The 121896-nt window shown below is 40.0% G+C and overlaps 2 protein-coding genes across 3 annotated transcripts; one reads left to right on the top strand and one right to left on the bottom strand.

The window, feature by feature from the left end:
- The first annotated feature begins 1743 nt into the window (after positions 1-1743).
- helz (helicase with zinc finger) lies at positions 1744-96904 on the top strand. 2 transcript variants are annotated; one of them, XM_039739318.1, is made up of 31 exons: positions 1744-1821; positions 40594-40818; positions 41361-41397; positions 41921-42045; positions 46922-46978; positions 47262-47310; positions 52198-52273; positions 54548-54746; positions 55037-55144; positions 55283-55580; positions 56564-56831; positions 62714-63047; positions 65630-65760; positions 67092-67271; positions 67652-67753; positions 70340-70518; positions 72140-72258; positions 73804-73949; positions 74025-74172; positions 74326-74509; positions 74602-74830; positions 83189-83396; positions 87356-87407; positions 87887-88071; positions 88192-88387; positions 88627-88709; positions 89566-90037; positions 90417-90621; positions 90702-91254; positions 91426-91534; positions 95445-96904. In XM_039739318.1, the coding sequence occupies exons 2-31, from the start codon at positions 40612-40614 to the stop codon at positions 95783-95785; spliced, it is 5580 nt and encodes a 1859-aa protein (XP_039595252.1). In that variant the 5' UTR covers positions 1744-1821; positions 40594-40611; the 3' UTR covers positions 95786-96904. The 2 variants fall into 2 exon arrangements, with proteins under 2 accessions (XP_039595252.1, XP_039595251.1); XM_039739317.1 differs by having other exon boundaries at positions 91426-91675.
- A 2656-nt stretch (positions 96905-99560) lies between these two features.
- On the bottom strand, positions 99561-112911 carry LOC120517159 (voltage-dependent calcium channel gamma-1 subunit-like). The gene is made up of 4 exons (XM_039739319.1): positions 112596-112911; positions 104035-104109; positions 100338-100475; positions 99561-100196 (listed from the first exon to the last, which is right to left on the bottom strand). The coding sequence occupies exons 1-4, from the start codon at positions 112834-112836 to the stop codon at positions 99964-99966; spliced, it is 687 nt and encodes a 228-aa protein (XP_039595253.1). The 5' UTR covers positions 112837-112911; the 3' UTR covers positions 99561-99963.
- Positions 112912-121896: the final 8985 nt, after the last annotated feature.

Raw genomic sequence — 121896 nt, 5'->3', positions numbered from 1 at the left:
AGTGCATTGCCACACCCACCACACGACGAAACAGCTCGGGATCCCGGTTGGCAATCCCTCAGGCAGACATGTGGTCCAGTAACACCCTCTGGAAATTACCCTCTACCTGCCACAGCTAGGTGTTACGTGGGCGATCCCTTGGCCTGGTTCAGCCACTTGGGTCCCCAACAAGGAGGATCTTGTGAGCTGGATCACCCTCTGGGAATCGCGCCACATATGGCTGTAGTGTCGTAAATGATACTCCCTCACAATGCAGGTAATGGGCCTCATCCGGGACTCCATGAGAAACACAAAGTCAAATCAATGGTACCCAAGGATTTTCCGGAGAGACACAGTACCAAAGGAGTCCAGTCTTCGTCTCAGGTCACTGGATAGCGTCCATGTCTCGCAACCATATAGCAAGACAAGAAGCACCAGGACCCTAAAGACTTGGACCTTCGTCCTTTCGCATAGATATCGGGAGTGCCACACACCCCTTTCCAGCGACCTCATGACTCCCCATGCTCTCCCAGTCCGTCTACTGGCTTCATAGGAAGAGTCATCAGAAACATGAAATTTCACTGCCAAGGTAAGTAAACCTCTCGACAAGGTTCTCTGTGTGCTTGCTATGAAACGACCTCAGACTGCATGTGGCGTGCCAAGATGTCCTGATTTCCACTGACAAGCTTAGATGTACATGATTTTCAGGTGGGTAGATTATTGAACACCCCTTGTATGTTGGTGCAGATCCATTGACAATGCTATAGTCAAGCATCAAGGATTATGCTCAATATGTGCCGCTACAGGGTGCCAATGTAGTGATCTGAAAAAAGCAGTGACATGGGGCTGCTTCGCCTAGTTGAACACCAGAACTACAGAGTGATCATTTTTATGTCCTTTAATATTAATGCAATACATTAAAAGTAAATAATTTCCAATATTTTAATATTTATTTGTCCCATTCCATTCAGCTGAGTGGAAATAGGTGACGATTTAACAGAACCACAGCAAACTCTCAAAGCCTGACTTTGAATGACATTATTATTTTTTTTTAATCTGAATGGGATGACCCATAAGTTATGCAACCATAATCAAAAAACGCTCTAATTAAGCCTATACAGTATAAAAAATGAGTTAAGCTTTTTCCGGTCACAACCCGATCATAACTTTTTGAGTCCCACCTGTTAAAAAGTCAATCAGCTTCTCCAGCAAATTTAAGTCCAAATTAAAATCATTTTATAAGGCCCCCTTCATGAAGGTGGGACGGGATGGTGTTAAAAACTAAAGTCTACAATCAGGAGCCTCGCGTGTGTCTTGATGCCTTCCAAATGGTTATGTAACAGCGGAAGCAAAGTAACAACAAAGTCTGACCTTAAATGACATTACATTTTTTTTAATATTTGAGTGATAAGATGACCCATTGGTTATGCAACCAAAATCAAAAACTGATCTAATTAAGCTTATATAAAAAGTGAATAAAGCTTTTTCCGGTCGCACCCCGATTATATCCGCTTAAACATCTAAGTGCATATAATGCCTTTTCACATTTATCTTTTCTTATATGACACTTAAAATTCAATGTACTGTTTTTTTCGTAAAAGTGAACTACCTACACCTCTTCCAGAGTTTGACGATATAATTTCAGATTTCGTTTAGGTCGTTTAACTGTTTTTATGAAGTAAATCGCTTATGTTTTCGCCACTGAAAGTTTAAACATAACCTTTTCTTACTCGCGCCTTACGTTTGTGGGCTGCCTAGTCGGCGCCGCCTTCCCACAATGCATCGGAGGAGGGGGGGGTAGGCTGATAAGTGGACCCAAGATGGCGTAGAAAGTAGAGCTTGGTGAGTGGAGACTTCCCTGTTTGGCGGCTACTGAGGCCACCACTTTGTAACTCCGTTGCGAGAGCTGGCGTGGTGGATGTACAAAGAAACCGAGTTGTTTCTGGTGTAGTTTGGGCCGGAGAGGCAGCAGATTATGCGCTGCATCAAAGCTAGAACCTGTAACTTGGGAGGCTGTTGCGGGCTGTGCGGTGCTGTTTACACGGTCTGTCAGGATACTTCAGGCCGCGGCTTAAGGCGCAGCAAGGCCTTGTGTTTGAGCACAGGCACCAAGCCAAAGGGTCGCAAGGGCATGCAAAGACCCTCTTTGAGAGATATGTGAGGTGCACTTGTCGTCTGGCTTGTGGGTTGCGTGGGTGTCCATTTAATCAGGCGAGGACTCGGTTCGATGTTGACATTCGGGAGGTCTGGTGTTCCTTCAGAGGTGACTAGATAGGCCGACCTAGAAGGAGCGGATTAGAACTGCAGTTGATGGGTCGGGAGTAACACGATGAGAGGTTTATGTTGTTATGACTGGCATGCCGTAGAGAGGGGATGTGCTAGTTTGCGTTAAACTTTGTTGGATGGGCAGCAGCTGCTGCTAAGGGGCATCATGTCTCGATTTATAGAGCAGTTCACAGGTGCAGGGCGACTTGCACCTGACGTCTTCAATGCAACCTAAAGTGTTTTTCTCTTCCTGTTCAGCTGGTAGTAACCCCGGTTTGGCAATAGCACTCGATAAAGTTTATGTAGAGTTAATTTTCCTCTTGAGTTCTTTATTGTACACATTAATATGCACAATGTGTTTAAGACTGGGATGATCTAGTAATGTAAATGACATTTGGCTAATTCCAGTTTTGTAGTGAAAATAGTGAAGTATAGAATGTACACGTCTAAAGGTATACAAACAAACTTTACTTTGAATTTATTGCACTGATCCTGGAGGGCATCGGTGGATGCAGGCTTTCCATTCTTCTCGTCACTTAATCAGTGACCAATTTTTCCTGCTAGTTGACTTTTTTTCCTTTATTTCATTTTGCCTTGTTTTTTTAAGACACTGTCATCTGAATTGCTTCTTTATTTTTTTTTTTCCTTAAATGGCAGCCAAACAAAAATGAGATGTGAAGTGAGCCAACAGATGATCAGCTAAATCAAGGCCTCAGACCTCCAACCAGTTTCTTAATAAGAAGCTGGCTCTTGTTAATTAAACCTGTTATTTAATTCCATCATCTGTTTTTGTTTTAAGAGCACTATCAAAATGTTTTGTGGACTTGAGCAGATCAGTATTATTGAGGCCTTCACCTTTCTTTATTTTCAGTTTTTGTATGTTGGACATAAGTATGTTGATCATGCACTGGCTCATTTTGTATAATTGCGACAGTCATGTCTTAAATAGCAAGTCAATTACAATTAAGGCAAAAAGTTGATTAGCTGCGAAAACTGGTCACGAATTAAGAAAATGCTTGGAATGAAAACCTGCAGCCACGGTAGCCCTCCAAGATGGAGTTCTAGATATTACATGTTTCTGAGTTGCACTTTACCTTGATCCAAGCTTTGTCCATGTTATTCAAATCCATCCATTTTCCAACCCGCTGAATCTGAACACAGGGTCATGGTAGGGGTCTGCTGGAGCCAATCCCAGCCAACACAGGGCACAAGGCAGGAACCAATCTTGGGCAGGGTGCCAACCCACCGCAGGGCACACAACACACACCAAGCACACACTAGGGCCAATTTAGAATCGCCAATCCACCTGACCTGCACATCTTTGTGCAGAACATGCAAACTCCACATAGTGAACCCGGGTCTCCTAACTGCGAGGCAGCAGCGCTACCCCTGCACCACCGTGCCGCCCGTTATTCAAATCAAGCAGTCAAAGTTTTTACAGTATATACAATATTTCAGAATGAGGTTGAGTGAAGCTGCGGCCTGTCCTTCCAGAAGTTCTAACTGGATGATCTGTTAGTCCTGTGGTTCCCAATCCTGTGTGGCTGCAGGTTTTTGTTCAAACTACCATCTGTTTTTAGTTGGACTCTTAGCCTAATTAAACAACTTATTTCCCAGTTTCTGTGTTTTCTGATCAATGTAGAAATTGCAAAGCTAAGTTTGGCCTTTTTTTTGTGGGGGGGGGGGAGTGTACTAAGCAATTATGAATATAATATAGATGTGCATGTGTGTTTAAGTTTTTAACAATATTTTCCTGCTTTTTTTTAATTGTAAGGGAGCAAGCTATATAGAAACAGGGCAAAAAAACGGAAAGATGAAGCATTTAAAGCTATAGAAAAGCAGAAATTTCTAAATTTTATAAATGTAAAATATCGTACGGCTGTGCTTTTCTAAATATAAAATAACAGAGAAAAGATCAGCTAATTAAATGAGATGACTTGAGAGGTTTGGACTATTTACTCTGCTTTGTTCAAGTTATTTATTACTTGCCTTGTAAAAGGCACACATTGTGGATACCTGTGTAAACATAAGTAACTTGTCATGCGTACAAACTAGTGTCAACAACAGATATTGGTTCTTACTTTATCATTCACATCAGTGTCTGCTACTCAGTGACTTGTTAATTTGTAGGAACGTTTCCAAATAGAATGGTGGTCTTCAAGGTAGTGTTACTAAAACCATCCTTGGGTCTGCAGCTTGTAAAGTATATTAGAAAAGCAAAACTGAATCACTGAAAGCTGGGAGAAAATAAGAAATCTGATCATTTACAGGTTTCATTTAAGATTGGCTGGAACAAAAATTTGCTGTCCTTGTGGACCTCTAGGACCATGACCACCCACCCATATCTAGCATTGCATTGTTGTCTGCGGCTCTTGTTCAGAAAGCGAACGCCAGAAACGCAACTTGTTTTTAAGATTAGGCACCCTTACACTATTTTAAGATTAGGCACCTACTCAAAATTTTTAAGATTAGGTACCCTGGCATACCTGGCTTTACCCCCAAGAACCTTAAGTTCAGGGTTTATAGTACGGCTAGGCCAGTCTAAAACAAACAACAAGATGGAGATGGCGTCCGCTTTTTGAACAAGATCCGTTGTCTGCTACTCTCTGCATTAAGTACAGTTTATTCTTGTATTACTTTGATTACTTTATCTCCATGTGAAACCTGGGAGATTCCTGGGTTAAGAAATGCATGTTATGGGTAAGAAAGTTAATCCCAGTTTATCTGGAAATTTCTGTGTTTTAATAGTTTTCAAATTTGTGATATTCCCTAATAAGAGAACACAGATTCTATAACTTGCTCACTTATTTAGTTATTTGTTTTGTGATTAGCAACAGGAATAGGCTGGTGTGTTCCTTCTGTTACTAATATTCTTTCATTTGTGCACAACTTGCTCAAATCACAAAGAAGCATGCAAGACAGTTCATCCATCCATTATCCAACCCACTATATCCCAACTACAGAGTCACGGGGGGGTCTGCTGGAGCCAATCCCAGCCAACACAGGGCTCAAGGCAGGAAACAAACCCCAGGCAGGGCGCCAGCCCACTGCAGGAAAGCGAAATAGAACTACCAAATATAAAACGGCTTAAAGCCAACAAGTGTGCTACTTCCCCCAGCCCCATTTGTTTTTTTAAACATTTTTATCTTATTCAGAACCCCCAGCTTGTTGCCTGAGCCCACTACTCCCTGCTTCTATTTTACTAATATTAATGTTGCTGTTAAGTGGACAACAAACTGCTGCTTTGAGCGGTAGTTTCTGTGGTTTCCTCCTGGCTGCATGCCGTCTAGTTTAACAAATAATAAGGAATATTGTACAGCAAATGCTTTTCTAACATTCAGACAAATTGTAGACTTGTGTGTGTCCTTGACTGAGCCTGTTATGACTCACATCAGTTTTAGTGTGTCTTATGTGTAACAGTGGATGATTTCATTGCAGTGCAAGATAGCGGGCTTAGGTTTGCTGCAGTGAACAAAAGTGTTTGTGGCCTGCTTGGGCCCATTGTTACCACATAATCATTTTTATTCATTTGAGTTCATTCTAGACCTTCTGAATCCATAAATCAGGTTTTTTTTTTTGTTAGATTAGGGAAAAAAAAATTAAACATGATACCACATCAGGCTATAGTCACGATGAACTGCTTATTAAGTAGTTGGTTTGCTATAATCGTCTAAAGTGTAACTTGCTTCATTCCTTTGGTTGAAAGGCATATCCTAAATAATCTTTTGTAAAATGTGGGTAGCTAACAAAGACCAAACAAAATAACATAATTTGACTAGTTGAGAATGGTAGCTCCTTGCAGCATAGGGAAAGATTTGCTTAAAATTTCTTGTTCTACTGCTTTTTAGCATAAGTCTGTTATGAGTTGAGCCTTATCCTCTATAGAGTGCTGTGCCAGCAGTCGCTGTCGAAAACTGTGTGTCATTATTGCCACATTTAATATCTTGTAAGGAGCAATATGCAAAACGTTTGTATATCTTCAAGTTAAATTTCCCTCTTTCATATTTGAAAACATTTGTGTGCGCCTAATGCAAAAGGTTTACTTTTTTTAATCTAATTTGTCATTTGTTCACGCATTATTTGTTTCGTAAAAGGTACACTTTACATTAGCAGTGTATCATTCGAGTTTCCATTCTTAGTAATTCTGTGGTTATTTAGTTGGGTGCACAGTTACTAGACCCGGCTAAAAGTATGATTTTTTTTTATTTATTTATTTTTGTTGTTTAAAGTCTCAAGGTCGATGTAGTGCAGTGGTTCCCAATCTCTGTCCCGAGTACCCACTATGGCTGCAGGTTTTTGTTCCAACCAGCTTCCTTTTTTTTTTTTTAAATGGACTCCTAGACTAATTAAGTGAATTATTTCCCAATTACTATATTTTGGGAGCAATGTAGAAAGTACAAAACTAAGTTTGAGAGATTTTTATTAATGTTTTTATATATTCGCCATATAACTGCTTAACACTATTTTTCACCGTGACTTTCATTCTGCTTTTCCAGGTGTTCCAGTTATTTAATTTATTATTTAATAATTAGTGGATCGGACGCTGAAGTAGTTGCAGCTTTCATCATCTGGGGTGTCTGCTCTGCTTGTTACTATTCATCACTATTAGTGTTAAATGAAGGGAGCAAACTACACAGAAAAAGGGGGAAAAGAATAGGAAAGCAAGAAAGAGTTAAGCATTTAAAGCTTTAGAAACAGAAATATTTCAAAATGTTTTATAAATGTAAAAGCCATACTGCTCTGCTTTTCTGAATGCAGAATCAGAGGCAAGGAAAAAAGATAAGCTACTGAAATCCGCTGCTAATGATTATTATTACTGATTGTGAATCTGGTTGGAACAAAAACTTTCAGCCATTGGGGGGTCACAAGGACCGAATTTGAGAACTACTAATCTAGTGGATCGCTATTCTACTCTCATTAATATATGTAGATTTTTGTTTGTTTGTTTTTGGCATCTAATCCAATAGATGTCATAAATGTGCCTGTTAAGGCTTTCTGTGGAAAAAGAGCTTTATTACTTGTACTCCTTACCTGAAATCGGTGTGTCTGATACTAAATGAAGATCAACAAAAATCTACATATAGTATTTTGCAGAAAGTGCCATATCCTCCTTGGCTGAAATCAACATCTTCGACACTTAAATCAGATGTTTGGACTTAAGACAGATTCAGATGGCGCATCGATAAAGCACAGCTGGATAAAAGCAAAGCCATATGTAATCTGTGTAACTTGGAAGTTAAGTATTGTGGTAACACAACAAATTTTGAGAAACCACTTAACCCGACATCACCCAGACACATTGACTCGGTCAACATTGAAACAAGTAGAGCCTAAACAATCTATACTGGTAACTCCAACCTTAATTTGCCTTGTGCCCAAAAAAATGACAATCTATAGCAGTTTCTATAAAGATATGGGACCGTGCACTGTTGTTGACATTAAAAGCTTTCAACAAATGATACAGGTTTTGGAACTGCTGTATACTATACCAACAGGAAAGAAAGTAAATGAGTGAAGTCATGGCACCTAGGCTTTATGAATATCTTAAAACAAAGCATCGCCATATCTCTCAGGTCAGTGGAGAGAATAGCCCTAACTTGTAATAGATGGACATCCAGGGTAGCTGATTCCTATGACACAATCATGTCTCTCTATTACAAAAAGAAAATCTTGAGATAAAAAAATCTCCTGGAAATAGTCTCAAGTCTCGCCCCCCTCTCAACCAGTTACGGTTAATGGCCCACTCCTACGGTCCTCTCGCCTCTCATTCGTGTGAATGCTTTTGACAGACACAGTTCCTGTACTCTCAGCTCTTATAAATCTTTGTTTTCCTCACTTTTAAGTTCCCAATAAAAGAAGACTTATGTCCAAATCTTATTGAAGAATTTCATCCCGGAGGGTTATCAACAGAAGAAATGAGTACACGGGCAATCGAAGTCAAATAATTAATGCAAAAATTGTCGATCGTTTACACAGCAAATTGGTTAAATGCATAGCAACAGACTATGCTGAAATAGTTGGTAGTGATGGTGTGGAAGATGAAAACATCAGTTTACAATATCCAGTAGAATATCTACAACCGTTAACACCATCTGGTCTTCCACCGCCTGAATTACTGTTTAAGGAAGGACGTATCATAATGTTATTGTGTAATTTATATCTGAGAGATGGGCTATGCAATGGAACAAGATTAGTTGTATTCAAAATTAGTCGGAACAATTCTGACATGTAAAAATTTTAACAGGCGACAAGAAAGGTAATGCAGTACATCTTCCGTGGATAACATTAGACACCAAAGGAGATCTTGACATGCCATTTGTATTAAAACATTAACAGTTTCCTGTTAGAATAGCTTTTGCTTTGAAAATTAACAAATCATAGGGACAAACATTCGAAAAAGTTGGTTTATTTGTTAGAGAGCGAGAAACGATATTCACTCACAGGCAGTTACATACATTACGTTGTTGCGATGAAAGTCCAAACACGGAATCAAAATTCAATGCGATATTGACGAAAAGTTAATTCAAAAAATTGTTTTTACTGAAGTTTTACAGTAAAAGTGTAAGTTTTAAAAAGTATTTGCGTGTTAATTTTAAGCATCTTCATTATGCTATTTTTTTGTGTGGCCACATCAGTCACAGGTTTGTGTGTTGGCCAGTATAATAAACATTCCTTCTCTTTTAGCACGTGGCTATTGTAGCTGCACTGCTATAGTGGAAAATGTTTGCAGTGTGCCTCACCTGGCCGAGCAAGTGGGCAATTGCTGGAATTTTCACAGCTGCCAGTGATACCAAAGTGAGTGTGTGCGCAAAGCAGCTGATGTAAAGAACAATATTTTGTTCCATATCTTGCAAATACTGCTGTTAACTGTTCATTACAAATTAAGTGTCATACCATGCCTATGCATATTGTTTGAAGATGCTATGCAGACACCCCTCAAATGAAGTGTTACTGAAATTTGTTATATTAATGTTTTCAATGCATGGTTAAGTGATCTCTTTTTATATATACAGTGGTGTGAAAAACTATTTGCCCCTTTCTTGATTTCTTATTCTTTTGCATGTTTGTCACACAAAAAGTTTCTGATCATCAAACACATTTAACTATTAGTCAAATATAACACAAGTAAACACAAAATGCAGTTTTTAAATGATGGTTTTTATTATTTAGGGAGAAAAAAATCCAAACCTACATGGCCCGTGTGAAAAAGTAATTGCCCCTTGTTAAAAATCACCTAACTGTGGTGTATCACACCTGAGTTCAATTTCCGTAGCCACCCCAGGCCTGATTACTGCCACACCTGTTTCAATCAAGAAATCACTGAAATAGTAGCTGCCTGACACAGAGAAGTAGACCAAAAGCACCTCAAAAGCTAGACATCATGCCAAGATCCAAAGAAATTCAAGAACAAATGAGAACAGAAGTAATTGAGATCTATCAGTCTGGTAAAGGTTATAAAGCCATTTCTAAAGCTTTGGGACTCCAGCGAACCACAGTGAGAGCCATTATCCACAAATGGCAAAAACATGGAACAGTGGTGAACCTTCCCAGGAGTGGCTGGCCGACCAAAATTACCCCAAGAGCGCAGAGACGACTCATCCGAGAGGTCACAAAAGACCCCAGGACAACGTCTAAAGAACTGCAGGCCTCACTTGCCTCAATTAAGGTCAGTGTTCACGACTCCACCATAAGAAAGAGACTGGGCAAAAACGGCCTGCGTGGCAGATTTCCAAGATGCAAACCACTGTTAAGCAAACAGAACATTAGGGCTCGTCTCAATTTTGCTAAGAAACATCTCAATGATTGCCAAGACTTTTGGGAAAATACCTGGTGGACTGATGAGACAAAAGTTGAACTTTTTGGAAGGAAAATGTCCCGTTACATCTGGCGTAAAAGGAACACAGCATTTCAGAAAAAGAACATCATACCAACAGTAAAATATGGTGGTGGTAGTGTGATGGTCTGGGGTTGTTTTGCTGCTTCAGGACCTGGAAGGCTTGCTGCGATAGATGGAACCATGAATTCTACTGCCTACCAAAAAATCCTGAAGAAGAATGTCCGGCCATCTGTTCGTCAACTCAAGCTGAAGCGATCTTGGGTGCTGTAACAGGACAATGACCCAAAACACGCCAGCAAATCCACCCCTGAATGGCTGAAGGAAAAACAAAATGAAGACTTTGGAGTGGCCTAGTCAAAGTCCTGACCTGAATCCAATTGAGATGCTATGGCATGACCTTAAAAAGGCGGTTCATGCTAGAAAACCCTCAAATAAAGCTGAATTACAACAATTCTGCAAAGATGAGTGGGCCACAATTCCTCCAGAGCGCTGTAAAAGACTCATTGCACGTAATCGCAAACGCTTGATTGCAGTTATTGCTGCTAAGGGTGGCCCAACCAGTTATTAGGTTCAGGGGGCGATTACTTTTTCACACAGGGCCATGTAGGTTTGGATTTTTTTTTCTCCCTAAATAATAAAAACCATCATTTAAAAACTGCATTTTATGTTTACTTGTGTTATATTTGACTAATGGTTAAATGTGTTTGATGATCAGAAACATTTTGTGTGACAAACATGCAAAAGAATAAGAAATCAGGAAGGGGGCAAATAGTTTTTCACACCACTGTATGTATGTATGTATGTATGTATATTATATACATACATATATATATATATAAATGCTGGCATCATATATATATATATATATATATATATATCAGCTGATTAAATAAAGACGAAATCGATATTGTGTTGAATCGGGACATTATGAATTGAAATGATTGGTACATCAGTGCTAATACCCAGCCCTAGCAGTTACAAATTTTTAAGATCAATGGGGTTTATTAAATGTGGTGGTGTGGTAGGACTCTTACTGGTTCCTTATTGCTGCTGGGATGAGAAGTGTTTCTCCGTGCTTCTGATTAAACTAGTGTGCACATGGCAGGTAATAATCTGTTTAGTATCATAATACAGTACCTGTAGTGTTGTTTTGCTTAACAATGTCAAAAATTTCATCTAAGAAGACAACTTGAAATACAGCTCAGAAAATCATTCAACAGGAGGAATGAAACTCTCAATGAACACACCACAAATATTGAAAAAAAAACAAGTGAAAAGCAAAGCCTATATTGTTTAATGTACTGTAGACTTTTATGTTTTCTTTATGTTCTACACTAATCATTTACTTTCATAACTGTTGGATTGAAGAAAACTTCATAGCGCAGGGGTTTGCATATGTAAAGCGTGAGCAGAGAAAGATGCACACCAATCTGTCAAACATTTTAAATTTGATCATTGTTGACGTTGCATTAAGAATTTCAGCCTGACTGACTGGAAATTAGTCACCACCTCCATATTGTGATGTTCCAACAACATACACAACTTGTGTAATAGCAGGAAGTAATACAGCAAACATATTACTAGTGGAAATGGTTAGGAACAAAAATATTGTAATAATGAAAAGTACCTTTATAAGGAACTGGTCATTGCACTACATCACAAAAAACAACATTCATGTGTTTAGATCTTTTTTTTCTTAGTAATGCTAAATTAGTTTTTTTTTTTACATCAGCTTCTTATATTTTCAGTTGAATACATACTTGACATGGTTCCACTGGTTTGGTCATATGAAAACATTTCAAGCTGTTAGATTTGGGTAAAATTTTCTGTGAACCTCAATGTGAATGGACATTTATGGAGACCAGTAGTACTAATATAAAATGTAATATTATAGCAACCTGAGGTGGTGTTGCAAAGGTCTGATGCACCCCCAGCAGTTCATAACAATCAATTATCTCGTTTATGATGCAGGCAATGACAAATTTCCACTGTTAGTCTCAGCTTGATACTGCGTAAAGTCTCAAGCTTCCTCAGGGAAATTGTTGTCTTCATGTGATTGAGTGAGGACACCTTTCTCCACCTGCTCTGTGCATCTTCGCTTAATTTTCCAGTCCAAACTGTAGAGCTCTTCAGTGCAGTTTGTTTAAAGATAGCTCTACCCTTGTAGTCTCTCACTTGTATTTTTTCTAGCAGGTCAGAGTTGCCACCATGTACGTGATTGACGTAAAAATTAAACACCAAATTAAATGCATTTTTTTATTATAAAATAAAGAATTATTTACGATAATGTCAGTGATATATAGTATAACAATAAAATGATAAAAGTCCAAGATCACATAAGGTGAAAGGAATGTGAATTCATGGCTTGTTATTTAAACTCCTAATTCTCCTCAGGTATTGACACTTCTGGTAAAGGGAGGTTATAAAAAAAGTCACCTTTTGATGAATTACTGTAATCTGACACATGAAAAAATTTGAGAAATCCAACCTTGAATTGATGTGTAAATTTTATTCTGAAAGAAAAATAATTTGTCATAAAAAAACCAAAACAAGCACCCGTGCCACGTTTATTGGAACCCCTGCATTTAATACTTTGTACAAGCCTTCCTTTGCCAATAAAACAACACTGAGTCTTCTCATGGAGTACAGCTTGAAAGTATCAACCTAATCTGATTAATTTAAAAAAGGATATAGATCGGAAAAATGCTTCAGTTACACTTTGTTCAAAAGACTTTTTAGGGGTTCCAATAATTGTGGCACATGTGGTTTTGTTAAAAATGATTTCTTGATAAGGCATTTTTTTTAATCAGGATAACTTTACTTCATTTACAGGATTCATTTCTCTCATTGTTTTCTGTGCAAGATTAAGGTCATTCGCCAAAGGGTGATTTTTTTTTTTTTTTTTTACAACCCTATTTATTCTTTACCAGAGATTCTAATAATTGTAAAGAGAATTATATATATGTATATGGAATGGTACAGTGAGTGGGTGGGGATGCTGCCTCTCAAATCCACTATGTTAGGTTTAAACCCAGAGCCCAGTTTAGTATAGATGAATTGTGAGCACTGAATTGGCTCCAGTATGTGAATGCGTATGGGTGTTTTATGAATAGACCCCTCCTATGGACTGGCATCCTGCCCACAGCTGTTTATTGCCTGGCACTTAGTGCTGCCAGAATAGGTTTCAGCCCTCTTGACTCTGAATTGCTTAAGTTCTTGTGAAATTCCTTTTTATAATACATCAGATCTAAATAGTTAAAGGCATACTTTACTCAGTTTTAACCCAGACCTCTGAAGAAATGGCACCATTTTTGTATTTGCTGTGAATTATCTGTGAAGTGCTTTTTTAGTTTGTAATTCTTTTTTTTTTGTTTGTTTTTTTTAGAAAGGGTTATCAAATAAATTTTTTTGGGGAATGGAAAATTTTCACTGTTTGGTTTAGTTAGGAAGAAACCTGACCTTCTGCATGATTTAATGGTGGAAAAATACTTTTACAAATTACAGCTGTGCTTCAGCAGCTTAAGTAGGCATTTTTTAAAAATGTATTTTTTCTGACATCATCTCAGGAAAGATATTAATGCAGACCGAGTGCTTACAATTTTCTGAATTAAGTAAGCATCACAATAAAATGAAAATAGTGAAGTAGAACTTACAAGTAAACAAAACTTACCGATTGACTTTCAAAGCATTGTGAGATTTCCCGTCAACTTCACTAGAGGCACATGTTCTTTATAGGTATGATTTGGTAATGAACAACGTGTCCCTTTTAAGACCAATTGAATACATCATACCAAGTAATATTGTGCTGCAAATTAGGTATCATTTTGCAGTACCTGAGAGAGAAATAAATTGGCTTTTTTGACCAAAAATGTTTGTTATAATGTAAGGCATTAGCAGTTGGGACTTTATCATTACGTAAAACAAAGTAATAAACACGTTTAAAGCTGTGATAAAATTAGAAGCCTTCACAAAAATATTGTCAGTTATAAAAAGAAGCTGATCGTGTTACTCGGGTGGAAATTACAACAAACAAAGGAGGGAAGTATACAAACCTGAAGCCTGAAAAGAAACAAAAGCAGCATTGAATACATGCACAGAAAAGAATATAGCAACCTTTGCTGTTTAGAAGATGAAATGCTAACTTTGTGTAGTTTGCAGTCATTTCTATTAAATATTTTGTATGTGTTATAACAATTGTCTATGGTTCAGAGTAATTGTTCATAAACACAAGAAAAGACAGAGAAGAAATTTTAAAATATCGATAAAGAAAGAATTTACTCAAATGATGCATGCTACTGAATCTACATTGACATCAGAGTTTTTTGACAGTAGTATTATCAAGTCCTTTTCCATACATTAACTTTGTAACCTGTTTGTCCAGTTGAGGACTACAGTATAGGGTGGGAACCATTTGAAAGTGGCACCATTTGTTGTAGGACATGCTTGCTTATAGCAAGTTTTTCCCTTGGTTTAATCTATAAAGTGATCAGAACTAACATGAAGAGAAGAAAAGTTCACATCAGAAACTTACACAAGCTTGGTCATGGAACTTGACAAGTACATTTCCATCCTTGTTCCAATACACTTTTCCACTGTGAGAATGCTGCTAAACACTCACGTCATTTAATGTTTACAGATGTAACGAATGTAGAATTCCAAGATTAACTTTCTGTTGATACTGGATAAGTAACATCAACTGTGTAGAAGTAAAGAAATAAAATAATACAGGAAAGTTAACATGTTACAGCACACTGGGGTCACATTTGATTTATATCTCAAACTGCCTTGGTAAGGAAAAAACTTCAGTTTACATTTTGGATTTACAAATCATGAACAAAATTGAAATAAATGAATTTGGCTTCAATTACACTTACATATAAATCAATTTTACATACAAGAATAGTCAAGTCTTTTTTGGAGCCTGGTGGCACCGTGGTGCTGCTACTTTAATGATCCAGCATCCCCAGCTTGCCAGATGTGTGGGGTTTGATTGCTGTCCCCTTCTCTGTATGGAATTTTCTCCCACGTTACAAAAAAGAATTGGTGATTATAATTTGGCTCTGCAGGATTGGGCCTTGTGATAGTCGGGATTGATTCTGGTACTCTGTGACCTGGAACTAGATTAAGTGGATTTTACAGTATAGCATAATGCTGAACCAGACCAGAAATAGTTACTGTTCCAAGCTGTAGTACTTGGATGTTGTACCGTGTGAGCCATTATGAATGTAGTGAAAAGTCAAGCAAATTGACACCTTTTATTTTATTATTGTTCCAAGCTGGAAATATAAATGCATAATGAACTTTACACTGCAGTTATAATTAATAAAAATGTAACCATATAAAGAAATATTCAATATATGCAGTTATCCAGCAAATCAACACAACTGAAATGTGTTTTAGCAATTATACAAATTGAATTTCATATATTAAGGATTTTGATATAATTATTTGTTATGTAATTATACTAAGGTACCCTGGCAGTTCTATTAAAACTGGTAGAGCCTTCTAAACTAGGACAAAGCTGTACCTTCGGAGTTGGATAAATCAATATTTGTCACATATCTTACATGTACCATAAATTGAATGGATGTTAGTATGAACAGAGGGGACTGGGCGGTATCATGGTCTGGAATCCCTACAGATTTTATTTTTTCTCCAGCCGTCTGGAGTTTTTTTGTTTTTCTGTCCCCCCTGGCCATTGAACCTTACTCTTATTCGATGTTAATGTTGATTTATTTTTTATAATTATGTCTTTCATTTTTCTATTCTTTAATATGTAAAGCACTTTGAGCTACTGTTTGTATGAAAATGTGCTATATAAATAAATGTTGTTGTTGTTGTTGAAAATTTCTTACTGCAGGATGGCTCATTTTCTGCTTTTCCAGAGTCCGAAGTTTAGGTTCCAGCCTTTTACATAACTTGTCTCTCCATGTCTCTTTTAGGCTTTTTTCATATAAGTCTAAATCCTTCCCTTCCACAGATGTGCATTTGATTGTGGGTGATGATTTTTTGTAGTTTAGTTGGTGTGCCCTAAGACGTAATAACAAGCTGATGTTGCCTTGTGCTCAGAATTACCAGTTTAGCTTATAGCTTCTATATTGGAATGGACAGATTTAGGAAAATGAATAAGTACAGTTATACAGCACTTAAATGGTGTGAAATATTGCCCGAAATTAACTTAATAAATCAGCTTCTCTGCAGTGAATGCTCTATATTGTTAAAACAGTTGCCTCTAAGCAGTTATAGAAGTTTCCTTATTTTAAAAACTTTGCGTACAGCCACATCATTAATTAACAAGATCTTGAAAAGAGACATCTGTTTTGATGACATATTGTCAGAATGCCCAAATAATTTACTTGCTGGACTAGATAGAAAAAAAAACATTGCAACAAGGATCAGAACTAGAACTTAAAGGTAGAAAGCTATATTTCTAGTTCTTTAGTCAATACACTAACTTCCACATAAAGGTAGAGCCAATTTTGTATCCATCTTTTGATATACAAATTCATTAATGGCTCCCGTACAAAATTACAGAATGCATGACCTGCTTGAACTAAATTTTTACTAAATGAAGCTCAGTGATGCAATTGTGCAAAATTTAGCAAACATTTTAGTTCATTAACATAGTAATTAGGAACTATCGCAGCAGCCAAATATTTCCTAAAGTCACTAATCACTCAGTTGTATACTGTATGCTTTTAGGAGGATTTGCCCATTCCTCCTTAGAAAACTGCTTCAGTTGCATTAGATTTGGTGGCATTTTTGCAGGACTAGTCTGCTGCCAGTCTTACCATGACATTTCTTTTAAGTTGAGATCGTTGGGGCTCATCCTTTATGACAAAAGGTGTGAGAGAATCACATTCCCACTATTTCTTCACTTAAGATTTGCGCTTCTTTCTAGAAACCTTGCAAAATGTAATGAGGAGGTTAGAAACTCTTACAATCTTAAAGAAACCATCCTCATTTATACCTTCCCTTTAAGGAGGGCTTTTGCATTATGCACTGAAAAGACTTGCCATCTCAATGTTGGAAAAAAAAAGTAAATAAAGAAAAAAACTTGTGTAACATAAACTATGTTCTTACACCTGCTTAATGCAATTCAGGGTCCTTGTGAGTGGGGTGGAAACTGTTACCAGAGGTTTTGGACACTCTCTATTGCAAGACCTACTGACACACATACACATATAGTACTTGCTTTGGGGCCAGTTGCGTTGCCAGATGTTTTTTGGGATGTCGGTGGAAGCCCACACAGACATGGAAGAACATTGAAACTCTACAAAGAAGATAACTAGAGGTACAATTTGAACCTAGGGTTCTGGGACAGTGCTTTCCGCTGAACCACTATGTAGTGAAATGTAACTAATTACAATGTTTACATTTGTAAAAATATTGCTAACGTGAATGATCTTATGTGTCATTTTGTAGATCACAAAGTAAAATGAATGACCTTATACTGTATGTAACTTGCAACAAATTAAAGAAATATATATGGAATTTGTAATTAACATCTTAACAAATTAAAAATGATAAAATAGATATACTGTCATAAAGACGTATAGACTGATAGGAAAAAAAACTAAATATTTGGAAAGAATTATGTACACGATTACTCTCTGGACAGCTGCACTGAAAATATATAAGGACCCATAACTTAAATAATGTTGTTGGAATAGGGTTTATTTTTGGTTCATCTGTTTTCCCACTGCAGGGTCACCAAGGGCTTAAGGCATTTCTCATCCACAATATTTAAGAATAGCAGACATTCTTTTCTCGAGTATTGTTTGTGAGAAAAAAAAAGACCACCACAATTTAGCACTTGCTTTGGTTAGGGCCTTTTGGATTCCATTTTATTTTTTCACATATTCTGTTTTAGTTTTTCCATTTTTGTCTTTTTGACAAGTAGTTTTCTGTGATTTGGATATTTACGTTTTTATTTTCTGTTCCATAAAATTTACAGTTAGCATAAGTTGAAAGAAAAAGAAACAACTGCTTCATTATCATTTTAGTGTTTTTTTTTTAACTGCTTTAATTAAATTGCATGTGAAAAAAAATCCAGTGCAAATGGAAAGCAGTTAGTGCTGAAACATTCAGCCATAATTCTTTTAAATATTTTACATAAACTTAACGTATTAAATTAGCATAAAGGTTAAATTAAAATTAAAGTGAATGTGAAAGACTAAACACACGTAAACAAATTTTGAGGAAGTGAAGCCGCATGAACATGAAACTGATTCAGCCTCTCTGCCATCTTAGAGACGCATGTCTATTGAAATTCATGGATAGTCAAGTGCTTTGTTTTTATCTGTGAGGGACTTTCTATTTTAAACTGTAAGCTGCCCATGTTTTCTGGTAATGCCCCAGCATGATTACAATATTTAATTTAAAAAGGACAGATTTTCTTCATCTTCTTACCTGGAATATTGAATTCAACAACAAACAGTAACAAAATCTTCCACAAACTTGTGTATGAAATCAGAAGCTCTTAGTGCACTTAGATTGTGGTTTGACAGGAAATTGCCTGACCCTCCACTCTCTATTTCTGTGATATCCCTCAGATTTAAGGTGGTCATTTCATGTGTCCATGTGGGTCCAGTCCATGATGTATTGGCATACTTTGCAGAATAACTGACCACCTAATTCATAGAACTCTCTGGAGTGCTCATCAGCCCAAACTTTGGCCATCAGTGTTGGATTTCTCATTTTCTTTTTTGACAGCTTAGATTTTTCAGTTGTCTGACACTTCGATGTGTTGTTACATTTCAGGGGGAATTCAAACAAAACAAGTATCTTCTTTGTGTGTGCTTGACTCACAAAATGTGAGTTGATGCAGTTACCAATAAAACGTATGCTACTTTGTTTCATGACATGAATTTATGTGCTTAGCAGTATGAGTAATGTTTTCTTTTTTTTAGATGTGTGATAAATGGATTTGTGCATTTAATATGGCAAAATAGTACAACACTTGTAATTCTTTGTGATTCCATTTCATATGGAAATTCGATTTTCATATGTAAGATCTGTAATTTCCTCAGTGATTCTGTGAAAATGGAATCCACTGAGCCCTACCTTAGGTAAAATAACATATTTGCAGTACATACTACCTTAGTCTTATGTCTGCCTTTCGCAGTTCACTCCCCTCTAATGCTGGATTGGTACTAAAGTTTGAGTTCGGAATTGATACTAGCTTTTGGATATCCGTACAGGCACCAAAATGGTTCAGTGGCAAATAACTACAGACAGTCTTACCCCAGCCTACTTAGTGCGCTGTGCAATTGCGCTATACAGCATAAAGTTTTTTCCTTGAAAACATGAAGTGTGCATCAAAGCAATGGAGCAAAAGGGTTTCCCTCATGAAGTCCTGATTGTGTACTTTTGTGAAGTCTCCTGTACGTCTAAGCTCATTTTCTACCAAGGATCGGGTTCAGGGGGATGTGTTTGAGTGGAATGCTGACTTTTACCTCTGGTACTGAAAATCTACAAATTCTGATGCCCATTTATTTTAAAGCATGAGTTTTTTTTTGGTGTTTTTCCAATATCGTTATGCTATGCAACCCTACAGCCCTTCCATTGCATCATTTCCATGTATTGTTATGTATTGTTATGCAGTATGTAGTTTTTGCGATTGGTGCTTATAGCCAAAGTAGTAGTCAGAACATCTAGAGTAGCAGTTCTGAACCTGTGGGTCGCGACCCGGTCGGGGGTCGAATGACAATTTGCCTGATTGGAAATATGGGTTTTGTCTATTCTAATGTGTAAAACTTGTTATTGTACAAATTTTTTCTATTGGTAGTTACTAGTTTTTTTGCTATAATTGTCATTCGAGGATAGATGTTGCAGACAATTGAATCAGAATAATTTCAAACATTTTAGTTGTCGTAATTTTATTATTTTTAACTGTTTACATTACTGTACATCGAACTGGGATTATACAAACCGGATTCCAAAAAAGTTGGGACACTATACAAATCGTGAATAAAAACTGAATGCAATGATGTGGAGGTGCCAACTTCTAATATTTTATTCAGAATAGAACATAAATCACGGAACAAAAGTTTAAACTGAGAAAATGTATCATTTTAAGGGAAAAATATGTTGATTCAGAATTTCATGGTGTCAACAAATCCCAAAAAAGTTGGGACAAGGCCATTTTCACCACTGTGTGGCATCTCCCCTTCTTCTTACAACACTCAACAGACGTCTGGGGACCGAGGAGACCAGTTTCTCAAGTTTAGAAATAGGAATGCTCTCCCATTCTTGTCTAATACAGGCCTCTAACTGTTCAATCGTCTTGGGCCTTCTTTGTCGCACCTTCCTCTTTATGATGCGCCAAATGTTCTCTATAGGTGAAAGATCTGGACTGCAGACTGGCCATTTCAGTACCCGGATCCTTCTCCTACGCAGCCATGATGTTGTGATTGATGCAGAATGTGGTCTGGCATTATCTTGTTGAAAAATGCAGGGTCTTCCCTGAAAGAGATGACGTCTGGATGGGAGCATATGTTGTTCTAGAACCTGAATATATTTTTCTGCATTGATGGTGCCTTTCCAGACATGCAAGCTGCCCATGCCAAACTCACTCATGCAACCCCATACCATCAGAGATGCAGGCTTCTGAACTGAGCGTTGATAACAACTTGGGTTGTCCTTGTCCTCTTTGGTCCGGATGACATGGCGCCCCAGATTTCCAAAAGAACCTTGAATCGTGACTCGTCTGACCACAGAACAGTCTTCCATTTTGCCACACTCCATTTTAAATGATCCCTGGCCCAGTGACAACGCCTGAGCTTGTGGATCTTGCTTAGAAATGGCTTCTTCTTTGCACTGTAGAGTTTCAGCTGGCAACGGCGGATGGCACGGTGGATTGTGTTCACTGACAATGGTTTCTGGAAGTATTCCTGAGCCCATTCTGTGATTTCCTTTACAGTAGCATTCCTGGTTGTGGTGCAGTGTCGTTTATGGGCCCGGAGATCACGGGCATCCAGTATGGTTTTACGGCCTTGACCCTTACGCACAGAGATTGTTCCAGATTCTCTGAATCTTCGGATGATGTTATGCACAGTTGATGATGATAGATGCAAAGTCTTTGCAATTTTTCGCTGGGTAACACCTTTCTGATATTGCTCCACTATCTTTCTGCGCAACATTGTTGGAATTGGTGATCCTCTACCCATCTTGGCTTCTGAGAGACACTGCCACTCTGAGAAGCTCTTTTTATACCCAATCATGTTGCCAATTGACCTAATTAGTGTTTATTGGTCTTCCAGCTCTTCGTTATGCTCAAATTTACTTTTTCCAGCCTCTTATTGCTACTTGTCCCAACTTTTTTGGGATTTGTTGACACCGTGAAATTTTGAATCAACATATTTTTCCTTTAAAATGATACAGTTACTCGGATTAAACGTTTGATCTGTCATCTACGTTCTATTACAAATAAAATATTGACATTTGCCCTCTCCACATCATTGCATTCAGTTTTTATTCACAATTTGTTTAGTGTCCCAACTTTTTTGGAATCCGGTTTGTATAAATGCAGGGATTTACGCACTTCTTCTTCCATTTCCAACAACATATCTTAGCGAAACAGGGTTTTCCAGCTTGCTGGTTATCAAGTCTAAATACAGAAGTAGACTTGTTGCAGAAGATGGTCTTCGTTGTGCTCTTGCAAAGACTGCCCCGAGAATTTCTGATCTGGTGAGAAAGAAGCAGCCTCAAACCTCGCACTGACGTTGGCTTTTTACACGTACTGTCGCAGCAATTTTGTAGAAATGTAGTTTACTGTTGTTATATTAAGACTGTTACCCATGCTACGCCATGCTTTTCACATTTTCACATAAGTATACAACATGAATACGGTGAATACAGTTCAATACACAATGAAGAAAAACAAATAAACGTATGTCATAAGACAAAATTTCATTTTTTTAATTAGAAACAAATATTTCACAATATATAATTACATATTGTTTTTGTTATTAATCACTACGCTTTTATTATGTTCAATTTGTAAAATGAAAATACATCCTGCATATCAGATATTTACATTACGGTTCATAACAGTAGCAAAATTACAGTTATGATGTAGCAGCAAAAATAATTTTACGGTCGGGGTCGCCACAACATGGGATATTGTATTAAAGGGTCGCGGCACTAGAAAGATTAAAAACCGCTGATCTAGAGTAATGTCATGAAATAATTAAGGGTTTCTTATAATAAGAACTTTTGTACAGAGTAGGCACTTCCAGACTGATGTACACTTGAAGCTCTTTTACTGTGTTTACATGAGGGTTATTAGAGTATTGCATTTGTAATCTTGTATTGGTATTCAGTTGTGTTAGCCCATGGTTATATTTGGCTTTTTGGGTGAACTTGTGAGCCTTGAGTTCAGTTACATTTAAACGTAAGTTATGCCTTATTTGCCTGTTTCTTACAGTGGTTCATTGTATTCATGTACATGTGCTTAGTGGTACCTCCTCATATCTCCAGGATATTGGATACAAAACTCAGTCCAATCACTGAATGTGTAAAGTTTGTGTATTCTCCGTGTCACTTTCTGGTACTCTTAAGTTTGCTCACATGTCTTCAAAATGTATTTTAAGGCTAATTGGCAAATCTAACTTTACTTGGTATGATCATTTTTGTGTGTATGGGTAAGTCCTGCATTGGACTGGTGTTCTGTCCAGGATTGGTTCCTGCCTTATTTACTGTGCATCAGGGGTAGTGTTTAGCTCCCTGTGATTCTTCGCTGGATTAAAAGGTAATTAATGGATTTGTAGTCATAACATTCCTATAGGAAGAACACATTTTTTTTATATTCATCAAGGATTCAGTTGTTAAAATGTAATTTTTAAGGAATTTCAAGGCCTTCTGGTAGTTGAGGTGAGGAAAATGAAATATTTATGTACAGGTATTGCCAGGAAGATAGCTTTCATGGCTGCTAACTAGTAAAGGTGGATTGTATCATTTGTTAATGTTTCAGTAATATAGTCTGTTCCAGTTACTAGAGGAGATTTTAAAATTACATTTTTTTTCAGAAGCAGTAACAGCAAAGAACATAACTGAATAATAGTAGTGATAATAAAGCTAACCTTTTTATATTGCCTGTAGCCGTTGCATATTATTATGGTGTTTATCTAGTTTGGGCTCTCTTGTCAACATTTCCTTTAAACTTGGCATGAAACAGTGCTCTGGTTTGTTTCTCACTTGTCTAGCTTTTCCATATTATGGAAAACTTCTGTGCATTTTGCGCCACTTTTTTTCTGCAAGGAGTAGGTGTGGTCCACCTTAAAGGTTTTCGGTTATAGATAGGAGTGGTGGTATTTGTACACATGACAGTAATTAATGATGTAATGTAGCCCATGCAGCTCTTTGAGGACCAGCATTTAAAACAAATCTTTTTTTTTATTTTAAGTTATCAGGGTTCCCAGCTCATTGTATATATTTGCAGAACACTCTGTTAAACACCAGTGTTTATTGGTACAATACCTTTTACAGTATGAAAGATGATTTTATCAGTAATTTGTTTCTCTTTGCCCGTGGGTACTTGTTTCTTTGACTTAGTGCTAATGCATTCTGTGCCACTTGTTTTTTTAATAGCATGTGTTGCTGTTTTTCAGTGTTAAAGCAAAATTGTGGCATTACCCAACCCTTGTTGACACAATAACACTGCTTGCATTTCATTGTGGAATTTCAGGAAATTCTGCCAGTCTAATATTTAAAGCTGAATGTTTGTTTGTCGATTTACTTTTGCTTATATAGATGATGCCTTTATCCAAGGCAACTTGCAATGTTTATAATACATTTGGTTACATTTCTTCTGTTTTTCCAATTGGAGCACAGGCAGGTCAAGTGACTTGCTCATGGTCACACAGTGTCAGTAACAAGATTTGAACCCACAACCTCAAGGCTTAAAGTCCATAGCCTTAACCACTATACCACACTGTTTGTCCACTATGCAAATTCACACTGTTAAACCTATCTCCGCCACATTTTGCACAGATTCCCAGTTTTTGTAGGAGAAGACAGTAAGCTATGTTTCTTTCCCTCTGCTTGGTTTTTATATTTTTATTTGGTTTGACTTAAGAAAATGGTAAACGGATCCCAAATGGAATTAGTTCAGAAATAAAAATATGATTCTGTCTTACTTTGAGAGTGAATTGATGTGACCAGTTAGCAAGGAACTGCAGTCCTTTTAGAACATTTCAATAAGGGAGTTAGAAATAATATTGAGAGTAGTCACTTTTTAGTATAGTACCAGAAATACCTACAGTGGGTACGGAAAGTATTCAGACCCCCTTCAATTTTTCACTCTTTGTTATATTGCAGCCATTTGCTAAAATCATTTAAATTAATTTTTTTCCTCATTAATGTACACACAGCACCCCATATTGACAGACAAAAAAAAGAAATTTTGAAATTGTTGCAGATTTATTAAAAAAGAAAAACTGAAATATCACATGGTCCTAAGTATTCAGACCCTTTGCTCAGTATTTAGTAGAAGCACCCTTTTGAGCTAATACAGCCATGAGTCTTCTTGGGAAAGATGCAACAAGCTTTTCACACCTGGATTTGGGGATCCACTGCCATTCCTCCTTGCAGATCCTCTCCAGTTCTGTCAGGTTGGATGGTAAACGTTGGTGGACAGCCATTTTTAGGTCTCTCCAGAGATGCTCAATTGGGTTTAAATCAGGGCTCTGGCTGAGCCGTTCAAGAACAGTTACAGAGTTGTTGTGAAGCCACTCCTTCGTTATTTTAGCTGTGTGCTTAGGGTCATTGTCTTGTTGGAAGGTAAACCATCGGCCCAGTCTGAGGTCCTTAGCACTCTGGAGAAGGTTTTTGTCCAGGATATCCCTGTACTTGGCCGCATTCATCTTTCCCTCGATTGCAACCAGTCGTCCTGTCCCTGCAGCTGAAAAACACCCCCACAGCATGATGCTGCCACCGCCATGCTTCACTGTGGGGACTGTATTGGACAAGTGATGAGCAGTGCCTGGTTGTCTCCACACACTGAGGAGAGGCAAGACACATGACATCCCGCATGGAGTTTGCTAAAAGACATCTGAAGGACTCCGAGATGGTGAGAAATAAGATTCTCTGGTCTGATGAGACCAAGATAGAAGTTTTGTGTGGAGACAACCAGGCACTGCTCATCACTTGTCCAATACAGTCCCCACAGTGAAGCATGGCGGTGGCAGCATCATGCTGTGGGGGTGTTTTTCAGCTGCAGGGACAGGACGACTGGTTGCAATCGAGGGAAAGATGAATGCGCCAAGTACAGGGATATCCTGGACAAAAACCTTCTCCAGAGTGCTAAGGACCTCAGACTGGGCCGATGGTTTACCTTCCAACAAGACAATGACCCTAAGCACACAGCTAAAATAACGAAGGAGTGGCTTCACAACAACTCTGTAACTGTTCTTGAACGGCTCAGCCAGAGCCCTGATTTAAACCCAATTGAGAATCTCTGGAGAGACCTAAAAATGGCTGTCCACCAACGTTTACCATCCAACCAGACAGAACTGGAGAGGATCTGCAAGGAGGAATGGCAGAGGATCCCCACATCCAGGTGTGAAAAACTTGTTGCATCTTTCCCAAGAAGACTCATGGCTGTATTAGCTCAAAAGGGTGCTTTTACTAAATACTGAGCAAAAGGTCTGAATACTTAGGACCATGTGATATTTCAGTTTTTCTTTTTTAATAAATCTGCAACAATTTCAAAATTTCTTTTTTTTGTCTGTCAATATGGGGTGCTGTGTATACATTAATGAGGAAAAAAATTAATTTAAATGATTTTAGCAAATGGCTGCAATATAACAAAGAGTGAAAAATTGAAGGGGGTCTGAATACTTTCCGTATCCACTGTATATAGCCCAAAGTAAATGACAGAGACTGTACATTCATCTTCATAAAGTAGTGCACATGGATGCAGTTGTCTTTTCAGTCCTTTTTCTGCTTGGCTTACTCAGTTCAGGTTGCAGAGTTTAGATTTTTATCCCTGCTGCACATGAGGTGAGGTGAGGCAGGAAGGACCTAACCTCGGATGCTGTGCCACACTTACCCAAATGAAGCTCGATTAGAGTCATCAGTATAATATTTTAGTCCACATGTCTTTGTGATTTGGAAGGCAAAATTGAGTATATGGAGGAGATTTTGCATAGGTAGTGAGTGCAAGCTATAGTTGTAGCAAGTTTCAGACTAAACTCTCAATGGTGACAAAATGAGTTGCTCCATATATTCTTTACAAAATCGGATATATTTTAGTTAGAGTTTCAAAACTTCAACGCTGCACAGACATTTGTGCAGCTATAAAGCTTATAATGTTTTGAAGCATGAGGCAAATCCGCCTAATGAAACGACATGCCATTAGTTAGCTAAAGTGTTGAATCACAGAGATGTGAGATTTGTAGGGCTGGTAAAACAGAATACATCTTTGTTGAACATGAATTAGCAAACACTAAACCAAGATCATTTCTGGGTTTTTTTAGAAGCTTAAGTAATGTTCACTAATATAACAATTGAAATGCGACAAAGTGAAACCACATGCATGACACAACATGTGTTTGAATGGTACAGAAGTGACATGGGTGCAGTTTCCAGTTAGTAATTCCTGAATTTAAGATCAGTCCAGGTCAATGTACACAGATATCAGAAGTAATAAAGGCTGATCATTTATAATAGGCACATTAAAAATAATTGAATTAATGCTATTTTACAGAAATTCATAAATAATGGATTACTCTTCCATTGACCAGTTTGATTTCACACAGATTGCCTTCCCCCTTGGGCTGATGTCCACTAAAGGCTGGTTTATACTCTTCACGTTTTCCATGCAGGATGTGAGGCACGTGTTGTGAAAATGACATTAGACTTGGAGACACAAATGCAAAAATATTTCTAAGTCCAAGGTGTGGCTAATGCCGTGTCCTTGTATTCCAAATTGTAAATTTCAAGGACATACTGGTTATGCTTGTTCCAGAATGATGAACAAAGGGCTGAATAAGGATGGAACAGGTCATCAAAACGCAAAGAAGATGTGCAAAACATTTTAAATTCATCTACCCATTGTGTAGATTGTCTCTTATGAAGACATCTGTGCCTCGTGAAATTCAGTTGTCCCTTCTGATTTGGTTCAGTAACACTAAGGTGTGATTGTCACAGATCTCCTTGTGTTCATGCATCTTTGCATGTGGTTTCTCTTTTGATTTGAAGCTATTCAAAATGCCTGCCTGTCTGTCAATAAACATGCACGTGAAGCCACCTGCCCGCTGTTTTCTCACGTACAGCGATGTCATGAAGTCTGTGTTTATTACATGTTGTTATCATTTTACCAGGGTGCTGTGTGGTTGACGTTGGACAGTAAACTTTGTTCAAATGATATTGACAATTGCCAATTTGTAAGTTGTTACTTTGGTCGTTTTGGCACACGTACTTTTTCCTCAAACTGTAGCAGCTATTGACAGTTGTGTTCTCACAATCAAAATGATAGATACAGACCAGTGGCCTCCTTAGCATTAGACCCGAGCATTACTCGGGCTGCCAAAAATGTGCTAAAAGCGTTAGCCCCGAGTGTCACTCAGGCAACTGCACGGATGCGTCTTGCATGAGTGTTAAAACCGAGAATCACTCTGGCTGTAAAGGTTCTGCCATTATTTGGAGAAATTATGTCTGATTGAAGATTTTCGCTAATTATGAAATATCTGCACTTTACCAACAATGAAGACGTTGATGAGAATTCCCATCCAGCACCCAAAATGAAGAAAATTTGGGAGATATACCAGGCAAATGTAGTAAAATTCTGGAGCATTTACATTCCGGACCGCAATGTCGGCATCGATGAAAGTTTCATGGCTTATAAGGGCAGACTGTCATGGATGTAGTACATCGTGTCAAAAAAGAGCAAGATTTGGCATAAAGCTTTACAAGCTTTGTGAATCTAAAACGGAAAATATTTTGAATTTGGTTCTGTGCACCGGGAAAGGGACAAAGTTTGATCCAAAACACAATCCGTGTGGCACATTAGTTACATCCTATTGAAAACACAGGCATTATTATTGTTATTTTGATGCTTGTTTGCATGTGTGTGATTTTGGTTTTTTTGGACACCCTTTGCTCTTTTAAGTTAATGATGAGTAGTAACATGCCTCTGAGCTGTCCTCCAAGCTGTCACTTGAGTCAAACTGTCGTATGTGTGTTTTTTGTTTTTTTTTCCAAAGCAAACCTTGCACAGCACACAAATAGCATTAATCACAACATATGTACCTGTCACACATGGATCTGACAAAATATAAAGGTCTGTTTTTTGACTACACAGTCTAAGTAACATTCAAGACAAAATCACAGAAAGTTTTTGTGATTTTATAAATACCGGCCAGATCTCTGTTTCAGGTCTCAAAAGGGAGAACATCTGGTCGCCCTTTATCTGTACATCTATTTATTAATTTTTGAAAATGATATCAATAGATCAACTCTGACTACATTGAGGAAAAGAAAAATAAAATGGTCACAAACAGATTTACTTGCATCTGTGTGATTTCCCTCTTTAATCCAACCGTGCAATGAGCTTTTTGAAAGGGAAAGCGGTAATGCAGTCAGTAGAGGAATGGTACCTGAGGTGGATGCAAGAGAAAGTGGATGTGAGCAGAAGGACATGGGAAGGAATTTTGTCCAGACTGACTGGGGAGCGAGGCAAGAGGCAGGCTGTAGACTCAGTGTGGCACAATGCCCCTAAACAACCCCCTTCCTTTTGATTGGCATTAGATTTCATTAGCTTGTAGCAAGGCATTGAGGTGTTATGCTTTCTGGGACACAACATGCAAAACAGGCACATGATTGTGTGGGGGGGCTTGTTTATTCCTTATTTGCTTCAGTACTGTTTCACTATCTGTATCGAGGTTTCAAATCTGGTATTGATACCAAAGTCAAAATTTTAGTGTGGATCCAACACCAATACACATACAAATATGCAAACACAAACTTGACCCTGTGCTCTGCCTTCCAAAGGTCATGCGAAAACACACTTTTCCCTCAGGGATTAAAAAAATACAGTACGTCAAAATCACACAAAAAAAAAATGAAAACATAAATATGCACCTAATGTAATTTTTACAAACTGTTGCCACCAAAACCCCTTCTTCAATCTTGTCTACAGTAATAACTCAAGCTTACCCCCTCATTGGCACCATTTTTCTAGTGTGCTTCAATGTCTCTTTCTCATTGCTTTTGAGCTCTTCAGGAGACTTGACCCTAATCCAAAATAATGAGCACTATGACACTGTGAAACATGTGCACATACACAAAGATTTGCAAGCATTGAGTGGTGGAGAGACTGTGTCTGGTTTAAGTGCTAGGCTTGCTCAAAGTGGCCGATATACGAGGTGTGGCAGAAAAGTAATGAGACTGATTTTTTATTTACCAAAGTTTTTATTTTTTTCAAACATCAGTGTTATCCCCTTCAAAGTAGTTCCCTTGGGCAGCTACACACTGATGGAGACGTTGTTCCCACTGTTGGTAGCATGTCCGTTACACTCTTTTGGATGTTTTCTAAAGTCCCGAAATGACATCCTTTGAGGACATTTTTCAGTTTAGGAAAAAGGAAAAAGTCACATGGACTGAGGTCAGGTGAATAAGGGGGCTGGAGAACCACAGGAATGCCTTTTGAGGTCAAAAATTCTGTTATGGAGAGGGCAGTTTTTCGGCACCATTTTGGCACAGACCTTTCGCATGTGCAAATGTTCAGTCAAAATTTGATGAACGGTAAATCTGTTCAAATTTAATTGTTCACTCAACATTCTTAATGTTAAACGACGGTCTGATCTCACAAGAGTGTTCACACGTTCGATGTTTTCATTGGTTTTCGAAGTTGAAGGCCTCCCTGAACGGTGTTCATCTTCAACGTGTTTTCTGCCTTCCAAAAATGAAGCGAAAAACTTGAGCTCGGGATAAAGAATGTTCCCCACAGGCCTGTTTTAACTTTTCAGACGTCACACTTGCCGTTTAATGGCACAACGTTGCTCCAAATTCCGCTGTTCCATTTTGCGTGACGCACAACCAAAAACACAACTTCGCTAATAGCAGTCACAAAAATCACGTAGTTAACGGAAGGAGTTGAAACTCGCACTGAGCTATGGGAGGGTACTGATACACGTGCTCTATCAAGGACAACAGCGCAGCGTTGCCAGATCGCTTGCAGTGTTGCCAGTCTCATTACTTTTCTGCCACACCTCGTACTGTATAACTTGGGCTTTGTTAGGCCTTCAAGCACTGGCTGTTCTGTAAGTGTTTCTGAGCTCACAGGCAGGTGTGTATGTACATCTGTATGTATGCATTTATTTGTACAGTATTGTTTTTAATGTCTGTTTTATGTGTTTGGTTGTTTTTGAAGTTTTATTTATTAAGTAATGTTTATTGTATGCATTCATTATTTCAAAATCTGTTACTCTGGAATTGCAGCAGTGATGAAAAAAGTAGGATGCAGTTAAGTGTTTAGCAACCACTTGTCTAGGAAAACACATGTAATGCAGCATGAATTGCACAACAGCAGTTCTAACAAGAGTACATTCATGTAAAATAATGGACCTTCAGGCCTATTTAAATGTTGAGATCAATGGTGGTGCATTTCTTATATTGGCAGACAGATCTTTCCAAAGAATTACTAGTATTAATGTCATGAAACTCTTAACAGCTTTGATTTGTTTTGGTTTGATTCTGCAAGCAAGTACTGACTATATACTCTGACAGATGGGTTCCTCAAAGTCATCAAGTATGCAACTGCGGAGAATGAATTAATAACTGCTACATTAGGCTACTTCTTACTTTAACCACATGTAATCATGGAAAAGAGTAGCAAAAGTAGATTAATAATGCAGTGTTTCCTGCAACTATGTTTAGGCTATCCAGCCTAGAAGCAAAGCAAATTCAGACGCCACGAAAATCTACAAAAAATGTTAGCAGAATTTAGCTGCTTGCATTAGTTCTGAAAATGGCTGCATTTATTGATCAAGAAGTATATAACAATATTACTAAACAGCTAAAAGATACATTAGTATTAAAAGCTTAAAATGTGACAAAGTTTCTAGAGTCAGTGACTGTTCATTTTACATTCTAGAGGTATATTTCTGACAATAAAACAAAGTCGGAAAAAAATTTTATCACAGATTTTTTTCTTTATCTTTTTCAAGTGTAGGACTGGTCTGTGTGAGACTTTCATGTAGGCAGTAGAATAAACAACAACAACATTTATTTATATAGCACATTTTCATACAAAAGAATGTAGCTCAAAGTGCTTTACATAATGAAGAATAGAAAAATAAGAGACACAGTAAGAAAATAAAACAAGTCAACATTAATTAACATAGAATAAGAGTAAGGTCCAATGGCCGAGGAGGACAGAAAAAACAAAAAAAAAAAAAACAGACGGCCGGAGAAAAAAATAAAATCTGCAGGGATTCCAGGCCATGAGACCGCCCAGTCCCCTCTGGGCAAAAAAGGAGTCCACAGACAGACAGAACCCCTGTGAGGTAGAATATAACAATAATAAGTAAAAGGCATCTCTAGCTGTTCAGCATGACAATGCTTTTCAGCTAAAATGCTTCAGAAATGGCTTGAAAAACTGTAGTCGGCATTCACCAACCTTCCATAATGCTCACACAGTGAAGCTGTGAGTTGTTGAGCTACTTGGATGAGATCGATCGAGAAACTTCCTCTCATTTTTTTTCTGACTTGAATCGCTTCCTGCAGTTTAATTTTGGAAAATTAAAAAATATCTTCAGAGCTAAGTGACTAATGATATGTGGAAAATCATCTGTTTGTAACACAGTTGGTGGCCTCGTATAAATCATTTTGCTACAGCTAAGTTTCCCAACAGCAGCAGTCTGTTCAACTTTTAAAGGTGTTCTGATAGCCTCACTGTCAAAACAGAATATAAAGTGTACTCAGTTGTCCCATGCCTTGTCACTCTATTTAGGTATGTTAACATAGAACGCAAAAAGCATCTACTGCTTTTGCCATGTCTTGTCTGTCTGCATAGCTTACCTGTAAGAAAAAAATTCCAGAGAACCGATGTTGTTCAAATTTGTCTCACTTACTTTTCCACAACTTTTGTTTAGTTTAGTTTTCATTGAGATGTCTCAAACAGAGCATGCCATACAAAATCATCAAATTTCAAACCCAGTACACATTAATCAAATGCTGGACTGCTGACACACCAGCTCACTTTTCCTGCTGCTTGAGAAAGTTACTGCAAAAGTAAAAAAAAAAAAAAAAGTTCTTTATGACTTAGGAATGAATAAGAGAGGAAAGAAATGATGTAACGGTCACTCCATAAATAGAGACTGAAAAACTTGGTCCTTGGTATTTACATTACACTGAAAACAATATCATGGCTGCATTATCTGCACATTATAATGATTCAGTATTCCTCTCATCATTTATCAGTAATGCTGCAGACCTGCTGTCCATTGTGGTGTGAAGCAACCAACAAATTTAGCTTGAGACTTGTACAGAGAGTTTACAATTAGTCACAGACCCTAAATAAGCAACAGCTAACAGTAGGCTACCAATAAATGATATTTTACATCACTTGAATTGAAATCTACTCCCTGTGAAAGCTATCAAGGCACCACAAGCCTGTTTGGGCTACGTTTGTATGTACTTGATATTGTGAGGTGCTGTTAATATCTGTGTATTTAATGGAGTCTACTGATAAATTTTATTTAATTCTGTTATATCCAAAAATGTCATACCTGAGTGATGAATTAGCTAAAAAATGTGAAATGCTCCAACTTTCAAGTCTGCTAACTTAGTCATATAACACACCTGAATGTTACACATTTTCTGACTTGTTTCTTTTGTCTTCAGTGTTCCAGTTCCTTAACAGTGCAACTGTGGTTTATAGGCGTAAAGTTCAGTGATAAGGCTAGGAGATTTGCTACTGTAATTGGACATATTAATAGTATAAATTGAGAGCCTCTGTGTAAATATATCCTGCAAATTTAAATTTTCGCCAGAGGTTTCAAATCACAGTCAAAACACAATTAAAGCTACAGCTTTCATGAAACTTACCGCACTTTTGGGTAGGATGAAAGGTTGTTATTTTTGGAGAAAAGGAGTAATATATATATATATATATATATATATATATATATATATATATATATATATATATATAAAAAAACTATATTGGCAAAAATCAATATGCACATACAGTACTTTTTTTCCAATATGTACTGTATGTGATCCGTATTTGTGATTTGATGTGGATGTATTGAGTACATTTTAACACTTTTGTTTTAGGCTTCTTCTAATGGCCCATTAGCCACAACTGGTGTTGAATGGGGCGTGGGCATTACTTTTTATATTTATAAATACAGTTTTACTTAACTGTTGAAGTTGGACAAACTAATGTTTACTGCAGTAATTGAATATTTATTTTGATTTTATAAACACCAGACCTATTCTTTAAAAGAAGAAGGGATAAAAAACATGTAACAATTTACTGCTTGCACCGTGGAGAGTTTCAATGAACTGATATCTATGTCCTTGTCTTGAACTCATCCATAATGACTAACTAGTCAGCAAAGTAGAGTGGTATTAAATGATTTGGTCTTATAGGAAGTAGAGAATTAATTTTCAAGATCTATATAAGCTAGTAAGTAGGTAAAATGTTCTGCAATATTCATAGTGAAAAAGATAAGAAAAAAATAGAACAAAATATGCATCTTTTCTTTACGTTTTCTATTGTGACCAAAGATTTCACCTAGGATATGCTTTCTTCACTTAGAAGTGGAATTTTGGCTTTTTGTGAAAAATGGATATTTGAGCAAGATGCATATATTATTTACAGGCAGTATTATTTTTTTTTATACTACTTTATGAGCAAAGTATGAATTTTTTAGTTTTGTTTTATGATATGCTTTATATGTCTGAGATTGCAGTCTGAGTCCCTTCTCTGTAATTGTTTGAAGTTATCCCAATGTCTGAGTGGAATTTTCTCCATACAGCCTAGTTTTCTAACTACAGTATATCCCAAAGACAGGCATATTAGGGTAAGTATTCATTTCCTGAATCGTTCTAGTTCAGTTTAGGGTGCAGGCAGTGAGTGCGGAATCGTGAACAAGGCAGTAAAAATATGGTTTCTTAGATGGTTAAAAAAGTAGGTACATGTAATATTAAGACTGGCCTTTTCATGTTAGACCTGAAAAAAGGAAAGAATTGTACTGAAACATTCATCTGATAAATTGTATTTATTATAATAAAATATGTGTTGAGGTTTTGGGGCCTAGTTGTGATGTAGTCTGTAAAAGATACAATGCAATATAAATTATTCATGGAGGAAGCAACTGCAAAACTCTGCATGATTGGTTTAGCTCAAATCAGCCATGCCAATTGATTGGAGCAGGCTTTTTGTGTGTTTGGGTGTTCCTGTTTCCTCCCACATAACAAAGCTGTGCTGTTTGGCGTGAATGACATCTCTTAATTGCATGTTCAAATAATGGATAAATGTTGAATTGCAGTTTGGATTTTCGAATTTGAATTAAAACTTTCAAAGTGCTCCACTCACCTTATGCCTTATGGGCCTTATTTATACATTGCTTCAAAAATTGTGTGGTGTGTGTTTTTAATTGAATAGCTTCTTTTGTGATCTATGAATCACATATTTTTCTGTCTGATGAGAGGGAGCAATATTTTCATTTTCAAATATGTACAGCTTGAAAACTGCATGACCCAGATGGCTTGCTTTTAACAAAAAGGTGAACTTCAGCTACCCTGTTCTTTTGGGTTAGGTGGTTGCAAGTTGAAACCTTTCCACGTAGGAAACACCGCAATAAAGAATAAAACATTTGGATATAAATGTTGATTTAATATATTCAACTTGGACATTCATGAAACACACACAGACTCTTGCAGTAGTTCCTCAGTTCATATTGTATTTAGTATAACATATTATTGTGCTTTAGACTCTAGCATATATAGTGTGGAGGACTGCCGGCTTCCCATGCCGGTCCGCACCCCCAGGCCGCCAGGAGGCGCTCTCCCGACAGCAGGATCGAGCCCCGAGTTCCAGCAGGGCCTTATGGACTATGTAGTGTTTTTACACAGCCCTGCTGGATACCTTGGGGACCACCGGGAGTCGCTGTAGGGGGGCTCATGGGCTCTTGTGTGCCCTATAACCCGGGAGTATGTCACGGTCATGTGACAGGAAGGAACAACGTTGATAGTATCCCGGGTTGAAGAAAAGGACTGTTTGCCCTGACCCGGAAGGAATAAGGAACTGTGGACTGTTGGGACAGGAACACCTCCGGGTCAGGGGCTATAAAAGGACGGTCCAGACACTGAGCTGTGCTGGGTGGGAGAGGAGCAAAGTGTCTGGGCGAGGAGAGAGAGTATTTGGTTTATTGTAGTTTGTGGTTTAATATATGAGTAGTGTGGAAGGTGCTTGGTGCACTGTGAAACAAAATAAAAGGTCTTGGACTTTTACCTGGTGTCTGGAGTTGTACCTGAGGGTTCAAGGGAGCACTAGCGCCCCCTACTGCCACAATAGGTAATCTAAACTGCAGGTGGTTATGATTGGCTGTAACACTGCTGTTTGTTTTTAACGCAGTGATATTAGCATGTCCTTCCTTCCATTCATTCCCCCCCACCCCCCAACCATTGTCAATTGGTATAATCTGGGTATCTTTTGCATGTACACTCTCATTTTCTCCGTATGCATGGATGCATAAACAAACTCCTTGGTTTCACATGGGTAACTTCATTTTATGCGTGTGATGCGGTTTAATATCACTTTCTACTTGAAATATAAATCGGTATTAAGTGTGCCTTCATCTTCTTCCTCCAGAGAGGGACACTGTTGTCTCATACACAATAAAGCTCTGAGAACAAAAGAAGCAACTTCTTTAAAAAAAAGGATAGCATCTTTATTTTTTTATTGATAATTAAAGTGGAGCTTCTATTGGAAAATGCAACTGTGCTCAGTTATTTGTGCTTCAGGACAGTTTGGGAACCCACCACACAACAAAACAGCTCAGGGTCCTGGTTGGCAACCCCAGTCCAGTCCCATCCCCTGGAAATGACCGTCTATCTGCCACAGCCATGGTGTTATGTGGGCATCCCATTGGCCTGGTCCATTCATTAAGGTCCTCAACAATGAGAATCCTGTGAGCCGATTCACCCTCGGGGAATCACGCCACACAGTCATATTGCCGTAACTGATGCTCCCTCACAATACAGGTAATATGCCTCATTTGGGACTCCATGAGCAACCGCTCGTTCTACACAAAGTCAAACCAGTTGTACCCAAGGATTCTCTGAAGTGACACAGTACCGAAGGAGTTCAGTCTTAGTCTCATGTCACTGGATAGAGTCCATGTCTCACAACTTTGTCTATTTGCAAAGATATCAGGAGCGCTACACACTCTTTTCCAGCGACCTCATGACCCCCCATGCTCTCCCAATCCGTCTACTGACTTCATAGGAAGAGTAACCAGAGACATATATGTCGCTGCCGAGGTAAGTAAATCTCTCGACGAGGTCGATACTCTCGCTGAAGACATACACACTGCTGATGGCCGTGATCTTGGTTTTTGTCCCGGACACTTGCAAGCCCAGACTCCTCACTCAGTCTCTTGAGAGCCCCGATCAGAGCCTTCAGTGAATCTTTCTTCACCAACAGATGCCCCACAGCTGCTGGACCCCACAACCCTGCCCAACACGAATAGGAGCACAACACACACCTGACAAACCCCAAAATCAACTGGGAAAAATGCAGAGGTTCTGCCTCCACTCTGCACAGCACTCATAGTACCAGTGTATAGGCTGGCCATGATATCCAGCAACTCCAAGGGGGATCCTGCGAAGTCTCAGGCTGTCTCACAGGGCAGCTCGATCAATTGAGCCGAACACTTTATGAGAGCCACTGCTGATATTCACGTTTGTGCTCCATGAGAACCCTCAGTGCCAGGATGAGGTCGATGGTAGACTTCTTAGGCGTAAAACCAGACTGCTGCGGTTGCTGATAGGTGAGCAAGTGAGCACAAATCCTAGGATGACTCTAAGAAGGAACTTAACCAACACCAAGAGCAGTATTATCTCCCCCCCCCTCCTTCCTTTAGTAGCCGCAATACAATCACCCTTCCCTTTCCAGATATAGATGAGAAGTCCTGTTTTCCAGTCAGTTGGGATGATGCCCATCTCCCAAATGGAAGCAAAGATTGCTTGCAATGCCAGGAGGACAGTTTTACTTACCATCTGCCTGGAGAAATTCACCCTGAATACCACAGATCCATGTAGCCTTCCCTATCCTCTACTGGTTCACCACCTGTGCAGTCTCAGTGAGACTGAGTGGTTCACAGCTACTTGGAGGATCAGCCTCAAGAACCTTCAGTCCTAGCTGAAGGATCAGCTTTAAACAGCTGCTCAGATTAGACAGCCTAGCATGTCACAATTGCAGCATCATCCATAAGGACTATTCCATCACCCACCCTGACTGTGACTCTCTGAGGAACAGATTTGAATGCACATAATGCTTCGATTCCTGTGTAAGCAGGACATAGGTCTCTAGACCATATTGATAGTGTGTCACTTGTTCACAAATTCCTCTAACAAACACCTCCTTTTCTGCCCTCAGAGCTCTTTTAGCCGTCCTCAGTTCCTGGCACAGACCGGAGTTGCCATCAAGCCATGTACTGCAACTCCTCTCGATGATATCCAGGGTGCCCTTAGAGATGAAACATCTCCTTCTGGGAACACTGATAATACCAACACAACCCTCAGCAACCTTCAGGGTCTTGTCACGGCAGGTCTCCCACATCACATTAGGATCAGCACTCGCACACAATTCTGTAATTTCCTCACACAAACTGCGTGCAAACTCATTAGAAGCAGCCTGATCTTGGAGTCTGGAAAGGTCCAGCCTCATTCTCCTAGTAGGCGACCTACAAGACCTAAGCTGGATCTGCAGAGTAGCAACAACAAGTCTGTGGTCAGATTTCACAAACTGGGCACATCTGTAGACCCTGCAGTTTTGTAAGAGCCTCCAGCGTCTGCCCACAAGGATGTGCTCGATCTCCTTCACCGCACCACCAGCATGGGAGTACTAAGTCCAACAATGTGGCTCAGGGTGTTGGAACCAGGATCCAGCCATCAGCAGCCCCCTGACCTTTTTCAAAGTCGACGAACATGGAGCCACTTTCACCACGGACGCCAGACCCATGGGGACTTGCACAGTCTTCATAGCTAGCCCTGTCAGTGCCAGTGGTCGCATGGGAATCATCCATGACCAGAGGAGTGTCACCTTGCTGGCATCCATCAACCACTGATCGAAGCTGCAAATAAAATGTCTTCTTCACCGCAATTGGAGCATACACTGAAATACCATTGGATGGAGCTTATCCGCCACAGCAACTGCTACTCCCCAAGTATGACAGCCATCAGAGCGACCAGACCAATTAAAGGTGCACTCGCCTACAAAGATCTGTCCAGTTCCATGTCTACGCACCTCAGGGAGTGCTGCCACTGAAATGCAGAATTTACAAAGCTTCTCTAATAGCAGAGGACGATGGTCATCATGACAGAGAGACAAGACGTTCCACTCACACCTACCCGGATGGGCTGCCTCAGTTTGGGACCCGAATGCTACCATGCAGCAGGCAGTGCCTCAGCACCACACCAGTTCCGATCCCTAATAGGCCTGACCCCATCGGCTCTTTGGAAGTTTTGACTCTTCTGGAGATGAGGCTCCCATAGGCTTTCCCTCATCCCCTTCATAATGTGAGCAGCCTTCCTATGGATGGCTGCAGCAGGGCTGCTCCCGCAGAGAGCAGGATGAAGTCCTGTCTTTCATTTCAGAGCTGAGTGAAGTTTTTTTATGGTGGCTGGAGTGCCAATCCAAGTTGGGGACTGTTTGCAGGGTGGATCAGTTTTAACGTTATACCCAGGGCTATCTTTGGGCTTTTTACACAACAGTACTATGAAAGACACAGAGTTTAACAGCCATTTTAATTACCCATCTTAACTTATGAGTATAGTGTATTTTGTGCAAGTGGGAATGACTCCTCCTGGTGCATGTCTGCAGAACAGTTGGAGTCTACCCAGCTCCTGGGTGATCCCAGTGTGGACCAGTGAATATGAAACCAACAACTATAATAGAGTGAATAAAAGAAGGATCAGAGAAAAAATGACAAAGTAGCCCCAGCAATACTACTATGCCCTAGTGGGCCTTTATGTAAATCTCTGACTTTGTTGTCAGATAGCATTAACAAATTTCTTATTTCAACTCTTGTGTATCTCTGCCAGTGTTACTAGTGTCCTCATCCTCTTACTCTTCACAAGGTGGCCACTTGTCACCACTCTAGTCCCAACTCTAAAACTCTACAGCCTGTAGAGATTGAGGTCCATCACTCTGATCGGGTTCATCTTTGTCTCCTCTGTCCACAAGACCTTTTTCCAGAATTCTGCAATTCTCTATATTTCTGCTCATGAAGTTTTCTGAGGTTAGTTGTCTCTGACACATACATATCTGCCTCCTGAAGACTGTTTTTGATCTGTTGGGCAGGTATTTGGGGCTTTTACCATAGTGATGTTTCTTCCGTCATCGGCATTGGAGGTCTTCCTTGGCCTGCCACTCCCTTTGTTACTGATCTCATCAGTGCATTATTTCTTCTTAAAGGTATTACAGACATGTAGATTTAGGTGATCCTAAGGTTTTCCAATGTCTCTCTGGTTTTATTCATGTTTTTCAGCCGCATAATGGCTTCTTTGACTTTCATTGGCACAGCTCTTGCCCTCATGTTGAACAATGGCAATTACAGACTTCAAAGGTAGTCTGTAGGTAAAAGCAAGCCTAAGTACCGGTATGTTATTCCTGTACTAATGAAGCAGTGACGCCAATTGTCCCAAACATTGTGGTGCCCTGAAAAATTGGGTTAGGAGAGACCATGTAGAACAAGTTGTTTTCCTTTCTAACTGGTGTGAACCAAATGTGTGCAAATACCCTTAAGTGAAAGTCTGTAATGTGCCCTTTAATCCCGTCTGAATTGTTTGATTTGTAATTTTGCAGCAACAAAATCTGCATTTTAAGCACATCATTTTTACCCACAAATTCTCAGTTCTTTCACTTTGTATAACACTATGAATGTTTATTTCATAATTCGCATGAATATTGTTAAGCATACATGCAAAGTGTAAATATATATATATATATACACAAGTAGATGTTTGAAACTTCCATCGTTTTTCCATAGATATTTACTCCCTCTTGTGGATGGAAAAGTTATTGCAGTACAAATGTTGAAAGAAATTTGCCATCAGATTCTTGAGTGTTCACTATAGTACTTAGCACTTTGTGTTATGCATAGTCTTATTTTTTAATTAATTTTGCGCTTTTAAGGCTTCATGTTAGTATGATATTAGACTTTATTAGACCAGCTTCTGTTGTGATCCATTTCCTTGCTGGCCTTTTCCTCCAATCTGGGCTTGTGAACACTTAGTGACCTGGGCCAATTATTGCTTTTCTTTTGTAGATTTTCTGTCTCTGAGTCATGGCAGACAGGAGGCCAGAAAAGTCCTGTGAACAAGCATGTGAATCGTTGCGAAAGCAGGAGTACGAGGCAGCAGCGAGGCACTGCACTGAGGCCCTCCTCTCCCTCAGCCATATCCACTCGAGCTCCAGCGTGGCGTTCCAGCAGAGCAGTGATTTTGCCCGCAATAAGGCCCTGCTCTGTAGGATAGCAGCGCTTCTGCAGTTGGTAAGTCAGTTTTTGATGACAGAGGTGATTGAATTGTACCTTACCTTTTTCTTTGAAATGCTGGTTTAAAATAAGTTGGGCAGTTTCGAGGGCAAATAGAGCACTTAGCATAAGTGTCCAGTTCAGAGTTTTTATGCTTGACAATAAGTCTCAAATTAAATTTAATGAAGCAATATTACTTTGATGGAAATTTAATTAAACACAAATATACTTTTTGGGTCTATAGATGCGTAGAGTTCCATTACTGTGCCATGGTTTGGCTTCCATTGTAGAAGATCCTGTATGATTAGGGGTGATGGAACTGATGTCAGAAAATTAACTTAATGAAATGTGTTAAAGAAGTATATATGTTTTCAGTTACCAGGTAGTGGAGATGGACATACATCTATTTATATGTGTGGCACGTCCATTTATCATCTAGTAAATTGAAGGTTATAGCTTGAATGTTTGACATACTGCTCAGGATTAAGACAGCTGTTCTTGGATTAAGTGTTGTTGCTAACAAGTAAATAGTACATATATTTTCCCTTTTTGTTTCTCAGAAAAACTATGATCAAGCTGATGAGGACTGCAGACATGGTGAGTAGCTAATGTGTATTAAGAATGATTGCCAGATCAGATGTAAGGAGAGGTCAGTAATGAAAGACATTGGCGATGTGCTTGAGAGTCATCTTTAAAATTTGCAATAAATAGATGTGAACACCAAATTTTGCCTACACCACTCATTGTAAATACATGTGTGAGACCCCTGGGATGCTCTGAATGTTAGCCTTGTAGATTTCTTAAAGACTAATTACAAAACTGACAACTAGGTTTTAAGACCTCTAGAAGGCTGGCAGATTTTTAAAAGCCAAGGCCAAAGACCTATTTGTTCACTTTGAATAGAGATTTTGATCTCTTTAGCTTTGATTTACTAAAGTGTTGAATGTTTGCTGGACTGCCTGAATAAATTTAAAATTGTCCTGTCAGTTGTACATGTGGTTATATTTTATTGGTAATCTTATTTTTTGCTCTTGAATGACTCTAGTGATGGCTTTTACTTGGAAAGGTACTGTATAATGAGAGTCTATGTTAGAAAACTATGCATTCATTTTGTCCACAGTGCTCGCGGAGGAGTTGGCCAAGGGAGATGGGTCCTTTCAGGCAGTGCTTCGCTGCATGTTTCTGGAAGGCAGCTTGCAGGATGTACACAATATCCTTACCAAGTCTCTGTTGAAGGAACCTTTGGTGAGTTAAAGCAGGATTTCATGGTTCTAAGCCTTCTTCATTATGATTGTAATATAAAGTAGGCTTAAGTATCTACATTAAGGAATTATAACCCAGAATTGACACTGGCCTAATAAGGATTTCCACTTTTGTCCATTACTCAAAACCTTTAACAGTGCTGCTAAATTATTTAATGGCCCTTTTGGCCAAAGCCAAAACCATTTACGAATTAGTCATGCTTTTCAGAATTAAGCAGGTCTAAACACCACATTTCTATCATTTTTTAGTTTTGGCATGTATAGAATGAAAATGTTGGGTAGCATAATATTTACTTGGCAGAAAAATAGAGCACCTGTTGGCACAGGGATTTAATTTATTTTTAAACAAGTGAAAAAAAGATTTCAAAGTGGCTTTTTGGTTAGTAGTCTGAAATCAGCCTGATATGCAGATGAACATTTAAATACTGCAGTTCAAAACATGTTTAAAAGTCTATACTATTCCAGATCAGGTGGTAAATAACCGATATATATTTTTAAAGGGGTGGATTAATCCCATTTCTGTTGCATTAAGAAAATACTACACAAATTACAGGAGATGCAAAAAAATGTTTTTAGTTGTAAGCTTGTTGACTGTACAACAAAACACATTTAGAACTGGAAGTGAACAAGACAACAGGGCTGTTCAGCCAGTCTTTGTAACATCATGGTACCTGTAATCAAACTTATTCAAAAGCTGAAAAGACAATAGAGCCATATAGAAACATGTGGGAGGCAGAGAATCTGTGATCACTTCTGATCCTCTTTAGTTGGTATTCTAACAATAATAAATACATACCCATGATTTGCAGTCTGTATGTTAAATTTATCTTGTCTCAATTATTTATTAATCTTTGCATTTTAAGCTATGTGTTCATAGTGTACTATTGCACAATTTTAATTTGTTCTTTACATCATGTTTAGACCTTCTTTAAAATTTACAAGTGAAACAGAGATCAAATTTAATTTAGTGTTGAAAAATAGACTTGAGTAATGAAGAGTATTGTCTGTTGAGAAACGAATCACAGCAAATGTATTGAAATGTGTTTATAATGTTCATTTTTATTGTAAACAAAATGTGGATATATCACCTGTTTTTGTCTTCTTTCAGATGCATGTTTATGCAGCTCTACTCTTAAATCCATTACTATTTTTCTTAAATAAAGAATTTATTTATAAATGTAATTCATTTTCTGCTCTATATTCATTAAGGAAAAATCACATTGCTTACAGATCTTCAAAATTATAAACATTTACTGTTTATACAGTTCACTTTTACCACAATGCCTGAATTATGCAGTGCACATAACCATGGGCCAACAAAAGGAAGCTGTAAATGAAAGCCCTAACTCAATCAACCTTAACAGTTTTTGTGATTTTTCAGAATTGATTTTATTTTTGATTGGACTGTTTTTTCTTCTTTTGTTGATAGCAGTATGTGTTTGACTGTTGTATTGAAACGCAGATATCTGGAAGTAAATATAATTTCATTAATAAAAAGCCCTAGTCAAAGTCAGCCTGGTGACATATCCCTTTCCCCTGTTATAACTAACCTCCAAACCTTATTTTACCAGGGGCTGCACAGCAAGAATAAAATATACACATATACAGTATATATTTTCTGAGTTAAACGTTGTCAGCTCCTACAGATCTGTTGTTTCAGTTACAGCTTGCTGCTGGACACCTTTTTAAATTCAAAACTAAGCAATAACTAGTAACCTTACAACTCTGCATAGCATTACAAATCAAGTACAGGGCATTTATAATAATTAACAAATAGCTATATTAAAATAGACTGTTCCTAACATGAAGTTAATTTTAGGAAAACACTTCAGAGAAAAAGTGCCTTTCTAGATTGTTTTAAAATAGTCTAATGAAGTTGATTGACCAATAATGAACAGTAATTTGAGGTTTACTTGTGTTCTGTTCTATGCATTGTAATTACCCCCTTTTTTGACACCCACTGCACACCCAGCCTACCTGGAAAGGGGTCTTTCTTTGAACTGCCATTCTCAAGGTTTCTTACGTTTTTTTTTTCCCTACAAGGGTTTTTTTGGGAGTTTTTCCCTTGTCGTCTTAGCGAGTCAAGGCTTGGGGTTGTCAAAAGGCAGGGCCATTTTAAAGGCCATTGCGGCACTTCTTGTGTGATTTTGGGATGTAAAAAATAAATTGGATTGTATTGTAATGGATAAAAGCAGATGTTTGGGATACCACTCCTTTTGTGCTTTGTCATTAATATAGTGAGTAACCAAGCACTATATGGTCTTAAGAAAATTGTTTAAAATACAAACTAATGAATGAGCAATTACACACACCTAAATCTGCACTGTTAAGAGCTTTAAGAGCCAGCAGGTGAACATTTATTTTTTTTTTTTTTGTGTACAGTGACTGTAGACTGTTGTAATAAGGTGCAAACCGAATAGTGTTTTGTAATAATTCTGTCAATGTAAAACAGAACAAATTCTTTTAACATCTAGAAAAATGAAGCAGAATCTAACCCCACGAAGTTTCTAAGATGAATCAGTACCTTAGTGACATTTTCAGTATGTAATTTAAAAATTCTAGTAAGTCATTACTCACAAACCGATTTTGCTTAATACTCTGTCATTTTTTAGTGCTTGTAACAATAAGAAAAAACTCTGTTTTGTTTTCTTTTATTTTAAAGAAGTTACCATTTGGTTGGCATTGAATGAAATATAGTATATTAAAGGATTTAGAAAGTTAGCAAAAACTGGCACGAAGTATGTGTAAGCACCTACAGGAGCTTCTGCATAATTATTTAAGAGTTACCTCATGCTCTTTGAGACAGCAAATAGTATCTTGTTCCTGTTTGAGCAATAGCTTGTACAGTGAAAAGAAATGTAGATAAGCATGCGGAATGTCTTGACCTAAATGAAAAAAGTCCTTAAGTTAAGTTAAGCCAGTTCAGTGCAATATGTTATGATCCATAATGTCAGATTCAAGACTTAATACAAAAATTTAACTGAGACATGATTGACACCATGAGTGTGGCAGTAGTGCAGGTGTTATCATTGGTGCCTCAAAGTTCTCGGGTCCTAGGCTTAAGATCCAACGCGGGATCTGATCATGTTGGCCACCTCTGTGTGTTCCAGTGCTCCTCCCAAGTTCTAGTGACACACATTTGAATAATTAGTGACTCTGACTGGCCTCAGTTTGAGTGTGTTTAGATGTGTACATGAGTGTGCCTCGTGATTAACAAACATCACATCCAGGATAAGTAATAGCACTGTATATGATGTTGCCAAGGTAAATTCTGGCTTCCTGTAACCCGGGATTGGATTTAACTGGTTTGATAATTGAGGGCTAGATAATTTGCTGTCTTTGTTTTTATTTTTAAAATTAGCATTGCTTGATTTTGTGACCATCTCTGAATCCAGTCTGTAATACTTTATAGCTATTGCTTTGGTCAAGCATGTCATTTAGGCTGCCTTCCCATTAGCACCATACCATGAATTGGTTCAGGCTTGTTGTGATTTAAAACCTTTGTGAAACTGTGTAGCTTGCTTTTTTTTCTACGTTAATGAAAAAACTTCATTGAGGCTGTGCTGATGTTATGGTCACTAATAGATATCAGTCTGTGTTGTCATGCTGATGAAAATTAAAGCCTTGGTGCTGTTTTAAGTTATTTAGATTGTTTTGGCCTTGTACAATAATTGTAAGTAATGAAGGAACTTGATGCTGCACAGTGTTCAAACAAAAGAAAAAAAAAGAAAACACCATTGTATCTTTTTCCATGTCTTTCATGTGGAAACGCATGCCAATATGCCTCACTTACATTGATTTTATCACTATAGTAGTAGTACAACCCTTAGAGTTTCTGCTTTCAAGAAAAGAGAATGCTGGATATTCTGGATATGGTTCCTTGTGTTAATTGAAAAAGTAGTATTAGTTGCTTTACCACAACTTATTAAGTACAGGCTTTATTGATCACAAAGAAAAACAGTACTGTTATAATAGCTTACATACTGTATAAACTATAGACAGAATGTACTCAAGTCTAAACAATAAAACTAATGCAGTAGATTAGATTAAATAAATAAATGAAATAACCTCCCAAGGGGAAATTTAGATGCATACATTAGTAGAAACACTCATACAACAAATAATACAATCAATCAATCAGTAAATAAATAAATAAGTAAAGTATATTGTGCAGTAATTGCAAAATGAATAACCAATACATGGTACATGGACAGAGGAAACAAAAACTACTAAACAGGCAGATATAAACATATGACGTGTATCAAAAAGTAACAGTCAGTATCCAACCCGCTATATCCTAACACAGGGTCACGGGGGTCTGCTTGAGCCAATCTCAGCCAGCACAGGACACAAGGCAAGAACAAATACTAGGCAGGGCGCCAGCCTACCACAGGGCACACACAAACCACTCACACACTAGGGACAATTTAGGATCGCCAATGCACCTAATCTGCATGTCTTTGGACTGTGGGAGGAAACCAGAGCACCAGGAGGAAACCCTCAAAGACACGGGGAGAACATGCAAACTCCACGCAGGGAGGACCCAGGATGCGAACCCATGTCTCCTAACTGTGGGGCAGCAGTGCTACCACTGCGCCACCGTGCCGCCCCAAAAAGTAACAATAAGACATTAAAATGAATTCACTAGAACAAGCTGGTATTGTAGGGGCTAACAAAAAGAACTGTTGGTTAAGGGATGAATGGATGACTATATGGGAGTTTAAGATTTAATTGCCCAGGGTAGGAATAGTTTGAGAATTTAATGGTTTGGTGTTGACAGCTATGACTTTCTGTATGGTGTGTGGGCTGTGTCACAATCAGTATTTGCTTTTAATATAAAGTGTGGCTCTTTTTTCTAGAATGGAATGGTGACCAAGGACTTGTCCAGACTGAAAATGCTGCTTGCTGAGATAGAGGTAAGTGTCCTGGTAAGATGATAGACTAGGACCCATATTGTTAGTGTTTTTGCTTTATGAGGTAGGATTTGGCTTTGTTTAGAACATCAGAAGAGGTGACCTGTATTCAAGAATGGTAAGGTAATATGGATCAATGATTGATTTTTAACTTCTCTAGACCCAAACCTAGCATTGCCATAACTAATCTCAGACTTGTCTCAGCCTCAAAATTAATAAAGGTGCTGCTATTCCCTTTCTTTTTGATGGCCTTTAATCCTCATTTATGACATTTCTGTTTTTTTAGGCAGCAAGTAATGTGATAACCTCAGGATATGTGGAAGAAACAGAGGAAGGTAAAGTATCAAAAAGAAAAGAAGACAGTATTATTTTTTCTAGGAAGTATAGGTTATGTGGTGCTTTTTTGTTGCATCCACCTTATGTAAACTAAGACTTCATCTGTTCTGGTATAAAAAAATAAGTAAAAATCCATGATAGGCACTTTTTAAATTCTGATGTTTGTCATTTAGTATTTTTTAATTTAGTGCTTTAAAATGGCTCAAGGATGTTGAACAGCCCAGTCTACAAAGATAAATAATATCATGGACTCCTATATATCCATACAGTTCTTTTGCTGATTCATTAAACTAGAGGTTGTTAGAATAACTTCATCTCCTCTGATTAAGTTACCTATATATGTAATTCTGTAAATGTGGTGGGATCCATTGGCTTCAAACTGAAACTTCACACTAATTAGAGTGAGTGGTGCTGTCTAAAATTATAATTTTATTTTTTTTTGTTACATTTATGTTCAATTCCTGATTAGCTTTATTATATGGAATGGACTAATGGTTATGTTTATTTTACCTCTTTAGGAAAACTGTTTATGCTTTCAGTAAGGTATACTGATAGCCTTGACAGTCTTTAAATCTTTTGAAGTCCATGATATTTTCAAAGCATAACCTATTAGCTACCTTACTTTGTGAACCAACATGTGAAAGAGTAGCCTAATGGAGAAATTAATACTGAAGTACAGACTGGCCTTGCATGGTTTACTTGATGTGGTCATCTTTTTAAGTGTGTTCACAGTCAACACTTGAATGTGGCATTGCGTGTTAAAAGAATAAAATACATCTACAATCTGCAGTGATTAAATAGTGTTAATAAAAATCTTGTATTGAATTAACTTATATGCTGTTACACAGGACCAGGTGTATAGACAAATTTAAAAGCCTTTCTGTTTGAAAAAACATTGGTCTTAAATGAAGATGCTTTAACATAACATCTTTTAAAAATGTTACTTGTCTCCTTAAGAGAAATACTTTTTGTAAAATAATAAGAAGGAAGAAGTTTTTGTAACTTGAGGTACAGTATATGAAAGATTTCTTGCCACCAGCAGTAGTAGCAGTTAAGCTTGATAAGGTTTGGAACACTATAAGCTAATATAATTGGCTACAATCTCAACTTTAAAATATATATATTTAAAATATACTAAACTAATGTACTCGGCTTTGCATTTTTTAGAGATCAAATTGTACCTCTCTATTTAACCAAAGCCACATTTTTTTTTTTTTAAATAAATGAGACCACTACATTCAATAAAACTGCATTGGCTTTAATCAGAACATTACACTATAATGAATAATCATCTGCCTTTTCTGTTTATTCATATACATTATTGTTATGAGTTTGTTTTTAATATACAAATCCAATGTCAAATACATTTTTGGACCATTTAGAATTATATGTAATCCTACATTAGTTTGACCTGAAATGTTATTTTTAATGTCTTTATTAAACATAACGATCTAGCATTTCTTTGTTGTAAAAAGTATGGGCATTGTTTTATTTAGTTACCAGTGGTAGCTCTTTTCTTAGAAGTGGTATTTTCCATACCCATTATAAATCTGTTTCATTTATTGGGTGAAATATTTGCTCCTTAATTGTAAACTAATTGTTTCAAATAATTTGATTTTGGCCTGTTTTACATGAACTGCTTTTTTTCATGTTATAGTATAGCCTTTTGATGCAGTTAAGGTTGAAACTTTAACTTACCCATTCTAAAACTCATTTTTTCTCCTTCTGTTCTACTTAAGACTTCTTTGTGTGTTTAAGACCTTTGACATTTTATTTGAATGTTCTTTTAACTCTCACCTCATTACACAAGTACAGTGACATTCTCATACATATTTGCTGTTAAATCCAGGATTAAGTTTTCATCAGTATGTTGGCCCTAATGCTGAAGATCAAAGCATCATATTTTTTTCTGTCATTCCTTTCATTTTGGGCTGAGATTTTTGTTGGAAAAACATCTTCATTGCTATGATTATTCCATATTCTTTTTTTCCCGAGACTAATGTGTTTTACATTGCTATTCATCTGTTCACACCACTTCTTCCTCCTTTTTTTCCTTCTAGGAGTAATATGTTTTTGAAAAATAATGCCTTTAAATTTACATTTACATACAAAGTTGGTGTTTCTTAATGCAAAGCATAAATGAATATCACACTATGCACACAAATTAATCTTTCAAGATTTTCATTTTGTTTGTTAATCATCAAACGATGATGACAGACTAGGTAGAATCCCTTCCTCAACATTCAGAATAGAATCCTGGGTTTGAATCCAGTGGGAGCTCATTCTCCCAGTTGAGTTTTCACATTCTCCTTCTGACTGTTTGTATGTTTCTGTTACATCCCCAAACACTTGCTGGATACACTATTTAATAATTCAAATTTGGCTTTGTATAAGTGCGAGTGTGCGTGTATGCATGTTTAGGTCTTGTGGTGAACTAGCACCCTGTCCAGGGCTGTGTACTGCGGAGATAGGCTCTGGCTCCCTTTGACCTTGAATTGGATCAAGCAGGTTTGAGTCATTATAAGACAAAAGACGTTACTTTAAATGAAGAAATACATCATCTTAATATACTTATGCTGTGATTTTAAACACTTCTCATTTAACAACTCGATGATGAAGTGGCTACTTTATTTCCGAAAGACTTCTTTACTTTTTATGTTTTGTACTTATTATAGCAGATTCACTTTTTTTCTTTAATGCTGTCATGTTTTTGTGGCTGAAATGTCATTTGTAATTTTTTATTTAGTTTAATGACACAGATCTAAACTATAATGACAAAAGAATAATGAAAGACAAATAGCAGGCTAAGTGTTTCTGTCCCAGAAAAGTTAAGTTGTTGTTTAATATGTAATTTCTGTCAGAGAAGATGATTTTACTCTAGCGTTGGATGTTTTTCAACCTGCCACTGTAAATTAGGTACGGTTTGATGTATGAGTCTTTTTGTGCCAATTGCAGATCATACTTTATATCTGTTCTGGACTGTTTTGGAATGGAAGCCTGGTTAAAAAAGGAGACCTAAATTGCAGCCACAAACAAAGACAATTCAAATTAATCCGTAAATGTTGTCTCCTAAAATATGACTACACTTAGTCCATCCCAAAATGAAAAACTTAGGAGGAGGCACTGCAGGCTTCATGTTTACAAAATCTATTTAATACAAAGTCAACAGGATATGCTTCTTCATTTTTTTATTCAGTCCTGTATTTAATGTGGAAGCTTTTCAATGGACATGCACTATCTATACCTAATTCAGTATTCACAGTTTCCCCAGAAAAAAATGTATTAAGAGTGTGGCATTGCATGCTGAAGGAGCTGGAAGTGTACCCTTTTTAGAGACATGGCACCAGTAAATAAATAATAGAAAGAATGTCTTGTAACAACAATAAAGGCACACATACAAATTTGGAATTAAGTCACATTTACAAAAGGCATACTGAATCACATTTTCTAATGTTTTTATAATAAACAGAAGGTGAGAACACTGCTGTTTGATTTGCATTGTAAGTTAAATCATTGAAAGAAGGTGAGAGCCCCCTAAATGCATTCGCATTTTGGGCAAGGTGGGATCAGGTTATTGCCTTAAGCCAATGTCAGATTTACATTTTAAAACAACTTACAACGAATTTTACATGGAAGGTATGTTACATATAAGGAATGCAATTGATAAAATCTTGCAACTTCACAGTTGCTGTGACCATGAGTGAATCGTAATGTGCGACTAATTACAAAGTTGTCTCCAATTTTTCAATGAAGATACACATTGCATCATGCGAGTAGCTGAGGTGAGACTGGTTTAGGAAATCATTCAATTTGATAAATTAATTCAGTTTGCAAAATTAGATATTGCAGCTCTTTTATCCACCCCTTATAGTGAGATTTCCCAGATTACTTGGCAACCCATCCACTTATTGCATTGGTAAAAGAAAAACTAATATACAGTAGATATGAAACACACTTCAATGAGGAAAACCTCACCTATAATAGAAGTTCCACTTTCATTTCCTGTATTTAACTAGTATGTTGAAATACTTTCCTCTACTGTCTTTTTAGGTGTCTAGAAAAAAGAGGAATCATTTTTTCTCTTGACTGCTAAATATCACAAATGGAAATTATCAAAATGATAAGGATCCAAAATGCAGAATATTGTCCATAATGAACACAAATATTCTGTGTTTTGCCACCAGTTAATTTTATTGTGACATCTGTTGTTGTCAGTACTACTTTCACACTGAAGTGTAATTTTTAATTGTTTACTAGTGGGGTGTTATTGGAGGCTATCTAAAAATGAAATACAGTGTAGAAATCAAAAATTTAAACACGGGTATTTTGCAAAAAATCACACAAGATTGTTTTTGTAGAGCATTTCAGATTGTCATCCCTTTTGTTCATTTACACTGCAGCAAATAGATACCCTACAAACTTTAAAACGTTAGTACCAACAGTTTATTTGTGCTCTTACAAACAATTGCATTCTAGTTAATGACTTTTTCAAACAGTATCTGGCTTTGAAAGCCTTTATGGTCCTTTATCAGCACTAAGGAAGTTATGTATTTTTCATCTTGCAAACCCGCTCCAACGGGCAAGTGGCTGCTTTATAATTATTTGGGCAACAGAACTCTGCAAATTCGCGTTGTTGTTAAGTCACCAACTTCCTTGTCTGTGCTCACAGTGTCTGATACATTCTTATATTTATTTTATTTCTGAAATTGTGAAATAGAAATAAGCTTTATTGTGTTACATTCATCTTTTGAAATTACCCACTTAAGAGTCTATCAGGTGTTAGGTTTTTTTTTCTCACTAGGTGTTTCATTTTATACCTGTCACATTCTTCTTTATGGGTAGTTATTCAAAAATGTGCAACGGTTTAACGCCATCTTTCTTTTAAGATATTGAGGATGGATGGCAGTTTCGACCACCCCCTCGTGGAGTTACTAGCAGCGAGGAGTACACCCTTTGCAAAAGGTGAGGGTATTGCAGGAATTGTTGTGAATGATTTTAAGGAAATTTGGTGAGTTTTGCATGCTCTGTGACCCCAAGTACTTTGGTTTTTCACATCCCCAGACACTTACAGGTTGGATTGAGTAATGATTACAAATTGTCTTAATTGTGTGTGTGTGTGTGCGCATGCTTGTGTAAGTAAGTGTAAGAGGGTCCAATAATGGACCATTGCAATGGTGAGGGTTGTTTACTGCCTTGTACTCCGCACTGCTGAGGTAGATAACCCCCAGTGAGCATAAATTACACTAAGTGGGTTTGGGAATATTAAGTTATTATGAATAACTTTAAAAATTAATTTGTAATGTCAAAACCATCCTTTTTGTCTCATTCACACCCACACACACCCACACATATATATATATATATATATATATATATATATATATATATATATATATATATATACACACACACATATATATATACATATATATACAGTGCATCTGGAAAGTATTCAAAGCGCATCACTTTTTCCACATTTTGTTATGTTATAGCCTTATTCCAAAATGGATTAAATTCATTTTTTGCCTCAGAATTCTACACAGAACACCCCATTATGACAACGTGAAAAAAGTTTACTTGAGGTTTTTGCAAATTTATTAAAAATAAAAAAACTGAAAAATCACATGTACATAAATCTTCATAGCCTTTGCCCAGTACTTTGTCGGTGCACCTTTGGAAGCAATTACAGCTTCCAGTCTTTTTGAATATAATGCCACAAGCTTGGCACACCTATCCTTGGCCAGTTTCGCCCATTCCTCTTTGTAGCACCTCTCAAGCTCCATCAGTTTGGATGGGAAGCGTCGGTGCACAGCCATTTTAAGATCTCTCCAGAGATGTTCAATCGGATTCAAGTCTGGGCTCTGGCTGGGCCACTCAAGGACATTCACAGAGTTGTCCTGAAGCCACTCCTTTGATATCTTGGCCGTGTGCTCAGGGTCGTTGTCCTGCTGAAAGAACTGTCGCCCCAGTCTGAGGTCAAGAGCGCTCTGGAGCAGGTTTTCATCCAGGATGTCTCTGTACATTGCTGCAGTCATCTTTCCCTTTATCCTGACTAGTCTCCCAGTTCCTGCCGCTGAAAAACATCCCCACAGCATGATGCTGCCACCACCAGGCTTCACTGTAGGGATGGTATTGGCCTGGTGATGAGCGGTGCCTGGTTTCCTCCAAACGTGACACCTGACATTTACACCAAAGAGTTCAATCTTTGTCTCATCAGACCAGAGAATTTTGTTTCTCATGGTCTGAGAGTCCTTCAGGTGCCTTTTGGCAAACTCCAGGTGGGCTGCCATGTGCCTTTTACTAAGGAGTGGCTTTCATCTGGCCACTCTACCATACAGGCCTGATTGGTGGATTGCTGCAGAGATGGTTGTCCTTCTGGAAGGTTCTCCTCTCTCCACAGAGGACCTCTGGAGCTCTGACAGAGTGACCATCGGGTTCTTGGTCACCTCCCTGACTAAGGCCCTTCTCCCCCGATCGCTCAGTTTAGATGGCAGGCCAGCTCTAGGAAGAGTCCTGGTGGTTTCAAAATTCTTCCACTTATGGATGATGGAGGCCACTGTGTTCATTGGGACCTTAAAAGCAGCAGAAATTTTTCTGTAACCTTACCCAGAATTGTGCCTCAAGACAATCCTGTCTCGGAGGTCTACAGACAATTCCTTTGACTTCATGCTTGGTTTGTGCTCTGACATGAACTGTCAACTGTGGGACCTTATATAGACATGTGTGTGCCTTTCCAAATCAGGTCCAATCAACTGAATTTACCACTGGTGGACTCCAATGAAGCAGCAGAAACATCTCAAGGATGATCAGGGGAAACAGGATGCACCTGAGCTCAATTTGGAGCTTCATGGCAAAGGCTATGAAAACTTATGTACATGTGCTTTCTCAATTTTTTTATTTTTAATAAATTTGCAAAAACCTGAAGTAAACTTTTTTCACGTTGTCATTATGGGGTGTTGTGTGTAGAATTCTGAGGAAAAAAATGAATTTAATCCATTTTGGAATAAGGCTGTAACATAACAAAATGTTGAAAAAGTGAAACGCTGTGAATACTTCCCAGATGCACTGTATATATAGATACAGTATATAGATATATATAATATGTATGTATGTGTGTGTGTGTGTGTGTGTGTGTGTGTATGTATGTGTATATATATATATATATATAGTGTCTTGTTACACTGATGCACTTCAATCTGTACCTCTACTGACACTTTAGTGCTGTCTTGGGTACAGGTTTTTGGAACAGGGTCTTTGCCGCTATGGGGCACAGTGCACCTCAGCCCACTCAACGCAGGAGCTTGCAGAATGGCAGAAGCGGTATGCTTCACGTTTGATTCGCCTGAAACAGGAGCAGGAAGGAAAGCAGCTCACGGGAAACTACATGGAGATGCTCATCGAGAAGTGGATGAATTCCCTGACTCCCGAGAGAGTGGTAAGTATGAACTTTGCAGATCGTTTAACCTAGGTACCTGCTGTGTAGGCCCTCCTCCAGTAATGTTTAGCATGTTCTTCCTGTAATTTTTACCAATGCCCTGCCAGTGTTTAATTTTCTAATTACTGCTTCTGTTCTTTTTTTTGTCTTGGCTTGCTCTGATACTAGTGCTTTTTCTTTGTACTTCCCAGTTTGCATTATTCACTATTTTGCTAGCAGAATGTGTGAGGTAGAAGTAAATTGGTTTGTAATATTCATATTTAGTCTCTTGTTTGGTTTTTTTTCTCAAGCTTAGTGAATATTTAGAAGGAGTAACTGTGGAGCCCACCCCAGAGCTGTCTGTCACAGTAACTGCCAAAAAATCATACCAGAATTGGACATTCTCACTTTTTTGTAAGGTAAGAAGCATGATAACATGTGATTAAGAGATCTCATGGCTAAATGTATGGACTTTTTAGCATATTAGTGGAATATTTCAGACAGCCACCAGTTTTCTGTTCACAGTGGTGTTCTTTTTATTTCTTTATTGTCCTCAGCCTGCAAGAACACTGTATAGAATAGCTCTTTTATATGATGCTCACCGGCCTCATTTCTTTATCACAACTGTTTCTGTGGGAGATGCAACCAAGCAGGTGCTACAAGACGTCCCAGACAACTGCCAGGAGTGGATTGGTGGTGAAGGCACAGAGAATGGACTTGATCACTGCATTTATAAAGTGGTGGTTGCATTTAGCACTGAAATATTTGGGACATTTCGGCAGACAATTGTCTTTGATTTCGGTACTGAGCCTGTACTGATGCAAAGAATCATGGTGGATGCTGCTTCAATTGAAGGTAAAAATGGCACTAGCATCAACCTAACAAGCAGTTGTGCTATACACAAGTATTCCTGTTATTATGCAGTCCAGGGTAATTGCTGAGTTTATTTTATTATAGGTTATTTTACATTGTTACTAAGTCTAAAGAAAACATTTACAAACTCAGTAACCTTACAACATTTGGTAGGTAGCATAAAATTAACATATCTGTTCAACTACAAGGCAAATAAGTACTATGCTGAAAGTTTTTTTTTTTTTTCATTTTTTGGTTCTTATTTCTGCATTTTAGCTGAAAGGGGATTCAAGGTGCAAGACAGGTGTTAGCAGATAGCTGTTGCTATTGTTACTGTAGGTTTGACAAATTAACTGTTTTGCAAAGGTCAGTAGTTGGGAGGAAAAAATGAAACTCGCAGCTTCAGTCACCACTGGAAATTTTCTGATTTAGCATTGTGCTACAAGGTAACACAGTAATCAGCATATTCATTATCATTTATGTGGATAGGTACATTCTATTAAAATTTATGTCAGTGGTTGTAATTTCACTGTGGTGTGAAATACTGTATAAGGGTTTCTCACTTCCTCCTTCAGTCCCTTCTCTTTATAAGAATAACTTGGCTTTCACTTACTGTACTTCAAGAGAGTGTCTTTTCTCTCTAGATAATTCTATTGTATTGTGTAAGTTTTGAATGGCAATAATAGTCCATTTCACTGCAGTATTTCTTAACCATTGCTGTTCCATTTTTTGTTTTCTGCCATTTGTGAAAATGTTTCCTGGGTCTTATACCGATTTTCCTCTTCGGCCTTTCATTGATGATCCTTTTGTTATGTAACTTGTATTTTCATGGAGATTGTAAATGCACATAACAGCCAATTGTTGAATACATTGTGATTGCCTAGGCAAAACCCTAAATTTCTCTTAATAGTTCATGCAGTTCCATTTCCCTTTCAGTCCCTGATGAGCTGAGGTAATTATTCCTCGCACCCTTTCTTTCCTTGTAGATCTAGAACATTTGAGACAAGCCCGTCAACAGCTACTCATCACAGCAAAACGGTGGGACTCCTCATGCAAAACAATAGTTGAATTTGAACCCAATGAGACTACTGAATTGGAGAGAAGCCTTCTGATGCGGTACCACATCCCACTTTCAGCAGACCAGCTCTTTACACAGAGTGTCCTAGATAAAATGTTGACCAAGGACAACTACCAATCCAGGCTTCATGACCTCCTTTACATTGAGGAGATAGCCCAATACAAGGAAGTCAGCAAGTAAGTCATTTCTCTGGGAATGTCTCTAGTTGTAAAGAGGTATTGATGATAGAAAACTAGTTACCATGTAATGTTTGCACTAATGTTAGAGAATTTTCTTGCAAGAATCTCTTTTGCCTCTTTAGTGCAAGATTTCCCCCCAGTATATGTTCATTTCAAGATTAGTAAGCACTTGTTTCCAAGCCCTTCCCTCAGTGTAACTTTGCTTGTCCCATAACTAGGTCAAACACACTCAACTTCAGGATAACCGAGAGCCAAGGTATTCTCTCTACCAAATCACCATAGGTTTCATAACTGAGATTTGAGAATTATTAGTTACAATTTAGATATTTATAGATATTCGCTTAAACCATCTATTGGATAAATGTATTTTTCTACTTTAAACTGCTGGTGCTCTAGAATGCTGTTATGTAGAAGGTGGTTTTCAAACCTTGATCTATGAAGAGTTGCTTAATGGTCCTTTTAAAGGCTGGTAAAATATAGCACAAACATCAGTGATGGACTTTTGGCAAAAGAAAGGCTCTTTTTTAGTGAACATAGACAATCTGTTTCCTGTGTAAATTAGGCTTTCATCCATCCATCCATCATCTTCTGCTTATCCAAGGTTGGGTCGCAGGGGCAGCAGCTTGAGCAGAGATGCCCAGAGTTCCCTCTCCCCGGCCACTTCTTCCAGCTCTTCCAAGGGAATCCCAAGGCGTTCCCAGACCAACCGGGTGACACAGTCCCTCCAGTGTGTCCTGGGTCTTCCTCGGGGCCTCCTTCCGGTTGGACGTGCCCGGAACACCTCGCCAGGGAGGCGTCCAGGAGGCATCCTGATCAGATGCCCGAGCCACCTCATCTGATGCGGAGGAGCAGCAGCTCTACTCTGAGCCCTTCCTGGATGACTGAGCTTCTCACCCTATCTTTAAGGGAAAGCCCAGACACCCTGCGGAGGAAACTCATTTCAGCCGCTTGTATTCGCAATCTCGTTCTTTCGGTCAGTACCCTTAGCTCATGACCATAGATGAGGGTAGAAACGTAGATTGACTGGTAAATCGAGAGCTTTGCCTTATGGCTCAGCTCCTTTTACACCACGACATACCAATGTAGAGCCCACATCACTGCAGAAACCACACTAATCCGCCTGTCGATCTCACGCTCCATTCTTCCCTCACTCATGAAAAATACCCCGAGATACTTGAACTCCTCCACTTGGGGCAGGATCTCGTTCCCAACCGTGAGAGGGCACTCCACCCTTTTCCTGCTGAGGACCATGGTCTTGGATTTGGAGGTGCTGATTCCCATCTCAGCCGCTTCACACTCAGCTGCGAACCAATTCAGAGAGAGCAGAAGATCACAGCCTGATGAAGCAAACAGGACAACATCATCTGCAAAAAGCAGTGACCCAATCCTGAGTCCTCCAAACCGGACCCCCGCAACACCCTGGCTGCGCCTAGAAATTCTGTCCATAAAATTTATGAACAGAATCGGTGACAAAAGGCAGTCCTGGCGGAGTACAACTCTCACTGGAAACTGTAATGCGGACCAAGCTCTGGCACCAGTTGTACAGGGACCGAACAGGCCTTATCAGGGGGTCCGGTACCCCATACTCCCGCAGCATCCCCCCACAGGAATCCCCGAGGCACACGATCAAACGCCTTTTCCAAGTCCACAAAACACATGTTAGAGTAGTTGGGCAAACTCCCATGCACCCTCCAGGTCCTTGCTAAGGGTGTAGAGGTAGTCCACTGTTCCGCGACCAGGACAAAAACCACACTGTTCCTCCTGAATCTGAGGCTTACAGGCTTTCAGACTGGTCCAATATTTAAATATTGTTGCTTAAAAGTTCCTGGATCATTTTCCCCTTTTTATTTATTAAACTGCAGTCTTACAAGTTGGAAAGTATTCAAATTTTTTTGAATACCACAAATTTTTGTAAATAGGTAATTCCTTTGCCCCCCTCCTCCCTTTTTTGGCTTATGCAGTAAACAAATAGAATAGGAATTGATTTCAAGTCCTAGATATGCAAAGCTCCAGGACCACTGTTATACAATTCAAAAACTAATAGTTTACTATAAAATAAGTTCAGAGTCATGGTCTTTTCTCCATTTTAACTTTATCTCCTTGTGCTAGGTAGGTTTAAATGTTATCATTTGCATTTTAAATATAATTTAATGTGGCACATTTGTCATTTGGAAATGTATTTCAATAATTGTGTATTTTACCACCAGGTGGCACACAAGATCCGCTCCTCTATGTAGCTAAAAAGCTGTCAGTGAAACATTTTGCTTGTGCAAATAAATAAATGCTAATCGTGGCGCGGCATCTGGGGAATTGTGCAGGTTGAACATTTAGTGTTGAATGAAATGTGATTTCTTTGTAAATGGAAATGAGTTTCAATCTCCTGCTAATCCAGCACCTGCTGCTTAGGGGATTCTTCAATTGGCTGTCTCATTCGCAGTGCTGCACAGCTGAAAAGGACATTATTCTTAATGGTTGGAGGTGTGCTGCCTACATCTGATCTGGGGAAGGTCATAGGGTGCCAGCAAGGCATTATCCAGACCTGGGCATTATGTGACCTAATTTCACTTGCCTTGTCTTAAATTTAATTTGTCTCATTCAAATTGTTAACCTCAAATTAAAAGTGAAATTAACATTGGGGTGTGTGTTGCAAGCACCCTAATAGTTTCACCAGATTTGTAGTCTTGACCATAGATTAGCAACAAAGTGAGCACAAATATCACAAATCTTTGGTGTGATTTTTTTCCATTTTCTAATGCAAGAAATGTTGAGCATGACTGTTTCACAGCTAATAACGTACTGTATGTAGTTGTCACAAATGTTGGTTTACTGTTACTTAACAAATCCTTTATATACCCACTGTTTTTTGGTTGTGTAGTTTCTAACATGCTAGCTTTGGTATTGTTCAACCATTTTTGCTGACTGGAACCTTGTTTAACTACCATTTTTACACTCCTTGTGGGGTTGTTTGTGGTCTGCCTTGAAGGACAGACTTTCTCTCATTATTTGTGACATTTTTTGTATTGCTTTTTCATTCTCTTAAATTTACTTCAGGGACTCCGAACAGTAGCTTTATTGTTCTTAGTCATGCCCTTTTTTCTTCTTCTTCTTCTCAGTTTGAAGGGAATAATAGTACTTCAGATTATTTAGTTCCAAATTGGACTTGTCCTAGAACTGCATATCCCAATACTTTATATAAATACCTCTTCTTTATCCAATATTCTTTTGGGAATATGTTCCTATTGTCTCTGATACAGGTCTGTTGTGTATTTAGCAATATTTTAAATTGAAGAATCATTTTGTCATGATTTCAATATATTCTCATCTATTGATACCTCTCCTTAGAGTTATACATCAGAGGTTCTTTGTCTGATATATTGGGCTTTGTCACACAGATAGAATGCTACCTAATTTCTCTCATTTGAAATTACTTGACTATCTTAATGAAGTTCTGTATTATCTCTAACTTGAAAAGATAACATTTGCATGACCACTTATGGAGGCTGCACAAAGAACGATAGACACTAGATAATAAGATACCAATTAGTGTGGTTTAGACAGTAAGACTTTAGGGACTTTCAAAACTCAACTTGATGTTTTTTGGAAGAAGTAACTGGATAGGACTGGTGAGCTTTGTTGGGCTGAATGGCCTGTTCTTGTCTGGATTGTTCTAATATTCCTATAGATGTCCCGTTGACCGTTCTTCGTCATATTTTAAAGTCGTTTATGCACGTTGCATTAAACCAGCAAGAAGATGAAATGCAATAATTATATTTTTACATACCCAAGGGTGTCTTCTTTCAAGTAAATCATGTTTCCATGTTGTCTCTTTCATTAGTAAAATATGTGATTTGCAAACGCATGTGCCATGGCAAACTGTGAGTCACAGATGAGTGAATCTGCTTTTAGCAAAGATCTCACCTACGTCAAGTCGCATACAGTGAAAGGCTTATTGCCACTCGGATAGCTGGGATTCATGACATTCCAATGATGTAGAGTTTTTGTGTGATTGATCATTCATATTACTCGTGACAGCTGTGCATAAAAGGCAGGGAATAAATTGAGTGTGTGACAGCTCATCTTTATGCTTCCTTACACACAAGCTTGTCAGAGGGGATTATTTGGTTGACACACAATAAGACTTGAGGTTTGCACATATGGTTGAAGAAGTACTAGAAAAGTTACAAAATTTTAGTCTGACTACATTTTTGACTCTATTAATAGAGAGTGACACATTTGCTGATGAACTCAATAGTACACTTGATTGGTAAATATTTCTCTTGATATAACTTTAAAGTTTTGCAGCACGTGGTTTTACAGTTCAAGCGTCATGGGTTCAATTACCATACCAAGAGGCTGTCTGCTGCATGTTCTCCCTATGTTAGTTTTCTGAGTAGTGGTCATTCTATTTTCGACTTAAGGGTACTGAGAATGTACCTGCAAGCATTTCACATGGGGGAACCCCATTCCCACACCATCCCTCTAAACAAAGCCTACCTAATGTCACTGAATCATGCTGCACAAACTTATATGGTGAACTAATCTTCCATTAAAATGTGCTTGTATTGTGCCATGGCACACTGTTTGCAGTTTGATGTGAAGACCCACTTCAATCCTGCCAACCCAACAGAATGTTACTAAATCACACCGCATAAACTTTTGTGGGGTGCTTTTTTAAATTGTACTTGTATTGTGCAGAACCCTGCTCGCAAATTCACGTGGGAAACCCCCTCTTTCCCCAATCAATTGAATGTTACTGTTCCACTGCACTGTTTTGAGTAACCCAGTTTTCAACTTGCAAGCCAAAAAAGTACTGTTTAGGTTGATTAGATGTTCTGTATTGACCCTTGTGTGAATGGACTAAGTGTGTGTGTGTGTGTGTGTGTGTGTGTGTGTGTGTGTGAGACTAGCTCTGGGGCTCTGTCGAGGCCTGTTTTGTGCCCTTAACCCAGGGCATCCAGAAGAAGCATTGCCTCCACACATTGACCAAGAACTGGAAGAGGCTGATATGAAAATGAATGATGTACTTGGTTTATTCCCAATGTGAAATGCAAGAAAAAAGCAGCAACAGTAAAGTAATAATAATAATATGAGCACACTAAATCTTAGAAGGTAGGAGAAAATGTGTGAATTGCAGCATAAAAACCCCAATCTATTGTACAAAGTGCAATTCTGTGGTAAACAGAAATTGTTTCAAGGGCTGGAATGAAAAAAAATATTTAGAGAGATTGTTTAAGTACAAGACTAAATGTTTCCAAAATGGGTCACAAAATGTATCCGAAAAGGGGGACACTTTGAGCCAAACAGTATAACTTTGCAGTGCTGTGGAATATGACATGTAAACTTGGTACAGTGATAGTTGACAGATTTGGGCAAAAAAAGAAAATTAATTCCAGGGTTGTGCATCATAAAGTGTCTTGGTTATGTACTGTAAGATCTAGTTTTTTAAGAGAAATTCCAAAAATTCCTCTTTTTTTTAGTATTTAGTTGAAGTTGATGTGAAGCAAAATATTTTATTCATATAAAGATTTTTTTTTTTAATTTGGAGTGTTATATTCACAACCATTTGCAGTGCCTTTATTATGTAAGCATAATAATAGCCCTTCATTTTTGTGTATGTAATTTAGGCACAATAATCCCAAAAACCTCATAAAGAATAAGTGATTAAGATGTTTCTGTTCATTATTTTGCAACAATTTTACAGGAAGATCAGGAATATTCATAATACCTTAATATGTTATTTATTGCTCTTTTACTAGTTTATTGATGTCTGTCTCAGATTTTGGGGATTAAACTTAAGAAAAAGTGTATCTTTTAAATAAAGAAACAGTACTACACTCTCTAAAGCTTCAAAATTTTAACTTGCTCTTCACCTTTTATAGGTTCAACATTAAGGTACACTTGCAACTCTTGTCAAGCTTCATGCTCACTGGGGTCTCTGGAGGTGCAAAGTATGCTCAGAATGGACAACTCTTTGGCCGTTTCAAACTCACAGAGACTCTTTCTGAAGACACTTTAGCTGGAAGACTGGTGATGACCAAAGTCAATTCTGTTTTACTACTGCCGCTTACAAAGGAGAAGCCTGTGCAGTCCCCAGGAGCCAAAGAGAAAGTCTATGAAGCTGTGATAGAAGAGAAGACCAAGGATTATATTTTCTTACGAATGTGTAAGGACTGCTGTGAGGAGCTAAAGTTGCGCCCTGATCGGGAAGTGCAGGTAAGGAGATGGCTACGTGAGAGCTGACTTTTCTTATACCATGTAATGTTAGATCTATGGAATGTAAATGGCTGACTATACAGTAAATAAGATTCCTATCCTGTTTAATATCTGTGGTTGCTGCCTGTAATTAATTGCAGCTGCCAGGAATGTATTGTATAGCGTGATGAGAGATAACTAGAGAACAGTTCACACATCTTAATAGAATTGTGTATTTAGAGATAGGTACTTGAATTAGATGCATATTCTTTTGTAGTTTCACTTTTTTATTGTTCCACAAAAAAAAAAAAAAATCTGTTAGTGTCTCATAATATGTTGTATGGCTACATGTGTTTGTCCTAATATCTATTTGTGTGAAAATAATTCATCATTTCTACTGAAGAGAGATGTTATTTATTCATATAATTATTTATCGCATTCTTTAATGAGAAAAATTAAGAACAGTTTGAACATCTATTGATATCAGTCTGCCATTCTCAATAATTTTAAATACTAAGATAACATTCCAGTTAAAGCAATAATACCAATAATATTTTTAACATGAGCAGAAAGAGAAAAAGAATGCCGGAGGGAGTTCTGAGTCACACATGAGTGACTTGTCATTCCTTGCTAGCTAGTAAAATCCATATTGGTTTTGTCAGGTGGTTCAGACTACAGCACTATCTTTAGAAGGCAGATTGGAGCTTGAACTGGATGCACTGGTGCACATACCATTGAGATGTTATCCAGCATGCAACTGTACATTGAAGCAGTCCGCTAACACGGTGTCTCTCTCTGAAGAAATAAAATGCACATTTCTAGTACATTCCTTCAACTGTGGGAGGAATCCACCATTAAACTGGTATAGTGAAGCCCTTGCTATTCAGTGATTACATGACAGATGTTTGGTGGGGAGGCTTATTCTCCTCACTAAAGGTTAGTGCATCTGTGGCTTTTCCAGGTTGAGCAACTCCATAGTTGGCATGGTAGGGCCCAGCATAAGTCAAATACTTGACCAAATAATGCCTTCTTATTTTATGTCATTACCATTATAGATTTCTTGTGTTAAGTTTTCTGATACTTTCAATGCTGACAATTGTTATTTTTACATTTTTCTAATATATGAGGTGCAATTTATAGTTTTGAACTGTTTGCTGCTTCTCACCCTCTTCCTTGCCATTTTTGCCTCTTTGAAAGGAAGAGTAACACTACACTCAGAATGACAAGAAAATAAATTAGAACATTTCATTTTAAAATCGGCTTATGGATGGTAAGGTTGGAGCCTTCCATTATCTATTCAGTATCAATGGGTGTTCTATGTAGTTGTAAAAAGGCAAGCATTTTAATGAACTCTGTAAATGCTTACAGTATATCAGTTTAACACAACATTAACTTGCTAGAATGGTTCTTACAGTGTGCATGGTCACATGCTGCCTTATTGATACAGGTTGTAGATCAAAAATACACTTAAGTGCAAAAATATTATGACCAGTCCTGTATGAAATGAATGGCTTTGACTGTCTTGTGACAACACATATCAAGATCAGAGGGATATATTCGAGAGTAAGCTGCCATTAGATAATTTATAGCAATTAAGGGACATACTTGAGTAAACACATTCAAAAGCACATCTAGACTGTTAACATTTTTTGAGTCATCGTCCAGGTCTTTTGACGGCAATAGGTGGACCAATTTACTATTAGGTTAGTTTACATAATAAATTGCCCTCTCAATGGATGTTGTAATAGGCATTACCCCACTTTTTGCTGCTATGTAAACTGTGTTGTAGCAACAGCCGTAAGTCGTTCCAACATGGTTCTGAACAAACTAATATAGTATAATATACCACTGTGGTACGAAAAGCTTTGTGAGTCTATTGAGTGGCACAGTTCTGTTCTGAAGGCTAGAGCTTTCTCCATGAGCAGGTTGAAATCTTACCTGGTTCATGGATAGGATATCTAATGATAACTACAAAGGGGTGACTTTTTACTCGAAGTGTGTAGAACATTGTAGTTGTGGGTTAGATTGAAAATAAAAACAACTTTCATTGATGAGTTTTTTTTCCCACTTCTCAATTATTCTCAAAACTGCCGATTGTGAAGAAGCAAAATGCTTTGAAGAGACAGCATCAGACTCCTATCTAACTTGGTTGATTAAGTCTTCAGTCCTTGGGGCACTTTGAAATCCTTAAATGGTTTTATTTGTCCCTACTCTTTTCTTATTGCTGTTCTAAATAATTCAGCCTGCCAGGTTTTCCCAGAGCATCACATTGCTGTATACCAGATGTGACTGTAAAGTGCTTTTATGTGTCAGGTGGGGCATAGCCTGACGGGTATAATCAAATTGTGCTTCACCCCCACTAAATGCTAGAAGCAAACTGTGCATAAAAACAACACCCTCTTTCTGCTTCCACTTAGTCTTTTTCCATGACCTACACATTTCCATGGCCAGTTCAAAAAGCATCACTAAGCTTCACTTTGTAGAATGACATTTGATGACTCCGAAAGCTCCTTTTCCCTCCCTGATCATTGTTTTAGACAGAGTTTCTTGATTGGCTTTTCTTTATGATTCATTGGTCTAATCTCCCCTCCTTACTTTTGCAGGTTGAACTCCAGTTCCAGCTAAATCGTTTGCCACTTTGTGAAATGCATTTCGCATTGGATAGAATCAAGGACACTGATATTCTTTTTCCTGATACTAGTTTGATACCCACCATCCCTTGGAGTCCCAACAGGTGTGATCTTGTTCTTATTTCGCTGTTAAGTACTTAATTTGGGCTTGATTAAAAAATATTTCTTTCTTTGGTTTTGATCCTCTGCTAAATAGTAACTTTATGTCCTTACAATGAAAATGTTACGTTGTTTTAAGCATGTGTAGAGTGCCATGTTTCTACATTTTCTTGAGTTTAAACTGGCTTTTTAAGCTGCCATGGGTAAGGAATTGTGAACACAAAATAAACTGGATAGAACTCTTCTTCAGTAAGCTAGCATGTAAATCCATACTGAAGGAAACCAGCTTGATATTTCAGCTTTTTCACTCTATTTTCCAATTGGTTGCTTGCTCTTTGCCATTCCAGTTGTTTTTTTTTTTTTTTGGTTTAGTTATTATTTAACATGTCACTACTCGATTACATCTTGATTACCAAGTATATATAAAAACATGAAGCAAAACAACAATATTTATTTATATAGCACATTTTCATACAACTAATGTAGCTCAAAGTGTTTTACATGATGAAGAAACAATTAAAATAAGGGAACACTAATTAACATAGAATAAAAGTAAGGTCTGATGGCCAGGGAGGGCAGAAAAAAAAATCTATATAATATAATATTTTTATATATTTGTATATATGTACAGTACAGGCCAAAGGTTTGGACACACCTCCTCATTCAATGTGTTTTCTTTATTTGCATGACCATTTACAGCACTCCATCACTCTCCTTCTTGGTCAAATAGCCCTTACACAGCCTGGAGGTGTGTTTGGGGTCATTGTCCTGTTGAAAAATAAATGCTCGTCCAACTAAACTGACTTCTGCACAACACAACTGCTGGTCCCAACCCCATTGATAAAGCAAGAAATTCCACTAAATAACCCTGATAAGGCACACCTGTGAAGTGAAAACCATTTCAGGTGACTACTTGTTGAAGCTCATCGAGAGAATGCCAAGAGTGTGCAAAGCAGTAATCAGAGCAAAGGGTGGCTATTTTGAAGAAACTAGAATATAAAACATGTTTTCAGTTATTGCACCTTTTTTTGTTAAGTACATAACTCCACATGTGTTCATTCATAGTTTTGATGCCTTCAGTCATGAAAATAAAGAAAACACATTGAATGAGGAGGTGTGTCCAAACTTTTGGCCTGTACTGTATATGAATGCCACTGGCTTAGATGTATGAGGAAACCTTTTTCAGGTTCAAACTCACTACTGACTATTATTCTTATTCCCATTTTTAGATACTTGGGCACATGCTCAAAGTGTTTGTGAAACTGGGTTTTGGTATTTTGTGTAACAGGTTTGTTGTCTTCCTTTTTATTTATTTATTTATTTATTTTTTGAGCAGGCAGTGGGATGAGCAGTTGGACCCTCGACTAAATGCCAAGCAAAAAGAAGCTATTCTTGCTATCACCACACCACTCACTATCCAGCTGCCTCCTGTTCTCCTCATTGGTCCCTATGGGACAGGCAAGACATTCACTCTTGCTCAAGCAGTCAAACATATACTGAAGCAGAATGATACTAGGTAAGGCATAATATGCAGTGTGTTTCCAGCAAGCTTTCTTTTTTGGACACCACTTCAACATATTCAAGAAGAGTGTATCACAGGCTGATTTTTTCCAGAATATCAGGCACTCAGCCCAAATGATACTTTATGGAGTAATTTGTATTATGCCCTACATTTCTGTTGTATTGAGAAGACTGAATGAACTATTGTTAAGTCACCTGTGCTTGTGTTGAAATTGACCCTCCATATGCACATTTTTGTTGTGGTGGTTTGGATAAACATTATTTCTACTACCTTCTTTTTGTGGTTGCCAGCCCATTCCTTTTTAATATGCTGGGGATTTCTCATGTGAGTGGGTCAGTCTTGTTGAGCTCTGTTTTGTATTGTTCTGCCCACAGAGTCCTCATTTGCACCCACTCCAACAGTGCTGCTGACTTGTACATAAAGGATTATCTTCACCCCTATGTAGAAGCAGGAAACATTCATGCTAAACCTCTCAGGTAATTGACTATTAAGGAGCAATCAGGATCTATTTGTTATACTAACTAAATTAAGTTCTTTCACTGGTGCTATTGGTATGTTTGTTGGAAACAGGCCTTACCTTGCTTAGCAATATTTGGCATAACTGAAAGGATAATGAGGAATTTAACATTACAGACTGATGCTGTCTGAAATGAGAAGCCCAACAAAGACAGAAATAGCTGGAATCATCCCACCTTCCCACCCACCTTACCATTACTTTTTCTGAATTTTAGGGTTGTTTTATTGTTTTTATGTGACCACTGACTGGTGGCAGTTTCTATCCTACTCTTCTTTGGTCACTTGATCTCATCCGTGTGTGTTAGTTTCTAGTGTTGACTTTTAACCTTTTAATGGATTGGCTTGCATGGTGACATTGATCACAAAGGTTGAGCTTTGAATTGTCTCTGTTTTCCAGCACTCATTTCATTAAATTTTAAAATCATGGCAGATGTTTTTAAATCACTTCTATGGCAATAGGATAAGGACCGGTGTCTAATTTGATTTGTGTCATTATTATAGTCATTAGGAAGATGAGCTGAGGTGCTTTACAAGATTGATTTGAGATTTTTGTTAATTTTATGGAAGTTGCTATTAGCACAAAAATATTAATTAGAGAAAGGTTTTGTTTATCAAAATTTAACACTGATTTTTTTTCTTACATCCTGATCAACTCAAACCCTCAACCTGCACACCCCGTTTCTCTTCTGAGGATTGTTGCACTAGAAAATCACATCAGGCAGATGTCAGCATGAGACAGACTATTTCTCATGTTTTGTCGGACTCATTAATTGGTATCTGGTACATTTCATCCAATAAATTGGGTCGTGTTCCATTAACACCAGAATTACAGAGAATGTTTTAGTGAAGCTGTAACTTGCCTCATCGTTCTGCTTCTGTTATATAAGCTGGAATTGACGCAGATGCGGCTTACTGAGAGAAATCCTTAGACCACATATTTGTTACCTGCTTGTCTTCCTCTTTTCTCTTCTCATGGGACTCCATGTGTATTTGTCTTGACTGTGCCCTAAACCTAAAGAGGTTTTTTTTTTTTTTCCCTCTGAGATTGAGTATTTCTTATCCAGTGTGTTTCATCATTGGATAACTTTAGGAGTTATTTTTCTCATAAACTTTGCACCTGACTATAGCTAGTAATTTCCTCAGATTTCCTTCCGATTTCCTACTATCATCATCCCAGTTCTTAAGATAGATGTTTGTTACCAAGACCAGCTGTCTGTCCCAATCCTATAGCTGTTTTCCAGCTGTGATTGTGTGGTTGTGATTGTAAGCCCATTGTGGCACTCCTTGTGTGAATTTGGGCTATGCAAAAATAAATTGTATTAAGTCGTATTCCAGTTTGGGACAGTTGGCTAAGTTCCTCCTCACCAGGCAGTTTCTTTAAATGAAAATACTAGGAAGTATGTCCTGTTGTTACTTCAGATGTCAAGGAAGTAAATAAAAAATTATTGATTGTCATGAGCATCCATATCAACAGTATAATTAAGAAAATTTAAAATGAGTGTTTTTACTTTTTCACATTTTGATAAATGAAGAGTTCTTTGACTATTGCTCTCGATAGGAGATATGATAATCAGCTTTGAAACTTAAGCCATGCAACCTGTACTTTAGACTTCAAACCACAGATACCTTGATCATGAATTCCTAAAGTGCTTCAGTCCTATATTGCAGTTGTTTTATGGGTAGCAGGAGTTTGGAGAGCCTTACACAGATTTCAGAAGGTGCAGTACTAGTAAAGCACGCAAAATCTGCAGTGGAAGACTGTTTTGTGATTTTTCCCATTTTTCTGTTTCTTTTTAAGTTGTATTCTAATCAATACAGGTACATCATCATTTTTCAGAAGCAGTTCTGTCATCAATACTCAAGCAGTATGTCATTGCTCATGTGTATTATCTGCAGGCAAAGACTATATGTGATCCACAGCAGAACATAAATGTCTTCCTGTGTGTTTTCTGTAAAAAGTGGCAGAAGAGACAGTGTTCTCACTCTTTTCGTATAATTTGCATAGCTTGTGCATAAGTGGATGTCCAAGGCTATCTTGTGTGTCATTTTCTGAAAGTAAACTAAATAGTTTAAAAACTGACAAGAGTTTCAGACTGTGTAAAAGATACCCTGGTATATGTCCAGCTATGAACAGCTAATTAGGACTACCCATTGGGGTACACAAAAGGAAATAAAATATTAAATAAATATTAAAGCAATGGCTATTTTAACTCCAAAATCTCAAATGGTATCCAGCCGTTAATTGGAAGTTAACAGTCATGAAGTAGTTAATAGTGAGAATTACTGTAAATGATGTTTATCATCACATTACTTAATCATGAACGTAGAGTTGATTAATTTCCATATGCATTCCCACCTGCATAAATAGTAGGAGATAGTCTTCCAAGCCCATGTTTAGATCAGGCAATAGCCACTGTCTGTCTCTTGACCTGTTTTGAGCTACAACATAGGATTTCCTATTGGTTGGCATCAGCTATTGGTTGTGATTGTAAAGAAGTTGTACAGAGCAGACTGAGTTTGCCCTGTATGTCTTGTCTATCTTACAGGGTATACTTCAGGAATCGCTGGGTGAAGACTGTCCACCCCATTGTGCAAAAGTACTGCCTCATTTCAAATACACAGTTCACTTTCCAGATGCCCCAGAAAGAAGATATTGAGAGTCACCGGGTGGTGGTTGTCACTTTGAGCACCTCCCAGTATCTCTGCCAGTTGGACCTGGAGTCTGGTAAGTAAGCTACCACTGTCTACCTACTGAGTATATGGTGTAGCTGCGTCTTTTTCCAGTTTCCCAAAATCAAGCAGCTACTGAGTTGGCAAGGTAGGATCCAGCATGAGTCAAGCCCATAACAAAATACATTTCTCAGTCCAATAAAGTTCATTTCAAAATTCAAAGCAAACTGGTTTGCACAAAAATAGAGACAACATTTACTATATATGCAGGGTAAAAGGCAAAAAAGGAAAAAAAATGTTTCTTTTACAAACTTAGCTTTTTCTTGATAAACTTCAGTTGCTTTCTATACGTGAAGGTTTTGTGTTATTTCTTTAAGGCAAACTTAAATATTCTTAATGCATTAAGTACATTCTATGTGTACGGTACATTCAATATGGTCAGTACATTCAATATGATATATTAAATTTGAAAACTGTTTGCCCTCCTTGCCTTACTAACTGCAAGGCAGATGACAAACTGGAACTAATCTGTAGTCAGAGGCACAAGAAATATTTAGAATATTAAATTTCAATTTAGATTATTGAGGATATATTAGAATCTCCTCTAGACTATGCATTAATATATAGGCAAACATTTTAACATAACTAAGAAAATACTATCAATTTAACATAACCTTACCAAATTACAAATGGCTCTTACATATGGGTTTTTATTTAGGTCATGAGGTTCCAGCTCAGCTTTTACATTTTCACTGTAGTTAATCAGGGTTTCACTAGTCCCGTATCCTTCTGAGATAAACAAAGAGAATATTTTTCATAGCATAAGCTTATAACATTTATGAAAAACTAACTAAACAATGAGTCATATGATAAATTGTTTTATGGGAAGGTTTAGGAAGGATAACTTGTACTTTTTTTTTGCCTGTGACAGTTGAAAGTTGTTGACAAGGCTAATGCGTGCATTTGTGGTCACTCTTCTCTTTTATTTAATTTATGAGGTTCTGTGCTATTTTTTTTAAACAACTCCCACACTCAGCCTGCACATTTGTACATTGTACCACTTCTGGCTAAGACTCTTTTATCTTTCTGTCACAGCAAATCTAAAAAGCTCTTTAAGAGCTCTTATTAGCCCTTAAAAAGCAATATGCATAGTTTATCAATAAAATAGCATAAAGTCTTTAACAAATCACATTATTACCTAGTGTTTATTCTTCACAAGTAAAATGTGTTAAGTATCCGCCTCACATCTATACAAATAGGCCTGAAATTGGCATTTATAGTGTATGGTAGCATAAGAGTTAATTAACTGTGGTAATTTTCATTTTTCCCTGACACCTAACTGTCATATATTGCCTTCACTATATTTAAGGATTTTATGTGTCTCTGTTAATGGAAGGTCAATTTTCTCTCGAGGCTAAACTTAAATTCACCTCATTTACTGATTTTGCGTTGTTTCCCTTAAAATCAATGCAGTAAGCTGCTTCAATCTGTATTCTTCTAAAGCATACCTGTCATGAAGGGTAGCATGCAGGGAAATTCACCAGTACTCTGTGCCTCTTCATAACCAATAAACCAGTGCTAACTTTCACTTTCTAGTGTTCCTTTAGCATTTAGCTCTATAACTGTCACATCCATCTTGGTGACTTAACTGAGCACTGCTTTTTTGTGTTGTTTAGGTCTTTTTACACACGTTCTACTGGATGAAGCGGCTCAAGCCATGGAGTGTGAAACCATTATGCCGTTTGCTCTGGCCAGCAAAGCAACTCGTATTGTTTTAGCAGGAGACCACATGCAGGTTAGTTTTTTTTTTTTTTTTTTTAAAAAAGTGGTCGCCTCATTTTTTTTTCAGGTTATTTGAAGCATGGCAAAGGCAGACCTGTAAAATGGAGACTTCTTTATGATATGCTTACATCTGAAGTCACATTTGCATTGTACTCATGGCAAGATTTTCTTCATATGTATAGTATGTCTTTGTGATAAGATCAGTAGGCACATGGACACATGCATCTCATCACTAGGGTTGTAGCTAAGGGGCATAAAAGAGAAAAGCTTTTCTGATGCAGTATGGACCTATGCCCAAATATACTTTTCACGCTCCCCATTTAGCTGTGGCTTTCTTTTCCTGTGAATGTTTTTAGAAGCCCTGTTTAAATCAGTTATAGCCCTGTCCTTAACTATCATCAACATCATTTCTTCTATCAATTCCCACACAGTGTCCCTTGGTCTTTTACCTAATGATTTCTGTCCAGGTAAGCAGAGCTGTATATTGTGATATATTTGACACTGATAGCCTTGGAACCATTCATAGAGGAGGTTGAAACAAAGACTTTGGTAATGGAACAGAAAGTTGACCACCAAATTTAAAACTTGAAGCTAATTACTAATCATGCAAAGGCAATTGCCTCTATTTTCTAGCCGTTTGGATATTTGGTTGTTATTGGGTCAGCACGGTGCTATCTGGAGAGTAGGCTGCTTGATTTCAACTATTTTCACGCTTTTAAAAGTGTCACTGGTTTCTTGTTTTTTTTTCCAGTTGGATTGAAGTGAAAATTGAACTAAGGACCAAAGAAATGTAGTACTTGTGTGTGTGTGTTTTCGGTGGGTGGGTGGCTGGGCGGGGGAAGTGATAGAGCAAGTGTAGGCTGGCATGAAGCATAGGTTTCACTTTCACTACCAGCCTAGTCCTATAAAGCACAATTCCTAGACAATTTGTTGTGCATGTACTTATACTAGGAAGAAGAATAATAGTCAGGAAGGCAGGAATGTTTTACTCCACACCAGTGACTATAATTGAAAATCTTGGACGCTTTATGAATATATACCTTGATCTTATTTGTAATTTATATTAAAGCTTTCGAGGTGTACTCTCCATAGAGCATGTTTAGAAAGGAGGCATTACTGTTGGTCTCTCAGATATCAAATATGATTATTCTCTGCCTTTATTTCTCCTCAGATTATACTTTATGAATTCTCCTTAGGGATATTATGAAGCCACAGTGTTTTCTTCCACAGTTTTGTGGTTATCCTTTTTGTATCTTCTTACATATTCATCTGTACCTATATCCTTAAAGTATAGCAAAACAACACCCAGAAAACTATGAAAATTTGAAGTGTTCCTTGAAGATGTTTGGAAAACCCAAATTTGGGCTACTGTGCGGAGAATCCCAAACCCCATGGTCACTTATTATTAGGAGAGAATATACTGTTGCACTTTAGATGTGAAATTCACTTCTCAGAAAAAAAGAGATGCCAGTCCTGCCAATTCCCTCTTCTGTGTCTGTTTGTATATTGCTAAATGTTTGAAATGTCATTACATGTCATATTTCTTCTTTCGCTGCAGCTCAGCCCCTTTGTGTACAGTGAGTTTGCTAGAGAGCGGAACCTGCACATGTCCCTACTGGACCGTCTGTATGAGCACTACCCAGCTGAGTACCCATGCAGAATCCTGCTCTGTGAGAATTATCGCTCCCATGAAGCCATTATCAAGTAGGTATACGCTGTCTAAATGGGACAGACAGTTCTAGGGCACTGCTTACATGCTATATTTGGGTCTTGTTCTAGTTATACGTCTGAGCTCTTCTACGAAGGAAAACTGATGGCCAGTGGTAAGCAGCCAGCGCACAAAGAGTTCCATCCCTTGACCTTTTTCACAGCACGGGGAGAAGATGTACAGGAAAAGAACAGTACTGCCTATTACAACAATGCTGAGGTATATAGCACTAATGCCAGTGTGTTAGTGGAACTGTGTCATAGTCATGATCATTGCCAAATTTTTCTCTGAAGCTTTTAGCCCCCAACAGCTTTTAGTCTTTACTGTGTTCCCAAATTAACATGGGATTTGAACCACTTGTGTGCTCCTTAGGTGTTTGAGATAGTGGAGCGGGTGGAAGAGCTCCGTAAAAAGTGGCCTGTTGCCTGGGGCAAACTGGATGATGGAAGCATTGGAGTAGTCACACCATATGCAGATCAGGTGTTTCGCATCCGAGCTGAACTAAGGAAAAAAAGGATGTCTGATGTTAGTGTTGAACGAGTTTTAAATGTTCAGGGTAAGTAAAACCTCAGTGCACTGTCTGTCAAAGTTGCCATTCAGTTTCAGCTTAGCTAAGTTTATCTGAAACTGGTTTATTTCTTGTTTCAGGTAAACAGTTCAGAGTGCTCTTCCTTAGCACTGTTCGCACACGGCACACATGTAAACATAAGCAGACGGCCATTAAGAGGAAGGAACACATGCAAGAAGATTCAACAGAGGATCTTGACTATGGTTTTCTGTCCAACTACAAGCTGCTCAACACAGCCATCACCCGAGCACAGTCACTAGTTGCGGTTGTGGGCGACCCTATTGCACTCTGCTCTGTAGGACGTTGCAGGTACAGGTTTGAGGAGAGTGTTGCTATTAAAGGTTTAGTGTGCATGTTTCAAAAGAGGTATGCTATTTTAATGGGATTGTGTGTACTACCAGTAAGTGTTGGCAGAAGTAATTGCTAAATGCTAGCTCTTCAAACTGAAGAGCCAAACACCTCCTTCTTTTTGCTGAACCAAGTAAGTACCTCCATTGATACCACTTACAATGTGAAACATATCAGGAGTCCAACAGTTAGACACAGAACACAACACCCTCTAGTATTCTGCAGCTAAAACAGTTTTTTTCACAGTCTGTCCAGCCCCTTCTAATACTCAGCAATATTCTTGACTTATTTTAAAGTGATGCTCATTTTTGCTAATAGCTGCACAAAACTATTGAAAAATACAATTGCATTATATACACAGAATTAGCCAGGCTAAATGGAAAAATTAGTATGACTTCCTTCCGCCTGTTTAGGAAGCACACAGTTCAAATACCTGATTTTTATGGACTCTTTATTTATTCCTGAAACAGAATAAATAAAGAGTTTTCATAACCTTGTATTTTCTAGAAGAAAGGGTTTGAAAAGTGAAGGATCACATTGCAAGTGACAGCTTGTTACTGATGTCCATTTAGTGTCTTCATCCTTTTAATACTGCCTGCTGTTTTATGATATTCTTGTTTTTGCCTTTTCTTTTTTCTTTCTTGAGGACAGCTCCTTTAGTCCACACAAGAGCCAAGCGGCCTCTGTGTCAGGTTTGTAGTTCCCATGGAAACCTCATCTTGTCAGCCAATACCAGTGGCGCTTGAACGGTGTGAAGTTGAATGTCACTTAGCATTGCTGCTTGAATCAATCTGAACGCTATGTGAGATTAAGTGAACTGCAGACTCTGCATTTGCGGGAAGTAGCCATGCCAGATGTGTCCTGCAAAAGGACATTTTGTAAAAAAAACTCCCAAAGCCATAAGCATTCTACCAGTTCTCAGAAAGTATCTTGTTTCTCTTAACAGAGATGATTGTTCAGATGTGTGATTGGACAAATGTGCTACCCCTCAATAAACTGGAATTCTCCATTTGCAATTGCATTTTACCTCACTTGCATCTGCATTCCCCTAATGTTTTCACACCCTTGTGAAACAAGTAGAAAATGCATTACATCTACAACAATAATTAAAGAAAATGTTTGACAAACTCCTTTTTGTCACCATGAGACTTTGCGATTCTAGTTCAGTTATGATTCTGACCTCACTTACCTAACTTTCTTGCTACCTGTTTTTGAGTTGTCGCAAGGCTATCGGAATGGAAGAAACAGAACTTTTAGGTGCATATCTAAATTAAACATCTGCAATGTCGCTATACAAAGTTGCTAAAAAATACAAGCACAATCATTTCAAACACGTATTACAAAGAGGTTGAATGGTCACTCACAAGCACCCATCGCCACTTTCTGAGCCCTCTGGTGGCTGCTTTTTGCCAATGTAGACCAATTGTCAATACTGCATAATGCAAGACAAGACACAGAATTTATTTTGGTTTGAAGTTTTATTTCCGTAAATTCTAACAACTCCAATGCCTTGATTGGATTCTCAAAATTCATTTTGCTCCACAGTTTGATTAAGTGTTTTTCATTTTGTTTTTTTTACTTTCATTGCTGGTTTTTGATTGTGTTCTGTTAGTTATAGTTGCTCCTTCCATTCTAGATTGTGATTGTCTTTATACTACTTAAGTTTATTCATGAAAGTGGTTTTACCAGATGGTATCTTTAATGTAGTTTAGATTCCAGGGAATCTCAGTATTGCACATGAAACTGGTGGTCTTTTTAACAAAAATAGACAAAGTGTAAAACAGCGAAGAAAATACTTCATTTTTTTTTTCTTGTTACAGGTATATTAGAGGTTATTATTTCAAACATGTTCTATATAATATAATTACATTCTTACTTTTATATCACCGACAATCATATGACATCTAGTGTACTACCTACAAAAGACAATACACATTACATACAATAAATGCAACTCGGGAGTATATACATAAGAGTAACGGTTACCCTGTCAGTATGAGTATTTGCTGAGTAGTCTTATGATTTACAAATGAAATGAAGTTGTTTTAGTGTTAATAGTCCCATCATTTACTAGGGTGGGGAAGTGAGAAAGGCATCTATGATATCTGTAATGATATTTTTTGCCTTTCTAAGTCAGCATATGTTAAATATGTCCTAGGCAGAAGGAAACGGTTTGCCAGTAACATGCTGTGCTGGTTTTGCCACATTCTGCCTACCAGAGTTTAATACAGCCAGTCGTGGACTCTACTGCATACCTATAGAAGCTGGTGAGCTTAGGTGTTAATATCCAAGCTTTCCTCGAACATCTGAGGTAGAAAAAGTGACACCATATATTTTTTTGATAGCCAACAACAACAAAAAAAAATGTATACTAGTGTTTAACTGTTTAGAGTCACCAAGACATTTTCATGTTTTTGATAAAAATTGGTACTACACCATTAAATGTGTTTAAGAATATAACCAAAACATTACTAAAGTTCCAAGTGGCAGTTACTGCTTGAAATGATTGATTTATAATTTATTATTCTCGTACAACTGCAAAGCCCCGTTTTCATACTCCAGTGTACTAATGTTAAGCAATCTTGGCTCATTCTTAATTATGTTTAAATGCTAAATGGATATTAGAGAAACCTGTATAGTTATGTTAGCACAGCTGAAACCTGTTATTCAATAAAGCAATTAAATGGTCTTTCATTAGGTTGGTTCTTCTAAGAAACAATGCACCAGTCATAATCACTTCATGCTTTGTAGGCACACTGCAAGCGAAAAAAAAAATCTATATAATAGTAACAAAAAAATATTTAACAGCACATACACAACACAACACACAGCATATGTTGCACCTACACAATGTAATTTTCTTTCATAAATCTTTGAAAATATAATAATTTTAATATGAGTTATTTGAAGCAATTTTTGAATAATTTTTATGGAAGATTATTCTTGCACTACAATTCAGTTAACATGTTGAGCTGCACTTAATTTTGGCATGAATAATTCTCCTTAAATTTGCCAGTCTTATAAGGGTTTATATATGTATTCACTAGCCTCCTGAAGCATTCTTAGATGAATTTTATCCAGTCCTGGCTTTTTTTTTTTTGCTTTCAGCCTTTTTAATTCAAGCAGAACATGTCCCCCTTAAATTTCCAAAACACTAAGTACCATCTTAAATCAGCACAGAAAGACTTAAATGGGAATTTAGAACAGTTACTTTGTTGTTATATTTTAGTTTGCTTTACCATTGCTACAGTGCATCCGGAAAGTTTTCACAGCACATCACTTTTTCCACATTTTGTTATGTTTACACCCTTATTCCAAAATGGATTAAATTAATTTTTTTCCTCAGAATTCTACACACAACACCCATAATGACAACGTGAAAAAAGTTTACTTGAGGTTTTTGCAAATTTATTAAAAATAAAAAAATTGAGAAAGCACATGTACATAAGTATTCACAGCCTTTGCAATGAAGCTCCAAATTGAGGTCAGATGCATCCTGTTTCCCCTGATCATCCTTGAGATGTTTCTGCAGCTTAATTGGAGTCCACCTGTGGTAAATTCAGTTGATTGGACCTGATTTGGAAAGGCACACACCTGTCTATAGAAGGTCCCATAGTTGACAGTTCATGTCAGAGCACAAACCAAGCATGAAGTCAAAGGAATTGTCTGTAGACCTCCGAGACAGGATTGTCTCGAGGCAAAAATCTGGGGAAGGTTACAGAAAAATTTCTGCTGCTTTGAAGGTCCCAATGAGCACAGTGGCCTCCATCATCCATAAGTGGAAGAAGTTCGAAACCACCAGGACTCTTCCTAGAGCTGGCCGGCCATCTAAACTGAACGATCGGGGGAGAAGGGCCTTAGTCAGGGAAGTGACCAAGAACCCGATGGTCACTCTGTCAGAGCTGCAGAGGTCCTCTGTGGACAGAGGAGAACCTTCCAGAAGGACAACCATCTTTGCAGCAATCTACCAATCAGGCCTGTATGGTTGAGTGGCCAGACGGAAGCCACCCCTTAGTAAAAGGCACATGGCAGCCTGCCTGGAGTTTGCCAAAAGGCACCTGAAGGACTCTCACACCATAAGAAACAAAATTCTCTGGTCTGATGAGACAAAGATTGAACTCTTTGGTGTGAATGCCAGGCATCACTTTTGGAGGAAACCAGGCACCGCTCATCACCAGGCCAATACCATCCCTACAGTGAAGCATGGTGGTGGCAGCATCATGCTGTGGGGATGTTTTTCAGCGGCAGGAACTGGGAGACTAGTCAGGATAAAGGGAAAGATGACTGCAGCAATGTACAGAGACATCCTGGATGAAACCTCTTGACCTCAGACTTGGGCGACGGTTCACCTTTCAGCAGGACAACGACCCTAAGCACACAGCCAAGATATCAAAGGAGTGGCTTCAGGACAACTCTGTGAATGTCCTTGAGTGGCCCAGCCAGAGCCCAGACTTGAATCTGATTGAACATCTCTGGAGAGATCTTAAAATGGCTGTGCACCGACACTTCCCATCCAACCTGATGGAGCTTGAGAGGTGCTGCAAATAGGAATAAGAGGAATGGGCGAAACTGGCCAAGGATAGGTGTGCCAAGCTTGTGGCATCACATTCAAAAAGACTTGAGGCTGTAATTGTTGCCAAAGGTACATTGACAAAGTATTGAGTAAAGGCTGTGAATACTTATGTACATGTGATTTCTCAGTTTTTTTTTATTTTTAATAAATTTGCAAAAACCTCAAATAAACTTTTTTCACGTTGTCATTATGGGGTGTTGTGTGTAGAATTCTGAGGGAAAAAATGAATTTAATCCATTTTGGAATAACGAAATGTGGAAAAAGTGATGTGCTGTGAATACTTTCCGGATGAACTGTATATACTTCACCTTCTCCTTGACTGTTCTTTTACAAGTAAAATTTTTTAAAATTCTTCTTAGGTCATCTTCTGTGTTTTCTGCAATATTACTTTCCATCTGCCTTTAATTTTCCTAATAAACATTTTTACCTTTTCTCTTTCAAGCCCTGAGATTATTTGTTTTACACACTTTATACAGCTAGGTTTATTTTTGTATCATCTTTTAGGTCCTTATTTATCCACTATGGAGTTCTGTACAGTTTATCCTGGTGTGAATGAAGGTGTGTGGGTGGGGGGAGAGGGCCCTGTGATTAACTGGCTGGTTTTTACCTTGTGTCCGATGCTGCTGGTATTGACTCTGGTCTTTGTGAGCTGAACTGCATTAAGCATGTTTGATATTGGATAGATGGTTGACTTTAAGGTAATGGTGGAGTATAATAAACTCTTCTTGCAATTTGGTCAGATTTGGAAATTTCCCAGTTGCATTAAAACTACTGATCATTCAAAATTGTTCATTCTTCATTTTGTCTTTTCCAACAGTTACAACAAGATAGTACTGTAGAGCTCGTTTGATTGCATTATTTTTTTCATGATTGTTTAAGTCATTTTTTCTACATATGTTTATTTTTATTTTTTTGGAGGATTGTTCTCACTTATCTCTCTGGATTTTTATATCATTGCACTAAAGGTGGCCTACTGGTTGCACAGTACTGAAGTTGCATAATGACTGTTCATTAGCATTAGAAATATAATAAGCTATAAAAATTGTTTATGGTTCTTTACATGGCATAATTTAATTTTTAAAATGTACTTCGTAATTACTGAAGAGTATTTTCAGTGGGTGGTGAGAGAGTGTGTGTGTGTGTGTGTGTGTGTGTGTGTGTGTGTACGTACCTAACATCTCAGATCTGGTCTCTGTTCTTTTTTTTTTTTTTTTTAAACATACTTCTGGTTAGGCAACTTATATGCTCCTTAAAAATCCATAATTGTAATTCCCGGCCACTTCTTTTGCAGATTGAAATTTGAAATCTAATTGAAACTGCAGAAATATTATACATGTACAGGATTCATATTCACTCACAATTTATAATCACCATTTGACTTCACCTTATTAACTTTGGGATGGGGTGACAAGAAAGTGCTTCTAGAACAGAACACTTGCAACATAAATTGTAGACTATCTGCATTTATACCAAACAATATATTATTAATGCTCTTTTTAAAATTCCCTTTTGAATAAATGTTTTCACAATTCTACCTTGCCTATTGTTACTGTACTCTTCTATATTTGATTCCCTGTACTCTAAAATTTTAGCAAACATTTCCAGGATCCCATTTTTTTCTGAGATCGCATTGTCTTATTGGATTAACATTTTGCCTTTTGGTGTGATCGTAAAATGTGCTGGGACAGTTTGCTGAACCTGTTCGGAATATAAAACCAAAGTGGTATTTCTTGTTAATTGAATAATGTCTTTGCTTTGTATGGATTGCAATAAAATTAATTTAAAAAAAAAAAAATGAATAATGTCTTTGCTTAAATTAGTTTTATGTATGTGTGCTTCAACTATAGATGTTGGCAAAGGTTGCAAGTAATCTAGAATGAGAGAATGATTTATAGAATTTATTAAAAAAACTACAGAATATTACAACATTTATGACATGAACAGACATTAGAAAATTATTTTTTTTGGAATAAGTTATAATCTAGTGTGGTATAGAATAGCACTCTTGAATCTTTCAAAACTGTATTTTATGTTGTTTTGCAGGAGATAAATAGAGATGGATTAGCAGTGTTGGGCTGAATGGCGTATATAGAGATAGATATTCACTTTTAACTGAGCAAACAAGCATGTGCCCTCCTTCACTTTGCAGTGTCATCTGAAACAGGACTCTTTGGCTGTCACTTGCTATCACTTACACTAGTATTACAAAATGGCATGAGTGATACTGATTTTACTTATAAAAAAATATATTTCATATATAATAGACACAATCAAATTTTAGCCTGTTTTGAGGTATATTTAGTGTTGTGCATGAGATACCAAATAGCTGAATAATTGTCAATAAATCATTTTTAAGTACTAAAAATAACATTCAGTTAACCAAAACAATGACACTTAAGTTTTTTTTTTATGAAAGGTAAGGTTAGAAGGAATATACATTAATGTATCCAACAGGTTTTTTTTAAATTAAATAAATAAAAAAAGAGAACTAAGAACAGGCAGCTATCAGTAGACACTTCCATATTTGCTGTCAAAATCAAAGAGAAATGAACTTTTAAATGCTTAAATGAAGGCTCACCTGCCCTCAACAGCTGAAAAGGCTGGCAAAGCAGGTACTATTAGAGTGTAAGAGAGCATTCTTTTTAGTGACATTTGTCAGTCCGCATCTGCTTGCTGTATCAGTGAAAATTGAACTGCATGGAGGGACACTGCAGCTGTCATAGTTGCATGAACATTTGCTCCAAAAAGCCCACGTTGAACAATGCTTTTTTCAATAAAATGTCTTGTACAAGTATTATGAAATATTTAGTCACTCTTTTAAATATATTTTCAGAATAATCAGGTTCTAAAATACTTTAAATTCCCATTTGTTACTTATAATACCTATGAATTGGGCCATAATTTTAATATCAGCTTCTTCCTCTGTTGCCTTCTTGTAATCTTTGCTGTTAACTCTCACTGTCACAAACATAACTGAATCTCATTCAATTACAAAATACCCTATATAAATCGTATTCAAAATGGTTTTAATAGAACTTCATTGTAAAGCTGCTTTTCAAATTCCCCATTTCATTCATTTTCCAGTGCTCTTAAATTTGTGACTATTCTTCCATTGGTAATCTAATTTACAGTCGGACAAAAATGTAGAGCAGAATGTTGTTGCCAACTTTGCCAGCTTTTCAATAAGAAAATCAGAATCAGTAGAGTTTTTTCTTTATTATTTCTCTTTCTGTTTTAACTGGAAAAGAGTGAAATAATATCTAATTTATCACTGTTTGTCATGTATGGTGCAGTGATATATCTAAAATCCAGGTACAGGAACAGCCGCAGCTGGAGCTGAACTATATTATATCTTTTAACTTCCTAAGTGATTAATGTTTTTGTTATACATTTTTGACATCTTCCCCCTCATCACCTTTTCCTCCTTCAGCTCTTCTTGCAAGTCACATAGCTTTTGTTATACATTTTATGGACATGCAGTTTTCTAAACATTCAGAAATGGTGTTCACTTTGAAAGGCACCATGCAAAATATGGATTCATTTTTTCTTTGCATGTTTCACTACTCTCCCCATGAGCTGCACTGTAATTTTCTTTACTATGAGCAGGTATTGTGTGAGGCTTCAGGCTTCTTAGATTCCTAGTTTCTGAGTAACATTATGTCGTTTCACCTATGCACACCCATATAAAACACTCCTAGGTTTTGGAGAATTTTAAACTTGGTTTCCTTGTTCCTTCTATCCCACAGGAAGTTCTGGGAGCAATTCATTACAATCTGCCATGAGAATGGCAGTTTGCATGGCATCACACTACAGCAAATTCGTGCTCAGCTGGAGGCACTCGAGCTGAAGAAGACCTATGTACTCAATCCTCTGGCTCCTGAGTTCATTCCTAGGGCACTGCGACAACCAGGCGCTGGAAATGGCAACAAACAGGCACAGCCATCACCACCGAAGGTATGTCAGTCGTTCATCATGCTGTGAAGTAAGATTCTGAGATTTTTCTAACTGGCAGTAATTTGGCAGATATTCAGCTATATTCAGGATTTGGTATAGAACCTCATCCATTGGTACCAATAGTAGAAAGCTGCAAAGAAAAACAAATCAGCAATGTACAGGAACACTGTACCTATACAAACTTAATATGTACACATCTTTGAGGCGGTATCATTTTTTGATACATTTAGTTTATTTCTCTGAATTTAGTTAAACAGCAGTTTCTTGTTGTAGAAAAGATAACCTGAAGCAAAATTAAAGTAAGCAGCAGTTGGTTATTCAACTCTGTCCACAGTATGAGAGATTTTAAGGTTCATTGAGTTTAGCAGAAGACCATTAGAAATGTTTTGGTGTTGACATTTCTATTTGTGCAAGGTTGCTGTTTTCATTGTTTGGTAATCAGGATGGGTTTTGTATATTAAAGAGAGTTCACCTCTGACCTATGAAAACAAGTACTTTATCATTTAAAAACACAGGTATTAGTCTTTCACACTCACATTTCCAACATTTGCAAACCTGGAGTACAAATACTTTTTAAAATTCTGTCCAGAACCTTCTAGTTATAAAAATGCCGGCTTGACATTTCAGTGTGAATGAGCAAAACATGCAGACTCTAATTACACTCTGATTTGTTTGTACTTGTTATATATCCCTTCCCTGATTGGTCACCCTCTACAGAACGAAACATATTGCAACATACCAGGCATAGAAGAGTTGCTTTCCATTGTGCTTAGTTGTGTTTATTGTAGTGAAAAATTTAGAGCCCCATAAAAATGTTATTGTAAATAATTTAGTTAACAGACCCTTTCAGTAAGGAGGAGTGATTTCCACGGCAAAATTAATAAAAAGACTTTTTATAAAGTGGACTGGTCAATCAATCAACATTTATTTTTATAGCACATTTTCATACAAAAAAATGTATTTCAAAGTGCTTTACAAAATGAAGAATAGAAAAATAGAAGACACAATAAAAAATAAACATAAGTCAACATTGATTAACATAGAATAAGTAAGGTCCGATGGCCAGGGTGGACAGGAAAAAAAAAAAAAAACAAAAAAATCCAAAGGGTGGAGAAAAAAAATTAAATCTGTAGGGGTTCCAGACCAAGAGACCGCCCAGTCCCCTCTGGGCAGGTGTGAAATGCAGCCCAGCTCACAAGAATACAGGACAGAGACACGAAAGCACAGTGCAGTAAAGCAAAGATATAGACACTTTCACACATTTATTTATTTTCTCTGTTGAGTTAGTTTTACAGATATTGTTTGGTACAAAATGCAATGTGATTGCTGTGTAGTGCGTATGATCAATCCTCTCACAAATGAACAGAGAGCTGATTGCATTTTTTTTTTTTGCAAGGTGTTGCTTTACCATTTGCAGTGTTTTTATTTAATGACAAGACTACTGTCACCAATTTGGAAGACTGTTACTTTTAACTGAGATCAGTGCATTAACATGATTTGGGGACAGTTCGCTTTCTATGCTGTGAGCACGCTATCAGAGTCCTGTGTGTACTAATAGCTTTGAAAACCCATAGAGCACCAGGGAATTTGATTTTTTACAAAGCTTTGAATTTTTTACTACACCGTCCCTTCCAGGATTTTTCAGCTCAATATGCACATGCCCAGTCCATATCAAATGTGTTTTCATTTTAGTGTTGATGGTAATACATTTATAAACGATGACAAAAATGCTAGCAAGGATGGTAATCTATTTTGTTTAAAACTGCATTATTAAATGAAAATTTCATTGTGTGGACATCGCCTTAGAATACTGACAGCCTTAAGTAGCCAATGGCTGCATTGTTGCACTCAATTTTTCTATCAGAATCCCTACTACTAAACTTCCAGTCATTGTTCACTTTAAGTTTGTATTTGAGATATTGAACAAAATGAGGGCATGAAAGGAATAGAAATTGTCATGTTTAGGTTTTCTGGCTGTCGTTATCCTAAGAAATCTAAGCAGATTATTGTGTTAAAGTCAGACAAAGATAATTATTTGCATTGCTCATCACTCAGATATCTGAAGATATTTTGCTATTTTAACATCTGCCTGGTTATTATTTTGCCTTTTGCCACTATCCAGGGCTGCCCTTTTCAAAACAGATTATTCTGTCTTTAGTCTTTTTCACCTTGTTTTTTCATTATAATAGATTATGACTTCCACATCTTAGTTTTCTTAAACAGGTGGCCATCAGAGAAAGAAGTAAATGTTCCTTTACTGGTTCTCTGCACTTAAACACATGTTGCAGAAATTTGCAGGTTCAGCTGGAATGAAGAATATGAGCACTTTAGCTGGTGTCTATTGAAAAGCAGAGGAAAAGACAGTAAGGCACACAAAAATGTGGTGTCCTGGGTGCAACTGTAAAGGAAGCTGCTATATAATGTGAAGCTGTTATTAGCATTCTGTATCTGCTGAACCAGCACGTAGCAGCCTGTAAAATGTGTTAGAAAGAAGAGGCGCCAGAACTAATATAAAAGGTGAACTAACACAAAATAATATTTTCATGTTTTATCTAATTCTTGCTGTTCTGTTCATAATATTAACTATTGCTAATCCACCTTCTGATTTTAACATTATGCGTTTACTAGATATGGCACACTTAGGTGTCTGTTACATAAATATATAGCGACATTGCTCAGGAAGATTCTGGAAGTCACTGTCAGAATTGTGCTACTTTGTCTTAGCTTATTAACTGTCTGTTATTTCATGGAAACACATAGGGAGTCACTCAGTATATAGTATGAGGTGCCCATATTTGCTTATATTTAATTATCTCTGGGGCACCAAAGTGACTAGAAATGGATGTGTTTGAAGATTTGACTCATGAATGTATTCCATGCCAGTCAATTAGCAAGTAAGTATTTTGTCTTAACACATCAATGCAGCTTACCTTCATTATTAAACTACATAGGGCCATTCTGGAAGTGACTAAATAAGCTATCAAGTGGTTTAATTTGCTTCAGGTTCTCTGGCTATACTGAGTAAAATTATGGCTTGACTTAAGGGCACACTTGGCAAACTCACTTAGTACATGAGTATAAGAACTTTACTAAGTTAATCATTACCAGTTTATGACTATACTAGAAGGTGTATGTTCTCTGTAAAATGACTGATGGTAAAATTATATATATTATATATAAAAAATTTTTGGGTCGAGACATGATTATCTCGGGGAGATACTTTGAAGTCCCACAAGACTACTTGCATATCATGCCCTACTTACAAACAATTTCTCGGAAACACTTTAACATCGCGGGAGACAAGGAGGTGAGACAAAAGAACAGCTGCTTTACAGGCTTTTAAATTATCATTGCGCAGTGCAACATGTAGAACACGCAGCTTGGTAGCATCAGCGGCTGTACAGGCTTTTAAGTGATTGTCGCGCAGCATGACATGCAGAACACGCAGCTTGGTAGCAGCAATGGCTGTACAAGCTTTTAAATGAACGTCACGCAACATGCAGATCATGCAGTGCGGTAGCTGCAGCTGCAAGCCAGCAGCTGATTCGTCCGCATCTCCTTAGCGTGCATTCAGCCCCTCCCCTTCACGACGCGAGTGGCAGAGATGCAAAGTGGCAAGCTTGAAGCACACCTCTGGAGAGGGGAGTTGAGGGGTGGGTGAGCAAAGTAAGTAGAGGGCAAAGCCCCCTAGTGTGTGTGTGTGTGTGTTGTGTGTATATATGTATATGTATGTATATATATATATATATATATATATATATATATATATATATATATATATATATATATATATATATATATATATATACCTTTTGCTTATCTTGACTTTTAAGTAAAATCAATTTTTAATTGGGTGTCTCCAAAGGTTCTTATGATACAAGAAGGCATGCATTTATTCGTATAGTAGACAGAGAAAATTACCTCTTTTCAATCTGCATCTGTATTATTCTCTCTTGCAGGGTAAAGGACAGCACCAAAACCAGAACGATCATTTTCAAGCTGAGAGCTTTGGTAAGTGCTCCTTTCTATAAGTACATGCGTGAAATACAAGTGTTTGGATGGTATGTAATTGCTTACTACCAGCCCAAATGTCTCCTCTACTTTACTTTTGTTAATGTGCAGAGTCATTTCTGTTTAATTTACAAATCACAAAAAATCTTTAGTCACGGCCTTTCTTTAAAAAAAACAAAAAATGATACTCTGATAGATCACAACTTATCTGTCTGTGTGTAGCTTGTACAAGTGTCACACCAAGGACCCTAATCTATTGAATGACCAAAATGAACACTACAGTAAATAGTTTCTTGGAAATATGGGAACGAATATTAAAGCCAGGAATCCCATATAAGCTGCAGCTCAACATTCTCTCTGTCTTGAGCCATTTATTTTCAATTTCATCATAGCTGTTGCAGTATGTGAAACTGCCCTTATCTAGTGTCTTGTGGATGCTGTTAGTTCAAATAGTCTTGTCCACTAATTGTTTTTCACAGCTCAGCCCAGTTCTTCAGTTCTAATTGGAAATCCGATCCGGGCATTTACTCCCCCACTGGGCACATCTGCCAGCATTGGAAATTCCCCAAGCCCAGTACAGCGAATTGATCCTCACACTGGCACCAGTATTCTATATGTACCTGCTGTCTATGGAGGCAATATGGTCATGCCTGTCCCTGTGCCGGTGAGTACACTAAATAGGAAACTCTGTCATCACTATTGGTCATTAAAAGGTTACACAGTTTATTCAACTGTCCCCAGTAATTGTGTCTGTAATTACTCTATTGTTGACTTTGGCTTTCAGGTCCCTTGGGCTGGCTATCAGGGGCGATTTGCTATGGATCCTCGCATCATGACACATCAAGCTGCTGTGGCATATAACATGAATCTCCTACAAGCTCATGGACGTGGATCACCTATCCCATATGCTGCTGGACACCCTTCACCAGTGGGCCTGAATCAGCAACAGGAAAAGGAAACCCAGGAACCAACTAGAAATGGTGAGTGACTAAAATATGTGGGACCATCGCTTTCTCAAAAACATCTAGCTCAAGATTTAGAAGATGAATGTGATGAGTATGCTGAGCTGTTTTTTTTTAGTTGTCTGCCATTTCTTGATATTAGCAAAGTCTACAATCTCTCTGTCCACTTATACATACTGTATATAATAATGATGGTTTAACTTTACATCTTTCTTTTCCCTTTTATTATTATATGTATTGAAATTCACATTATAAAGGCAAACCTGAAGGAAATGTGAAAGGAGAGCAAAATAGATTGCAGACCCCTGAGAGGAAGCTTTCAAGCTCCAAAGAGAAACAGGCAAGTAATGTGTGTCTACATAGGTGTGTGTATGTGAGTTGGTTGCCCTGTGGAATCAATGCCTTTGCCAGAGGGTACAAGAGTATTAAAACTGTAAGCAGAGAATCTTTGTATCATTACATTTGAACTGTGGATTTGTTACTAAGAATGTACAAGTAATTAAGAAACAAATGTTTCATTGTCACATTTATTTTCCTACAAAAAAGGGTTTTAATTGTATTTTTTTTTACTTACCACAATTGAATATGATATTGTGTACAATTAGATGTTGCAGATTAAAATTTGAAATTACATTTTTTTTTTAAATTATTTTCATACAGGGTTGATAAAAGTCATTCTTATGATAAAACAACCATATTGGGTCCCATGGCCTCCATCCCTTATTTTACAAACCTTTGTTCAGATTTCAGTTTGGCATCCCCCAAAAGACACCATGCTAATTTTAATTGATTTCAGGCAACATTTTGTTTTGCCCCAACCAGAAAGCTTTGCAATTATTGGATCCTTACTATGGAAAATGTGGGTTTTTCAGTTGTCTGCTTGGTTTGGATAGTCCCTGTTCAGTCATGTCAAATCGCAGCTTTCAGCAATTTATGTATAATTAGGATATCAGCTGAACTTTAGTTTGAGGGGTGGGAAGTTGGTGGGATCTTGTATAGCTTGATTGTATGTAAATATAGTGACAGAGCCATATATAGTTTTTGACTGCTCCAGTGTACATGGTTGTTTGAGTGATATAGTCCTTGGGATTAGTTGCTTGTTAGTGTGTTTAAAATTGGTCTTCCTACTCAAGTAACATTGAGCTTGTAAATGTTTCTCAGTGGTCTAACTTTACTTTTTTTCCCCATCATTTCAGGAAGATTCTGAAGCAGGACAAAATAAGAGCCCAGAATCCCAATCCAGCTTAGGTTTCTCCAGTGCACGATTCCATCGCAAAGACAATCCTGGCCAGAGGCCAATGAACTTTCACCTGGCACCTCCCAGCCACCCATTTCCTCCTCACCCAAGTCGCCCACATCAATTCCCACATCAGCTTCCTGTCCCTCGTCAGCCCTTTAGGGCACCAGGACAAGTGCCCCCTCTTCCTCCACAGCATTCACCTCTCTCACCGGGAATGTCAAGCGTGCACAACCCGTCTTTCTTCACCACTCCTTTGTCTGCTCGCAGTGTACACTCTCCTGGTGTCGAAACCACAACACCAGAGCAAGGGGCTCCATCTCTAATGCAGGAAGAGATTGGGAATCAAATGAGACCAGTTCAGCAGACACCCAATCATTTGAGCAGCTTTGTGGAAGACAACTCAGAGTCATCCCTGGGAGAGGCATTGGGTATGTGGAAGACATCAATAAATCATTCAACACCAGCATTTTGGAATGATGTTCTTAAAAACTGGCATGAAAGATGACTATTCTGCTAGTTTTCATATCTTGCTAGCTTCTATTTCTAATCAGGTCTCTATCTTCAGTCCATAAAGGAACACATAAGAATAAACTCCATTTTCCCATTATTTCTATTCTTTTTAGTACAGAATATATTGCTTTACAAAATAGTTTACACGACAATACTGTGTAGTGCTAAATAATAGATGCCAAGTTTCACCTGTAGTGTCCTGAAGTGCTACATTAAAACAACATCTATGTGTACAACAGAGACATACTGAATGTTTATTATGATATATGTTTCATGTTCTTTATTTTCATTTTACAGATGTGCCAGCTGTTGCCACTCTGGAAGGGTTGAGTCAACAGACACGTTTGAACCACTGGAGCGAGCACAATCACTTCTTGCAGAGTGGCATGACCTTCCCTCTGCACCTGTCTCAGCAGCCTTTCCGTTTTCCGCAGCAGCTCCTTAGAGGGAACTGGAGGGTGGCTGGTGCCGGTGAAGAAGAGGTTACACCAGGCTATCCTAGGTAAGTGGCAGGTAGGGGGAGAGAGACAGAGTTGAGATGGAATCCCCATTTAATTTGGAGGCTGTTATTTGACTTTTCAGGTTTCCAGGCCTGCTTCGAGAGATACCACCTCAAGAACAGGCTGAGCTTCGAGACCAGTCAGAGATGCCTCCACCTCAGTCACGCTTGTTACAGTACCGGCAAGTTCAGCCTCGGAGTCTTGGATCCCTCCAGCCTGTACCACACAATCACGGAACACATTTTCCAGGTGGCAGTGGGGATGTCAGCCAGGAGCTTGAAATGATCAACAGTCAGGGGTTTTCATCACATCAAGCACCGGTGTTTAACCCAGCTTTTCCAATCCCTTCTGGACGCACTACACCCCCAATGATGAAGTATGTGATGCCCGATGCACCATGGACGCACCCAGCTCTCCACCAAAACCACATGTTGGGTCAGGCCTTTCATTATGGTGTGCCACAGTTGGCTCACCGGCCTGATCAGGTGCACTTACTACAGATCCAGCAGCATCAGCAGCAGCCGCAGCAGTCATTGCCACCTCCTCCCCCGCTTCATCAAGTCAGCAGCCAGGAAACGTTTCACCCATTATCCCCTCCAACTGTTTCTGCTTCCTCACTCCAGAATATAGAAGAGGTATGATTTGGAGGGTGCGGGTGATGGGGTTTGATTGTTCATAAACAGTTCAATAAGTTATGCATTGGTCTCACATTAATAGGTCTCTTCCTTTTGATTTTCCTCTGATTTTTTTCTTTATGAAGACAAGTTGTTGATATTTTCCTTTTAATGGTCATTTTGTTTCTACAGTATGAGCCCCGAGGACCAGGCAGGCCGCTTTACCAAAGAAGAATCTCTTCTAGCTCAGCACAGATGTACCCTGAAGAGTCAGGCCCTCCCCCCAGCAATCTTGTTCAGTGTAAGGAGCTTCAGGACCATAGTAACCATCTTTCATTCAACTACTCGTCTCCAGAGCCATGGGCGAATGCCAGCTCTGTCCCATTTCAGAACATTCCATGCAATGGAGCCACCAGACTAGTTTTTCAAAGGGAACTTTTAGGTAGGTCACCTGGCATGGCATAAGTCATCAAAGCACCATCCAGCTTCAAACACTGCATTTTCCTACCATATAGAATACATGTAATTGTTTTTTTTTTTTTCTTTAGTACATCTTTGTGCAGCTTACTATTCTTGTTGTACAGTTTACATGTAACCAACAGAAATGATGATGCACGTCTACATCTTTTTCTTTTGTTTCACTTTTTCTGAAAGCCAAGATTTATCTTGTTAGGTTTCAGAAAATTATTATAGGCTGATGGTAAATGTTCATTCATTTTTGACGCTTTTAAAAAGTGTTCTTAAACCTGTTGAGGCTCATCTTGTGATGTTCATTGTATTCTGCTAAAGACCTGCATTAATTAGAGTTCTATGAGGGATTTAGTGTTGCATTCTTCAGGGTGTTCTGGTTTTACGTTCAAGGCTCTTAAATGTATCAAAGCAAATATGCCATGTAGTGCTCTGCTGAAATGAGCCAGGGAGAGTGAGTGAGACAGGAGGTTACAAGGCTTAACCAATTGTCATTTAATTATTACATTAAAACAATGAAAATAGTATATTAGAACGATAATATCAGCAACATTCATCTTTTTAAGCTTTTCATGTCTGCTTTTTTAATTATGAATCTAACATCTCCGCTCTTAATAAATGTAGAAATTAACACAATGAATTGCTTGCAGACAATTTACAAGTCTCTTTACAGTTTATAAAAGGTGTCTGTTTTTATCTGCTTTTTCATCTGCACCTCTACATTTATATGTTTGAGGTAAAATATGAGTAAATATCCTAAAGCACTTTTAAATATTCTTGACCTCTTATAGTATTTACGTATGTACTAAAGAAACTAATGTATTTTTATATTTATTCCATACATAGAGGAGTATTTTGGACTAACGTTAAATAGATAAATATGCAAATAAATGAATGTATTGTGAAATGTGACAATAAATAGTAGCAAAATGTTATGTGAGCATAAATATATGTATCTTGTTGCTTATTTCTCTATTTATTTATTCATTTATTTATTTCAATGGTACCACACCCAACGTGAAATAGGTCTTGAAATGAAAAGTGTCTTTTTCTCCCATCAGCATATAAGGTTAATGATTGACTAATTCTAAGAGACCCAAATCAAATGACTATACTGTAATTTAGAGCCACAGGATTCATAAAGCAAGCCAATTGTATGCTTAGATTTGTGAGTGTATGTGTCTGTAATGTATAAGAGTGCAAAAAAGTTTGCCCAGAAGTACTATGTGAAACAGCCACTTTATTTCAAGAAGCTCTTGTATCTGAAGTATTTTCTGTAAATGTGACACTTGATGGCTAAAAATCTATGTCAGCTTTACCGCAGATTCACCAATCAAAACTCAGTGTTCATTAAAGCCGACCCCCTGAACTTTAATGGGTGAAAGCGACAGTGTTTATTTCATGGCCTATTTCATGTTGTGTGCCTCGTCATTGAAATAAATGAATGAAGAAATAATTAAATATACAAAGAAATAAACATATCATATTTCATGATGCATTTAATTATTCCTGATCACATATCACTTTATTATTTATTTATTGTCACATTTCACAATGCATCTATTTATTAAGGGTATTTTATCTGAAGTGTTCCTCCATATTCATAGGGCTCAGTGCACCTCACTGATCATCAAAATATAAAGTTCTAAGTCACCAACAAATTATATATGCATGAGGCTACATGGTAAACATTGCAAAACATGCATTAACTTCAATCTGTTGTAAACTGTAGAAAATAAAAACCTCATAAGGTTCATTGTCCTTTTAGAAAGCTATATTGTGGCATATCTTAGTCTCAGTGTCTGGGCTCTTGTTATGAACTAGATCAAATGCCGCTAACGTTGCATGTACCCCATTTACGGATTGACTCCCAACCATAAAAACCCCCTGCATGTGCTCTTTTGTACATTCGCTGCAAAAATATGCGTTTCACAAGAGCACTAATCCTATCAGCACACCCAGACTAATACTTGATTTTGACTTCAAATTAGTATGAGCCTCATATATGAAATAATTGACTTAACAAAAACTGTTGCAGTTTAAAAAAGAGTGGCTATTGTATCTCTGCATCTTCCAGGGAATGTACAACTATTTATACAATGAGCCACTGAATCTGTTCCCCTGCCGCAGCCAATACATGAGTGCAGGTTAAAACCTCTGCTGAGGTTTTTGTATTTTTCCTTTTTACAAGATGCAGGGGTTTTATTAACTAATAGCCTTGATTCAGCATTGTGTTTTTCTATGCATAGGAATGAAAGAAGAATTGTACCTGAATAGTCCCCGTGATCCCGGCTGTCCTTTTGGGGAGTGGATTGCAGGCAGGTGTGATGAATATATGTTGTCAGGGCCCATCACTTCAGCCTCTTTTCCTGTGGCCTTTGCAGGCTCTTACAAATGGCTTGGGTGTCACTTAGTCTAATAAGTTATTACACAGCAGTGGGCGCTGTGATCTTTGTCTGATTGTACAAGTCAAAAGCCATTCCTGAGGATGTCGTCAGAGTAATCTCAGATTGCACCCCTTATTATACAGCAGGCAGTAATAATCAGTGAGGGATAACTGTCTAATAACCCTTTAAAAGGATTTAGAAGTTGCCTCATCTTGTACACCTCCAGCTGGGTTCACCCGAGCAAATGATCCTTGGGTCTTTTGTTTTGATATGCAACATGTTACAGTTAGGCCCATAAATATTTGGACAGTGACAACTTTTTTCTAATTTTGGTTTTGTACATTATCACAATGAATTTTAAATGAAACAACTCAGATGCAGTTGAAGTGCAGACTTTCAGCTTTAATTCAGTGGGTTGAACAAAACGATTGCATAAAAATGTAAGGCAACTAAAGTATTTCTTTAACACAATCCCTTTATTTCAGGGGCTCAAAAGTAACTGGACAATTGACTCAAAGGCTATATTTCATGGGCAGGTGTAGCAAGTCCGTCGTTATGTCTTATCAATTAAGCAGATAAAAGGCCTGGAGTTGATTTGAGGTCTGGTGCTTGCATGTGGAAGATTTTGCTGTGAACAGACAACATGCGGTCAAAGGAGCTCTCCATGCAGGTGAAAGAAGCCATCCTTAAGCTGTGAAAACAGAAAAAACCCATCCAAGAAATTGCTACAATATTATGAGTGGCAAAATCTCCAGTTGGGTACATCCTGAGAAAGAAAGCAAGCACTGGTGAACTCAGCAACGCAAAAAGACCTGGACGTCCACAGAAGACAACAGGCCCACAAACAAACAGCAACTGAAAGCCGCTGCAGTTAAGGCCTGGCAGAGCATTAAAAAGGAGGAAACCCAGCATCTGGTGATGTCCATGAGTTCAAGACTTCAGGCTGGCATTGCCAGCAAAGGGTTTTCAACCAAGTATTAGAAATGAACATTTTATTTCCAGTTATTTAATTTGTTTTTGAGCCCCTGAAATAAAGGGATTGTGTTAAAAATGCTTTAGTTGCCTCACATTTTTATGCAATCGTTTTGTTCAACCCACTGAATTAAAGCTGAAAGTCTGCACTTCAACTGCATCTGAGTTGTTTCATTTTAAATTCATTGTGGTAATGTACAGAACCAAAATTAGAAAAAAGTTGTGTCTGTCCAAATATTTATGGACCTAACTGTATATATTAAATAAGAATTTTCACAATTATATGTTGAATTGCTAACATTAGAACGTCACAGGGTGTTTTTGATATTTAGTTACTGCTCTGGAATATGCTGCTGTAACCTAGATTTGTTCTTTTCTCCCCAGCTTCTTCCTCAAAGGCACTACGCCCAGCTGAGGAGTGTGCAAAGGTGGAAAGCGTCCAACAACTGCCCAGCTCCTTCAACTGTAATACCCTGCAGCATCACAGCCAGTTTCCACCACTCATGCCCAACAAGCAGGCAACCTCTGAACCCTGTATTGGCAGCAACAGCAGCACTACTAACAAACCCCCTACAATGTCATATGCCAGCGCCCTGCGGGCCCCCCCAAAACCAAGGCCCCTGCCTGAGCAGGCAAAGAAAAGCAGTGACCCCTTGTCACTGTTACAGGAGCTCAGCATAGGGAGTTCCACAGGTAGCAATGGATATTATTCCTATTTTAAATAAACAGAAAGAATAAGGATGACACCTCCAGGCTTTTTTTTTTTAATTGTTTTTATAGTTAGTATTTTGAGTTTCAATTTTTTACTTGCATTAGTAGAGTCATATTCTTTGACAAGATTACATTTTTGTGTTGACAATAAAAAGAAAAAAAAAATGTTAAAGTTAAGCATTTGGCTGTTCAGGTTCTCCTATATTTGTTCATCTTGGCTGCAGACTTGCACAGAACAATAACTGCAGCCTTGTATGATTTGCCCCCTTCTCCTGTGTTTTTCAGTTTTAATTATAATACAGCAGTTGTTTCCATCACAGTTGGCAGCCAAATGGTTAACTACCAAACACACAAGTCGCAGAATTGTATAGAAGTAGAGGAACCTTTTTTTCTGGTCTGTATATACAAATAAAAATGTGTAAGAAAACAAATTTGACTTTATGTCACACATTTACCACTGCAGATTAAATGTTCATTAATATAAGACATGTTTCAGTGAAACAGCAGGAGTAATGGGAGTGGGCTGTGATGGGGTGGAGATGAGGCAAGACGTTGCCCTTGGGGGTTTAGTCTTCTGATGTATTCACTGCCAGCAATAAGCCACCTGTGGTCATACTTTTGAGGCTTCATACACTGGTATCTGTGTGTTTTATTACCTTAGCTGAACCTTATTCTTCTGCATTTATTTTATAATTCATTTTAGGTTATGTTGTAGCGACAGAGACCGTTTCTCTCACATTCAGTCCCTTTTGTTTTCAGGTTACCTATGGTTGTACTGGTCATTTGTTCTCACACACAGAACTATGGTCCTTGTTAAGGACTCTAGATTAAGATACTGAGAGAGATGAAGTACACAAATTAGCACTTGCCTAATTATTAGCCACATTACTTTAAAAATATTGTGTTGCATGTGCGTTGTCTTTCTTCTGCCCAACAACAAATCTAGCACATATCTGTTATTTGTATATTCATCAAAACTTTATAAAAATCCTTTAGAAAACCCTAACTTTATTACAAGCAAGTCAGAATTATTTAATATAAATTAAATATTATGATGAACTGTATACCTTGTTTTTGCATGTACTGTGTAGTTTTCTGCTGTTTTTGTTTAATAGCGAGCACTGAAAAAAAAAGAAAAAAAAAAAAAAACAATTCAGATGTTCTTTAGGTGTCCCCTCCAACCCCATTTTTCATTGGCACTGCAGTGCTTATGGCCAAACTTTAAAAGAAATGTGGAAATCTCATCAAACTTTGGCATCTTTGGGGAAAATTAGTTGGTCAGTCTAAAGGGACAAGAAAACACCTTTACTTCTAAATGAAAGCATAGAGTGCCTATAAAAATATTCACCCCATGGTAATTTTCACATTTTATTGTTGTTCAACATTGAATCATAGTGGATTTAATTTGGTCTTTTGATACTGATCAACAGGTAAAGAGTCTTCAGTATCAAAGTGTAAAGAGATCTCTGCAAAGTGCAAATATGAACCACAAAATAATTAATCTCATAAATATTCATCCCTATCATATGACACACACCTACAGTAAGTTATCATTGGTGCAGCCAGTTGGTTTTAGAAGTCACAGAATTATTTCGGTCTTTAGTGTCCATTTATTATAAAATAAAGGCACCTTATCTGGAAGGTCAAGCTTCTGGAGAGTCAGTATGGTGGTTTAACATACACAATGAAGACAGAAAAATCACAAGTCAGAAGATGTAGACAAGTCACTGAATATCCCTTGGAGTCCAGTGAAATCAATCATTGAGAGTATGTCAGAGCTGTAAATGTGCTTAGAGCAGGCTGTCCACAAAAACGGACTGATCGTACAAGAAGATACTAGTGAGGGAGGCCACCAAGAGACTGTTAAGAGCTCTGCATGAGCTACAAGCTACAGTGTCAGAGAATGGAGAGACTGTGCAGACAATAACTGTTGCTCAAGTGCTTCACCAGTCATGGGAGAGTGGCAAATAGAAAGCCAGTGTTTAAAAAAAAAAAAAAAAGTTGTATTATGCTAGAGTTTGCCAGATGTTACATAGGAGACTATGAAGTCAACTGGAATAAGGTTCTCTTGTGTGATGAGGTTTTTGGCAAACCGCCTTAATGGTCATATTACACACTGCAACATCAGGCTGTGAGGGTAGTACCTGCAGGGGAAATGAAGGCAGCAAACCTGTGGCTTAGGAGATGATTTGTCCTCCAGCAGTCATAACACCAAAGGTACACGGGAATGGCTTAAAGACAGCAATGTTAATGTAGAGTGGCCGAGTAAGAGTCCCGATCTCAATCCATATGAGAATTTGTGTCTGGACTTTAAAAAGGCTGTTTGCTCACGACGCCCTATGAACTTTTAACACTGACATTAAAAGAGGTTTTCTGTTGATCAGTGCCAAAAGAGCTACATTAGATCTACTGGGATTAAAAATGTGAAAATGTCTTAAAGGTTTGAATGCTTTTTTTGGACACTGCAGTTTGAGTAAATCAATACACTGCATGGAAAGAACCCCTGAGCCAACCAGGGTGCATAACACACACTGATTAAATGAGAAGTCGTTCAGGCTGTGCTCACTGTAATAACAGAAAACTTTCTTTGTTCTAATCCAGTAGCAGTTTAAGGTGTAGCTATGTTTTTGTTGAGCTGCAGTGTCTCTGATCTGTTTCCACCAGTAACATTCATTTGTCTGTCTGTGTCTTCATTAGTTTCCACGTGCTACTGTAACCCCTACCCCCTCCCCAGACCACCCGGGCTAATCTTGCTGGAGAAAATCTGCCATTCATGACCTTGAGTTCCAAGCCCTGGCATGGCGTTTCTACAGAGGCCAGGTATTTGCAGTTCAGTTGGGGGTGTAAATGCGTTGTGCTCTGTGGGGAAAATCACATGAAGAAGCAGAATGAATCTAAATATGTGTCAGGAAAGTCGGTATGATCTCATTTTTATATCCCCCATTGACTTTCTCTTCTTTCAAAATGCGGTCCAATCTGCTTGTGAGTTTAGATTAAGGAAGCGCCACTGGCTGCATGCGGAAGCGAGAAACACTTTATGTTGCTTCTTGATTTACATGTTGTCATTTGTGCCCCCCATCCTTTATGGGATTTCCTTGTTTCTTTACTGTTCACCCATCACTTATTATTGACGTCTGACCATAAGTAAGTTAAATTATAACCCTGTGCTCATAAGCATGTTACTGAAGCAAAATATTTTGTCAAGTAAAGATGCAAAGTGTGGAAAAACTGCCATTTTAAGGGCATGCCCCATATTCCCTGCCCGCACATCCCTTTTGTCATAATTTCATGTCTTGACATTCAGGCCAGTCCTGAGTCTCCTCTTTCATTTACTTTTATTTAGATTGAAATACAACAAAGTTTCTGATCACAGCCAATTATACTGTCCAGGACTGCAGAGCATTTCAAACCAGACATGCACTAGGGCTGTCCCGGTCCCATGCCACACTACACATTTCTTACATTCTTAATAAAAACACAGACCGTCCCCAGGTGCCATTGCTGCTTTCTAATCCTCTAAAGCGTCCCTCCACCGTGGCACAATGACCGCCACATCCAATAACCCACCCCCACCCCTTGTCCGATACGTATCTTAGCTTTGTTAGGGTAGAATGAAAAGAAAAGGCGCTTCCTGCTCCGGACAGAGAATGGCTTCTTGAATTTTCAGCTACAGGGAGGAAAATAAATCATGGCTGCTTGTTTGCAATAAAATTTAAAAAAAAAAAAGGGAAGTAAGCTCCAGTGTCTGTATGCCAATGTGCCAAGTTGGGCAGCTGCAGACTTTGAAAGGTTTTTTTTTTGTGTTTTTTTTATATTAAAAAAGAAAAGAGCCTAACATCCAAACTGGAGAGACAGTGTGCTGAATCCTGGCGGCACCCCAGAGTCCTGCTGAGCTTTGTGCCTGTTTGTTCGCCTGTGTGTGCGTGCGATGCAAGTCACTGAATGGAGAAGGGAAGATGTGGAGGCTTTCAAGCGTCAGAGCAGGGGAACGTTTCACTTCGGAGCCGTGTACGTTGGCCTCCTGTCCACACTGACCCTTATTTGGACAGAAGAACTTTTTTCCACGTGAAACAAATCATTCAAAAACAACAAAGAGTCTATTGATGATTTGGGAGCTGTAGCCTTGTAGAAGCACTGGATATCTGTGCTCTTTCTTACTGAAGGTCACTCCCCTCCTCCCCCAATCCTGTTACTACTCCTGGGTTTCTGGTTCTGCATCCATACATGTCTCCCAGGGGTTTCGGGGCATCTGGGGCATAGAGATGAGCAATACAGCGATGCCACTAAGGAAGAGCAGGACGAAGGCAGCACAGGCGCATGCAAAGGACCACGAGTAATAGTACTCGATCCATGTGGTCTCCTCGCTGTCGATCATCCTCTTCACCGACTGGCGCATCACCTCCACAGAAATGATTATGCAGAGGCCTGTGAGGACAGAACAACAACAAAAAAAAATGGCTCAGCAATGGTGTCCAGGGCTGGTGGTCTGCCCTCGAAAGGCAGTCAGCCACAAGGGGATTTGACAGAGGTATGGCTGAAATTCTTTTTTTTTGCTGTACTACCTACCTGCAAACGTGAAAAACATGCCAGCTGGTTTCAGAAGGTAGTCCATGCCTTTACGGAAGGAGATTAGAATGCAGATCGTTCCTAGGATCATAAATCCTACGCCGATGATGGCAATTGCTGCAGCTGATATGCTGTATTCTAAGGAGAGAAGGAAAATAATGAATACTGCATTTAGGGCTGGTTTCTAGTGACATGGATGGGTTTTCATGGCTATGCAGTTATTTGGGAAACAAGTGGAAATCCTAATGTCTTTCTTGAATCCTGTACACTCCATAACCTCCCGTTGCAGAGCCTTTAATCGACCTCCAGTAAATGTCTCTGTCAGATTCGCTAGACTACTGATCGCTTGTCCTGTAAGGTGACTCTCCCCCCAGTTCTTCAGCTCGTTCTCCTCCACCTTCTGTCCCTGGTCGTCTAACTTCTCTTCATTATCAACTCTTGTTTTGTTATAAACCTGAAACCTAGACCCTTCAATGGCTCGGACAACAATACCAGAATTGTTCCCGCTCTTTTCTCAAGTGTCTGCAAACTCTTTCAAATTTTCTACCTAATTCTCTTTCCTTCCAACCTTTTGCCCTGTTCTTAAAGATCCACTGGTTCCTGTAACATCCCATCCCCATCTGTATTTAGAGTCGTCTTCTTCTTTTCCTACTTCTGTGTGGGGTCGATGTGCTCGATCAGTCTTCTCCAAACAGGTTGGTCCTCCCCAGTCAGACCCTTTTCATTCAGGTCTTCTTTTACTTTATCTGTCCAAATCCACTTTGGCCTCCCTTACTCCTCCCCATTTCCATTTCCATCACTCTGTTGCCCACACACACCTTGTCTTTCTTCATCACATGTCCTTATGACTTCATCCTACTCTCCTGTACTTTGTTAGGTTTTGTTGTACCTCTGATTGTCTCGTTTCTTACTTTATCTTTCTTTGTAACTCCACACATCCATCTCAACGTTCTCATTTCTGCCACATCTAACTTCTTCTGCAGCGCTCTCTTTACTGCCCATGTCTTGTCTCCACACATCATTGCTGCTCTTACCACAGTCTTAAAAACCTCATTTTTATCCTTCACCCTAATTCGTCACTCAACACAACACTTCTGATACCTTCTTCAAATTGTTTGATCCCCATCGCACTCTATGGGTCATCTCTGCATCTTGTTTTTCATCTTGGGCTACCACTGATCCTAGATATTTAAACTTCTCCTCTCCCTGCAGGTTAACATCTGAATCCCGATCATCATTCACTCTCATATATTCTGTCTTCCTCTTATTTATCTTCAACCCTCTATCTTTCAAAGATGGTGGCTAGATACCCATCTGTATTTAGAGACATCCCCCATTTTTAAAAGTTCAGTCTTTTCCATTAGATCCCATTCATACCCCTTATCTAAACCCTTCCCCCTCATCTTAATTATTATTACTGCTACTTCACTGACCAGATCAAAAGCCCACAAGTTTCACTGACTTGATGCTATACTCGGATTACAAAGCGTGTCTTTCATTTTTTTGAGACGTTGCTGCTGCCTCACTGCAAACCGTAATGGAGAAAGCGGTTTGGAATAATGGATGCAGAACTTTCCATTTCTTCCTTTTCAGCTATTCCTTGGGGGGTTTAGTGGTATGTTTTTGGGGTCATTTGCATCTTGCAAGGTCTGCTTTCCATTGAGCAGATGGTCTCATGTTATCCTCGAGTACCCACTGGTATAAGGAAGAATTCATAGTGGATTCTGTGATGGTGAGCAGCTCATGCCCAAACCACAGCAGTTCCACCAGCGTCACCACACTTTACAGTTGCTGTCAGGTTCTTCTGCTCAAAGGTTGTCTTTGGTTTTCTCCAGATGCGTCTTTTTGGAGCTATGGCTTAATAACTCTGCCTGACGCTCTTTCCAGCAAAGCGTTTCCTCCCAGCACACCTCCTGCATCTTTTTAGTGGTTGGCATCAACAGGTTCGGTCCCGCAATGATATTTTGGGGTTCTTTAGAGAGGTGTCTTCAGTGTTCCTTCCTGAACTTGCTGAGGCGGCCCAACCTGGACAAGTTAGCAGTTGTCTGAAATCTTCTCCATTTGTGGATGATCTTCCAGTCAGTGGAACGGATGGTTTCTGAATGTTTGGAGATCTTTTTATGGGGGTCCCTTACCTTGTTTCTGAAGGCCTCGGAAATTTCCTTATTTCTGGCCATGAGGATAACGATAAACGAAACGGCTGAGGTTCAAATAAGAGGATTGGGTCAGACGAGATCCTCCGTGATGATGTGCCCCCGAATTGGTCCACTTAATTCCAGGAGTTGGGCCTACTTTTGGTTTATTTAAAGTATGCAATGGACTACAAAATGTAAATGTGGCGTGAAGGTTGTTACATGGTATCGCCTTTGACTAAAGACCCTCTTTAAATGAAGATCAAATCTCGATATGTCCACATGTGTTTAAAGAGCAAAGATGTTTCATGGCATGGGCCTCCACCTGACGGCAAACATCTCAGGGCAACCAGCTTGTGGCTGGAAATGGAATTACCGGGGGAGAGGGCATTTTCAGGGCAATGCCTCCATGAGCAGGGGCCACAGGTTTGGAGGGTTTGGAGGGCCAGGGGGCGCCTGGACAGTTCCTGAGCTCTGGGTTGCAGCACTTCTGGGTGTCCTATCAAAGGGACCACCTCACTCCATTGAGACTGAGCATCGTGTGCCTTGTGCTTGTCTGTGTTGAGGTGGGCAGCGCTCCCCCTTGAGAAATAAACTGACTTGTGCCTCTGTGCCCGGCTGTGTCCGGGTTTGGGGAGCTGTACGCCCCAAAAGGAGAAGGGATGTAGGAGGGCGCAGAACTTTCTCCATTGTGCCTTTCTTTATTTTTCTGTCCCGCTGTTTCATTTACCAGGGTGATGGCCACAGGCAGAACAACAGGGGGGGCTGGTGAAATGGCTGAAGGGTGGAAGAGACCAGAAGGTGGGCAGGGCGGGTTAACAGGTGAAGCAAATCCTCTTCAGCTTCGTGCCACTCAAAATGTCAACTGGGGGACCATAGGTGCCCTCTTTAGCCCTCACAACGTTTGACATGAAAGTCGGGCGTGAAGATGGAACTGTAGGGGCGAGGGGTTCAGCAGGATTCATCAACCAAAAACAAATGGAGGCACAGGCTGAAAATAAGGAGCGAGGGGAAGGACAAAGGGGTGAAGTAAGAAAGTAGCAGGATGGTGAGAGGGGGGAGAGGGAGAGGGGCCGGCGAAGAAGGGGCCATCAAAAAGGGTAATGAGTGGGGCATCAGGGGACATAAAGGGACATGTGTGGTGGCATAAAGAGGCAGGGTGGCATAGAGAGGTACGAGGTGAATGAGGTGAGAAGTGGGAAAGGGGAGTGGGTGGCTGACAGGTAAGAAGCATAAAGGAAGAGGCCCAGTGACGAGTAGACAGAAAGGTGAAAGGTGTTTGAGGGTCCAAGGGTGTGAGGAGTGGGCTAAGAGGGCACCAAGGAGAAGAAGGAGTCGGTCAGACATCAACGCTGAAAAAGGAAGGGGCAGGATGCCTGAATACTCTCAGAAGTGCAGACTGACGGGGACAGAGTGGGCAAAATGAGGGGCAGTCGACTAATGGGGAATTGGGGGAAAGAAGAGAGAGCAGGAAACCTTTAAGGGGGTGTTGGCCGCTATAACTTTGAATGAATGGCTGAACAGAAGACGTCGTCCACTCCCACCAGACTTCCCACCAGACTTACCTTTCTGGGTTTTGACTTCAAACAGCTTTGCTTCTTCTCCGGAGGTGAAGTGCTTGAAGTAGGAGCAGTTGTGTTCTGCATGGAGAATAAAGAGAACAAGATGAGCCTCTCTTGGTTAGATGGCAGCGTCTGATAGTTACACCCCACCAGGATGAAATCTCCCAGTGCACCCTCCTGCCAAAGGGTAGAGTGTTGAGGCTTCTGAGGCCCCAGCACTTCAGGTCTCAGTCCAGTAACAGGTCAGAAATAAAAGCGGCCAGCACTGAAGCTCTCCTCGCTGAATTTCAGGCAGCCTGTTAAAACGGTGGCCTACATACACCAGTCGTCCTTGATAATTTAATCGAAAGTCTACGAAAATGGAGCGAGGCGTCCCTGGGTAGCAGCCTGCCATCTCCTCTCGGTGGAGCTGTGCCCTATAATTGAGCGCTCAGCCTCACTGGCATTGCCAGCCTAAGGAAAGTGACCAGCCGGGTCGGGTACCTGCATCAACACAGCAAACACTTTCTTATAAAGACAGCGTCCAGTCTGGCTCGGTGCTTGGTGTGCTTTGTAGGCTTCAGTCTTTACTTGGACACTGGAGAGGTGGGCACTGCAGAAGGTGGGCATTGATGAGGTGGGCACTGCAGTTAGGTGGGCATTGATGAGGTGGGCACTGCAGTTAGGTGGGCATTGATGAGGTGGGCACTGCAGTTAGGTGGGCATTGGTAAGTTTCAGTTGGGTGATGTACTGACTGCACAGGGTGGTAGCGGATGTCTCAAATCAGGAGATTAAGCAAAGTCAGGAAAGCAAGCTAAAGTTGTAACTGAGAGAGCAGCAAAGTAATAAACTCAACTTGGGACGCAATACAAACAGTCAGAGCGAAAGACTGAAGGACAGAAGGATACACAGGACCGGGCTAAAACAAGATAGGGATTGGTCATGGAGAGAGCAAAGAAAAGACAAAAAATACAAAAGAGTCAAACAACAAACAAGCAAAGCATGCGGAGTCCTTTTAGACGAATCTGGGCTTGGATAGCATGAGGTGAACGAAACCAACTGAGTGACATCTTGAGTCACCTGACAACAGCATAGCAACCATCAAGAAAAAGTCCCAGAATAGTAACACCCATAAAAATACAAGGGGGCACCACAGGAGACCAGAGGGCATTACAACAAAACATAAACGTGACAATGGATTCAAGAGCCGTGTGGGTATTTGAGAGGGCTTGTGCTTTTTATTGTTCTTAGTACTAAAATATAATAAAATAATAAAATAGAATAGTGTCTGTCTAGCCATTATATTATCTTATAGTGCCTTTCACATTCTATCTATCTATCTATCTATCTATCTATCTATCTATCATGCCCTTCATATTCTGCTGAGTGGTGCACTTTGTTATTTTAGATGGGCGCTTGGCACTGCTAATCTTGGGAGGTGGTGGCACAGGTGCAGTTATGTGGGCACAGAATGCCACGGGTGTTCATGAATCAGACCTGGCAGTTGGGTCCGTGCCATCTTAGGTGTTTCCCCGCTCCATTCTGAGGAGAGGTTTTTATTTTTGCTACTGTGCACTTCTTTCAGATGCCGTTTTCAATGTAAGATTGCGTTGCGGTTTTCCTGGACTCTCCCAGTCCCCCCAGTCCACCCCACCAATCGCTAATCTAATGTTAGTAATCTGGACTCTTAACCCGCTCTCTGATCTGGCGTTTGTAGCTCTGGGCTCCATTAACAAGTTGGACCCTCAAGGAGCTCTGATTGTGCGCCGTTCCCCCTCAGGCTCTGGTCGCACACGTGGTGGCGGGTAATTGAGTGTCATTTGTTTTTCCACCTCGTCTTCTGCTGGTGCCCACGTCAGGGGGGCTCACCAGGGCTCCATGTCTTTCCTGCTGTGTCTGGACTGGCAGTTTCTTGAATGTTTCGCTGTAATTCTTCAGTTTAGCGGGATATTCGGTGGTCTTCAGTGTTTGCCACTCTTATGTTTACTTGACTTTATTATCTCCCCCAATGTGGATTGGATTTGGAGATGGCAGTCTGCAAATCCTTATTATTTCTCGAAGATCAGAGCACAGTGGCTGCGCTTGGCATGAGAAGAACTTACAAATGCAGTAATCCTGACGGGGTGATGCCAGTCTCCGGCCCCCTGTGGCTCCTTCTCTTTACGAGCTCCTCGTCACTTCCCTGTGGCCCTCAGGTGGCTGGGAGCGCCCTGGAGTCAGAGGTCAGAGGTCAACGTCTCCACTTTCCCCTTTTTGCCCCCAAGGAGTGGAGAGCGGGCAGCAAGACAGGATGTGGCAGATCAGCGGAGGCCCCCCCTCCATGACCCACTTTCTCAGCAGCACATGGAAGTGCGTTGAAGCCTCTGATGCCATTCGGCGTCCTTATGGATGGAGAAGCTTGGCACCCCAGAGGCCCTGTGAGCCCACAGAGGTTCACACCTCCTGTGAATCTGAGGGGTCCAGCAGCCAGGCGTTCCCTACGGGGGATATTAGAGGCAGATGTTGGGCACGCTGTAGAGTTGAGCCTCTAAGAGCCCCCCAAACAGCAGTCAGCATTATCTGGACCTTCAGTTAGCATCATCACTGGTCGGCCCCTCTGCGGCCCACCCAACCAATTTGGCCCCTTGAAAAACCTTCAGCAAGTCAGCCGCTTGGACAGCTGCAGTTCACTTTTAACCAGATGGCCTCCCCGGCTGTCCCCTTAATGGGGGGGGGGTCTCGCCATGCCTAGCCATTCTGAGGGTCTTTTTTTGGAGTGCTCCTTGGCTTTTATTTGTTTATCTCTTTCTTGCTGTAAAAGGACAGCTGCAGACACCCCGGCCCCCCGGAGGTCAGAGCCGCCATCATTCTTGTGCACATTCCACCCATCCTTGTGGGACCCTCCCAATTAAATGACAGGCATTAGTTGCTCAGGGGGGTAACAGGAGAACAGGCAGCTGGCACTGCCAAGGTCCATTAGCAATCCAGGGGGTCAGGTGTCAAGAATCATGGTGGGGGGGGCACCGTCTGGATGTGACTGGCCTGCGTGTCTGCATGTAGCGCCTTCACAAAGTATTCAGACCCCCCCACTACTTTTTCACGTTCCGTTAGGTTGCCCCCCAGGACGTTAAAGCAAATCTTGGACTGTAGACATTTGTGCACTTTTGTTACAAATTATAAAATGGAAATCGCACATCGGCGCAGTCGCTAGGACCCCCGGTGTGCCCCCTTTGTCTCTGATGATCATCAAGATATTTGGGGTCCCCCTGGGGTCAAGTCAGTTGACTGGACTGATTAGGACAGACGCCCAGCTGGCCCTAGGGGGGTCCCACAGGTGAGCAGCTGAGGGTGAGGGGGTGGCCTGCAGTGTCGGAGGGTCCTGAACAGGACACAAGTCGTAAATGGGAGACGTCAGGGGAGAGGTGACTGAGAGCCCCTCTAGCTGAGCTCCACTAGGTGGGGGATTGAGTGGGGGGCTCTGAGGCTGACGATCCACAAGGTTGTCAGTTTGAATGCCCCTCACTGCTAAAAGAGATCCTACTGTGCTGGACCCTGGAACGAGACCCTTAACCTGCAGTTGGTCCAGGGGCACTCAGTGCACAATGGCTGACCCCAAGGGGTACGCGAAAAACGAACAAATTCCAAATACAAGAAATGATGGCAGAGAAGTCAGGTGACAGCCCACTATGGCACCTAAATGACCCTCAGACTGCGAGAAATGAGATTCCAAAAGAACCGAAAATCAAACTGTAAGGTAAGGCCTCAGTTGTAGGAGGAAGCCGGGCACAGCTTGGCACCTGCGCAGTCCAACGGGTGGGCAGTCAGGAATGAAGGGAAAGCACAGAGACCTCCTCAATGCAACTCTGCAGCAGAGCACAGACAAGACAGGAGGGGCTTCTGTGAGCGTCCTTGAGGGGACTTGGATTCACACTGATCAAACATCTCTGGAGACAGCGGACCACCCAAGGTCTGCCTCCAACCCAACAGAAGATCTGCAGAGAAGAACAGCAGAAGAGCCCCAAATTCAAAGTGTGCACAGCTTGTTGCGTCAAACCCCGTGAAGACCCCAGAATGGAACTGCTGCCAAAGGGGGGCTTCAACTAAGAACTGAGTGAGAGGGTCTGACTACTTGTGTCAGTGGGATCTTTCAGGTTTTTTATGTCTAATAAATTTGCCAAATGTTTTATTATCCACTTTGTTATTCTTGGCTATTGAGTGAAATCTACGAGCGTCAACAGCCACCAACAGACGGGCAGACAGATGGGCAGACGGAGAGATGGGCAGACGGAGAGATTGGCAGACGAAGAGATGGGCAGATGGGCAGACAGATGGGCAGACAGACAGACATACACTTCACTCCCAGCCTGACAGACTGCAGTTCTGCTCTTACAGTTCAAAACACCATAAGGTTCACATCTTCTTCTCCTTCTCCTTCTCCTTCTTCTCCTTTTCCTTCTTCTTCTTCTTCTTCTTCTTCTTCTTCTTCTTCTTCTTCTCCCCCCTTCACTTCCTTTCAGGTCTTCTGCCTCCCGACGCTCGCCCCCCTTCAGTAGTGGCTGGCGCCCCTTTAGAAGGTCCAGGGGTGTCCCAGGTGATTCACCAGCATCATCTGGAATTAGTGCCCACCAATGTAATGGAAATACATGGCCGGACCCCTCAGCTCCCCCTGGAGGCCACCAGTGGAACCAACAGGGCTGCATGGAAGCCTCACTCCCAATCTGTGCTGGTGGCCCCTGTGGTGACACCGCTGTCCCCTGAGTTGTCCTCCAGGTCCTCCCTCCCCAGGTCCTTCCATCCTCCTGGCCAAACACCTGGTGCTGACCATCAGAGTGGAAACAAAAATGAACTGAAGTGAACAGAGAGTGTGAACAGTGAGGGAGTGTGAATATGTTCTGAAGGCGCTATATAGAAGTGTGTGTGTGTGTGAGAGCCTCAAGTCTTTGTATCTCTCAGGATGTGCGCCTGTGTTAATGCGCAAGTGTGTGTGTGTGTGTGTGTGTTTGTAAGTGTGGGTTCCCACAGTGGTGGTCTTTCCCCTCCATTCAGGTGTGTAGTTTCTCACACTCTCTCCACGGTGTGTTGGTTAGCGGGTTGCCAGGTGGGCATCGTGTCTTCTGGTGGTCACCCGTCTTCTTCCCAGCCTACCTTCTTGAACATGTGGCTGAGCTCAGGGCTGCCCTCCTGCCCCCCGCTTGTGGCCTTAATGGTTTTTCGGCTCAACCCTAACTGGCTGCATCCCCCAGTCCCAGCCCCCATGCTCCTGCTCCACCTCACTGGCTGGCTGGCTGGCTGTCTGTCACACATCCTCCTACTTTGTGCCCTGTCCTGCCCGTCGTATAAATCCAGAGGTCTAATGCTTGAGGACGCGCGTGTGGACAGATTTCAATTAACGGGGTGGGGGTCCTGGGATTGAATACAAAGCTTTAGCGAAATGAGTGAAAAGCCCCCGATGTGAGGAATGTGGGCTGCACTGTGGCCTGTGAGCTGCCCGCTATCCTTGCTATGCCGGCCTTCGCCACCTGTTCCTGTCACTTATGGTGTGCCCCCTTTGCGCACTTTCTTTATTGCAGACAGCTGGCCGCCCACAACGACTAAATTTATCTGCCATTAAAGCGGACCCACAAAGATCAGGAGGAAGGGGCACTCTCTGGTCCACCACATGGGCAGCACAACCAGCAGTGGTTGACTGAGTGCCCTCACCACACCACTGCATGAAGCCACTTTGACAAAACTGAGGGTATTCTGCGAGGGGGGCTGTCATCCTGTATTGGGCACTTTAGAATGACTGGCATTGCCTTTGTGGCACTTCTCAGGGTTCTGTGAGAGTTTATTGAATTCAAGGGCTGGCACCCCTTGTGAGGATCTTACCAGTCTTCAAAGGGACTGGCACACTCTCTGAGAATGATCTGAGAGACTGGCACACTCTGGATAGATTTTAATGAATACATAGACCGATCAGTCTTTAATGAGACTGGCACGTCCAGTGAGGCATTCCTCCATGTTCTGAGTGGTAGACTGGCACACTCTTTAAAGCACTACTCTGTGTTCTGTGGGACTGGCAGGACTGTGTGAGACTGGTAGCCCCTCATGTACTCCAGGACTGGCATAAGCGGGATTCAGATAGATTGGTGCACCCTATGAGGTACTCTTGAGTATTCTGACGGACTGGCATATGTGCCAAGGCACATGTTAGTGTTTTGTGGGAGTGGCACCACTATGGCAGACTGTTCAAAGTGCAAAGAGATTGGCCAGTTTTGCAAGGCCTGGGAGAAGCTGGCACACTCTGTGTAGTATTTTGAGAAACTGGCAGACCTTGTGCATGGTTGAGGGTTGTGTCCCCAGTCCGCTGATTAATGTTTTAACTGACTGGCAAATCCCAAAGGGGCAATTCCCAGCGTTGTGTAAACTACCGTTTCGTTACAAGGCCAAAAGCAGGGGTGCCAACATCTCATTAGATCCATGGCGGGCTCCCAAGTGCCCATCTACTGTGTCCTTGTGTGGAAGAAATGTGACCCTCGTGTCCCAGCATGTGCTGCAGAAATCTTGCTGAGCATTGAATTCGTGGGGCACTCCATTCTGTGCCCTGCATACATTGTCATCGGTCACACGCAGAACTTTGTGGTGGCACATTTGACATGACACTCCAATGGGGCAGAGATAGTGACTGTCCTAACCAGTGGTGCCAAAGGTCCGCCGTTAACTTCAGTGGCCGAGTGGCTCAAGCTGGAGCTGCCATGAATTCATTTGATTTGATCCCAGGACCTTTCGGTGTCCCCAGGTAGAGGAGAGTTGGCCCCAACGTTAGGAGACAGTGGTGCCTCCTGAGGCTGGCAGTTAGAGAGTGAGAGAGAGTGAGAGAGTGAGACACTCCTCATGTGTGAAGAGAATGGCACCTCGCATATGGCATGTGAAAACTCCTGAGAGTAGCAGTGCACATGGTGATGCCACCTGGCTCTGCATGGCACATCGTGCTGTATGGCAGTGAGTGCTGAATGGGCATGAAGCTGTGCGCACTGCCTGTCACTTGTCATGGCCACCATCTGGTGCCAGCATAGCACAGCTCTGGGTGTACCTTGATTTTGTTACCTGCTTTGGTGTCATTGCTAGGCCCCATGCTACGTGTCATGTCCCATGTGGTTCCATGTGACCCTTAACATTCTTGTCATGCCAAGTGCCATGTGCCCGGTACATTCACAAAGTTCTGGTTACTTAATGATGTCATGTTGCTGATGCCACGGGCCCCTACAGTGACGCTATGTTGCATGTCACCAGTGCCATTTACATCATATGATATATTTTGAATGATGTCGTCAGAGCCGTGTGCCCCCTACATGTACTTTATGTCGTCAAAGCCTTGTCCCGCTTGTCCCCTCTGCACTCGCATCATTACATGTGCTGTTTGACATACGCTGCACACCGTGAATGCCACGTGGCCCCTGAATGCTCACATCACATCACATCATGACGCAGATTGCTGAAGCCATGTGCCCCTGACATTATTCCATGTACCTTATCCTATCTGGTGCCAGTCTGCTACATTCACATCACGCCACACACTTAATCAGATATGTTGGAGTCGCCAGTACCCTGCAACCTCGACGTTCAGATTATGCCGTATATTTTGATGCGTATTGCTTATCCTCAAAGCCTTGTGCCACGGACACTCACACCATGCCATGTACTTTATGTTATGTTGCGTGTCGCCAATGCCATGCGCCCTCACATTCACATCATGTCTTCTATTTTGACAGATCCAGCTGAAGCTCTATGTCCCGTACACTCACACTATGTCATCTACTTTGTGACATATGTTACATTTTGACATGCATTGTTGAAGCCGTGTGCCACCTACATTCATATATGTTACATGTCCCTGATGCCATACACCCCCAACGTTCACATCATGCCATGTGTTTTGACCTGTGTTGCACGTGTGCCCCCTTCATTGATGTGTCATCAACTTTATGACATGTATGTTACGTGTCACTAATGCCATGCACCCCGACAGTCATGTCACACTGTCTATGTTGACATACGTTGCTGAAGCTGAGTGCCCCCTACATTCATATCATGCCATGTACTGTACGCTGTGTTTCATGTCCCTGATGCCATATGCCCCCAACGTTCACAACATGCCATTTATTTTGACCTGTATGGCACTTTGGTCAAAGCTGTGTGCCCCCTACACTAATATAATGTCATCAACTTTATGACACACCGTATATAAGTTACGTGTCACCAATGCCATGTGCCCCGACAGTCATGCCACACTGTATTTTGACATGTGTTGTGTATCGTCAAAGCTGTGTGCCCCCTACACTAATTTCATGTCACTTACTTTATGACATACAGTATGCAAGGTGTCCCTTACACTCCCATCATACCGTGTCCTTTATGTCACCGGTGCCATGTGCCACCCTGACCTTTGCATCATAACCGTGGTGTTGCTGAAGCCATGTAGTTTATGGTCTGTTGCATGTCACCGATGTCATGCGCTCCCCATCCCGACACGTCACAACACATGCTGTATGACGCTGATGTGCGGGCACAAACACCTCCTAAAACCCCCCGCCATCCCCCCCGCCATCCCAATCCCAGCCCTTACCTCCCGGAAGGCTGATGGGCCCGCAGCCTTTTCCTTTGGGGTCCGGCTCCTGGATGTAGATCCGTTTGGTGCAGAGCCTCCAGAGCCCAAAGTGGGCAGCGTCACACGTGGTGTTGACTTTTTCTACCCGTGGGCTCAGGACGGCCCAGTGGTCGGTCACGACGGCGGCAAACATGGACGAAATGCCCACCAGGATGACAAAGAAGGCGATCCTGACTTTGGTGTTCTTGTCTTCCAGCATGGTGTCTCCTTGACTCGCTCCTGCTGCTCACTGATCCCCCGTCCCACCCGCTAATGGCTCCTTTTGACAGACCTTCACAGCTGTTGTTGCACATCAGGAAAGTTGATGAGCCGACTCATTGCCGACGAGGGTGGGGGGGGTCAGGGGGCCGCGGGGTGTGCGTGTGCGCGGCGCTCCATTCTATTAATGTGTGTGGTGAGTCAAGTGTATCGGGTTACAGCCAAAGTTCCTCTGTGTCACCGGGCAGCAGCGGGGTCCTGCAAGTGGGGGCTTCAGGCCACTCACCAGCAGCTCTTAATAGGCGGCCCATTAGTCTGAATGCCAGGTTAATGGTGCCCCCTTCCCTAATCTTTCATCTTGAGAGTGCCAGCCGGAAAAGAGACATCCACCAGGGAGGTGGTGCTGCTGGGTGGGCTGCAGGCACAGACATATCAAGACCCCCAGTAAAATGCCCTCTGTTTCCATTTGATTTGTTTATCCTTTCATTGCCATGCAGTGAGCCCACGTCTTGAGGCATACAGACCACCGCTGGTCACACTGGCCCACCCAAACTGCCATGACTTGGAGCTGACGGTGGATCTCATGAACAGTCAGAACTTCACTGTGGTCCAGTGATGCCAGGTGCACAGACCCCAAAAGAGCGGGGGGGTCAAGCGTCTGGGGTTACCACCTGTGACTTGAACTTGCAGACGTGGGCGGAGGAGTCACTTGATTCGTTGGCGGCCCCCCCGACCGTAAGCGTGATTCATCTGAAGGAGTGTTCTTCATGACTTGGGGGGAGAAACGGAATGAATTAAAGTTTGAGCAGCCGCTGCCTTGTGAACAAATCCCCGGTCAGATCTGCCGGATCAAAGGGGTTTTGATTTCATTTTGGATTTCGGATTTTTTTCAGCCGCCTTCCCAGAGGGGCCAACGCTCGGCTGACAGAGGAGGTCCTCCACCGACGGAGATGTGGCTGGTAATGCTGAAAGGTCCTGTCAGGTCTCCCACCCACCGGATCCCCCCACTTCAGCCGGCCTTGGTGCTCCGTAGGAGAGGAGCGGGTGGGCAGGCGGGCATCATGCTGACAGGCCATGCCATGCGCAGCTAAGGAGTTCCTGTGGACACAAACGTGGAAGCCATCACTGGCATGCTTCACCTGCGGCCGGCCAGCTGAGACTTTTGAACTGCCGGGCGCCACGTTCACATCGAGTGGCATCGGTGCCCTGCTCTTCATCTAGTAGTCGGGCTTTGAATCACCGTCGTCTGTCCTGCTAGGATTAATCAGACTTAAAAGATGCTTCAAGCAGCAAAAAAATAAATAAAACAGAGATCACACTTGATAGGCTGAAGCAGCAGAACCCACAGAAGCAAAACTTAAAAGCAGCAGGATGGGAGAAGAAAAGGAGGAGGAAGAGGAAGAGGAGGAGGAGGAGTGGGAGTCTACAGGACGGTCCCCATGGAGTAAAGATGGAGGGATGATGGTGTTGTGCTCACGTTTCCAACGATGTCAGTGTCTTGTCATTGCCGCCATGTCCAATCTGTAGCTTGTAACTCCTTCAGAACTCTCCTAGGTCTCTCGGTGGTCTCCCTCGCTAGTCTTCTCCATGCCTCTCCGTTCATCTCTCAGTTCGCGATATTCTTGTCTCCACCCCAGAGTTGCTCGGAGGGTCCGTTTGTCCTCATTGTGCATGTTAGCCCACCCAGCTGGACCTTCCACATTCGGCTGCATTTAGACCCCAGACAGATGACCTCCATTGAGCTAATTCCATAACTTCTACAAACCAGTTGATGACTCACCTCTAGGGGTGTCTCGTTCAAGAGGGGGTGAATATCTACGCAAGGTGTTAGGTGGTCCGTGGCACGGTGCTGATTTCAAAAGTGCAGGCTCAGATCGGGGGGGCTTGACGGTGCTGATGAACGCACACTCACTCTATGGAAACGGGTGCCACTTTCACACCTCGGAGTGGGCGGAGGGTCACATCTGCAGCCAATCAAGCTAATTTAAAAGGGGAAGCAAAGAAACGGAGAGAAAGAGAGAGAGAGAGAGAGAGATGGAGGATTTGGGAAAGCCAGCGTGTGGTAACGTGGAGGGCTGGCGTGTTTTTAGGTAGCTGCAGTGCCCCGTTGCTCCCGCGCAGCTGCGGAGGGGAGGCTCAGTGTGTCACCCCATGAGGACCTCAGAGAGCACCAGGGACCCCAGTCTGGGTTTAGCGGGCTGGCCGTGCCTGTCGGTGGGACGTCTCCTCGCGCTGCTGGATCCAAACAGGGTAACCCGGGGAGACTTTCAGAAGGACATGTCCCAGTTGTGGATTTTAACCTCGTATTTATTTCTAGGTTGCCCAGTTTCATGGCTTACTTATTTATGGTCTGATGCACTGCACGGGGCTTCGGGTTGAAGATGTGACCGGGCAGGTGGAGCCGTGAGTGCTGTAAACGAGAACTCACGCTCAACGACTGCACGGGGCGGTCCGGGGCGGTTCCACCTGCCCGGTCACATCTTCAACCCGAAGACCCGTGCAGTCGATTAGCGTGAGTTCTCGTTTACAGCACTTTACAGAGAGCTGCCTCTGGAGACCAAGTCACAAATCAACGTGAAAAAGGCCTAAACTGGGAAGAAGTTATGCGTCACCACACCGCTCTGAGGATCGGTGGGTTGGAAGATGAAGGCCTAATTCAAGTGATGAGACACAAATGAAAGTTATGAACTCCTTGACTTCTGAGGGCCTCGTTAGTATTTAGCGACTTGACGTCATTCAGTACGTTGAGTCGCTCCATTTGAACTCCTTTCTTGCTTTTTGTCAAACTTCAAAACAACAGAAATTCCGCTTCCCACCCCCTAATGTATCATGTGATCAGCTGAGCCGCCAAAGCCAAACTGACCAATCAGATTGCTCGGATGGAACGCACACACATATACAGAGACACACAGTAGTGTTTTATTATATAGCAGATAATCACAAACTAAATGAAAGACAAAGGAGTAAGCCAAAAAAAGACAACCCAAGGTAGAGGAGTCCAAATCCACAATCCAATTTAAAATTCCATAACCACTAGCAACATCTCTCCAAAAAATTCCAAATTCAAAGATCTTTGCTCCACAAACTCCAACTGAGAGCAGCTCCTCAATCTCAATGTAAATGCTGAAGGCGGTCCCTCACCAGTGACATCATGGTGGCCCCGCCTCCTGGGGTTCCACCCACAAAACACAAGGGATAGATCCAAGCTTCGATACATAAATAATAATAACAGGCATTAATATGATATAAAAACAAGAAACAGATGAGCATTGATCATTCAAAAACAACAATACAACAGAAAATGAAGATAAGCTAGGAAATAAACCCTGGCTGAGATCTCCAGATGAGAGCTTCAGAGTCTGAGGTTTCACAAGTCGAACGGTACAAAACAACACTGAGAATACAGAAATGATCTCTGCAGGATTCTGAGGTGTAACCGGTTCAAGCCAGACAGCTCAAAGAGAGTCCGTCTACCAGAGGTGAAGCTGGCGGCCAGTGAGACTGAACACAAGTGGACGGCAAGACGTTAAAGTGAGTTGACATCGAGATCAAACAGAAGCCAACCACAAGAGATTAGGAGGGCGCGGAGATGTGATAGGATCAGACTGCGGGCCCTGAGTTGACCTAGTCGAGGACTCCGAGCGTTAAGTGAGGTGCTAAGGTCTAACACCTTCTGAGGGCGAGGGGGAAACTCAGCGTTCGAAAACCAGCGACTTTTTTCAAAGCTGCAACTTCCTAAAATCTCAAATATCTGCAGGGTTACTGACCTCTGACAGAACGGAATGCTCTGGAATTACGGGTAACTGGCAAAATCAAAGAAACGCCTCCTTCAGTTCTTTTGATAGGACACTCTGGGCCAACAGAGTGTAATTGCAGACCGCAGTACCTATGAGGTCAGTCATGTAAAGCCTCAACATCACGAAGTGCCCTCAGCGTCAGTCACGTGACACCCATCACATTCGACTACTGTTAACATTAGGGCCCCGTTACACTGTGGTTAAGATTAGGGTTGGAGGAGGGTTATCTGAGTCAAAGGGCATTTTGTGACTGACGTTGTGGGCATTACCTCATCTATGTCATACGTATTGCAAGCTGCAGCTAGACCCTGCTCCTCTAGTCTGCCCCCATGCGCCGGCATGTGGATCTTCCAGGGTCTAGAGCTGCACCAGTGACACTGCTTTTAGATGAGAAGGTCTGTCATTTGGTTGGAGTTCCGGTTATGGGTGTGGGAAACACCATTTGAGGTGCTGCTCTAGAATCTCCAGAAGGTGCTCAGCTGGGTTGAGATCTGTTGCCTTTGGAATTGGGGGTATGTGGGGGGGTGTAGAGGGATATTTTACACTATTAACTTCAGTGATAATTTTGGTGGTGTGCTGGTGTGTGCACCATTAGTGTAGACAAGCGAATCCGCAGGTGAGCCTGATGACTCCAATGACCTTGCTGTCTAAAGCCGATATGTCAGATTTGCTGTCCGCAGTTGTTCATCTTATCGCCAGACCATATCGGTTTATACAAAATTAAAAAAATGACCTGGAAAGCTGACTCCCGAACTCCCAGCACAGTCATGCTCGCCCCTTTGGCTGACAGTGAATAGCATGTTGCCTGACGGAGCCGGAGCGGTATGAAGGGTTACTTTAGTTCCTGATTTTTGATGTTCTGTTACAGTGTAGCCAGGGCTTGGCTTTTTTTAAATGGTTTTGTGGTTGTTTTTCAAATATTTTGTATCTTTTTGTGTTGTTGAGTATGTTTGTGGTTTTGATTTGTGATCATTATTACATTTTATAAGTGTATTTTGTTTTGTTTTGTGGTTTTTGAGGTTCATAATTATAGAGTTTGTCAAACACGTGTGAATAGGAGACAGCTGAAGGGCTTGAGTAGTGATAATATCATATCAGACCAGGGATCAGCAGAGTATGCTGTCTTTCTCAGTTCCCAAGAAATTCCACCAGGATCCGACGCCTTGTATGATGTCACTTCCGGTTCTGTGGTCTTGGATGACGTCACTTCTGGTTTCGGCGTTTTGGATAATGTCACTTTCAGTTACGGCCATGATGATGTCACTTCCTCTCCGATCCTTTAAAACCGCCATCTTACCTCCAGTCTGGCAGTTCTGTTTTGGACTCAGTCTTGTGAACATCTCTGTTCAATTATTTTGGAACTTTTGCAGCCAGGATATAATATACAGGTGGCGGCCCCAAACCCTTGTGATGTCTGGAGAGTATTTCTTGTCACAAGTTGAAGTCTTGAACGCATTTTGAGCAAGTTTGTTTTTTTAATGCATTGTTCTTATTGTTTACACGATGGGCCGTGTAGTGTCACATGACAGGTCGGTCACTTTTCTGACCTCACTGGAAGCCAACACTACAAATATGGCTGCGGTCACCCTTGCTGTCCCTCAGTGAATACTCTTCGAATTCTCTACAAATCTTAACGATATTTGACTATGTTTTTTGGGATGCCTCTCTCAGCTATGACTTTTTATTTTCTCATATACATAGTAAAGAGAAAGTATAGGAATCGTGAAAAACTTTCAACCTCGAGATTTTGATGAGTCTCAACGTTTTAGACCATCGGGTGTCCGAAAATACCTGTCTGTGTGTAAACACGAGAACTCGAAAATGCTGTGCCCTCGGTCAGTGAGATTTTTGACACCTGCTTTATATCAAAAATAAAGAATCCTATCAACGTTTGGGCCGCTTCTGCCAACCGGAAGTGATACTTTAACTGAATACTTTCGCAAATTTCACCCTTAACAAGCCCCACCTCCTCATTCTTAGGCCATTCCCCCTCCTTTATTGAGCCCCACCTACTCATTTTATGTCTCCTTCCGCACAGGCCCCACCTACCCCCTCCTCATTGGCCCTCTTTATTCCAATTGGCCCAATCATTCCTGCACCTCAAACAAAAGCACCAACCAAAGCAAAACACACTTTCTCTTCGCACCACCACTCCTCCCGGCAAGCATTGTCGTCCTCCTCCTCGTCCTCCTCCCGACTTAGGCTTCTGGAGTGGTGGCTGCTGGCCCCTTTTATAGCTCACCCAGAAGTGCTTCAGGTGCTTGACCACCTGCCTCTGATTGCACCTCCAGGTGTGGCTGAACTACAGTCCAGGAACCCCTGCAGCGCCTCCTGGTGGCCTGTGGAGAACTCCATCTCCCATGGAGCTCTGTGGGTATCTGAGGCACCACAGTCACCCAGGGGGGCTGCCACCAAGTGGTCCGGGGGAGGTACTGTGCAGCCCATGCTTGCTCCCCTGGCACATACACAGAAGAGGGCATCCCGGCCTCTATAATAAATAGAGATAAATGTTTGTGTATCGATATTATCAATTAATTATGATGAGAAACAAATGAGAAATATCACGCAACTGGAAGTGCTTCTGATGATCTTTTCCTCTGTTACAGTATATGAGAAATTTAATTTTGGTCACCCAATTTTGGCTCAGTTACAAGCCCCGCCCATCCTTGGTTATGGTTTAGCATGCCACACCTGAGTCATGACTGGTCCGTTCAGTTACAGATTTAGTTCAATGGAGGTCACCTGTCTGGAGTTTCGGTCGATTGTGAGAGTGGAAGGGTCAACTTGTGAGAAGGCAGTATGGTGGCCTAACCTCGACAGTGAAGACAACAAGTGAACTGTATGAAGAGCACGAGTCAGGAGATGGAGATGGAGACGTGAGGGTATCCAAGTCACTGAATATCCACTGGAGTCCTGGTAAATCAATCACCAGGAAATAGAAAGAGTCTGGCAGAGCTGGAAATCTACTAGAGCAGAACATCCACAGAAATGGAGCAATCGTACAAGAAGGAGACAAGTGAGGGGACCACCAACAAGCCTGCGAGATCAGTGGAGGAGATGCAAGCTACAGACTGGAGAGACTGTGTGGACATCAGCTGTTGACTGGTGGCAAAGAGGGGAACCCCCACAGGACATCTCGGCTGGAGTTTACCAGAAGGTACATGGGTGCTGGAAGAAGATCCATATGGCCTGTTGAGCTCAAGATGGAGTTTTTTGGCCATCAGAGTATACACCATGTTTGAACACTACACGTTATCATAATCACACCATCCCCACCGTGAAGCATGAGGGTGGCAGCACCATGTTGTGAGGATGCTTCTCTGCAGCAGGCCCTGGAAGGCCTGCCAGGAGGTAAACCTGATGCAGTCTGCAAGAAGCCCAATGTGTTCTTCAACAAGTCAACGACCTCAAGCGAGAGCAATACAAGAATTGCTTTAAGACAACGTAGCTGAGTCCAATACCCGTATTTATCGAGCATCTCAGAGTAGCGTGATGCAGATGTGGTCTTACTTAGGGGTTGAGTAAAGGAGGTTTTTCAGTTTGCCTAATTTAATGAACTCCTCGTAACGTCACCAGAATTCTAGAAAGCTTGTGAGCCGTCCTAACTCGCTAGGAGCCTCCAGCAGATGGCGCTCACACAGATTCAGCTATTCTGGAAACGCTGGACAACAATGAACTTGTAATAAACTGGTAAATGTGAATCGATTTGACGGAGATGGAGTGATGCTCATAATATTATAACATTCTCGCACATTATCTGATCGATCCTTCAGCATGGAGAAGCCGTGCGTCATCAGGGGAAGTTAAAGTGTTGGTGATGTGACACTCTTTGGCCACAGCTTTGAAATAGCGATGGATTGGGTGTGTCACAACCAACCATTTCTCAAATTGTTTACCACACTTTTAACGCCCTTAAAACATGTGAGGTGCTATGCAGTGTACGTATGCCATGAGGTGGCATCCCGACTGTGGCATGGCATGATTCATTACCCGGTCACGGCTTCCTCCACTCCTCGTCCTTGCTCGTTGTCCACCTTCCTCCCGACACTGGCTCCTCACTGTGAGGCAGGCAGCTCCTTTTTATCTCAACCCAGAAGTACTTCCAGTCTTCCATACACGTGGTCCGAAAAAACGTCAGGACCCCCCAGTCCCTGCAGTACCCCCTTGTGGCACCCACAGAACCCAACAGGGGCTGAGTTAAAGGACTCCATATCCCATGCTGCCCTGTGGACCTCACTGCATCCCCGTTCTGCCATCTAGCACTGTGGGGGAGATAATGCCCTGGCACGCTCTCTCCCCTGGTCCTTCCACCTCATGGGGGTCCCAGCCGTCCCTTACAATAGATACACATGGAGCCTAACCACTTAAGGTGGCTTGGATGGCCATGAAGAAACGTGATTGCAAAGCGTCAAACAGATCTTTCTTTCTTTCTTTCTTTTTTCTTTCTTTCTTTCTTTCTTTCTCTTTGCTCATCAGACGGGTGCCCCCCCCACCCACACACAATCTGCTGACAATCTCTGAGTTCCTTATTCAAGAGCTCCCCAGACCGTGAGGGTCTTGTTCCTGTTGTTGCCCCCGAGATACACCTGTGCCTCTGTCTGATGCCAGTCTCAGCTCACTACTCCAGATCTCTCAAAAGCCATTTATATTAATCACTTTATTTATATTCCGCGTTTCCGACGGAGTCATCCATTCTCCTCTTTGTAGGCATGCCGGCCTGGCACCGTGCCCGGTGCCACTACAGCTATACCTGTTCTCGCCATGCTTCACTGAGCCATGAAAGGGTGCCAGCAGACATGATGGGATCCTCTCACTGTAACCAATCGTTGACATTCCTGTTGCGGGCGGGCAGGTGGGCAAATTGCCTTCAAGAACTAGGCCAGAGAGGGAGGTCACCTTCATCAGCAGTGACTTGGAAGCGCTCCATGTATGTGATCCTGCTCCTCTGTGTCATGTACAGGTGCGCACACATGCTTGTCTTCTTGGCTCCCCAAGATGTGCCACTTTCACATCAGTGTAGACCACGTGTTCTTCACAAGGTGATTATTAAATGGTTTCAAAAGAGATAATAATGAGGTGTCCCACCATAAAACCCCTGGGTGACTGGCAGCACCTCACATCACCGTGTCCCGATGATACAGGTGGTGGACAGCAACAGCCAGAGGTGCCACCCGAGACTTTACATGGCAACTGTGGACAGCCATGGCCCTCTTGCAGCCACTGTAACCAACACTCCCACCCTTAAACATGGCATCCATGTCTAC

The sequence above is a fragment of the Polypterus senegalus genome, chromosome 17 (genome assembly GCF_016835505.1).
Source record: "Polypterus senegalus isolate Bchr_013 chromosome 17, ASM1683550v1, whole genome shotgun sequence".
In the NCBI taxonomy this organism is placed as follows: domain Eukaryota; kingdom Metazoa; phylum Chordata; class Cladistia; order Polypteriformes; family Polypteridae; genus Polypterus; species Polypterus senegalus.
The sequence above is the reverse complement of the archived record's forward strand: the minus strand, read 5'-3'. Positions and strand labels throughout refer to the sequence as shown.

What these genes read in the sequence shown, in the direction of transcription:
- LOC120517159 (XM_039739319.1), bottom strand. Translation starts at nt 112,836, where the DNA reads ATGCTGGAAGACAAGAACACCAAAGTCAGGATCGCCTTCTTTGTCATC. An exon ending in TGAAGTCAAAACCCAGAAAG is followed by an intron (nt 100,476 to 104,034) that starts GTAAGTCTGGTG and finishes TTCTCTCCTTAG; the next exon opens with AATACAGCATATCAGCTGCA. An exon ending in CATGTTTTTCACGTTTGCAG is followed by an intron (nt 100,197 to 100,337) that starts GTAGGTAGTACA and finishes CTGTCCTCACAG; the next exon opens with GCCTCTGCATAATCATTTCT.
- helz (XM_039739317.1), top strand. Translation starts at nt 40,612, where the DNA reads ATGGCAGACAGGAGGCCAGAAAAGTCCTGTGAACAAGCATGTGAATCG. An exon ending in GAGTACACCCTTTGCAAAAG is followed by an intron (nt 52,274 to 54,547) that starts GTGAGGGTATTG and finishes TCTTGGGTACAG; the next exon opens with GTTTTTGGAACAGGGTCTTT. An exon ending in TTTTCAAAGGGAACTTTTAG is followed by an intron (nt 91,676 to 95,444) that starts GTAGGTCACCTG and finishes TTTTCTCCCCAG; the next exon opens with CTTCTTCCTCAAAGGCACTA.